This window comes from Schistocerca americana, chromosome 5 (genome assembly GCF_021461395.2).
Source record: "Schistocerca americana isolate TAMUIC-IGC-003095 chromosome 5, iqSchAmer2.1, whole genome shotgun sequence".
NCBI lineage: Eukaryota > Metazoa > Arthropoda > Insecta > Orthoptera > Acrididae > Schistocerca > Schistocerca americana.
The window spans coordinates 581375765-581519943 of record NC_060123.1 but is presented as its reverse complement, the minus strand read 5'-3'; positions in this window follow the sequence as shown (position 1 = coordinate 581519943).

Here is a 144179-nt window from a genome sequence, read left to right as displayed (position 1 = left end):
CTCGGCCACCATTGACCAGACGCTTTCAATTGGTGAGAGATTTGGAGAAAGTGCTGGCCAGGGCAGCAGTCCAACGTTTTCTGTATCCGGAAAGCCCCGTACAGGACCTGCAACATGCGGTCGTGTATTATCCTGTTGAAATGTAGGGTTTCGCAGGGATCGAATAAAGGTAGAGCCACGGGTCGTAACACATCTGAAATGTAACGTACACTGTTCAAAGTGCCGTCAATGCCAACAAGAGGTGACCGAGACATGTAACCAACGGCACCCCATACCATCATGCCGGGTGATACGCCAGTATGGCGATGACGAATACACGCTTCCAATGTGCGTTCACCGCGATGTCGCCAAACACGGATGCGACTATCATAATGCTGTAAACAGAACCTGGATTCATCCGAAACAATGACGTTTTGCCATTCGTGCACCCGGGTTCGTCGTTAAGTATACCATCGCAGGCGGTCCTGTTTGTGATGCAGCGTCAAGGGTAACCGCAGCCATGGTCTCGGAGCTGATAGTCCATGCTCCTGCAAACGTCGTCGAGCTGTTAGTGCAGATGGTTGTTGTCTTGCAAACGTCCCCATCTGTTGACTCAGGGATAGAGACGTGGCTGCACGATCTGTTACAGCCATGCGGATAAGATGCCTGTCATCTCGACTGCTAGTGATATAAGGCCGCTGGGATCCAGCACGGCGTTCCGTATTACACTCCTGATCTCACCGATTCCATATTCTGCCAACAGGCACTGGATTTCGACCAACGCGGGCAGCAATATCGTGATACGATAAACCGCAATCGCGATAGGCTACAATCCAACCTTTATCAAAGTCTGAAATGTGATGGTACGCATTTCTCCTCCTTACACGAGGCATCACAACAACGTTTCACCAGGCAACGCCGGTCAACCGCTATTTGTGTATGAGAAATCGGTTGGAAACTTTCCTCATGTCAGCATGTTATAGGTGTCGCCACTGGCACCAAACTTGTGTGAATGCTGTGAAAAGCTAATCATATGCGTATCACAGCATCTTCTTCCTGTCGGTTAAATTTCGCGTCTGTAGCACGTCATCTTCATGGTGTAGAAATTTTAATGCCCAATAGTGTATGTATGCGGTCATGCAGATCCTGTATCTGGACAACGGAAGCGTACGGCCCAAGGCTCACTGCAGTCTACGCAGTCAGCTGAAACCCTGGCTCACTGTTCCTGCACTAAGAACAGTGAATGTATCTGCATGTTCGTTATAGACCTATGGGCTACATGATTGCTATCCTGTTCTGAGGTCACATCATATTGTTCAGCATCTTCTAGTCCACGGGCCCTACGTATGCACCTCTGCTGCAGAAACATTACCAGTTAAAAGTCAAGATTTATAAAACTAGTTTTTCAAATAATTTAAACACGCTGCAATTTACTTGCTGATATTGTGCTGCCTACTGAGGACAATAAAATCACGTATTTTCTGTCTAGCAATGTGCGGAAGTTATTGTTGCCATATAGTCAACCACAGCCACAAACTTGTTTCATGCACTGAGGTGACAGAATTATTGGGATACTTCTTAATATCGTGTCAGATCTCCTTTTGCTCGACCTAGTGCAGCAACTAGACGTGGCATGAACACAACAAGTCGTTTTCAAATTCTCTTCACAAATATTGAGCCATACTGCACTACCTCTATAGCCGTCCATAATTGCGAAATTGTTTTCGGTGTAGGACTGTGTGCTCGAACTGACCCCTCCATAATGTCCCATAAATGTCCAATTACAATCATGTCGGGAGATCTAGATGGATAAATCATTAGCTCGAATTGTCCAGAACATTCTTCAAAACAATCGTGAACAATTGTGGCCCAGTGACATCACACATTGTCACTTCAAATATTCCATCGCTTTTTGAGAAAATGAGGTCCATGGATGGCTGAAAATCGTCTCCAAGTCGAACATAACCATTTCCACTCAGTGATCGGTTCAGTTAGATCAGAACCCACACCGTTATCGAACCACCAACAGCGTTCACAGTGCCTTGTTGACAACTTGGGTCCATGGCTTCGTGGGACCTGCACCACACTGGAACTTTACCGTCGCTGTTATCAGCTGAAATCCATAATTATCTGACCAGGCCACTGTTTTTCAGTCGTCTAGGGACCAATCGATATGATCGAGAGCTCAGCTAGTGAGTTGCAGGTGATGTCATGCTGTTAGCAAAGGCACTCGGGTTGGTCGTCCGCTGCCATACCTCATTAATGACAGATTTCGCCACATTGTGCGAACGGATACGTTCATCGTCCCATGTTGATTTCGCGAATATTACACGCTGTGAAACTTCCTGGCAGATTAAAACTGTGTGCCCGAGCGAGACTCGAACTCTGGACCTTTGCCTTTCGCGGGCAAGTGCTCTACCATCTGAGCTACCGAAGCACGACTCACGCCCGGTACTCACAGCTTTACTTCTGCCAGTATCTCGTCTCCTACCTTCCAAACTTTACAGAAGCTCTCCTGCGAACCTTGCAGAACTAGCACTCCTGAAATAAAGGATACTTCGGAGACATAGCTTAGCCACAGCCTGGGCGAGGTTTCCAGAATGAGATTTTCACTCTGCAGCGGAGTGTACGCTGATATGAAACTTCCTGGCAGATTAAAACTGTGTGCCCGACCGAGACTCGAACTCTGGACCATTGCCTTTCGCGGGCAAGTGCTCTACCATCTGAGCTACCGAAGCACGACTCACGCCCGGTACCCACAGCTTTACTTCTGCCAGTATCTCGTCTCCTACCTTTCAAACTGCAGAGTGAAAATCTCATTTTGGAAACCTCCCCCAGGCTGTGGCTAAGCCATGTCTCCGCTGTATCCTTTCTTTCAGGAGTGCTAGTTCTGCAAGGTTCGCAGGAGAGCTTCTGTAAAGTGTGGAAGGTAGGAGACGAGGTACTGGCAGAAGTAAAGCTGTGAGTACCGGGCGTGAGTCGTGCTTCGGTAGCTCAGATGGTAGAGCACTTGCCCGCGAAAGGCAAAGGTCCCGAGTTCGAGTATCGGTCGGGCACACAGTTTTAATCTGCCAGGAAGTTTCATATCAGCGTACACTCCGTTGCAGAGTAAAAATCTCATTCTGGATTACACGCTGTGTTGCGTGTCTGTTAAGAGTGACAACTCCATGCAAACGTCGTTGTTCTGGGTTATTAAGTAATGGTCGTCAGCCATTTCGTTGTCCATTGTGAGAGGCAACGCCTGAATTTTGGTATTCTTGCCACGATCTTGGTACTGTGGCACTCGGAATATTGAGTTCTCTAACGATTTCCGAAATGCAGTGACTGATGCATCCCGAGTTCAGAGTCTGTTAATTGCCATCGTGCGATCATAATCACGTCAGAAACATCTCACACGAATCACCTCAATACAAACGACAGCTCCGCCAAGGCACAGCCCTTTATACCCTGTGTTCACGATACTATCGCCATCTGTATCTGTGACTTTCGTCACCTTCGGATCATGCTTTCATGGATGTTAGTTTACCTTCGTGACTACCTTTGAGTCCATGTCTTCTGCAACGTGATTCACTCAACCCACTTGAACGCCTGTTAACTTTTTGCCTGCGGAGGCTCAGCGCCGGCGCCGCCTGGCTTGTCCGCGCGCAGCTAATCAGGCACCCCCTGGAGCGCAGCCGCCTCCACCGGTTTTTGCCGCCCCCGGCGCCGCCTGCGGTCTCGGCAGCCATCCGCCTTCGCTGCGCCCTCCAGGGGCTGGGCTACTCCCTTAATCCATTAGCGGGGGTGCGCCGGCGCTGGCGCTGCAGAGTTGCGCGCCGCCCCACGCAGAGCCGAGGGTAGGCGGGGAGGGCCGCGCTGACGACCGCCCCCGACTGGAGGGTGCGCTCCCTGGCCGGCGGCGCCTGCCCCACTGGGTCGCAGTCCTGCTTCTAGCGGTTCTAACATTGCTACCAATGTCCAACGATTGGACGAACTCACGACGTTAACTATTTGGCACACATCTAGGTGATGCTTAAGACAATTGGATTCAGCTCTTGTAAACCGTAATTCCCTTATCGTTCTGAAACTCTCGAAAAACAAATGAAGACTATAGAGGAACCGGGCAGATACACTGCATGTACAAAGACTCAGAGAGAATAAGATTGTAAAACCAAGAAAGAACATTGAAATTAATCAGACTATGAGGAGTTGTACCGTGGTTATGTTGCACTCCTAGCAGAGATGCGAACTCTGCCCCCCCCCCCCCCCGCCCCCTTACCACTCTCTCCCATTCCGCAGTAAAGCTACTGATTTGCCGTTTCTTGTAACCAGATTTACGAAACTTTTCAGTTTTGTAAGAGTATTTAATGAAAATAAAGCATTATAGGAAACTATTTCTTTAATGTACTCTAATTATGAAAAACATTGCACAACAAAATTTAAATTTATCATCATGGTAAATAAATTACAAATTTATAAACGCTTTACAAACCTGAAGGCATAAAAAGTATATCATACTGAAATAGTTTTCTGATTGCAGTACAGCATAATAATGTAAAAACTACACTGGAGAAACCAACGTTTCAGTCACAATGACAGTGGCTATTTCTGGTTCTACTCAGTGGTACGATACTCAGAAATCCCTTATGGCAACTGTCTCTGGGAGAGGAAGACTACGCTATTATGTGTATCATAGTGTTGGGTGGGCTACAGTGCATCGGTTGTAGAAGAACAAACAGCCTAGAAGAGCTGCACGCAGATAGGAACAAAAAATATTCAGTAAAGTAGAAGAAGAGGGAAAACTAAATGTCTAAATTAATAAAGGAATAAGTAATGGCCAGAAAGTCGCTCGGACGCTCAACCCAAGCAGGAATTTGATAAGTAGAACTTAAACAATCATGTTCAAGTCGATTTTACTATGTAGGTAGTCTTGTACAGAACATAGACTTGAACAACTAATCAGAAACATATTACAACACTGAAAGTATTAGAGAAGATCAAACAAGATCATTTCAAGACAATAAAATGTAGGCAACAAAGTAGTGTAAAGAAGAACGAAAGTGAATGAAGAAATACGTGAAGCGTTAGATGGAAGCAATGTCAGCATTATAGACAAGTAAGAAGAACAGAGGAAACGAGATTACTTAAAGCTATATTGCAATGGGAGAATGATGGGCGAAGCAGAAGAAGGTGTCCCATGTCTATATGACCACAAAACTAGTAGTAAAAGTAAATGATTTTTGGTTGAAGCAGACCGCTCACTGAAACCCAAAAGTGTTGAATCGTCCATAGAAACACAAACAGAAAAGAAAACTTGCTAGCTTTCGAACGTATCCTTTCGCCGGCTACAGTAAAACACACACAGAAGAAACACACACACACACACACACACACACACACACACACACACACACATCCAGATGCACACACACATAACCCTGTGGACCCACCTTGTGCCAGCTGGACTAACAGTTCCAGTGGTGCATTTCGACAGGTGTCCCAGTTGTGCTGCAGGTCGTGGAGGGTAGTGTGTGGAGGGGAGGAGAGGTAGGAGGCAGGGAGAAGGATTAGGAGCAGGTGGCTAGCAGCTCGGAGCAAGGCAAGGGATTTGTTGGCTAGAAAAGCGGGATAGAGGGTTGGCATGTCATGCACGGTTGGCGAAGCCGGTGAATAGTGGCGCACGCCGGAGCTGGCGTGAAGACGTCAAGCGGGAGGGAGTAAAAGGATGGACGAAGGGGAAACTGTTGAGTGCAGGCTGCGGGGCAGTGGGTTACTGGATGCTGAGGCCGACTACAGGAAGGGTGTGTTACAAGAATAAATTTCAACTCCATAGTTGAAAGAAGTTGGTGGTGGGGGCGAAGGATTCAGACGCCCCAGGTTGTGAAGCAGCGAATGTGATCAGTTGCTTGTTGTGTGACAGGATAATCAGATTTGTTCTTGATGACTGAGTTGTGGTGGTCATTCGTACTATTGGCTACATCCTACTGGTAGGTATGTAACACTTTCATACCGATGATCTCTTTGACCATTTAATATTGTATACATACTTGCTTTTATCTTTATGTAAATTTATATGTACACGATGTATAAATTAATATGTTTATTTCGCTGTATAATCAATTATCTATATTATGTAAAATCGCTGAGTAATCGCTGAGCGAATGTTAGGGAAACGTTAGTATTTTGTCAACGAATAAGTATCGTTGGAGTAGCGGCATCTCTGGACGCGGGAAGAGCGCTCGCTACACAGAGAGAGGACTCTGGTGTGAGACTTGGTGAAGTGCGGACGCATGGATGGCGTGCACTGTACTGGAGGAGAGATTGTTTAGCGGCACGTGGCAAGTTATGAGCGTGGGCGGTGGAAATATCGGCTGCAGCAACATCAAGAACCCGCCACGCCAATATCATTGCCAACAACTCCCGTGCTCGCTAATCATCGTGGAAAGGAGCCAGCAGCAGTATCAGCGTCAGCACCTTCGTCACGGCGAGAACGGACTGAAGTAGGATTGCTGCATCACAGCTTATTGTCAACTAGGTTTGTAACGGCGTTACTCAGCTTTGTGGTGTTTTGCGAGTGAATAATCAAAACTGTTTACCCGTGATTATCCTAAAATCATTCACCAAGTAGGTTCCTGTCCTGTCTTATTGTTACAATAATTCGAGTACCGTTTATGAAAAACGAAAATGGCAGTGTCAGTTGATTTTGCTTATGGACTAAACGATTCAGTTAGACCAAAGATCTGAACTTAAAGCATTCAGTAATTCCAGTCTCATAAACTTTAAATTTGAACTTTAACCTGAGGCGATCTAATTGTTACAAATAGTAAACGAACTAATCAAATTAAAATTATTCCGGGCACTATGAACAAAAGCACTAACTAGAATTAATGAGTGAGTGCAAATATCAGTGATTACTGTAATTTGTTGTTAGTAAAGTTCTGGTTCACATTTTGACTTGCACTCGTACTAAAGTGTAATAATTACCTTTTGATACAGTAATTATCAATTTCTACTTCCATGTTCAGAAGTCAGTAGAGTTTCTTTTGATTATTTTTTGCCATTTTCCAAAACTCATATTAAAATAGTAGACGTTATTGTGAGGTAGCGCTATTGTCACTTACAACAGTAAGTAACCATTAATCTAAATGTTATCTTTTATGTTTTCAAAATTTCAGCTCTATTAGTTAATGATATTTCAAGTGCCAACTGTTTTCTTTCTCGCTTTATTACGTAAATGTTTCTATTGTTTTTGCTAACGTGCGTGCAGCCCTCTGTTGCCGCGCGTGTTCGAGTAATTCTTGACATTGACTGTTCGGCTCATTAATTCACCTACCGAAAAGAAATTTTGGCCTATTGGACTGGCGACCGTATTTCTTTCAGTTATAATTATTTCAGTAACTCTTATTATTCTGTTCCGATCCACGTGGTACCCCTTCTCGTTGTCACAGTACGTGAATAATAGTATAAACCTTTCGAACAACCATACTAAATTTTACATTAATTAAGTAGGCGAAATAAGTTGTTCTAGAAGGCATCTTGTTGTTAACCTCGCCCTTATTTATCGACTTTATATTGAATCTTCGGAACGATGGCCTTTTGAAAATTTTATTCCAATTGTTTAGGCACATGCTCACACGGTCATGTATTTCTAACATTGTTGATAGAAGGGAAGGGGGAGGTCACAGGTAGTTATACCGACGTGAAAAGCTGTGCTGTGTTCACTGAAGACTTGGTACATGACATGGCTGCCTTCACAGGTTCCTTAGCCTGTGATGGCATAGACAGGACTGGAGTAGGATGTGCTACGTGGTTGGAATGAGCATGTGTTGCACCTTGGCCTACAACAGGGACATGAATCCTGAGGCATGGGGTTGGGAATGGAAGTGGCATACTGATGTTGTTTACATTGGTTGGGCGACGAAACACCCATTTATGAGAGGTAGGAAGGCTCTTGGGTAGGATGTCTCCCATTTCAGGGCTTTGTGAGAGATAACCTAAACCCTGACAAAGGAGATGGTTCAACTGTTCCCACCCAGGATGATATGGGATGATGAGGAGAGCTCTCCTTTCTAGCTGATTGCTAGGGGTAATGGATGGACTTGCGTTGTGTGAGGACGTGGCATTGGAAATCTGATTGTGGGCAATGAATGGAGGGTAGTGCATGGATGTGAAGGCTTTGGTGAGATGTTCAGCATACTAAGCAAGGGAGCTCTTGACACTGCAAATATGTCCTCCATGGTTGCCTAGCCTGTATGGAAGGGATTCTTGTTGTGGAAGGGATTGCAGCCGCCGAAATGCAGGTACTGTTGGTGGTTACATGGTTTGATGTGGAAGAGGTATGGACTCAACCAACGGAGAGGTGAAGGTCAATGTCAAGGATGACAGACAGCACGTTGCGTTGAGGAGTACCAGGTGAAGCGGATGGGAGAGAAAGTGTTGAGTTTGTGAAGGGGTGAGGGTAGGCTGCTGGGCTCTGTCTTCAGATAGTGAAGATATCACCTAAGTCGTTCGACATACGATCACTCCGAAAGCTAGCAAGATTTTTTCCTTTCTGTGTGTGACTATCGACGATTCAACGCTTCTGCTTTTCGGTGCGCGGACTCCTTCAGTACGAAAGTATAAGCGATAAGTTTCGCTCTTGACGTTTATATTCTCAGTGAAAGTGAGGACAAATAAGAGAACGTGGTGAATGGTGTGATCACAGTATACAGTCAGAGAACCAACATGGAAAGAAGTGATTAGGAGTGGCGGAAATACGGTCAGCGAGAAATCACGAGAGTTGGAGAACAAATTCTAGATGAAGAGAAGATGATTCAGATACCTAGGTAGCAAAATAACGTATGACGACGATGCAAGAAGGACAGAAGAAACAGACTAGCCAGGAAGAGAAGACAATCGTTCCTGAATGATGAGTACTAAAACCAAAACAGTCCTTCATTTGTGAAACAAATTTCAGAGAATGTACGTTTGGAACACAGTAGTGTAGGGAAGTGAATCATAGACTATGGAAAACCAGAATGAAGGGAATCATAGTGTTTGGGGTTTAGTGTTCTAAAATGATGTCGGACGTTAAGTGAACTGATAACAAACAAATGGTTCAAATGGCTCTAAGCACTATGGAACTTAACATCTGACGTCATCAGTCCCCTAGATTTATAACTACTTAAACCTAACTAAACTAAGGACATCACACACATCCATGTCCGAGGCAGAATTCGAATCTGCGACCGTAACAGCAGCGCAGTTCGGGACTGAAGCGCCTAGAACAGCTCGGCCATCGCGGCCGGCGATAACAAACATCCTACGTGGAATAGGCGATGAAAGGAATATCTGGAGAACAATGACTAGAAGAAGGGACGGCATGATTAAACGTGCTAAGACGTCAGGAATAACTTCCAACACACTAGAAGTAGCTATAGAGGGCAATAACTGTTGGGAAAGGCGGTGATGGGAATACATTAACAGGTTCGCCAGTTAGTTTCATTTAGCTTGACTAAATGTCACTTATGCGGAGTTATCGTGTCTGCCGTTCTAAATTTCACCCTGCCAGTTCACACTAAAAGCTCTGGCGAGGAGAAGGGCAAAGCTATCGATGCTATTTGTAATTTCCTTTACCGTGTGTCACACGAGTAATTGTCGTTGAATGATGGTTTCTGTGTTAGAAAATTAATGTTGCATGGTGCCAGAGGAGGGAATGGGCCATAACAGATATAGAGCAAGAAAGTCGGGTGGTATTTCCAGCATAAAGAATCTTCCCCACTTCTACTTTTTAAACGGAGGAACCGTTCTGTAAACGAGAAAAAAGGGGCAAAGCTATGAGAAGGATAGAAAAAGCAAAGCTTGAAGAGAGGAAGTGGTTGGTCACATGAAAACCAATCAGTCTCTCACTCTTGCTTTTTTAAACGGAGGAACTCTTCTTTAGATAGCATAACCCTAGAAAAGGAGGCAGCCTCAGACAAGGATAAGAAAGATAAAGCAAAAGTTTTGGTTGGTCAGTTTTTACAGTCAATGAATCCATCCAACCACTGTTCAGGACACTGGAATCTTCTCGCTAGAGGTGGTGTTTTCGATTCACTTATGGATTAAATGGGTAATTTAGCAGACGTGCTCGTCTGAACACTTCTGTCTGGTCTTGCGGAAAGCTATCACAATGTGTTACTCAGGTGATTCATCGTTTGCTATGGCGTTTTCTGTATCTCGGTTACGAAAGAGCCGCGTTTGGTTGCTACGTTCCACAGAATTTTCGATGTAATAAGAGCTTTGTAGGCTCTCAGTTCAGCGTTAGGAAGTGCCACAACCCCACTCTTTCACCCTCGTTTTACTGTAGCGAACGATAATTAATTGAAAGACAAGTTTTCCATATTTGTCCTTGAGGAATGCGAGTAAATAATATTCTTCCCTTGTCAGTAATGATTACTTCAATCCCCCAAATGAGTGCATTTTTCGGTCTTAAACTATGATGCATTAGCGGACTACTCATGATGTTCGGATTGTGATTGTATAAAATGCATTTTGAATCAGTTTCCTTTGTCTTGATAAATAAAATAGTGTCATTGTAAATCATGGAAGCATCTCAAAATTTATGCAAAGAGATACGGAACATTCTTGAGGCTTTCCTAGCATCACAACTGTATAAACCCTTTCAGTGTAGATTCACGTAGAAATCAGATTATGTATGACGTATCAGAACGCTTTATGCGACCCGCCACCCACCGCCCCCCACCATCTTCCCCCCACCCACCGAAAAAGTAATTAAACTTCTGTTTGTTCAGTATCTTTGAGAAATTATCAAACCACGTGCAGGCATTTTATGGTCAGATTGTAGCTGTCACTGTTTGTGATCTACGAACGATTGGGTTCTTGATCTTGCTTCAGACTCCTATGATTGACGGCTTCTGGAAGATGCATGAGGATGGACCGGTACTCCGAAATCCTCTGATTGCGAGGTACAACATTTTACAAGAATTTAGCTGTATCAGTAATTGAACTGAATAAATATATTTTTTACAGTTCATATAGTCAACTACCATGTTCCTATAAATTTTGCTTCAAACATTTTGCAGTCTATGAAAAATATAAGATTTTGTTGAACCTGCAGCACAAACATAGTAAAAGGGGATAACTATTGGTTACATGTAATCCGTATTGGTCACGGCGAAATTTCTAGTGCGCACCGTGTACAAAATTGGTCAATACCTCCCACCAAACTATTTGAGCTAATGTCATTAATTCCATTAATTCCAGTCCAGCGCAGACAATAATCTGCAAACAAAAGTAAGTCCATCCTTACAGTGATAACGCAAATGGACATTTTGAATTTTTCAAATGGTTTCTATAAAATACCTGTTCTAGAACGAATTTTAATGCTGATCAGGTAAATTTTTATAATTATAATGAGATTTTTAGACCTATATTAAAAACGCGACAAACAGTTTTCTTAGCAACGTTATGAGTACCCTGTAATAGTGAGATTTCGAACTTTATCTTTCGATAATTCCATGTAGGATCTTCATTTCTACCGGCCCTCTTCAATATTCAACAAGTCAGCCATCTTACTTGGATTTCATCTTCCCCAGTACTTCTTCTCCCCCCCCCCCCCCCCGCCCCCCCAACCTGCTGGTCCAGGGCATAGAATAGGCGCGAGGTATTCCCGCCTGTTGTAAGAAGCGACTAAAAGGAGTCTAACACGTTTCGGCCTTTATGTGATGCTCCCCTGTAGGGTTTGACCTACATTCTTCCAAATTTTTCCGAAAAGCCAGTCAAATGGGGGAGCCTTACGTGGTGCCTCATGTCCATCATGCGCTGAGAACTCTCTCATTCTTCGTCGACGTGGATCTGCACTTCCACCCATTCTCCAGCTGCGGAGGGAGGTCACCTACCTGGGTACGTTTTCCTCCATCCACTGTACAGTATCGTTTTCTGCGCTGACATTGATAATGGACTTCTTTGCACCTGATATCCAGCACGGTAGCCAGTCCGTTGGTTGTAGGCCCCTGATAACACAGGGATCGCTTTGCTGACGCCTGCACCGTTAACTCCTCGCGTATGCCATGGAGTAGATGCCCATCTCCCTGGGGCATTGGGACTCACAGCAGCGGCGATACAGCCAGGTGGACTTTGCTGAGGCTGGGTGGTGCCAGTGGGGAGAACCTCTGGTCCGAGTGGGTGGCATGAGGGTGGATGACACGCCATGAAGCGTACCACTTGCTGATGGTCGAACACCAGCCATCTCTAAGTGTTCACGGGCTCAATTTAATGCATATGACCCCAAAATGTTCTCCTCTTTCACCACATCATGGGAGGAAAGCCAGGCTAAGGATGGCAGCACATCTTTTTCACCCCAGTACCTTGTATGTTCGAGAGCTGATGAGGAATCTTTCATGACGATGAAGCCTCTGATTTTTGTTGAGCGTTTAGACGACAAGTTTGGGGAGGTGGATGGATTGTCCAAAAGGCGAATTGGGTCAGTCTTGATCAAAACAACATCCTCTGCCCAGCCATGGGCACTACTCGTCTATGACAAGCTGGGGGAGACAAGCTGGGAGGAGATAAGCTGGAGAATGTTTCTGTTACCATCATGCCCCATAACAGCTTAAATAAGGTCCAGGATATATTTCACAGAGACCTTGTTTTTCAGTCTGATGATTAGCTGCGCACCAATTTAAAACTGTGAGGTGTCTATTTCGTCTGGCGCGTCCACCTGGGTCCAAGGGATTATCGGGGTTGTAACTGGTGCCTTCATCTTGGTCTTCGAGGGTGACACATTACGCGAGAAGGTCAAGGTGATGGTCTACCACTGTGTTGTAAAGCCCTATAGGCCTCTCCAGATGCAGTACTTTGAGTGCTGGAAGTTCGGGGATATGTCTTCCTGCGATACTTCCAGTGTCACATGTCGAGAATGTGGACATCCATCTCATCCCAATAATCCATGTGCCCCGCCTTCCATCTCGGTCAACTGCAGAGAGCACCATTTGCCTTTCTCGCCAGACTGTATGATTCTCCAGAAAGTAAGGAAAATCATAGAATACAAGACCCTGGACCGCCTGAACTACACTGAGGCTAAGAGGAAGTTTGAACACCTGCATCCTGTGCGTATGACATCGTCTTACACTTCCACTACAACAGTTCTAGCCCACATCAGTTCTGCCAACTCCAGTCACCTCTCAGAGCCAGAACACTACACCTGCCCCTACGATGGGGGGCACTTCCCTCCTTGCTGCTTCCACACCACCTACCTTGGAAGAACTGCCCCCACCCCCTCCCCCTGCAAACCATCGGGGGCACCAGTCCCCACTTCTCAGCTGGAGAAGTGTAAGTGATCTTCGGCTCTTCTCGCTAGGAAGGGGTCCTTTGGGTCAATCCTTTCCCAGGTTTCTGCTAGGGGAAAAGATGAAACGAGACTGAATACGTGAAGCCCTCCCAGCCAGAGAAATCCAAGGAGCAGCGAGCGAAATCCAAACAGAAGTCCCCCAAGACCAAGGGAATTGCAGTGGCACCTAAACCACCGCTACCTACAAGTTTTGCGTCTGAGGATGAGGTGGAGATTCTGGCGTCCGCTGAGAACCTAGATTGTGCCGCACCCTCAGACACAATGGATATAGACTGCTCAGGAAATGTCAGTGGGAGCAGGTGACCTTGAGGCGTAAACTGCCTCATTGAATGTTCCATGCCTTCCCAGCCTCACGATCACGTCATCCTCCAATGGAATAGTGGTAGTTTTTTCCACCACCTGGCTGAGCTACAGCACTGTTAAGCTGTATACCTGCTTTCTGCATTGCCCTCCAGGAAATCTGCTTCCCAGCAATGTCTATAAGGAATATTACATTAACTATAGGGACTATAATAGAATGTCAGGTGGAGTTTACGTTTACGTCCTGAACTCAGTCTGAAGTGAAACTGTGCCCCTTCACACCATAGTTGAAGTTGCGGCTGTCAGAATAAGGACGACGCAGGAAGTAACTGTCTGCAATGTATATCTTCTTCCAGATGGTGCACTACCCCTGAAGGTACTGGATACACTGATTGATCAACTACCTAAACCTTTCCTACTTCTGGGAGATTTTAACACCTGTAACCCCTTGTGGGGTGGCACCATGCTTACTGGCCGGGGTAGAGATTCGAAAATTTACTGTCCCATATCGACCTCTGCCTCTTAAATACAGGTGCCCCTACATATTTTAGTGTGGCACATGGCACATATTCGGACATTAATCTCTTGGTTTGCAGTCCTGGCCGTCTTCCATCCATCCACTGAAGAGCTCATGACTACCTATGTGGTAGTGACCACTTCCCTATCTTCCTGTCACTACCCTGACGTCGTGTCCACGGATGCCTACCCAGAGGGGCCTTAAACAAGGCAGACTGGGAAGCCTTCACCTCTGCTGTCACCGTTGAATCTCCCCCCATCGACCCATCGATGTTGTAGTTGAATAGGTCACTACATCTTTCGTTTCTGCGGAGCAAAAAGTGTTCTCTCGTTCCTTAGGACGGCCCCCACGAATGTCAGTACCTTGGTGGTCGCCGGAAATCGCTGAGGAATTAGAGAGCGTCGGCGAACTCTATAGCGACAAAAGCGGCACCCTTCCCTAGACCACCTTATAGCATTCAAACGGCTCCGTGCACGCGTTCGCCAGTTTATAAAAAGACGGAAACAAGCGTGTTGGGAGAGGTATGTCTCGACCATTGCCATGCCTGGCCTACCCACGTCTGGATGAAGATCAGGCGTGTTTTTGGGTACCACACCACAAGAGGTGGCGTGTTATCTACCGACGGAAATTTCACTGCCTAGCACTTTGCTGAGCACCATGCTCGAGAATCTGCATCATAGAACAATCCCCACTCTTTCGCGCTCTCAAATGGTGGGTGGAGGGTTAAGTCCTCTAGTTCACTACACACAACAGTGAACCCTATAACGCCCTATTTACAGAGTTGGAGCCTGTGTCCTTGCACATTGACCCGACACAGTTCCTGGGACAGATCCAGTCAGTTGATCAAACATCTCTCGTCTGACTATAAGCGCCATCTCCTCATCGTCTTCAACAGGATCTGGTGCGATGGCGTCTTTCCATCGCAATGGCGGGAGAGCAGAATCATTCTAGTGTTCAAACCCCGTAAAAACCCGCTTGATGTGGATAGCTATCAGACCGTCAGCTTCACCAACGTTCTTAGTAAGCTGCTAGAGTGTATGGTGTGTCAGCAATTGGGTTGGGTCCTGGTGTCACGTGGCCTACTGGCTCCATCCCAGGTCAGTTTCCTCCAGGGCCACTATACTACTGATAATATTGTGTCCCTCGAGTCCGCCATCCTAAAACCGTTTTCCAGACTCCAGATTCTTGTTGCCATCTTTTTAGATTTACGAAAAGCTTATGACACGACCTGATCACATCATATCCTTGCCACATTATGAGTAGGGTCGCTGGGGCCCACTCCCAATTTATATCCAAAATTCCCTGTTGCTTCATACCTTCTGGGTCCAGGTTGGGTCTTCCCATAGTTTCCCCCATATCCAGGAGAACCGCAGGGCTCTGTATTGAGTGTATCTCTATATTTAGTGGCCAGTAACGGCCTAGCAGCAGCTGTAGGGCCGTTCGTCTCCCCTTCTCTGCATGCAGACGACTTCTGCATTCCTTATGGCTGCCTCAGTACTGGTGTTGCTGAGCAGCGCCTACAGGGAGCCATCCACAAAGCACAGTCATGAGCTCTGGCCCATGGCTTCCAGTTTTCAGCTAGAAAGTCGCGTGTTATGCACTTCTGCCGGCGTCGTACCGTTCATCTGGAACTTTTCCTTAATGATGATCCACTCACTGTAGTGGAGACATATTGATTCTTTGGACTGGTTTTCGACGCCTGATTGACTTGGCTTCCTCACCTTCATCAGCTTAAGCGGAAGTGTTGGCAGCACCTCAGTGCTCTTCGTTGCCTAAGCAAGACCAACTGGAGTGTAGATCGCTCTATGCAGCTACATCCCTACAGAGCCCTTGTTCAATCCCGACTTGACTATGGGAGTGTGGTTTATGGTTTGGCGGAGCCCTCAGCGTTGGGTTTTCTCGACCCTGTGCACCATTGTGGCGTTCGAATAGCGACGGGAGCTTTCAGGACGAGTCCGGTGACCAGCGTCCAAGTGGAGGCTGGAGGCACTCCATTGAAGATTAGGCTTGCACTGCTGTTCGCCAGTTACGTTGCACACGTTCGTAGTTCTCCTGCACATCCGAATTACCGTCTCCTTTTCCCACCTACAGCTGTTCATCTCCCGTATCGGCGGCCCAGGTCTGGGCTTACAATTGCAGTTTGCGTCCGATCCCTTCTATCCGAACTAGAGTCCTTGCCCTTACCTCCTATACTCTAGATCCAATCCCATACACCTCCATGGTGTGCACCTCGGCCGAGGCTTCTCCTGGACCTTTCACACGGCCCTAAGGACTCAGTTAACACCGTGGCTCTCATCTGTCACTTGCTCTCGGTTCTTGACATGTACCAAGGCCATGGAGTGGTTTACACCGACGGCTCGATGACTGATGGTCACAATGGTTTCGCGTATGGCCATGGCGGACATATTGAACAGCATTCCTTGTCCGATGCAGCACTGGTGACTATATCTCGTGCTCTTGAGCACATCCGATCATGCCCTGGGGAGTCGTTTTTTCTGTGCACTGACTCCTTGAGCAGCCTACAAGCTATTGACCAGTGCTACCCTCGTCATCCTTTGGTAGCAATCATTCAAGAGTCCCTCTATTGGCTGGAATGGTCCAGTCGGTCAGTGGTGTTTGTCTGGATCCCACATCACGTCGAACTTGCCGACAGGCTGGCCAAACATGCTACATGGAAACCGCTTCTGGAGATTGGCAACCCTGCAACTGAACTGCATCCAGTACTATGCCGCAAGGTTTCTCTGCTTTGGGATGGTACCCTCAGTACGCACAACAAACCATGTGCTGTTAAGGAGACTAAGAACCTGTGGAAGACCTCCATGCGGTCCTCTGGCAGGTACTCTGTGGTTCTCTGTTGGCTCCACATTGGCTATGCTTGGGTGACACACCGCTACCTCCTGCGCCGTGAAGACCTAACTCAGTGTCGGTGCGGCGCCCGACTGACAGTGGGCCATATCTTGTTGAGCTGTCCTTCTTCTGCTGCCCTGCGACGGAATCTTGAGTTACCGGACTCCTTCCCATTAATTTTAGGTGACAACGTGAGGATGGGTTTTATCAATCGACCTAGTTTTAGCGCATGATCTTTGTCCCTTCGTGTTCTCCACCCTAGTGCTTCTCGGCTGGATGTTTTAATGTGTCGCAGGGTAGCTGGCTTCTCGTTTTTATTCTTGTGGATGTTTTTATCTCTTCTACCTGTTTCTTGCGTCTCTGTGGGGTTGTCTTGTCCAATTTTGTCCATTTTAGTGTTTGTAGCCCTTCTGTCGTTCTTGTGGTTTTTCCTTTCTTCCAGCTTTGTTTTGTGTGTGCCCGCATCTCGTGGTCGTGCGGTGGCGTTCTCGCTTCCCACGCCCGGGTTCCCGGGTTCGATTCCCGGCGGGGTCAGGGATTTTCTCTGCCTCGTGATGGCTGGGTGTTGTGTGATGTCCTTAGGTTAGTTAGGTTTAAGTAGTTCTAAGTTCTAGGGGACTGATGACCTAAGATGTTAAGTCCCACAGTGCTCAGAGCCATTTGAACCATTTTTTGTGTGTCTCGTTTGTTTTACCCCCACCCTTGTGGAATAATTTTAAGCGGAACGAGGGACCGATGACCTAGCAGTGTGGTCGCTCCCCCCTCTTTTCAAGCAACTAACCAACTTCTTCTCCACCTCATTCATGCTTTGGTGGAAGCATTCTCCTTGCTGTTCACTATATGCCCAGATTTTCACAGAAGTAACCAATATGTGAGGGTAGGAACTTTTACACTTATGTTAAAACCCACCACCTGAAATTTTCCAACATTGTTTTGGCAATGTTCTTTCAGTGCGGTTTTCTGTTCCCCAGAAAGCAGTCCATGCATCATTTCTCTTACATTCATTCTCTTCCCAAATTCGTCATCGTTCATGAATTTGTGAATTTTAGAGTCAACAAAAATTCCGGCTTCGAGTTTTTCTTGCCTGGTGAGGAGCAATTTCATAGAAATCTACTTTAAGCACGATCCAAGTCGAGGAAGAGCCCTTACGAACTATTTCATCGAACGCAATTTGATTAATGAAGCCATATTTTTTATGAGGTCTGAATGCGGTTATTGCAAGATATTTTTAGTAACACGCACAAAAAAGATTTCGATTTGGCCTAACCTTCAAAAACTACACCAGTAACATAGAAACAGTAAATTTTCGCATTCCCAGCATGCTGTTCTAATGAATTTCCCTTAAATAAAAATAAAATGAACTTGATTCCAATGTAAAATTGCGAGTGGTTGGATAAAACGAAAAAACAAGCAGTTTTGATATCAGCATAAAAAATTTTATTCAACACAGACATTTTGATAGGTGTCAGTCAATACTTTGAGGTAGCACAACTTTTAATCATGTGCCATACCGTAATTCGTTACCCTAGAGTGAATGTATGGTATGCGGGCATTAGGGACCTTTGGCTTTTATGTTGCACACGTGAGATGTAGGTTACTGCCATTATGTATAGGGCGTCTCACAACAGCAGCTGTGAACTGCATCACGTACGCTCTCGGTAAAGGTTATGGGCAACCTTCCGTAAACAGTTAGAATGGTTTATATTAGGCATAGCAAAAAGTCTCTCAAACTCACTTCTCTCCTAAATCTTTTATTTCCGAAAAAGTCACCTGTGGCGAATCTTTACATTCAATAGCTTGGGGTTTTAGTCTCACTTATCAAATTATCTGAGAGGTATTTTCGTTGCTCCTCAGTGATAAGCTGGGTGATTAAAATTAAAGTTTCAATCTCATAACGCTGTAAAAATAGAACTTCCCTTCAAACTGACGTCAAATTTCAACGGATATTATCGAGGAAGAGGGAAGCGTTACAGAAACAAAACAAAAATTACAAAAACTTTCCTACTAGATTTCGCTGTAAAGTTGAACATTCAATCAATCATACTGTCCAATGCGCATGACCGCAAAAGTCTGGTATTCAACAGTTGTCGCACTGTTAGTTTGATAAGCCCAGCCATCCCGGTAAGAACGTACCACATCGGATGGGATTCAATTTGACATAAATGGGATCAATTTTCCGTTACGCGTATGTTAATACAGTAGCAAAATAAGACAGATAGTTTAAACCTTGGTCTTAATTTGAGGCAGAAATTATTTAGATTGGGCCTTTAGAATCCGTCATTGTACGGAGATGAATCGTAGACTGTTCAAAAACCTGTAAAGAACAGAATGTAAGCATTGGCGATGTTGTGGAATAGAAACATGTTGAAAATTAGGTGGATCGATAAGATAAGAAATGATGAGGCTATCCACAGAATAAGCGAGGTGAGGAACACACGGAAAAGATTAACAAGAACAAGAGACATGACGATAGGAGATAAGATATTGATGAATAACTACCTAGGTACTAGAGGGAACTGTGGAAGGTAAAAACTGCAGTGGAGGAAAGAGACTGGAATAAATCCAACAAACAACTCAGAATGTTAGCATAAGTGCTACTCAGAGATAAAGGCATCAGTAGAGGAGAGGAATTCGTGGCGGGCGGCCGAACACACAAGTCAGAAGTCTAGGGAAATAAAAATAGCTCCAAGACTGTCTTCATCCACCTTGCCGTCTCCCGTAATGGTGCATGTCCTCTTTTCAGTAAAAAATAGAGCGAGGTGGCACAGTTACAAGACGCTGGCCTCATTTTCCGTAAGACTGCACTCCAAACTGAAATCTGGTCACCCTGGTTTACGTTTGCATGCTTCCCTTAAATCTATTAATGAGAGTATTGCAATGATTCGTTTCAACTTTACCCGGCTCATTCCCTTCTCCAAACTTCAGTAATCTGAGACTGTGCTCCACCTCTAACGATCCCACAGTCGATGGGATGTTAAATCATCATCTTTGTTCCATCTAGTTTTTGCTTACGTATCTTAATATCTGCGCGGTATGCAGCTTTCCAAAAATGGTTTAAATGACCTGTGTTGGGTGAATATATTTCTTCCAATCCATCTATCCACTATCTAAGCTCCTTTCACAGAGACCTGTTACTATCAGACACGCTCATTAAAGAACTTCGTGTGTAACACTATGCCAGTGATCATTTCGACAATTTTTGTTCTAGTGCGAATTTCTCTTACGCACTGGCTAATGTTGCGCTGTTTGTTAAATCATGGATTTTATTTTACGTCGATCCTTAGATAGAAACGCCTGTGTAATTGACATACACAATCATCGCCACTGAGTATGACGCAAGTCAGGCATCAGAGCATACCGTGCGTTTGCGAGTCTCTTCTCGTGTTACCACCGTTGGCACGTAACTGTTCCGTTTGTATTGGAGTAACAGGACGTGCAGGGAGTGCAGATGTGTCTTGGCTGCAAAACGCTGAAAGTCGACAAAATGTTCACTGACCTGTCGTCTTTAAGGTATGTTCTCGTTCCAGCAAAGACGTAGCACGTAAATCGTATAAGTTCACTGTTCTTTCTGTGTGGCTGTAATGGAACTACTGATGAACCGGAATAGGTTCACTATTAGTGAAATTACGAATTCAGAAATTTTTTGGGATGCCATCGACTTTTTATTCGGCACATTGTATCAGATAAAGCCGAAAACTGATCACTGATATTGTGTGATAATGATCGAACACCTACAAATAATTAATCATTTTTATTATTAGCGAATGTTATCCTCCTACATTAACAACCGTGATAGGAAGTAATACTAGTACCTCACAAACCAGACTGCACATCCAGAGATTAATTTCACTCTAATTTGGTCGCAGAGTCGCGATTTTGACGACAGTAGTGTTCGGCGTGTAATTAGCAACGCCACTGTTTGGCCACTCCTCAACGCCTGTTTCTGCTGCACAAACCCCTCCACCAGCGGGTTATTCGGCATGAGACCGAGGAGAAAGGAAGTGCTTAGGCTCTTATTTGTTACTTAAATATTGGTTCAAATGGCTCTGAGCACTATGGGATTCAACTGCTGAGGTCATTAGTCCCCTAAAACTTAGAACTAGTTAAACCTAACTAACCTAAGGACATCACAAAGATCCATGCCCGAGGCAGGATTCGAACCTGCGACCGTAGCGGTCTTGCGGTTCCAGACTGCAGTGCCTTTAACCGCACGGCCACTTCGGCCGGCCATTTGTTACTTAAATATTGTCTAAATATTTATACTAAAAGCAAGTTTTGATTATTTTGTGTCTGCTCAGTATTGCAAAGTCTTAATTATGCTTTAGTATTAATTAACGAATGAAAAAGTTAGTTTTAGCTCGCTGGCCCGACGTTAAACACTCCATTTGCTCACAGAGCAGCCAATTAGAGTATAAGATTATTTGGTTGGCACAATTTCAGATGTGCCTTCACACTTTCGCAAAAATATCATTCACACAATCCCGAGGATAGCAAGGGCAGATAAGTGCGAGATCCGTAGCACTATCAGCTTAACAACTCACGCATCCACGTTTCTGACAAGAATAATATACCCAAAAATTGAAAAAGAAAATAGTGGATCTGTCAGATGAAGATCAGTTTTGCTACAGGAGAGGTAAAGGCACCAGAGAGGCAGTTCCGAGTTCGAGCCTGATCATGGAAGCAAGACTTAAGGAAAATAAAGAAATGCTCGTAAGATTTGTCCACCGACAATAAGTGTTAGACGATGTGAAATGGTGCTAGACGTTAGAAATACTGGGAAAAAAGAGCGTAAGCTCCAGGAAAAAAGGGGTATGAGACAGGGTGCGATCTTAGGGCCGTGTTGTACAGGCAATACATCGAAGAAGCATTGAAGAAAACAAGGTAAAAATTCAAGACCGGGATTAAAATTCATAGTGAAATGTTATCAATGATAACAAAAAAAAGGCTCTGAACACTATGGGACTTAACATCTGAGGTCATCAGTCCCCTAGAACTTAGAACTACTTAAACCTGAATAACCTAAGGACATCACACACATCCATGACCGAGGCAGGATTCGAACCCGCGACCGTAGCAGTCGCGCGGTTCCGGACTGAAGCGCCTAGAACCGCTCGGCCACCGCGGCCGGCCAATGATAACATTCTCTGATGATACTGCTATCCTGAGTGAGATTGAAGAAGATACAATGAATAGCCTAATGAGTAAAGAATATGGATTCAGAGTAAACTGGAGAAATACAGAAGCAATGAGAATTAGCACAAATGGGAATAGCGAGAAAGTTACCACGAAAACTGTTGATCACAAAGTAGACAAAACAAAGGAACTCTGCTGCCTTAAAAGCAAACCAACCTGTGAAGGACGAGGCAAGGAGGGCATAAAAAGTAGGCCAGCATAGACAAAGAGGTAATTCCTGGTCATGAGAAGTCTAGTGTTATGAAACATAGCTTTAATTAGAAGAAGAAGTTTGTGAGGAAGTACATTTGGATATCATCTTGTATGATAGCGATTCATGAAGTATAGGAAAACCGGAACGCAAGAGACTCACAGCATTTGAGACGTGGTGCTACGGAAGAATATTGAAAATTAGGTGGCCTGATAAGGGAAGGAACGACCTTTTTCTCAGAGACGATAAAACAGTAGGATACTATGCCTTAGTGAATCCTTTTAATTTCTAACTTGCAGGAGCAATTACGGCTTGCGAATGGCTACATAGCGATACTACACTGAAGCGCCAAAAACGCTGGTATGGGCATAAGTATTAAAATACAGAGCTATGTAAACAGGCAGAATACGGCGCGGCCGTCGGCGTAAGACAGCAAGCGTCTGGCGCAGTTGTTATTCGGTTACTGCTGCTACAATGGCAGGTTATCAAGATTTAAGTGAGTTTGAATGTGATGTTATTGTCGGCGCACGAGAGATGGGACACACCATCTACGATGTAGTGATGAAGTGGGGATTTTCCCGTACGACCATTTCACGAGTGTACCGTGAATATCAGGAATCCGGTAAAACATCAAATATTCGACATCGCTGCGGCCGGAAAAAGATCATGCTTTGAACTGGACCAACGATGGCTGAAGAGAATCGTTCAACGTGACAGAAGTTCAATCTTTCCACGCAATTGCTGCAGATTTCAATGCTGAGCCATCAACAAGCGTCAGCGTGCAAACCATTCAACGTAACATAACCGTGTGCGCTTGATGACTGTACGACACAAATCTTTACGCATTGCCCGGCCGTCGACACCGACATTGTACTGTTGGTGACTGGAAACATGTTGCCTGATCAGACGACTCTCGTTTCAGATTGTATCGAGCGGATGGATGTGTAAGGGTATGAAGACAACCCCATGAGTCCCTGGACCATGCGTGTCAGCAGGGATCTGTTCAGGCTGGTGGAGGCTCTGTAATGTTTTGGGGCGAGTGCAGTTGGAGTGATACGGGACCCTTGACAAGTCTAGATACGACTATGACAGGTAACACGTACGTAAGCATCTCGTCCACCTGTGTCCATTCTTGTCCGTTATGGATTCCGATGGTCTTGGACAATTCCAGCAGGACAATGCGACACCTTACACGTCCAGAATTACTACAGAGGAGCTACACGAACACTCTTCTGAGTTTAAACACTTCCGCTGGCCACCAAACTCCCCAGAAATGAATATTATTGAACATATCTGGGATGCCTTGCTACGTGCTGTTTAGAACAGATCTCCACCCCTCTCGTACTATTACGGATTTATGGACTGCCCTGTAGTAATTTGGAGTCGGTTCTCTACATCACTACTTTCAGACATTAGTCGAGTCCACGTCACGTCGTGTTGCGACTCTTCTGCGTGTTCGCGGGGGCCCTACTCGATATTAGGCGGGTGTACCAGATTATTTGGCTCTTCAGTGTATAATAGCAGTATTAAAATCGAACCGTGATAGTTAATTCCGCGAACAGTAAACGAAAAGTGCTAGTGATTAAAACACTAAGGATGGCAACACGAGATAGGAATCAACAGACTCTACGAACCTACGTTTATTCCTCATGTGCATTGAGAATGCGACACAGAATGTGGATCCGAGATCGAATTATTTAACAGAGAAGCATTTTCAATTCCAATTTAGCAGCGAACCAACATTATGGTCTGTGATGATAGCTGACCATGGCGCCTGATACCAGGAATATTATTTTCGATATCGTATGGTTGGAACGCCAGCTGATCGGCGGCATCGCAGCATAATACTGCTTGACAGAGGCACTAACGGTTATTACGCTGACGTCCACATACTGTGTTGAATATTCATGGCCGGCTTTGGATCGGATTACATTACATCACGGTACGCGCGGATGAAGCATCTGATGACACGTCACAGTAGCTTAAAATCTCTTAGAGTGATCATCACCTTCAAGCAGCTAGTGGTGTCTCTATAGAACAAAGATCGGAAGGAAATATTCTTCTTCATAATTGCACTCGGAGTCAATAATGTACGAGTACGTTTGACACAGATAGATCGAATTACGCATTGTCACTTGGTGACATGGTGTTAAAATATTAACACCATCAGGCAGACGGGGAACAAACCTTTTTTTTTCTAGAAAATCATCAACTTGGCATCATGCGCTATGACCGTATTGTGGAACCTTTCGCTGATTGCCATCAGCACATTTTACAAACTGTTTATAGGTGGGCTCCCACGTAAAGGTCGTCCCCGTTTTCTGGCATCTGTTTACTGTAGTTCTGAAACATCGTGATTTGGCACAACGGCTGTATGTATTTTCTACTAAAACTACCATTTTCAGTCCAGCAATAAACCAACCTCAGGTGACGTGACTGAAAAATATTTGCGGGTCATTCGAATTTACACGAAGGATTGTCAGTTTAATGTGGAATAGAGCAATACACAGTACATTATGCTCCTGTGTGACAAGTGATCTAGGGATCGAGAAACTCAATTATTTGAATTACAATGGCTTGTTCTTTTTTAAGCACCAGTTGTGTCGAACCGGGCTTATTTCGTGCATTACAGAGACTGAGGTGGCAGAATACACAGAAGCTCAAAGTAATGCTGTGGTCATTAAATTTGATATAACCTTCGACACCATTGCTTGGAGAACATTATAAATCTTTCTTTTTGCGTACCGAATATCCGAAAAACAGTAAAAAATGTAACAATGATATATACCTTTTTAAACTCTGCCACAGGGAGGTGGCGTATACATTGTGTCCCACATACAACCAGTACACTTCACGCTCGAGATTCGAACAACAATGAACTGTCTAAAAAATAATGGATAATAGTAACGTTAAAGATATGTAGTTACCTGTTTACAAGACATGCTGGCATCACTGACTTTGTGTGATGACGTTACCACCAACAAGCTGACATTCTGCAGGCGTGATGTTGTTGATTTCTCTAGCAATGTTCCGTTTGTGATCATCTGTTGTGCGAGGACTGTCAGCACACACTTCGCTTTTTAGTGTGTCCCATAAATAAAAATCACATGATGTTAAGTCTGGCGACCCTGGGGGCCAGAGACCTATGCTGACAACAAGCCCATCTTCGAGGAATATGTCGGTTGGGTGTGTGAGCTGTTGCTCGATCTTTTGGGAATACTGCATACAGCTTCTCTGCATCTGTTGATTGCGCAAGGGAAGACTCAAAGATCTCTACATATCTGGCATTGTTTAACGTTTTATTGAAAAATAAGGGGCCAATATTGTGCATATCGGACAAAGCAAATTAAACACCCATCTTCTCTGAGTGGAGAGATTCCTCATACAGAAAATGTGGGTTGTCCTACGACCAGTATCTGCAATTGTGGGAGTTTACATAAACTGAAGGATGAAGCAAGGCCTCATCTGACATAAAATACAACAAGGGGTTCAGACCGTTAGCAGTCGATGTTAACAGCCAGTTATAATAACGAAGTCTTTTTTCCTGATCATCAAATTTGAACTCTTGTACCAGACTTACACGATAGGCTGTCAATTTCGTATCGTTATGTACACGATGACACGATGTATGAGAGACGCCAACCTACTGCGATAACCTCATTGTCGACTTGTGGGGACGTTTTGTAACGTCGTGAATTCTGTCTGTAAATTCAGGGTCCTCACGGTCAGCTGCCTATTATTCTGCACATTCTGAACGGATCCTACAGTACTCCGTTCCTTGTACAGGTCGTGAGGAGTTTCCTACCAGGCTACTTCACTTGAAACGTTTTTTTTTACATTCACTGATGGAACCTGTCGTTATGTGACGCTCTACAATGTCAGTTCGCTGCTCTAATGCAAACCGCCCCGTTTCTGTAACAATAAGAGTTTCTCACAGCAGCTGACGCACGAACACACAGCCGCGCTCAGCTTTCCGATAAAATGCAGTGTAGCCAACTTTGGAGACAGCGTTATCACTTCAGAAGCAAATCGACTACAGGGGTTTAACAGGTACGTGAGGATCGCCGGTTTTATGTGGGACACACAGAACCATGTCTTCGCACCATCTGATTCATTTTGTTGCTTCGCAGATCAGCAATAATTTAGTTGCATATACGACTCTTTCGCTGCGTACAAGAATTATGATAATACTGTTCATATTATTTGGAGGCTCACTGCTCGTTGTCCACTTCTGTAGGTGAGCGCTCCAAGTATCTGTCCGCCATAGGGGCAACCAGATTCAATTCGGTACAATGCCTGAGATTCGTACTTGGGGGAGGTCTGAAACAGGGTCATCTGGGCCTCGTAGGGCCAGTTGAGGAGATACATGAGTGGTAAGTCACGGTTCCAGGGTCTGGATGGACGCAACGTTCATACATAAGGAACACCAATGGCAGGACGCAATCAACACCTTCACTGCGCGATAACAACTGTGAAGTCACTGATGACAGTGCCACTAAAGCAGAGTTATTAAACACGATTTTTCGAAACTCCTTCACAAAAGATGACGACGTAAATATTCCTGAATTCCAAACAAGATCAACTTCCAAGATGAGAAACATGGAAATAGATATCCTTGGTGTCGCAAAGCAGCTTCAATCACTTAATAAAAGCAAGGCTTCCGGTCCAGATTGTATACCAGTTATAAAATAAATAAAATAAATAAAAAAAAATGTTATTTTAAATATGTTAATTATTCTATCTGTATGATGGTGATTGTGATTGCAATTGTATTTGCTTATCTGGAACGTGGACGTTTTATTATTCGGTATCAGACGCTTGACAATGGCTTTTTCGTAAAGGCAATGTTACTCGTAGTTGACCGTGAAATAAAACTGAATAATCGGACTTCGTAATAAATCGTTTCCAAAGACTGCTGCGGTAGGTGCGGACTCATAATCTAAATCTCAATATTACAATAATTTGCCAGCCATGCCAATACGTCGTACAGAGGTAATTGTCTACTAAACATAAAAAAGTTACACAGTTAGTTAAATCAGATATATTCAATGAATAAGCCTACAGTTCATAATCCTACTTACTTTTATAAATATAAATTCTTTACAGAATCGAGTGCCTAGTGTGGTTGCAACTCGCAGTATTCTTCTATAACATGAAATATGGCGGTGTGCCAGACAATAAAATAAAATACGTGCTTCTCGCACCACTTCAACCAGAGCTCTCTCCTTCTTAATCAAACATAAGAGTAACGTAATTGTGATTTTGTTTTATCAGCGACACAGCGCTGCAGTTGTGTGCCATAGGCTTTATTTATTTGTCACTGATTATTTATTTAATTAATATTTCGCGTTTCCGAGGAAACTCACGCTCGGCATGCAAATATGCCTTTATACAGTCAGGCTCATCTCAGAGTATGCTGATACAATAGCTTCATATTCAGCAATTATATACAACCGCTCGTTCACAGAAAGATCCGTACCTAAAGACTGGAAAATTGTTCAAGTCACACCAATACCCAAAAAGGGAAGTAGGAGTGATCCGTTGAATTACAGACCCATATCACTAACGTCTGTTTGCAGTAGGGTTTTAGAACGTATACTGTATTCGAACATTATGAAGTACCTCGAAGAGAACGATTTATTGACACAAAGTTAGCACGGTTTCAGAAAATATCGCTCTTGCGAAACACAACTAGCTGTTTATCCTCATGAAGTAACGTGTGCTATCGACAGGGGATGTCAAATGATTCCATATTTTTAGATTTCCAGAAGGCTTTCGACACGGTTCCTCGCAAACGTCTTCTAACCAAACTGCGTGCCTGTTGAATATCACCTCAGTTGTGCGACTGGATTCGTGGTTTCCTGTCAGAAAGGTCACAGTTCGTAGTAATAGATGGAAAGTCATCGGGTAAAACATAAATAATATCCGGCGTTTCCCAAGGAAGTTTATGGGCCCTATATTGCTCCTGATCTATGTTAACGAATTAGGAGACAATCTCAGTAGCCGTCTTAGTTTGCACGTGCTGCTGTCATTTACCGTCTTGTAAAGTCATCAGATGACCAAAATGAGTTGCAAAATGATTAATATTAGATATCTGTGTGGTGCGAAAAGTGGCAGTTGACCCTGAAGAAAGAAAAGTGTGAAGTTATTCACTAAGTACTAAACGAAATCCACTAAATTTCGATTACGCGATAAGTCACACAAATCTGAAGGCTGTAACTTCAACTAAATACTTAGACATTACAATTGCAAATGCCCTAAATTGGAATGATCACATAGATAATGTTGTGGGTAGAGCCAAACAAAGACTGCGATTCATTGGCAGAACACTTAGAAGGTGCAACAGGTCTACTAAGGAGACTGCTTACACCACGCTTGTTCGCCCTATTCTGGAGTATTGCTGTGCGGTGTGGGATCCGCATCAGATGGGACTGATGGATGACATCGAAAAAGTACAAAGAAGGGCAGCTCGTTTTGTATTATCGCAAAGTAGGGGAGATAGTGCCACAGACATGATACGTGAATTCAAGTGGCAATCATTAAAACAAAGGCATTTTCCGTTGCAACGGGATCTTCTCATGAAATATCAATCGCGAGATTTCTCCTCCGATGTCGAAAACATTCTGTTGGCACCCACCCATATAGAGAGAAATGATCATCACGATAAAATAAGAGAAATCAGGGCTTCCACAGAAAAATTTATGTGCTCGTTTTTCCTGCGCGCCGTTCGAGAGTGGGACGGTAGAGAGAAAGCTTGAATGTGGTTCATTGAACCCTCTGCCAAGCACTTTATTGTGAATAGCAGAGTAATCACGTAGATGTAGATGCAGAACGTCCGAGAGAGCGGTTTGCTGACGTCGTGCTCTGCTAGACCGCATTCGACAAGTGGCTGGTTGCTGGCATCACATGTTATTCTGATCTTCATCGCAGAATTACTACTTACTGATCGTTTTTTGTCCTTCACCACTGTAACCGTTTTTTGCCATTTAACAATAACCATTCTTGGAAATGACACCCCAAACATAACAGTAACTGTCTGCTCGTGCTATGTTTCTACAGTGAGGGAAAAATCTCATTACCAGAAAACATTTAGTGTATAATAACGAAATTTCAAGAATTCTTTTGTCTAGGTACCATATTTAAGTGATTTACATTACAAGATCACAGGTTAATGTAAGCGCGAGGTAAGCAATTGCAAATACGAAATATTGATACAGTAAAACTTCCTCAAAACGGAATCACTTGGGACTAAAATAATTTTCCAAATTAGACAAGTTTCCGGTTTACACAAAACTCACCGGGCTACTTAAAATTTTTCAGGTATCATGCACAAAAGATCAGCAAAAATTTTTAGTTATGCAGGTAAAGCATTTACGTACCTTCACTCCAGCACAGTGGATGTCCATTCACTGTATATTGGACAATAGAACACTTGACTATTACACTAATTGATCTAATTGACAAAAAACACGCAAATCTATATATTTACTCAAACTTTAAATTCGTTTATTGTTGTATGTACACACATATTATTCTCATGCTTATTTGCTTTACATTTCACATCTTTCGTCACATACCAAGGATGGAAACTCGTTTTAATTTTCTGTTCAAAATAATTTTTTCCACGCAATTTTTTGCGCCACACAATAGTTCCAACAAGTTGGGAGAATTTGTGTGTGCTGCAAATTGCACAACCCCATTTATGCATGAAATGGCTTCTCCTGGCGTATTAATTTTTCTAGCGACGTTATTTTGCTCCTCTTCTTCTTCCATTGTTTCTTCTTCACCATCCTCTGTTTTGCGGATTTCTATTAAATCTTGCTGAAGTGAAGTGGGTTGAGTTGCAGAAAGTCATCACTTTGAATGTAATCGTCTGCACTATACGAAATGTTTCGCATTTTCATTAATTCAGCAATTGCTGCTGCATTTTTTTCTTGAACTTCCATGGCCTAAGAAACGCATTGTTCTTGACCCCCAAACCCAGCTTTGTTGAAGCACTTGATGACAGTTTTGGGTTTTATTTCCTTTATTGCCAATCAAATCCAATTTACTCCATCCAGGACAGAAACTAACCGTGCAAGAGCAAACGCACCTTCGCCTTCTACACCAAGAATAAGGGATTGCATCAGTACCCCCCCCCCCCCCTGATAATAACACTTGAATGTGTAAATAACCCCCTGGTCCATTGGCTGTGTGAGGCTGGTTGAACCTGGAGGGAATCGAGCCAATTTCATGTTTGATAACGTTACTTTCGGGTGGCAGGTTGCATTGCCTAGGAAAAGAAGAAATGGCGATTTCCTTTCTTCAGTTTCGCATTGAAAAGGCCATGCCATTCTATCACAAAACCACTCACCATCTACGCATTTTTATTGCTTTACCATCTGACTGGAAGCTTAGTGGCGTCTATGTTTTAGTAACTATGCGGTTTTGCGGCCTTTCTAATCACCACTGTCTTCTTCATTGAACCTAACGTGTTTCCACACAGCAGTAGAGTGAATCTTTCGTTACGTTAGACATTTTTCCGCCCGTGCACTTTTCACCTTGAATTTTTAACGATTTTGAAGGTAGCGCGCGGTAAAACAATCTCGTTTTATCGGCATTGAAGACATCTTTCGGGTCATAATTCACAATTAACTTGGACAGTATTGTCTTCCATTCTGTTGCTGCAGTTTCCTGCACAACCTTAGCTTCCCCGCATACTTCATTCCACACAATGTTGTGCCTAGCTTTGCGAGGTCCAGCCATCCAGTGGATGTCATAAACTCCATAATTCCTAGCTATTTACCGACTTTCAGAGCCTCACTCTGCAACATGCTTACAGATAAAGGTACGTTTTTCGCCCGCGCACTTAGGAACCATTCCCGCACTATTTCGTTAATTTCCTAATTTCCAGTTTTCTCCTTTCTCTCAGTCTCATAAATTTGTGTTTTACCGCATTTCAAGCGGAACATAATTTCGCACACAGAGATTTTGTCTCTCTCACTGGTCTCGATTACATTAACCTCTTCGTTAAGTGTTAACGAAATATACCGTTTGTTCATCATGTTATTATATGCCTTAAAGTGCCTATAGTCAACTGAACCTGGCAGAAGATAATGACATCACCTGGTAAAACCATTGTTTAATGGAACAATACCCATCTCTTTCACTGCACACTTTGCAGCAGAGTGTTGGTAGATGCGCAAAAATATTCCTGTACGCGCCGGGGTGCGCCAATAATGAGGAAAACGAGAAATCCGACAAACGAACCCTTTCCTTTGATGTACTGTATCGATACTGAGCGTAACTTATTCGTTGTTGCACACAGCGGCCCGGTTTTAGGACCACACCAGCAGCGCCGCGCTGCGCTGGACCTCTTCTCTTGGTTTTGTGCCCCATAACAGAGATGTTATAAGTGACGTCCTTGTAGGGTCGTGAATAACTGTAGTACAGTAGTACTGTTTAGGCTGTTTCCCGTATTATACAATGAATTATTAAGTATGTTATAAGATTTGCTTTCCATTTCCGCCTAATCACGTTTCGCTTTATACAAAAAGTCAGCATATAACAGATAAAAGTGCACCGAATGCGTCGGAACTGAAATACTTGTACGGTTTGGGTATATCTTCGAATTTTACACGTACTGATTTGAACAAGTTTTACTACACATTAATAACCGGCGTAACTGCCAGAATGTTGAATGCAAGCATGCAAACGTGCATCCCTTGTGTCATACAGGTGCCGGATGCCAGATTGTGGGATCGAACTCCCTGCCTGTTCCACTTGTTTGGTCAGTGCAGGGATGGTTGATGGCGTTTGTTGATGACATTGGAGTTGTCTGATGAAGTCACGTATGTGTTAGATTGGAGACAGATCTGGAGATCGAGCAGGCCAAGGCAACATATCGACACGCTGTAGAGTATTCTCGGTTATAGCAGTGGTATGTTGGCGTGCGTTATCCTGTTGGATAATCTCTCCTGGAATGCAGTTCATGGGGGACAGCACAGCAGGTCGATTCCCTAGACTAACTTACAAATTTGCTGTCAGACTGCGTGGGATAACAACGAGAGTGCTTCTGATGTTATGCGAAATCACCCCAAACCGTAGCTCCAGGCATAGTTCCTGTGGTGTCACCACCAGACACCACACTTGCTAGGTGGTAGTTTTAAATCGGCCGCGGTCCATTAGTACATGTCGGACCCGCGTGTCGCCACTGTGTGATCGCAGACCGAGCGCCACCACAAGGCAGGTCTCGAGATACGGACTAGCACTCGCCCCAGTTATACGGACGACTTTGCTAGCGACCACACTGACGAAGCCTCGCTCATTTGCAGAGCAGATAGTTAGAATAGCCTTCAGCTAAGTCAATGGCTACGACCTAGCAAGGCACCATTAGTAACATTGCATGTATCTAAAGAGTCTCACTTGTATCGCCACAATCTCCAGATGAACCAAAAGGATGGATTAAAGTTAAGTATTCCAGAAGCTACGTACTTTTCTTTATAGCATTCATTACGTATCCTGTTTCAGACCTCACGCCATCCTGCTTTAACTTAGTGCGTGCATTTCGGCTTCCTCACATTGTGTTTAGGCTGTTTTGTCTAGACACAACATTTTTTGGCGACTAGTCCAAAAAGGGTCTTGTTCTTTCTCATTGCTCACATTTAATTGTGTCATGGCTTCGCCAGATGTACTGTCCGAATTTTATCGCTTGCAGAATCAGCAGACGACGGCGTTATTGGATGCCATTGGCCAGCACGTCCAGGGTCAACGTGCACTGCAAAACGATGCGGCCACCGCCGCTTCACCGCTACCGCAGCCACAACATGCAGTTGCAGCACCATTCCGTAATTTTCAAGCAGACGTGGAAACATGGACGGAGTGGTCACGCCAGTTTGGATTTCATCTCGTCGCCTACAGAATTCATGGTAACGAGCGGCAGCCTCATTTATTGGCGTGTGTAGGGGTGCCAACGTACCGTGTGATACTGAACTTATTTCCCCGACGCGACGTAGCAACTCTGTCCTACGAAGAAATTTTGTCTGCTTTATTGCCTATTTCAAGGAAACAGTTAATGTAGTTGCAAAAAGGTATACTTTCTTTCGTACGAAACGTACGGCCGGTCAGACTAATAGGGAGTGGGTTGCAACATTGCAAGGCCTTACAATGGATTGTGCTTTTGAGTGTGAATGTGGACTCCCTTATTCAGATAGTATGGTACGTGATGCAATAGCACAGAACGTTTCTGATGTTCGTATACGGGAACAGATTTTGAAACTAGTTAATCCCTCCCTTCAACAAGTGATAGACATATTGGATAGACAAGACACGCTTGACTTTGCTCAGGAATCATTTGCAACTTCGCCAGCTGTGTGTCACATTAACCGGCTCGCCGGGCGCGCTGCACGGACCTGTAAACTACCCTCGTGCACGTCCACGCAGCTGCCGCCATGCTCTAAACCAGGTGTGCCGCGCCAGCATACAAATGCAGTGAAATCATGCCCGCGGTGGGCTACTAGACATTCGCGTGAAAATTGCCCGTCACACCAAGCTATTTGCTTTTTCTGTAATAAGAAAGGACATGTTCAAAGTGTTTGCCAGAAAAAGCTAAGATCAGACAATCACAACCATTCCAGGCCCTTTGCTCGCGCCGGAATCGAACCAAGAATACTCCGGCTCGTGAACCTTCGCCCATGGACATTCATGTAGTTAATTCCACTTCGTCCAGTGCCACTGTCTCTAACAGTGACGGTGTTCGTCCCACAAATACTGTGCGTCGACGTCGCCGGAAATCCCGTCAAGTCGCAAGTGCTTATGTACCAGTGTCCGTTCAAATTGCACGCGAAAGTCGCTCTTTTCGTCGACAGGACAATAAACGTTTTGTAGATTTGGACATTCATGGCCACGTGATAGCATTCCAGCTCGATACCGGAGCAGCTGTTTCATTGATAAATCACGACATGTACCAACAACTGGGCAAACCTCCGTTGCGTGCCGCAAATATTAAGTTAAATAGTTATTCAGGTCAGAATATCCCTGTGTTAGGACAGTGTAGCCTTCTTGCAACATATAAGGGACAAACAAAACTTGTGTCATTTTACATTCTTCGTTCTTCTTCTGCAGTGAACTTGTTTGGTTTAGGTTTATTTCAATTGTTTAACTTGTCTATTGTAAATCAGGTCCTATCAGTGAATCAGACTGTGCCTTCCGCCAGTGTTTCTCGTCTGTGTGAAGAATTTGCAGACATTTTTGCACCGGGCCTTGGTTGCGCCCAGAACTATGAAGCACATTTGGAACTGAAAGTCAACGCGCAACCGAAATTTTTCAGAGCGTGCAATGTTCCTCACGCATTGCGTGATGAGGTCGCAAGAACATTACACGATTTAGAATCACCAGGTGTGAGTGAATGTGCGCAATGCCTCTTCCATTTCAGCTCCGCTTCATCGCTTACACCGTACAGGTGTTCCATTCGTCTGGCCGACGGAATGCGACCGCGCTTTTCGCCAGTTGAAATCGGCGTTGCTTTCAAATACTTGTCTTACGCCATTCGATCCCCAGAAACCCCTTTTGTTGATGGTAGATGCATCGGATTTCGGGATCGGTGCTGTGCTTGCGCACAGAGATGGGTCGCATGATCGCCCTATTGCCTTTGCGTCCAAATTGCTCTCGTCTGCGCAAAGAAATTATTCACAGATAGAGAAAGAGCTTTGGCTCTCGTGTTTGGTGTTACTAAGTTCCATGATTTCTTGTATGGTCGTCACTTTACCATCATCACAGACCACAAACCTTTCACGTCGCTTTTTCATCCGAACAAGCCTGTACCTCCGCGTACAGCGCAGAAATTCATTCGCTGGTCTATTTTCCTCTCGCAGTACCGCTACGATATCTTGTATCGGTCCACTGCTAAGCACAGAAACCCCGATGCGTTGTCCCGTTTGCCTGTTGCTGAGGATAGAGCATTCGATTCTTCCGAACTTGCTTGCATGTTCAGTGATGCGGAAACCGATGACGTGGTCGAATCATTTCTGATTGATTTTCGTCGTGTAGCTACAGCCACAGCTGCTGACCCCGTCCTTGCTACTGTTTTGCGTTTTGTTGCTACGCAATGGCCTTTGTCAAAGTCTCGGATCGAGGATCCGTTGGTTCGCCGATTTTTGCTCACAAGGAGAGACTTTTTGTACGACGTGGTGTTTTGTTGTTGCGTTCTGATAATGATCAGTCCAGAGTCGTGGTCCCACGTTCGTTACAGTCCTCTGTCTTACGGCTTCTTCACCAAGGTCATTGGGGTATAGTGCGAACGAAACAACTTGCTCGTCAGCACTGTACTTGGTTCGGAATCGATGCTGCGATTACGAATATGTGTTCTTCTTGCATGGTGTGTGCCGAACAACAATCCGCACCGCCGCAGAAAGTCTTTGCATGGCCAAAAGCCACTTCCCCTTGGCAACGCTTGCACATCGATTTTGCTGGTCCATTCTGGAATGCTCGATGGTTGGTTCTGGTAGATGCCTTCAGTAATTTTCCTTTTGTTGTCCGAGTGTCTTCCACGACGTCCTCTGCTACCATCCAAGCGTTGTCTGCTATCTTTTGCATTGAAGGTCTTCCGCAGACTATTGTTTCCGACAATGGCCCACAATTCATGTCCGCAGAATTTCAGTCATTCTGCCAGGCCAATGGTATTCAACATCTGACATCAGCGCCGTTTTCGCCTCAGTCAAACGGTGCCGCTGAACGATTGGTCCGGACTTTCAAGTCACAGATGTTGAAGTTGAAAGAGTCGCATTCTCGGGAGGACGCGTTGTTTCTCTTTTTGTCATCGTATCGCTCTCAGCCCCGAGATGGTCACTCGCCGGCTGAGTTGCTCCACGGTCGTCCTCATCAAACCTTGATGTCTTTGCTGCACCCGCCACATCAGGTTCCTGTGCAGCGGCAGACTTCTGCTTTTGCTCCAGGCGACGTTGTATTCTATCGCAACTTTCGCGGTTCATGGCGTTGGCTCGCAGGGCGCATTCTTCGCTGCCTTGGCGGCCGCGCGATGTATTTAGTTTTGGGGGCCTCTGGTGAGGTGCGACGGCATCTCAATCAGCTGCGCCTCTGTCGTCGCACGGGTTCTGCCGCTCCCCGTCTGCTTTCAGCGACGGTGCCATCCGGTCAGCGCCCTGGGGACCCATCTACTGGCTCGCCTCATCCCCAGGTGTTAACGACGATGCCTTCCATCTTGCCCCATGGCGACGCGCCGCCGCCGCCGCCGCCTGTTCTCCCGCCGGCGCCGCCCGCAGTGGACGCCTCGCTGCAGCCAAGCGCCTCCCTGGATCACGCGCCGCAGATCGCTTCCCGTGACCAGCCGTCCTCCGCCATGGAACTCTTGCCCGCTCCGGACCACATGGCGTCTTCGCGCGTCGGGTACCCCGACACAATGGAGGTCGACCCTTCGGCCCCTCCTGTCTCTTTACGGGCGCATACACCGCATGTTGACATGCACCCTGGACTAGGTTTTCAGGCGTTTCCTAGCTCCCCTCGAACCGAATGGCCGGGTGCGGGTGGCACAGCCTCGCCTGTTGTTAGGCTCCCCACCTCATCGCATACGTCCACATGGGGTCCTCCCCACGGCGGGCGGAAGCCTTATAACACGACCGTTCGCCGATTTGCGGGGGAGGAATGTGGTGTCACCGCCAGACACCACACTTGCTAGGTGGTAGTTTTAAATCGGCCGCGGTCCATTAGTACATGTCGGACCCGCGTGTCGCCACTGTGTGATCGCAGACCGAGCGCCACCACAAGGCAGGTCTCGAGATACGGACTAGCACTCGCCCCAGTTATACGGACGACTTTGCTAGCGACTACACTGACGAAGCCTCGCTCATTTGCAGAGCAGATAGTTAGAATAGCCTTCAGCTAAGTCAATGGCTACGACCTAGCAAGGCGTCATTAGTAACATTGCATGTATCTAAAGAGTCTCACTTGTATCGCCACAATCTTCAGATGTACCAAAAGGATGGATTAAAGTTAAGTATTCCAGAAGCTACGTACTTTTCTTTATAGCATTCATTACGTATCCTGTTTCAGACCTCACGCCATCCTGCTTTAGCTTAACGCGTGCCTTTCGGCTTCCTCTCATTGTGTCTAGGCTGTCTTGTCTAGACACAACAGTTCCTATGTGTCTAGGCTGGAGACAGGCTGGTTTAAGGTGCTCATCTGGCCTCCTTCTAATCAACACACTGCTATCACTGACACCAAGGCAGAACTGGCTTCCGAGAAAACATAACAGACTTCCAGCTTGCCCTCCAGTTAGTTTTCGATTGACACCACTAAAGTCGCAAATGGCGGTGGTGTGGGGTCAGTGGAAGAGCGCTACAGGGTGGCTGGCTCAGAGGTGCCCTTGAAGTAACCGATTTTGAACATTTCGTTGTGTCAGTGTGGTGCAACCCGCTGCTCAGATTGCTGCAGCAGATGCAGTTATCATGCGCTAGAGCCATACGCCAAACACAGTGGTCTTCCCTCGGGTGGGGCCACTTTGCCCTCCGGAGCACCATCTTCTTGCGATCGTGTAATTTCGTAACCATCGTCACCAGCAATCATGTACAGTGGCTTCATTGCTGCCAACACTTTTTGTAGTATCGGAGAAGGAACATTCATCTTCTCGTAGCGCTATTGCAATGCCTTGTTTAAACTCAGTGAGGTACTGATGTCTGGGTCTCTGTCGCGTTAAAGGCATCATTGACTAACATCGACTCACCATTTGCAGTCTCAAAGGTAACTGTAGCTCACGACCTTCACAAATTGTATATAAAGAATACCTCATCTACATTCCCAAAGCGGTGCTGCTGGTACCACTCTAAGGCGACTGGCGCGAAATTTGAATAGACATCATCTTTCAGGTGTAGAAACACGCTTATTAAATTTCGTATATGTCGCATAACTCCCTCTTCGCGCTGCGTTTTTTTTTCCATCAGTGTATTTACAGGCTACTTTCCATTCGGTATTGTCTTGCTCCCTCGCAAATGGCTGCGGTTTATAGCGACAGCTGTTCTGATGCAAGGACGTAACTAAAACCGCTGTTGCCTTGCTCACTCTACGACTCTGGTGGGGTCTATTAACGAACTGCAGATCCTCATTTTATCAGTCACCGGATGAAATATTCCCGAACTTACTGTAGCGTGAACAGAACTATCGCTTCCTCAGCGCAATTCACTTTCTGAAATAGTTTCGCGGATTGCTAATTCATATTTCACCTAGATATCGCTTTCTGGTGAACAGCTGGTATGTAACTTTCATCTATCAACAATGAGAAAGATAAAGTATTTGAATAAGAAAGGCCTGACGTACAGAAATTACTAAATTAGGTACATGGACGAATCCGTGAGGTGTGTGTGTGTGTGTGTGTGTGTGTGTGTGTGTGTGTGTGTGTGTGTGTGCATATCCTTCAATGAAGCTGCATATTCATTACATTTACCGCTATTTTCTTTTTATTGTCCAGAATGATGTAGGGCTGTTCACAGAGTCTTACAGCGATTGGCAGAAAATACTTTTCAATATATGAGATTGGCAGTTTTCTGTAAATGTGAGGGCTATGTCGTTTTTCTTCTTTGTACCTTGTCTCAAGCGATATTGCTGATAGAGCCGTACACTGTAGGTCTATACTTCCGAAACTATACCATCATTATTGGGAGAAGACGTACAGTAGTTTTGGCTACAAACGGATTCTGGAAGAGACTTGATATAATTCACTTCTAGTTACCCTGATATGGTACTGTGATACTTTTCTATAATTATTTCAAACAAATACTGGGACAGTTACTTCAGTAGTGCTTGTTCTTTCTCAACTGATGCGGTATTCTGCCTCAAACGACCGAGTGACACCATGTTAGAATCCAACCTGTCGTGGAGTAACGACGTACAAATTCACGCATTCGGTTTTTCTACTTTGCGGTACATAAACAATCCAACCTCTCCCGTTCTTTGGATTAATGGAAGTACCAAACTGTTTGTGGTTGATCGCCGCGCGGGAAGTTACATGTTTCGTAAGCATCGATTGTGTAAGTTGTTACTGCATATTAGGATTACTTGAAATTTCTAGATTTCTATGTAAAGCCCTAACTAAGTTCACAAACAAACCAGCTTGCATTGAGTAAATATTGTGCAAGAATGTTGATAAACGACGATATTTCTCCTATACTAACTCAAATTCTGGTTTATCCGACGACCGGTGGTCCATTTTCTTCAGATTCAGGTGTGCATGCTTGGTATATAGCACGTCTTTCATATGACCTATCTTGATCGGCAATATTCGATGGGAGACCATGTGATTAAGTCGTACTGACAGAAAATGTAATACTCGGAGAAGTTAGCAGTATCCGCAGAACATTTTAACTGTTCCGTTCGATTTCCCTCGTGTTATGCAGGTTGTATGCTGTAATGTTGTTTCAAAGGTTAAATTTCTGTGCTAGTAGCACATACGCGAGCCACGTTCCACGTCAGCTAAAAAGCCTTTGCTGTGTGTGAGGGCACTGGGTTTGCGGTTGCGACCGCAATATGTACAGTATTCCAGTATAAGGAGTGAGTGCTTTTCATTTAATATGGTGACACTCAAAGTAATGGAAAACAATATTCATATGTTCTGAAATCGGATAACATTATGACCAGCTCACTTGCATACAACTCCAGCGTACCGCTCGGTAATAGCGTACTTGAAACCCGACAAATACTTTAACTGTGTGTAGCATATGTTACTATATGCCAGACGCATGGCGTAATGAAGCAGAGATATATGGCTTTGAAAAATAGCGTACTTTGATTATAGTGTTATCTGTAGCTTTGCAACCATCATATTCAGCTACAAGAAACTATTCTTAGAGCTATTGAGAAGACAGCAGTGGGAAGACAACGTACTGTGGTGCCGAGTACCTGTGACAGATGGTTTGTTCGGTATGCGTGTCGTTAGAGAGACCGCCTAAATTGTGGTCCTTCTCCGCGACTAGCTGTTGCGTTCGGAAGTTGAGCACGAAAATGATTATTTCCTGTTATTCATACTAGAAAATGTAAACAGTGTATTTACTTGCATTTCATGTGAAAGCATCTCTCAGTAGCAGGCTATCATTCCCTTATTTCAAAAGTGTTAATTACCAGCAGAATAGAAACGAAAACACAGACGAAACACTTCGGATATCTTCGCGCCTACCTCGTATGGCGGGCGAAATGGTTCGGCTGTAAGATCACGGCTGGTTCGGCAGTCTCGGAGGAGAGACATGTTGTCTGACGCGGTCAATATCAGTTAAGACTTAATTAGCAATGACTAGTTTGTAAATGAGAGTTGGCTGGGCAGTCTTGAAAGACAGACATGTTGTCTTCATTAGTCGGTACCGGTGAACTTCATTATCAGTCTCTGGTTGTTTGAACATGTAACTGAAAACAATTTGATGGTAGCTATGCAGATAGGCACTTCATTGAGCTTATTTTTTATGAGCCTGTGAAGAACTGAAACGATTTGTAATTCAAAAGTGGAGTACAACTGCGCAGTTTCTCGTATTCTGCTAATAAAAAGTGAGTTGCATCTTGTATAAACAAACTAAGCGAAAATTTTATTATTCATACGATATCTGTTCCTCGCTAATAGTTTCTCGAAATAACTGTTTCATGACCCACGTGCTGTTTTCTCCGCAGGGGACAACCACTATGGAAGACTGCAGATTGGTGAACATCAATTAGAGATTATCTCAGGGCTGAGAAATGATTTCACCTCTCACGTATTGCAAACTTTGCAAAAATGAGATCAGTGACACGTCATCTGTGGTAACACAGAGGACGTACGAGAGAAGAGAAATTTTCAAAGGAAGGGGTTTATCGTATACGTTGATATAATATCTTTTCTCTCCCTCTGTTTCTCAACTTGCCGTATGACATTCGATGATCCTAACAAACATGCAGACGTACTCGTTTTAAGAATTTTTAACAGTTGGTAGCAATATAATAAGCTGCTACATTAAAAAAAACGAAACGAAACTGCGCTGTTAACTCATATCATGACGATGTAGTACGAGGCTATTTTTCGACCGTTAATAGGAACATTACGCTATGACAAGGGAGCCGTAAGACCTGTTAGTCACGGAATTTGATGGCTCTTAGGCATGTGGTACATGGACCTTTCTTGAATACCTGGCTGACGGCCTTTCGTGCGACGGCGCCTAGCTCCCGAGAATTTTTTGTGAAGTACAGATTAAATAGTAAATGTCATGCAAAAATTCGAAAGCTGTCCGACCCAAATATACTCCAGTACTCTCTGTTGTTTATTTTTTACAGACATGTAAAATTTTGACAAAATGGTTCAAATGGCTCTGAGCACAATAGGACTTAAAATTTGTCCCCTAGAACTTAGAACTACTTAAACCTAACTAACCTAAGGAGATCACACACATCCGTGCTCGAGGCAGGATTCGAACCTGCGACCGTAGTAGTCACGCCGTTCCGGACTGAAAGGCCTAGAACCGCTCGGCCACCGCGGCTGGCTAAAAATTTCACAAAAATATCCAAATTGCTCTCGTATTACCAAAGACTTATAGAGTAATCCCTTCAAAGGAAGATTCCGTAAAAATACTGACTTTAAACACGCATCAATTTAGCGCACCTGAATTCACGGGAATAATGAAATTTACCTGTTCTGTATCTAAGAAAGAGCCGTCTGTTTTGAATTTAAACGTACTGTGAATTCTGGTATCGCTCCTGAAATATTCGTGTCCCTGCAAGGCAGTAGCTCTTATTAAATGTGCGTAATGCTCTGCAAATTTGCGTTTCGGTTGCTTCTACGGCATATACTTCCCGGGATTCTGTTGTAGCACAGCGGTCGGCGCAAGCGACAGCGCATAAGACGATTCTGTAATCTGTTGTGAAATAAAAAAAAAAAACAGAAGAAAATTTGCTATGATGTCTGACATACTAATTAAACTACTTCTGTGAAAATGGCGATTCTTGAATAATTTTCCATGACGAATATTATTTAATTATGATCTCTACGATGGAACTGAGAAAAGTGTGGAGACTGGATCTGAGCACGCATCACCAGCGTGGCAGCAGTGAACTTTTGCCTCTGCACTACGCTTGCTACGCCGATAGACGACTGACGTTACAGATATAAGAGGTAGGCATAAAATTTCAGCATCGAATTTTTTTCGGAAACTAGGACCATCGTATGTAAGGCCGGTAGCCAAGCCCTTTAATACTTCAACAAGGCTCATGAATATCCATGATTAACAGATCTGATGGTCCCCATGTTAGTTAAAGTGGACGAGTGCTTTACTGCCATCTTCTCCGGCTTTGATACTTGACATATCACAGAATTTCCAGCGCTTCAGCTAGTCTACAAACTGAAGTTTAAAATGGTGTGGTGTGTACTGTAGTGTTCATTATCCTTGGTAGCTGGTCATGAAGGGAATGACTCCAAGGATTACCTTTCTCGCCCCATGATGGTGAGTATCCAGTCTCCCTTCAGCAACTGCGAAGTCAGTCCTGTCAATATATTCAGCAGCTCATCGCACCATGATTCCAGGAGATGGTGAAACGTCCCCTTAGAACAATTCATGAATTACTGTGCTGATAAACCTCTTACATTATTTGATTTTCCAACAGCTGAGCAGAACTGAACGTACTCAGACATTTCTCTCTTTACTTATTCTGATCAACACTAAACTGACACACAATATTTTTAGCGAAACGCAATCTGACTTTCAATAATCTCCACAAAAGAATAGCCCTGACTAACAATAACCTATACCTTTCATGAATCACTTAACTCACAAAAATCTTCCTTACTCGAACCACTGCAATACAGCGAGCGCCAATACTGCCAGCTAAATAAAAAACTCAAACTACTGAAGGCACTAACTACTGATAGGCATACTTAGCAAATGAAAGATTTTGATAGAGAACAAACAAAACAATGTATTTACCTTAATAGTGTTCAAAGTCATAATATATATATATATATATATATATATATATATATATATATATATATATATATATATATATATATATATACATCAGTTCATGACATCCAGTCTTACAAATTTACTGTCTCTGATGGACACACGTCCAGATTATCCGCTCTCAAAACTCCGCCATCGCTCTCCTCACATCCACCACTGTTGGCGGCTCACTTCCAACTGCCCAACGATACGCTCTGTTCGCATCCAACTGCCCAACACTACAGTAGTGAATATTCCAAAAATGCCACCCAGCCACAGGCTGCACACAGCACAGCCAGTGATTTTCATACAGAGCGCTACGTGGCGTTATCAACATAAAAACGTAAACAACCTACTTACAATGGATATCTATTGCTCCCGATAAAACAGCTTCCTGTGAGCTTTTACGAGGTCGTCAGACTACACGTTGGTGCCCGTGTGATCGCCACAGGGAGAGGGACTCATCATAGAACATGACGGAATACCTCACAGTGTTCCTCTCGACTCTGTCATCCTTGCTATGGCTTCAAGAGAATACAATGTGTAGCAGTTTGAAGTCACTAGCCAGCTTCCAGTACTCTATTCGCAATGGTTCATGGTGCCATTCTGCCTGTAATATCTGAACGAATTTCAGTTGTTGTCATCTATCTATTCTATATCGCCAGTAGAACAATTATACGATGTCATCGTGACGTGGTCTTTCTGAAAGGACCCGTGTGTGTCCTTCCTGTCACGAATTCAGCTCGTTGGCATTCGTCCTGTTGTCATTGTAATATACTCAACTGTCTGAGTGGTTTATCATCACACACTCCCGTGAGAGAGACGATTTTTCTTCGAAGTCCGAAAGATGGTGATAAGCTGGAAGTGCCGAACATGCTGAGTTGCGATCTCCACTCCACAAGTTCCTGTAACATGAGACACCCCCAGTACGAATCATTTACTCAGACCATTTGTCACCTGCAGATATGGCTTTCTTCTGCACTAAAACAAGCACGCTCAGGGGTGAAATTGTAATAAATACGTTCCGGGGGCATAAAATTACTACACTGCGGCTTGGTAGCGTTCGGTCAAAAGGTTCGTGGTGTAACACTTCTCATTTTGATCAGCGTAGATGTAGCATAATGGAGATTTTAGCAACCTTTGGTGGTGTACATTAACATTTAGTTTATTGCAAATTTGTTCATCCACTCTACTGGCAGAGTAGTGCACGAGGTTTGTCACACGTTAAACGAAACTGTTCCTGCAAATACATGTATCAAATGTATCAAATACAAATCAAATACAATGGAGTGCAAAGATTAAGGAAGAAAGTAACTTTTACATGATTTGTCACTGCCGAGTAACAGACTTTGATGAAGCTTCGACCATACATATAAAAAATGTTACAGTATAGTACGGAAGGTAACTGAAAGAAATACGCAATCAGACGAACAGAAAGGACACTTTCAGTCAAAGACAGTAATTATGCAAAAGAGCCGCGCTATTAATAATGATATCTAGACATTGAAAATGTGGGACATGGTTCTTAATAGGGTGTCGGATGAGTAGGAGCCGGATTTTAATGACAAGTCATATTTTTTTCTGAACTATAGGGTGAATTTTAGAGTAATTTATACACAAATCCAGGCATTTAGTGTCGAAAGATGTATTTTGATTGTGCATATAAAGTCGTATTTCAACAAATTTTAGTAACAGGTCATATTACGGCTAACTTTTAATATAATAGGTCATATTTCGGCCAACTTTTGCCAAAAATGCATACAAGTTTTTCTCGTATCTTACGGCATACACGAATAACAAAATGAATATGTTGCTCACGAGACAATATTTAACGTGCTATTATGAAAGATAATCAGATAAATTAGTACACAGCTTTATTCTCAGGACTGTAGCAGAAAATCGGTGTACCACAACAGTCGTTTCGCGAACATAAAACATTGTTGCGCAGAGTCGACAACACGATCTCAGAGCCAACAAAGGCGGCTTCTGCTGTAATAATCATCGCAGTCGCACGGGTGTTCCCAGTAACCAGTTTGAATACAGCCTTTGCCTTGTTCAACATGTCTAAATCAAAGTGCTCCGACAGCGTGAAGTTGCAAGGATATGTTCGAGAATTTGGAGAGAAGTTCTTTAGTGCTGATGGGAAAATATTATTTTGTAAACTGTGTGAAGTTAAAGTTAGTGCAGAAAAGCGCTTTAATGTGCAACAACACTGTAATACCGCTGAACACAGCAGCTGTGTGAAACGAAGTGCTGAAAATAACAGCAGGCAAACGCTGTTTTTTGAACAGACAGGTCAATCGTCAACCGTGCAATCATTCTGCAAGGATTTGTGTGAGATGATGGTGTCCTGCGACATCCCATTGGAAAATCTGAAGAATCCCCGCTTCAGACGGTTCTTGGAGAAGTACGCAACACATCCAGTTCCAGATGAATCTACACTGAGAAAGAACTATTTATCCGTATGCTACAATGACGTGCTCAAGAAAATACGAATTACTATTGCTTAGCAAAAGATCTGGCTATCTCTTGATGAAACTACGGATATTAGTGGGCGATATATTGCAAATGTTGTCGTTAGCGTTCTAAAAGTTGATGGCCCTGGAGATATGTTTCTACTAACGTGTGAAGCTCTCGATAGAGTAAACAATTCGACGATTGCTATTTTGTTTGACAACTCTCTGAAGCTACTGTGGCTGGATGGCGTGAAAAGAAACAACGTTTTACTGCTTGTAACAGATGGTGCTTCATATATGGCTAAAGCAGCCAAAGGACTGCAGATTCTCTACCCCGTATTGTGTACGCCAATTGCCTTGCACATGCGTTGCACAGAGTTTCCGAAGAGGTGCGATCAAATTACACTGACGTGGACATATTAATTTCCTGTGGCAAGAAAATCATATGTGAAGGCTCTGCTACGGGTGCAGAAATTCAAGGAACAAACACATTCAACGCTCCTCCCACCTTAACCTGTTCTAACACGATGGGGTTCTTGGCTTAATGCTGCTGAGTATTACTGCACCAACTACACCCAAATAAAGACAATCTTCTGTGCTTAATTGTGCAACGGATATTTTTCTTATAACCTGTCCATTAATGTAATCTGACGACAGTGTTAGTGAGAAAATCTGTGACTTACAAACTAAAGTTTTGATCGCTTAAACTCCACTTTCTTTACATTGAAAGAGTGTTCCGATGTATCTTCTTCGAAAACATATTCTGCTACAAATGCGTGTAATATTCTCTGTATGAGTATGATGTTAAGCTCCGCTTGTGGGCGTCTATTTATTCTTGGCTTCCATTCGTAGGTAAACGATTTAATAATATAAGACTATACAATTACTCCTTTTTACTTATTATTTCCACTTCGATTTACGGCACATGGTGTAACTCTACAGTATTACCATTGATTGCACGGTATGTTTTACTATGCCAACGCTTTATTAAACCAAAATCTATTCAATAATTTCTTATTCAGTAGTCACCCCTACCTTGCTCCCTCTCTGTTCTTTCAAAATTTGTTAATTATCTTTATATTTCTAGAGCACACCCATATCATTATTCGTCGTTTACTGTTACGTTTACCACTCTCGACATCCAATGCCGCTGTGTTCTCTAGTGACGCTACTTTGGAGTTCCTTCCAGAAGTTTAGCTATCCTAAGTCGTACACTATGCATATCATTGTTTCATTTGATTTGCCGATGATTGCAGTACGCTTCCAAACAATTCCCGTTTCTTATCGGTGCTTACTTTCATCGAACTGCTACATAAAAATGGGACAAGGTTCAGGGTGAATTTAAGTATTAATTTGCCTAATAGTGATCTGCCAAGTTATTGTTTCAGTTGACTTACTCAAACGTATTAATTATTTGTCAATAAATAAAAATATGAGGTTACATGGAAGATTTCCAACGATATGATTACTACTCGTATCATAATTTGCATTGAGTCTGTGCAGGAGTTGTGGCATATTCATCTTCTCTAGGAGAGCAATAACTTGTCGTGGTAGAACTGTTCATCCACTGCCACTGGAAGATCACTTTTCGAAATCCTTGTGAGAGCGTGATACGTAAGTTAACAATCTGAAAAACAAGTCAGGCAGTACCACTACGCGTCATATACTCTGAGATGACAAAAGTCATGGGATACCTCCTAATACTGTGCCGGATCTCCTTTTACCCGGCGTAGTGCAGTAACTCGTAATGGCATGGACTCAACAATTCATTGGAAGTCTCCTGCACAAATATTGAGAAATACTGCCTCTATAGCCGTCCATAATTGCAAAAGTGTTGCCGGTGCGCCGGCCGCGGTGGCCGCGCTGTTCTAGGTACTTCAGCCCGGAACCACGCGGCTGCTACGACCGCAGGTTAGAATCCTGCCTCGGGCATGGATGTGTGTGATGTCCTTAGGTTAGTTAGGTTTAAGCAGTTCTAAGTTTGGGAGACTGATGACCTCAGAAGTCCCATAGTGCGTAGAGACTTTTGAACCATTTGTTGTCGGTGCAGGATATTGTACACCAATAGATCTGACAGTTACATCCCACAAATGTTCCTGGGATTCATGTCGGGTGATCCGGGTCACCAAATCATTCTCTCGAACTGTCCAGAATGTTCTTCAAATCAATAATAAACAATTGTGGACCGATGGCGTGACATCGGGGAATAGGAAATCCATTAATGTCTGCAAATGGTCTCCAGATACCCAAAAATAACTATTTCTAGTCAATGATCGGTTCAGATGATTCAGAGGACCCAGTTCACTCCACGAAAAAACAGCCCACACCACTATGGGGCCACCACCGGCTTGCTCAGTGCGCTGTCGACAACTTGGGTCCATATTTTCGTGAGGTCTGTGCCACACTAACACCACTATCGGCTCTTACCAACTGAAATCGGGCCTCATGTGACCAGGTCACGGTTTGCCAGTCGTGTAAGGTTCAATCGATACGGCCGCGAGACCAGGAGAGCCACTGCGGGAGATGTCGTCCTGTTAACAAAGGCTCTCGCGTCGGTCGTCTGCTCTAAGGCCCATTAACGCTACATTTTGCCGCAAAGCCGTAATGGGTATTTTCGTCGTGTGTTCCACATTGATTTCTGCAGTGTTGCTTGTCTGACAGCACTGACGACTCTACGCAAACGCCGCTGCTCTCGCTCGTTAAGTGAATGCCATCGGCCACTTCCTTGGCCTTGATGAGAGCCAGTACTTAAAATTGATATTTTTGGAACATTCTTGTCACTGTGGATCTCAGAATATTGAATTCACTAACGATTTCCGAAATGGAATGACTCATGCGTCTAGCTCCAACTACCTTTCCGCGTTCAAAGTATGTTATTTCCCGTCTTGCGCCCATAATCACGTCGGACTCTTTTTCATCTGGATCATCTGAGTAAAAATTAGAATTCATCCCCTTCTGCACCTGTAGATGTGCACATTACTACTCCACGATTTTTGGCACCTCAGTGTAATTCCTTAGTTAAGGGATAGATCATATTCTTACTACTGACAATTCTAAAGATGACTGTCGAATTTCCTCCATCTGTAACTGTAAATACAGACTCAGTTCTACATTTGTAATCCTGTTACGTTCAGAAGCTCTGTTTGCCGTGTTTGCTTTAACAATACGTATGTTTTTGTATAGGGTCCGCCTTTAGCAAAACACGACCCGGACCTGTTTCACTGCAGTTGCAGCATGTTTAGTGGGCTTTTATTTCTCATCTGTTGAAGATAAATAATGTTCTTTACTGTTTTTATACATGTAACTATTAGGTTTTAAATCTTAATTACAGATATCTGAAAAAACACATAAATTATGAACTCATACCTTTTTACCACATAGTGTGGTTTTTCTGATATGTTTCTTCAGTGACTGATTTGTTCCACAGTTTGTCATCTGCAGCCACTTAGACCTTAAAGTAGATAAATTTTTTAAGCCAAAATTACGATTTCAAATTGTTATTTGTATGCCCGAAATTATGTAATTCTATGTGTGTGTGTGTGTGTGTGTGTGTGTGTGTGTGGTGTGAAAAGGGAGAGAGAGAGAGAGAGAGAGAGAGAGAGAGAGATCTATCTCTTCTAATAATTCTTTGAGGCCTATAATGGCATATGAAACGTATTCTCACTTTGTACTGTTACGTGTAAAGTTAAATGATATAAAGAGAGTTATTAGTGTTTTATCACCAAGCAAAGTCCGTCCCTTCTTGACAACACTGATTATCGGTCAACTCTTACAAGTGTTCCCGTTCTTTATTTATGTACTTGTAAATTATTATTAACGAAACGATATATCTGGGGAGAAGCCCACGCTTCCATAACTCCCAGCCGAATACTCACACCAAAATCGAGGGCCAAAATCTTATCTAGTTAAACTCGACTCTTTCCAGTGCGACGGTAAACGCTGTGTCATAATTCGGCAACTCTGGACGATAAAAATTAATCACATATGTCGTATGATTCGTCACACTGTGCGGTGTGGCTTAACGAAAACCGCCCGCTGTATAGTTACTCGCTAAGGATACTCTTGAGACGCCCTGCTAAACCAGCAGGACAGGATAGTTTAAGTTGTGGAAATGGGCCAAAATCAGAGGCTGTCAGTTACACTCGAACATACAACTTTATTTATTTGACCAAACATTACAAAACCGAAGGAAATTAAAAAAAAAAACAGCATTAAACTTAATTACTGGCTGAATGCACCATAAAATCTCACGCCTTACGGGCAAGACCACTGAAAGCCAATAAGACTCAAACCAAAATCAGAAATCTAAAAGGCAATAGACCTTATCATAACTCAGTTCTTTCAATTAGGCTGAAGGCCCATACAGTCTCACATCTTAAGAGCAGAACAACTTTAATTTTAAAAAAAAATCGGCTAAAGGTTTTACCTTAAAACAGTTCTTTAATTAGGCTGAATGCCGAAACAATCTTACGCCTTAAGGGCAAAACAACCTTAATTTAAAAATCGGCTAGAAGTCATACAAGTACAAACAACAATAACAAATAAGAAAAGGCAGTACACCCAACGGTGCTCAGAAGTTTTCGAGGGTCGGCCTGGAATTCAAACACCGAAGCTCGCTTAGGTGAGACAGGCAGTCGGCCCAATCATTCTCGATCCGACGACAACCCAACCGACAGACAGTCAACGGAGCCACGAAAAGACAACTTCCGCTCCACCCGACCAGCACACAACAGGACTTCAATGAAACAACGACAAAAGTATTGGCGCCCACAACCAATTATACATTGAGCTGTCAAACTACACACCGTGCTGGGCAGCGACAACACGATGAGGAAACTACACTGCCTGAATTTACCTCAACGGCCAGGTGGGTAACTGGAACGTTAACGGCCACAAGGCAGAAGATTCCGCTGGTGCACTTCAGTTCAAAATAACCAAGTACAGTTACTCTCCACCGGAGGGTGGCTAAAATTTGCCAACTAAAACCACGTTGTTCCCCGTGGGAATGTCCCAACAGCCGACAACGAAATCCCAACGACACAGTGTGAAAAGTCGTGACTTGCTGGTAGATTAAGTCAAAACTCAACTTTCGTGTCCAGGATCGGTGAGCCACGGATCTCGTAGCAATTAAAACAGCCCCATGCACTCCGACCACGCGTGGTCGCCGCCAGGGGCCTCGGCCAAACTACGCGCCTCAAAGATTTCCTCGCTGCTCAACTATAAGCGCCAGGTCAAAGATAGTACAAGGTGCGAATATCGATACACACCGCTGCTGCCGCTCGCAGAGAGAGAGGATAACAGCATAGTCGCGATAACCGCGGGAGTCTAAATACAGAATAGCAATCATGGTTTAATCCAACGCATAACATGAGCCAGCAACGGCTCAACGCTTTTCGTGGCCTGGTTTAACCGCCTCAGCCTATATGTAAACGACAACGAAAGAGGGCAAACAGCATTTCAAACAGCATTTCAAAGAGTGACTGAGCAAAGCGCGCCGTGATACGTTAGTAGAAGACGTCACTGCTGAGAAATCTCATGCCGTTCTTACTTGAAGAAGAAACTGCACTTTTAGCAATTTACTTGTGTTGACAACCAAAACGACACTTTCTACTTACACTGTGTGTCTCAAGAAACTATCAGCAAACTTTTCAACGGGTACGAAAAAAGAAATACCATACTGTTTGCAGAAGTTTCGGCGTCAGCAGTAACAGGAGTTATACACTCCTGGAAATGGAAAAAAGAACACATTGACACCGGTGTGTCAGGCCCACCATACTTGCTCCGGACACTGCGAGAGGGCTGTACAAGCAATGATCACACGCACGGCACGGCGGACACACTAGGAACCGCGGTGTTGGCCGTCGAATGGCGCTAGCTGCGCAGCATTTGTGCACCGCCGCCGTCAGTGTCAGCCAGTTTGCCGTGGCATACGGAGCTCCATCGCAGTCTTTAACACTGGTAGCATGCCGCGACAGCGTGGACGTGAACCGTATGTGCAGTTGACGGACTTTGAGCGAGGGCGTATAGTGGGCATGCGGGAGGCCGGGTGGACGTACCGCCGAATTGCTCAACACGTGGGGCGTGAGGTCTCCACAGTACATCGATGTTGTCGCCAGTGGTCGGCGGAAGGTGCACGTGCCAGTCGACCTGGGACCGGACCGCAGCGACGCACGGATGCACGCCAAGACCGTAGGATCCTACGCAGTGCCGTAGGGGACCGCACCGCCACTTCCCAGCAAATTAGGGTCACTGTTGCTCCTGGGGTATCGGCGAGGACCATTCGCAACCGTCTCCATGAAGCTGGGCTACGGTCCCGCACACCGGTAGGCCGTCTTCCGCTCACGCCCCAACATCGTGCAGCCCGCCTCCAGTGGTGTCGCGACAGGCGTGAATGGAGGGACGAATGGAGACGTGTCGTCTTTAGCGATGAGAGTCGCTTCTGCCCTGGTGCCAATGATGGTCGTATGCGTGTTTGGCGCCGTGCAGGTGAGCGCCACAATCAGCACTGCATACGACCGAGGCACACAGGGCCAACACCCGGCATCGTGGTGTGGGGAGCGATCTCCTACACTGGCCGTACACCACTGGTGATCGTCGAGGGGACACTGAATAGTGCACGGTACATCCAAACCGTCATCGAACCCATCGTTCTACCATTCCTAGACCGGCAAGGGAACTTGCTGTTCCAACAGGACAATGCACGTCCGCAAGTATCCCGTGCCACCCAACGTGCTCTAGAAGGTGTAAGTCAACTACCCCGGCCAGCAAGATCTCCGGATCTGTCCCCCATTGAGCATCTTTGGGACTGGATGAAGCGTCGTCTCACGCGGTCTGCACGTCCAGCACGAACGCTGGTCCAACTGAGGCGCCAGGTGGAAATGACATGGCAAGCCGTTCCACAGGACTACATCCAGCATCTCTACGATCGTCTCCATGGGAGAATAGCAGCCTGCATTGCTGCGAAAGGTGGATATTCACTGTACTAGTGCCGACATTGTGCGTGCTCTGTTGCCTGTGTCTATGTGCCTGTGGTTCTGTCAGTGTGATCATGTGATGTATCTGACCCCAAGAATGTGTCAATAAAGTTTCCCCTTCCTGGGGCAATGAATTCAAGGTGTTCTTATTTCAATTTCCAGGAGTGTAGCACAGTACTCGTATTTTGAAGAGCTTTAGAATGCCCGTAGAAAAACTATATCGTTCCATTAAAAAAACGCTCTTACTTCAATACCTCAGTTACTACAGAGTAACGAGAGTCAACTATGCAACAAAATTACTTGACCCGCTGCATATTACCATTCGCCAAAAGCCACGTTTCGATAAGTCAGCCTAGTTGCACTGAGAACCGACAAACTTCGAAAGGTTGTTCAGGGATACGTTGTGAGTATTTTGGTATTTTAGACTCAGGGGTTTCGGTGGCTCGTTACGGAGTCATAACGTTTCGTTTGGGTATCGAAACCTCGGTTGCGGTGATCCTGTTCAGTAGTCAGGTCGATCACCAAGCGTGATATTAAAGTACTTCCTCCTCCCCTCTGTCTCGGATCATGTGAAAATTCTAGCTTGCGAAACGCCGGACGATACTCGCATGGATCTGGTTACAAGGACTGTCACAGCCTCATAAATAGTAAGCCAAATTTCTGGGATTGTTGGGTACGTAAGAAAAATATTGGTGCGTTCTTATACACTCCACCGTGACCATCGTTGTCACAATTTTGACCAGTGCCTATAATGGAGTAGTTCTGCTGTACTCTGTATCGAGGGAACAAATTCAATACACCGCGATGAAACTGTACGTGTTTCGTCTGAGGGTTGTGATATTACTCTGCGTTATGTGGTGTAGGGTGTGGTTACTGCGTAGTACAGGGTTCTTCGCTGTTGTGAAGATATTTTCACAGGAACAAGGGTAAATGCGGTAACTAACCGAATATATTATCATTACTACTGTGTAACGAGACGCCGAAGTCCGTGGGTCACTTATATCAAAATCCTCGGAAGGTACGACTGATCAGTATCTGAAAGTATGAGAGTCTAGTATCCTCTTTAGTACTTTAGTGTCTAGATTGCAAGTTTCGTTACATAAATAACCAGTCTGAACCAGTTCAGTTGTCATCTTCATATCTGATCTCAAGATGGCCACTGAATTGACTGAAACTAGTTATTTATACACAAAACTTTCTATCTAGGCAATAAAGTGTTGTAAATGGGTACTAGACTCTCAAATATAGACGATCGCCTCTTGCTTCCATTGAGGTGTCAGGTAATCATGACCCTGAAAGTTCGTTCGTTGAGTTGAGGTTCAGCCTGTATACTCTTACTGCACGCTAATCTTACACCAAACTGAAGAATGGTAAGTGACTTATTTCACGTTGTGCATACTTACTTGGCGGTTCCTTTCCCGGATGATATTTCCGCTTGTGTAATAAAGTTGATTAGTCATTTTTACGAGAGCTAATCGGACACATTGAAAGAATTTAAGAAGTTGGGAAGTTCTACGAATCTTACGCTACCTTAATAATATGCACTTTTTTACAGTAATGCAGTCGAAATTTCCGAGAGATGATTCTGGACGAGAACTTCATCTGTCAGTAGCGTAAAGGTCACCTCATTGCCCTTCCACTGCAAGCCTCATGCGAAAAAGAAAGAAAAAAGGAGGAAAGGGTCCAAGACTTTCGGAAACCGATCCAAGTTATAACTCTATAGATTCCAAATCTAATAAAAACTGGTAAGTAACTTATAACTTGACACTGCATAAGAACTTTTTTTGTTTCCTGGAGATACCTTCGGAAGTGGGCGAGGACGAAGATGACGGGAGGAGTGGCCGGAGGCTGTGGGCAGAGTGGGGGAATGGGAATGTAGTGGGGCAGGGATCGTGGAGGGGTGAAGAGGGGACTGCGGCCGCCGGTGGCAGCAGGGATCAAAAAACTCCACCCGATTTGTTTCAATTTCATTCTTTCACGGGCGGACCGACAGATTTGCGGCGAGCACAGTGTGCGGGTGGAAACTTTTCCTCCGCCCGTAGGGAAAGTAATATCCGAGACGCGGCTTCATAAAAAGTAATTTCCCGGGCAGGGCTGGCGGGGCCGCGGCTGGAGGTGCTCGATACACTCATTAGCCGGTGCTGGCGTCGCTCAGTCTCCGAGCGGAAGACAATCCCTGTAGGCGAGCGACGGAGGCCAGGGCGCCGGCGCCGACTGGGCTCGCCGAAGCGACGCGTGAAGAATGGCTGCAGCGGCGCCTAATGCAGTTTACGCCGCGCTCCCCCGCTGTCATGGCGGAGATGGATGACGCGAATAACCGGCCTCCTGACGCGCCACCGAAACACGGCAAGGTGCCGCAGCTACACGGCCAAGAGGCTAAGAGGCTGGCCTCATCGCCGAAGGGAGACTCGCAGGCGAGCATCTCTCGCTATACTCCCACTTGGGCTCCCTGTTCGCGTGAAGTGGTGGTGGTGGTTAGTGTTTAACGTCCCGTCGACAACGAGATCATTAGAGACGGAGAGCAAGCTCGGGTTAGGGAACGACGGGGAAGGAAATCGGCCGTGCCCTTTCAAAGGAACCATCCCGGCATTTGCCTGAAACGATTTAGGGAAATCACGGAAAACCTAAATCAGGATGGCTGGAGACGGGACGCGTGAAGTGGTACACTTTCGTTTTCTGTACCAGAGGAATAATATACAGCAGAAAGAGATATGGGAAAAATTGACGGGTCGAAACAAAGTCACTGCTGACAAGGTTCTCACTTTAATCTACTGGCCATTACAATTGCTACACCACGAAGATGACGTGCTACAGACGCGAAATTTAACCGACAGCAAGAAGATGCTGTGATATGCAAATAATTAGCTTTTCAGAGCATTCACACAAGGTTGGCGCCGGTGGCGACACCTACAACGTGCTGACATGAGGAAAGTTTCCAACCGATTTCTCATACACAAACAGCAGTTAACCGGCGTTGTCTCGTAAACGTTGTTGTGACGCCTCGTGTAAGGAGAAGAAATGCGCACTAGCACGTTTCCGACTTTGTTAAAGGTCAGATTGTAGCCTATCGCGATTGCGGTTTATCGTTACGCAACATTGCTCCTCGCGTTGGTCGAGACCCAATGACTGCTAGTAGAATATGGAATCGGTGGGTTCAGGAGGGTAATACGGAACGCCGTGCTGGATCCCAACGGCCTCGTATCACTAGCAGTCGAGATGAAGGCATCTTATCCGCATGGCTGTAACGGATCGTGCAGCCACGTCTCGATCCCCGAGTCGACAGATGGAGACGTTTGCAAGACAACAATCATCTGCATGAACAGTTCGTCGGCGTTTGCAGCAACACGGACTATCAGCTCGGAGACCATGGCTCCAGTTACCCTTGACACTGCATCACAGACAGGAGCGCCTGCGATGGTGAACTCGACGACGAACCTGGGTGCACGAATGGCAAAACGTCATTTTTTCGGATGAATCCAGGTTCTGTTTACAGCGTCATGATGGTCATATCCGTGTTTGGCGACATCACGGTGAACGCACATTGGAAGCGTGTATTCGTCACCGCCATACTGGCGTATCACCCGGCGTGATGGTATGGGGTGCCATTGGTTACACGTCTCGGTCACCTCTTGTTCGCATTGATTTCGCTTTGAATAGTGGACGTTACATTTCAGATGTGTTAGGACTCATGGGTCTACCCTTCATTCTATCCCTGCGAAGCCCTACATTTCAGCCGGATAATGCACGACCGCATGTTGCAGGTCCTGTACGGGCCTTTCTCGATACAGAAAATATTCGACTGCTGCCCTGGCCTGCACATTCTCCAGGTCTCTCACCAATTAAAAACGTCTGGTCAGTGGTGGCCGAGCAACTGCCTCGTCACAATACGCTAGTCACTACTCTTGATGAACTCTGGTATCGCGTTGAAGCTGCATGGGCAGCTGTACCTGTACACGTCATCCAAGCTCTGTTTGACTCAATGCCCAGGCGTTTCAAGGCCGTTATTGTTCTGGGTGCTCATTTCTCAGGATCTATGCATCCAAATTGTGTGAGAATGTAATCACATGTCAGTTCTAGTATAATATAGTTGTCCAATGAATACCCGTTTATCATCTGCATTTCTTCTTGGTGTAGCAATTTTAATGGCTAGTAGAGTATCTTTAATGTATAGGCTGTGTAACCGTAATGTGGTCAACGGCGGTCGCAGCCACCAAAAGGAAGACATGAAATACAGTGTCGGAAGATATTCCCAACACCATAAAGATGCCCCATGTGGCAACATAAACGGATGTTGGTAGGCGTTTTTCTAAGTCCTAAAGATGAAATCTATTAAAATCTCACGCCAGTCGCTTGTGAGTCATGCTAGTAGTACCACTAAGAGGATGGAAATCTGGTTTGCTCTAAATATACTCTGTAACACTCGTGAAAATTAGTTACCTCTGAGATTGGAACCAGTGAGTTGATGTTAATAAAGAATGTTTTTACGACGACGAAGAAATATTTATCAACAGCGCACTGAGTTTCAACGAGGTCATATGAAGGTGCTGCGAGAACCAGGATATTCCCTCAACGATATTGCGCAAGACTTGGCATTAGACGCTAAACATGATCGTTGCCAGCGGTGGTCACGGGAACATACGGTCACAAGACGACCGTATGCTGGACGGCCGTGTGGCACAAGGAGAGTATCTTGTTCGGTGTATGGCTCCCGTGCATCATATAGCGTTTGCAACACCAATTCGAGCAGTTCAGCGACAGCTCCAAGCCGAAGCCCAGTATCTTTCATTCCACTCGCGCCAAACACCATCGTCTGCGGCGTCAGTGGTGTCAAGTGAGAGCTCATTGAAGGGCAGGGTGGACGTGTGTTGTGATTTGTGATGAAAAGCAGGTTCTGCCTCAGTACCAGTGATAGTCATTCGTTGTTTAGATGGAGGCCAGGTGAGCGCCTGAAACCAACCCGTCTCCGGCCTAGATGCACTCGACCGACACCTGCAGTTATGGTCCGGGGTGCGGTGTCGTATGACACCAGGAGTACCCTCGTGATTATCCCACACACCCCTTACTACAAATTTGTACGTCAGTTTGACTCGACCTGATTCCTAAATAGTATTCCAGAGGGCTTTTCCAGAAGCATTTCGAAACGCTCGCCCACACATCGCTATTATGTCCCAACATGCCCTAAAATGTGTCTACATGTCTGCAATCGAGCGTATATAGGACATCATCGGAAGACTATTCCAGCGTAATCCTCAAGCAGCGTTGACCGTCCCTGCATTGATCGACACGCATGGAACATATGGTGTACCAGTCTATGCTAGACTTGGCCACTGTTTCTATGTTTCGATACAGTGTATCGATACGTGGAACTGTTTCAGTGTTTCGGAACGGCTGTGGTTCACTGTTTCGAAACAGTGGTGTTTTATTCCGCCCCTGTCTCGGATATCCGGACCAGATTCGATCTCGAGCCAGATACAGAAACTGTATCGTTGTTTCAAAATAAGGCTGTTTCAGTCCACCTGTGCTTGGAACGGACTGATTGTGTCGAAACAGTGATGTTTCATTCCGCCTGTATGTCGGATGAGATTCGGGCTCGGCACAGGTACTGAACACAACATGCCACTTCGTGAAACACTTTCAAGAGTGTCGAAATCGTTTTGACAAGCAATAGCATGAAGCTTAAGATATCCGAAAATAAAGCTTCGTTTCTAGGTGACTGTCCTATTCCGAAATGGCGTAACATTTGCTTTATAAACATTAACCAAACAATAAAACAACGCATACTATTCACATTCAAAATAATAAATATGTGAAAATCATTCAGTTAAATTACACTTTTTTTTTTATAACATGCGTTTCTCTGTTCAAGTACAGCAACCATATTAAGAAACGCAAGTAAGCCTAGAACATTTTGAATAAAAAAAAGGCGTAGAGTGACAGTTATTATACATATACATAAATTTAATGTAGGTATAATTGCAAGCAATCTGTTTGATATATCACTGATAGTGTAATGGTGAACGGGAAGGCCTGGGAAGCATGGTGAATTTATAGTAACGGTTCGAAACACCTTGAAAGACAAAATTTTTCTGTTATATTTTGTTATTTATTCGAATTATTTGGCATTATTTGTGAGTCTATAGTCACTGTGCCTATTACCCACAATGATTCCCTTTGTGTGCATGGGAATTAGCAGGATGGGTATATTCCCATACTAGCGGAATGTGGGAATCCCAGTACCATATCCGTTGTTTCTGCAGTTCACTCCCACCTCCAGTTTCGTTCGTGGTGGTTCTTCTGTCTTCAGCTATGGCTGTCCTCAGCCAAGTATGAAAGTCACACGACACGAAAGCAGCGCATTTGCTGCATGAAATACGAAACTGCCAAGACGCCTAAGTGATAGTTTCATACTTTCTGCGATATGATTAGCGCTCTCGCACATTTGTGTTTATATGGACATACCTATACAGTAGACATTCAAGATGATAAAATGTCTAGGTTTATTAGATTACAAAACACAAACTGTTTCACAGTTTCGAAACAGCGTATCGAAACATTACATTGTACTGTTTCATTTGTTTCGAAATTGTTACGTGTTTCAGTTTGCCCATCTCTAGTTTATGCCGAGTGCTCTTCCAAAAAGCCTTTCGATACGCTCGCCACGTATTGATGTGCGAAGCACAACAAATACGTTTAAACAAATACGTTAAAGTATTACAAAACACAAACTGTTTCACAGTTTCGAAACATTACATTATACTGTTTCATTTGTTTCAAACCGTTACGTGTTTCAGTTTGCCCATCTCTAGTCTACGCCGAGTGCTCTTCCAAGAAGCCTTTCGATACGCTCGCCACGTATTGATGTGCGAATACGTTGAAACAAATACGTTAAAGTATCTGAACCAACATGTACCAAGTACAACAATTACGTAAAGGTATGTGAACCATCATGAACCATCATCGTATTGATATACCGAACACAGCAAATACATAAAAATATCTCAAACAACAAGAGGCAATCTGTATTTCATCTGCTGCGAACTGATATTGTGGTGAACGGCATATATCGACTGCGAGAATCGGGCATTCCGTGCTATGAACGCATCTCAGTGTCTTACCGAAAAAATAAATGGCTCTGAGCACTATGGGACTTAACTTTTGAGGTCATCAGTTCCCTAGAACTTAGAACTACTTCAACCTAATCAACCTAAGGACATCACACACATCCATGCCCGAAGCAGGATTCGAACCTGCGACCGTAGCGGTCGCGCGGTTCCAAACTGAAGCACCTAGAACCGCTCGGCCACTCCGGCGGGCGTCTTACCAAACAAAAGATTTTTTTTTAATGGAGTCTTTGCGAAGAAAATGGAGAGATTGCACGTGTGAGGGAAATGGAGAGATTGTATTGTTGTGAACGCCTCTACAGTATATAATAAATGTTCAAATAGTGGTTTGCATAAAATAAAATCCAATAACCAACATTAAGTACTCAAGGTGTGTACATCTCCATACAGAAATTAGTTAATTATCACGGTACAAATATTACGAGACGTAGATCTGTTGGAGGTGAGTTTGGAACGATTGTATTCGTCGAGAGATGATCTCCGAATTAATGAACTTTAACTTTCTGAATTGTTGGACCTATCATCCAGACTTATCAAACAACATAGCACAGAGTTGGGGTGAACGATCTGCGTAGCGAGTAAAGATTTTAAAGATATCAGGAGGAGCAGATAACGACTAGGAATAGGCGAGATCGCCGTTACAGAATAAATTTCTTGCTCTCCTGTGGTATTTGAATCGAAATATTTATATTTTCCAGGTTTTCAGGAGAGTAATGATAAACGCAAATAAGGTACTAAGCTAAACCAACTAAAACCAATAACTATAAAGCACAGATAAAGAATGTTTATTAATAATAATGAATAAATATAGAATATTTTAAATTAACCAAAATATATTAAAAACAACATCCCACAAACTGACATCCGATACCTGTACATCATTCAGCGCCCAACATTCTGGCAGTTCCATCGGTTATTAATGTACCAGCATTTCACATTTGCAACGACTTATCTCGTTTGTACGATAACCAGTGATCTTGCAATGTTAAGTCACTTACATGTGTTACCAAGAGTGATGTATTCCTGAAATTTCCTTATTGTACATTAATAAATTTTTTGGGATGGCGATTTTTCTTTCGATCAGTGTATGTTGATAACTACATTTCACGTAAAAAAATGTTGTAAACGTATTTGGGGACACGAGAAAGTTATAGTCATGTATGTTGAGAGCCAGTTTTGGCATTAACTTTTGTACACCGTGATGCATGAAATACATCTACACTCAGTACAGACGAAGATACGTTTGCTAACTGAATTCAGTACAAAAAGTTATACGATATGCTATCGAGATTTTGTCACATGATTAACGTAGGGTAGCATATAGAAGAAAGTTGCCTAATTTGTACCACTCTTGAGATTTTATTTTATTTCACCTAAATATTAAGTTAAAACATTGTTTAAACAATCCCATCTTCAATTACAGGATGTTGTTCTTTATATCTAATTTAAGGGATACAAATCCTGTGAAAAATGAACTTACTACACTTAATTTTCTTAAAGTCTATAAGTGTTAGAAAATAGGAAACCGATTTCCTAATTTGTTCCAGTGGGTGCATATGTTGTACCTCCCTTATAAACGATATCTCGGAGATTAAAAATATGTATTAGTTTATGTTTAAGGAAATGATCTACATTTTAGTTCTTGCGTTACTATTAGCAGGCACTGCAATATAAGTTTTTCATTTCTTTCTCCATCCCTGCACATTTTACATTAATCCTCGTTTTGAACTTCGTGCATGTTACCACTTCTTCTGTTGAATCTTTCTCAGACAACTCACTCTCCATTACTCTTTTTTTATGTAAGAGCTTCTGCGGTGGGTTACCCATAGAGTCGCTAAACTCCTTTTCATCGGTGAGGATGTAGTTCTAGATTTTTTTCTCTTTTGCTCTTCTCTTCTTTTTTCAGGCCTTGGTGGTTTTGTTTGAAGCTTTCATCATTGCCTTCTGATTTGGCGATATTTTTTGGATGGAAACCTTGAGTCCACTTTTTGCCCAGTACAGTGTCTACACCATCCAAATTATGGAGGAATCAGTGTCCTTCTTCAACGTCGAAAGCAAGATTCTTACGTACGACGTGCCGAAGCTGAACATTCTGTTTTCAAGTGTAAGAATACACTCTTCCAATTCGTTTTCGCTTCGTTGGAAAACACTTTGCTGTGCCTAATAATGTCCTCATCCTAGTTGGCATTTTCATTTTTATTTTCAGGACGCCTCTGAGTTGTTAGTTTAGATATACTTTACATGCGTGCTCATTCACCTGATCTCCATTGAAATATAATGTTACAGCTAAATGGACTTTATCTGTGTTTATTTTCCATAAACCCTTTCTGTTGCTATACTGTAATACAAAGTAGTTTAGTTCCTGAAGAATAAGATTACCAAGTTCAGCTCTAGTATTTTTCCACCTACAACCTTCTTGGTTACGGGGAATTCCGCATCGATGTGTTTGTCCTCAAGCTCGTCTGACTCTACGTTACTTGTTTCTACGCGTTCCTACGATTTTCTGGAGGGCTCGTTTACTATATCTTTGTCTCTTTTGGCCTCATTCGTGTTGATTGCTGCGCGGATAAGATGCTTAGACCTTGCTGTTTTCTCACGTACAGACGCCGTTGTTGCTGACGCCTCTGCTGCGCCGCAATCGCAGACGTCACACGCCTGCCGCCGAAAACGAAGCCCCTGGTGGCCGGCGGTGTGACAGCTCCTGCCGGCACTTCGCTGCTGATACAAGCTTACTTGGCCTGAAAGCTGACGCTGACGCTTCGCAGTCCGACGGGGCACGACGCGCCCTAGCCACGGAGAACGACTGTCGCACGCAGGCGAACACACAAAGTGTATTTACACGCCCCTTTATTATCACAGTAACGTCCTCATGGATCCCATTCATTCACAGCTGCTTCTATACTATTGCCCGCACTTACACGCACTCGCTAGGCGAAAGCGATTGATAGCGGATTCCGCTCACCACCACTATCGACACAGCGGTCAGCTTGCGGTATTTAAACAACAGTCTCGCAACGATCACACAGCACAATCAGTTTTTTGTACTCAGCACTATGTTGGTACAGCACACGATAGCTGTTTACTTTCTCCGCTTTACACTGACGTCACACCTTCTGAGTTCTCGCACTTGCTCAGCCTTTCCGTCCAGACGGTGTTGCATCGTTGTGTAGTGCAGGCATCTCCAAACTACGGCCTGCGGGCCGAAACCGGCTCGCGAGGGCCGGCAAACCGTCCCGCGTTAGCTGGCCGCACATCCCCAGTATCCGGCCCGCCAAATATTTGAGGTGGTACCTATATTGCCAACAATTGAGTTTTGAGGACTATCGCGACCAATACACAGCGACATTGGCTCTGCTACTCGCTACAAGACTACATAACTAAACTTATTGTTGCACCGCTTGAAATAACAATGCGTTGGCATACTCTATCTCTGTTACGTCTTGCAGTAATAGTGTTGCTAACAATGATTTTGAGATTTCGTTAACTTTGCAGGACGCTTTCGTGAAGAATGTGCAGTGACATACTTTTTTGTCGGTGAAATTCGCCAGAATAAAATACGCCAGAATTTCGGCCAGTCAAAATTATGTAATTAAATAAAAATCATAGTTCGTTTCACTGCTAGCTATTCCCACAACCTTAGATTTTTGCGATTTCATCTTTCCTTTAGCCTTACATTACGGTGATCATGGAGTGCTAGGGTGCTTTAATCCCACTAGGTAGATCTAGGCCCTTATGACTTGGTGGAGGAGTCAATGTGGCCCGCGGACTAAAAAGTTTGGAGACCCCTGGTGTAGTGTGTCGTCACACGAATGGCCGTTACTTGACACCTGCACATGTAGCAAAAACACACACGCAAAATCCTGTCGTTGTCATCGTAGTGCCTCGTTCTCCGATACCCCCGCAAAAGCTACGCAGTCACACCAGCTGTGGCTCAATAGCCTCGGGTGTGTCTACAGTTTGCAACCCCGTTAACGCGGAACCCTCCCGTTTGGAGCGCTGCACGCGCTGTAAGCAAGCTTATAAACCCTTTCTTACTCAGTTTCTCTTTCCTTTGCATCACTTCGCCCTCACAGACGTAATACGTAACCGATTACGACAGTCGACCTCACACATTCATTGTACTGACCAAACAATTTGTATTTTGCATGGCCTACATATAGGGCGATGTTCCGTCGGGTGCAGTAATCATCAACCCGAAATTTAGTCTGTGACTATGAAAAGACGGTGATGCTGTTGTTCCTTCTCTACATATTTACTTTACAATTTCTCCTGACGATGATTGATTTTCACAGACCTCGGTTTTGGAAAACATTTTTGTTGTTCAGGAAAAGGTTTTGTCTCGAAATAACACGTTGTCATCGTTTTTTAAATATCAGCCATGCAGTAGTCTTTCACACGAGAAATGAAGAACAAGTAGCTGGATGACGCGTCAGGAGAATATAGTGGGTGAGGTAAAATTTGATAGTCAACAGAGGAAGGAGGTGTGACTGTGTCCTGTGCATATTTAGCTCGCCCACGGGGTCTGACATGTTTATGCAGCCCTCCAAGACTTCCTTTTCTGTGCAAAGATATTCATTCTGGAATAGCACTTGTGTCGTTAACCATTGTTGGACCTATTCCAATTTCTGTCTTGCCCTACATTTTCTGCACTTCACATCTACATCAATTACCGTCGTTAATATTGCTTTATGTCTTGACACATGTCCTGTCATCCTGTCCATTCCTCTGGTCAGTGTTTTCCCATGCTTCTTCTCTCGTCGGTTCTGGCGAGAACCTTTCCGTTTCAACCTCCTTTTATAGCGCTAATCTCGAGTCTCTTCTTGTCCAGTGGCACCAAAGACCATGATTCACTTTTATAGAACGGTGTGCTGCAGTTTTACATTCTCAGAAATTTCTTTCTCAGTTAAGGCCGGCGTTTGACAATAGTCGATATGTTTTTCAGACTGGGCTCGGCTCCTGTGTAGAGGAAACACAGCACAGAGAATGGTGTCCGCTCCTGGTAGCTGAGTGGTCAGCGCGACGGAATGTCATGCCTAACGGACCGGGTTCGTTTCCCGGCTGGGTCGGAGATTTTTCTCCGCTCAGGGACTGGGTGTTCTTTTGTCCTTATCATCATTTCATCCCCATCGAGACGCAAGTCGCCGAAGTGGCGTCAACTCGAAAGAATTGCACCAGGCGAACGGTCTACCCGACGGGAGGCCCTAGCCACACTGCATTTCCATTTCCATTTCCATTTACAGAGAAGGGTGAAGAGTTGACAGCCCTCGGACACGATAGTTACAGGAGAGAGTGTCTGGTGTGATCCGTGCTACCTGGTTGCACCTACGGCTGAGTCAAGGCTGACCTACATAACTTATCTATTAATTACGCTCTTGAACACAACGGGGCTACCGTTGGGCCTACGGTATTCATTTGGAAAAGCTCTGGTCGAAGCGTACCTAGTGACATTTATTTAACACAGTTGTTGAATTTCATTATTTTATTGTCCTCATCTTCTGATGAAGTAGAGTCTAAATATGGTTGGTTTAACAGTGGACTTTGTCTCTCTTACCTGTCTATTGAAGTACCTTAGTTGGTTCGGTAAACATTAGAATTTGGGTCTGGGATCCGATCGCCTATTGGATTCCTCGAATTCTCCTTTTACTGCGCGTTGTAATTTATGAAGAGACGAAGTAAGTCTCGTCGCCAAAAGATCCATGTCCCGTCGGAACGGTGCGTGGTTTCTGAGGCACAAATGAAAAGGACAAGAGAACACAATCACCGAGAGAAATATTATATAGTACTCAACTCTTGTACAATGTCGCCTAGTTGAGATTTACTTGGAAAACCCGTAGTAAGTTAAACACCTTAACAGTTCGCAGTAAAGAAGTAAACGTTACGTCTGGAGGCCATTTCTGATGTACTACATTCGTAGAGAAAATTTGCGACTGCCCTATTAGAACCCTTGATTGCCGCTGTCTGAACCACACTGGTCTACAGCTCTGCTAGAACTTTTGAGCAGCATTCGGGCGGTAACTTCATCTGTGTGATCGGTGCTGCCGGTAACGCCTCGTTTAGGGGCGTGGCAGTCGTGCGACTAGCGGCTGGGCGGCGCCGGTTGCTGTCGCTGCCGCCGTTGACCTCTGTGTGGTGTCGACTACGGTTCTTGTCTATTAATTCATGGCACTTTTTTTAAGGGGCTCCGGAAAGGCTCAAAATCATGAAAAGTTCAATTTTTACTTTTTTGCGTTTTCTGAATCTGCAGACTATTACCTTTTAATAGATATATAATTTATTCAATTCCGAAGACTACAACTATTTTTAAATTTTTTTTGAAATGTGTTCTACATGGGCGTGACCCACTGTGGCGATGTTAAACTGCTGTCAAATGGTGTTATTATTAACGTCCGTGTTCATCAGGTACATTTTAGTGATGTGAGATAAAGTATGTGTTGTGGCTAACCTGTGATGGTTCAATATATATCGCTGGTGTGATTGTCGATTGTTTCATGTTTATTTACTCTGTCGTAATTAATTCTGTTTCTTGAGTCTCTGTTTTGTTGAAGTATAATAATGAGTAAAAGTAAAGTTATTAGAAATCCTCTGAAGGCTTTTAAGAAAAGGAGAAATGTTGGAAAGCCAAAGGTATGTGTTATTACTGTAAACAATAAAGACGATAACCAAGTGAGTGAACCTAACCTCTCAAGTACACCTGCCCATAGCAGTCAAAGTGGGAAAGAAAATACTTCACAGAAGAAGCTTGGTTCAAAGAGTGAAAACTACGAATGTTTTATGGGCGAATCGGATGTGAATGAAATATTTGATATGTCGGTTCTCAAAGGAATTTTTTCAAACTGTGTAAGATGTATTCATTGTAATGAAGTTGGTCTGGAACTCTCCATAATAAAGCACGTAGGACTTGCTAGTGAAATACAACTGAAATGTGATAAGTGTTCATACATGACCACCTTTTGGAACAGTGTTGCAGTAACTGCAACTGAAGAAAATGGTAGCAAAATCTACGAACACAACAACGAGCGATGCTTGCTTTCGACAAGGAACGCCTTCGGGCTGCAGACAGGGCTGTAAAGAGTCTAGAAATACAAGCAAGAGTAAACAGGAGGAGGAACAAGAGGAAGCTGGAGGAGGAGTTTGCAGAGGATGAAGATAATCCATCCTATGAACCTGGAATGCACTAAAAAGTTAATCCAATCTTTGTCGCTCGATTCCCAAAACTTTTATTTTCTCATACTAATTACATGTTTTCTAAGGATCTTCCAAACATATTTGTTTCAAACTTTCAGTAAATGTTACGCAGTACCTTCTGCATAATTTAACACAGCCTTTTTCCAAAAAACTGTATATTTTTGAATATATAAATAAAAAATTGCAAAAAAAATGTTGTGAATTTTCATTACAATTGAAAAAAAATCATCTTTAATAACTGAACTAAAATTTTGAAAAATCCCTGTGTTAAGTTGTAGCCCATATTCCAATAAATAATCTGTAAAAAGTTCAACTTCCTACCTCAAATACTTTGTGAGGAAAGATGTAATTTATAAGCGTTATTTTAACATTGCAAGTATAGGGCGTTCCGGAGCCCCTTAAGACACAATGAATTAAGAAGTGCCGATTTAATGATACTCGGCTCTCTTGTATTGGGTATTGGTGTGTCGTTACTTTTGTATGTTACCCTGCGGCCTCTTTGTTACGGGCTTGATTAATTCCAGTGGGACAAGTTATTTGAAGGTGTATGAAACCTGGTAGTCAAGGAAGGCAGGATTCGGTTACGATTGTGGACGGGGCCGTAACCAATTACTGTTGGTTCCCTTTTGCAATCACACACATTTATTTTAAAACGGTAATTCCACACTTAGCAATAAACAAAGATATCGCACGTTATTAAAGAAGGTATAAACCACTCTGTAACTAATAGTGCTTTCAGTGCGTTACAATTTACCAAACGAGCATAAAATACAGACACAGCGAATAATGTTTTAAAAACATGCCAATGCGATCCCAATTAGAATTTTAAGGCAAGTAATCACAATCACGGCTGAAGGTCTTTAACGCCAAGAACGGCAATTATAAAGAAATTTAACAAACATACTGTAAAACAGCAATGAAATAGCAAGGTTAATTTGAAAAGACAGGCAACTGACAACCAAACGGGTGAGACAAAATGATGGTAAACTTGGTAGCACAACCATTTAAACATGCTGTAACGCCAAGAACGGCAATTATATTAAAAATGTAAAAAATACAGTAAAAGAGTAATTACAGCAGCAAAGGTTAATTTAAAAGGACAAGTAACTGATTACCAGACAGGTGAAGCAAAATGATCGTAAACTTGGTAGCACAATCATTTAAGCCTGCTGTAACGCCAAGAATGGCAATTACATAAAAGTTTTAGAAATATACACTAAAACAGCAAATACAATAATAAAACACAAGGGCCAGTCACAGACGGTGCACCAAGAATCGACCTCTCAGTATGTCCGGCAGAAAAACACTTTCGCGAAGCGATGAGATAGGCAACCAAGAGGTGCATTCACTTCACAAGATGGTAACTCAGACTAGTGGCAGTCTAACAAATGACAAATGCTAATCTTGCTGAGGCTACCTGACGTCCAGTAAACCAAACGCAAAGATGTAAAAATGCGCCAAAGCCGGAACCGGCGGTCTGGATTCCGCCCGCAGAATACTGTGCTTAGAACGCCCGGAACGAGAAAGGAATCACTACCACCAGAGTAGAAGAATCGCCAACCAACACTAATCCCCAGGGCAGATAACTGGGGCGTTAACGGTCACGAGGCAGGAAAAATACCGCTGGTTGAACTTAACAAACAGTGACACACTGTACGCAATAAAGTCCAGGAAAGCTAATCAGATCCGCCTTCCCCAAGCACTCCACTTGCTGCTCTTCACCGTGGCAACACTACGAGCAGCAACAGGAACCCAAGTCACAGGAGAATTACAAGATCTCACAATGGTGGAGGTTCTCTACTTGAATCCAGAAGCACTCAAAGCTTTCTGGATCCAGTTTACGAAGAGGTCGTGCACCCTCGTCCACAGGCCCTCGATCCGGCAGTCCATGCACGCTGCTAGCAGTCCCCGTGCGTTTGCGCACTTCGCCGACCTGGCTCCTCCTGAGTCCCCGACCGAACTGCACACTGACACGACCCGGAAGAACCACCACGTCACCCCAAAGATAGGGACACAGTTACTACATATCGATAACCGCCGCTGCTGCCACTAGCGGACCGGCAACGCTTGCGAAACCAAGTGTTGCCAGTCAACACGGGAAGAAGACAAACAACCGCAACCATGTGAAATAAACGATACGGTCTGGCCTCCAACAGAGGACAGAAATCTGTCAACAGCACCAACGCGAGCTACAGCACGACTCGGTGTATTATCTTCTGTTTAGTCTTAAGTAATAAGCTGTTAATTTGAGCACTGAGTTCTTCGGTTGTTTCTTATTCTGCGTGTTCTAGGTTGTTTACACTGGTCAATGAACTGCATTACGTTTGGGCGAGACAGTTTCCACCCAACGTTTCCTGCACCACAACTGGAAAGTGCACAGTAACTCACTCTCTTTCTTTCTTTCCTATTTATGAGACATCCTACGCTCGTTATTGAATTTTCTGTAGCTGTTGATATTCGCTAGATCATAAATACTTATCTTTTCGTTTCACTTCACTGACCCCACTGTATCTACACTCCTGGAAATGGAAAAAAGAACACATTGACACCGGTGTGTCAGACCCACCATACTTGCTCCGGACACTGCGAGAGGGCTGTACAAGCAATGATCACACGCACGGCACAGCGGACACACCAGGAACCGCGGTGTTGGCCGTCGAATGGCGCTAGCTGCGCAGCATTTGTGCACCGCCGCCGTCAGTGTCAGCCAGTTTGCCGTGGCATACGGAGCTCCATCGCAGTCTTTAACACTGGTAGCATGCCGCGACAGCGTGGACGTGAACCGTATGTGCAGTTGACGGACTTTGAGCGAGGGCGTATAGTGGGCATGCGGGAGGCCGGGTGGACGTACCGCCGAATTGCTCAACACGTGGGGCGTGAGGTCTCCACAGTACATCGATGTTGTCGCCAGTGGTCGGCGGAAGGTGCACGTGCCCGTCGACCTGGCACCGGACCGCAGCGACGCACGGATGCACGCCAAGACCGTAGGATCTTACGCAGTGCCGTAGGGGACCGCACCGCCACTTCCCAGCAAATTAGGGACACTGTTGCTCCTGGGGTATCGGCGAGGACCATTCGCAACCGTCTCCATGAAGCTGGGCTACGGTCCCGCACACCGTTAGGCCGTCTTCCGCTCACGTCCCAACATCGTGCAGCCCGCCTCCAGTGGTGTCGCGACAGGCGTGAATGGAGGGACGAATGGAGACGTGTCGTCTTCAGCGATGAGAGTCGCTTCTGCCTTGGTGCCAATGATGGTCGTATGCGTGTTTGGCGCCGTGCAGGTGAGCGCCACAATCAGGACTGCATACGACCGAGGCACACAGGGCCAACACCCGGCATCATGGTGTGGGGAGCGATCTCCTACACTGGCCGTACACCACCGGTGATCGTCGAGGGGACACTGAATAGTGCACGGTATATCCAAACCGTCATCGAACCCATCGTTCTACCATTCCTAGACCGGCAAGGGAACTTGCTGTTCCAACAGGACAATGCACGTCCGCATGTATCCCGTGCCACCCAACGTGCTCTAGAAGGTGTAAGTCAACTACCCTGGCCAGCAAGATCTCCGGATCTGTCCCCCATTGAGCATGTTTGGGACTGGATGAAGCGTCGTCTCACGCGGTCTGCACGTCCAGCACGAACGCTGGTCCAACTGAGGCGCCAGGTGGAAATGGCATGGCAAGCCGTTCCACAGGACTACATCCAGCATCTCTACGATCGTCTCCATGGGAGAATAGCAGCCTCCATTGCTGCGAAAGGTGGATATACACTGTACTAGTGCCGACATTGTGCATGCTCTGTTGCCTGTGTCTATGTGCCTGTGGTTCTGTCAGTGTGATCATGTGATGTATCTGACCCCAGGAATGTGTCAATAAAGTTTCCCCTTCCTGGGACAGTGAATTCACGGTGTTCTTATTTCAATTTCCAGGAGTGTAGATTGCTCCTCAACTTTTCTATTTTCAAATTTTGTGGCTTCTAGGTTCGAAGGCTTCCAGCAACGCTTCGTCTTCACAACCTACCGTAACCTCGTCAGGGATATCGGTAGTACGCTCCTACAACGGTTTACCTTTCTCTCGTGTTAAAAATGTTGTGCATGATGTTGAACACTGATCCATGACTGATGCTCGTTTTTTCCATTATCGTGTAGGTTGTGATCTCTCCGACCACTAGAGCCCATTTTTCCTTTTGATTCCTGGTTTTCCACCGGGGGTCTCCCACATTACAATTGAGACTAGTCTGACCACAATGCAATCGTCTGCGTCGCCTAACATTCTACATCATATAAGTGGCTTCCAGTTAAAATATGGTAGGCAAATACTGAATCGTCCGTTCTGCATCTTCAACTTCTCCCATACTGAAATAACCTAGCAGCTACAGTTCTGGCCAACATATACTTTCGCACACTGTCTGCGTGTGATTAGTACACACCAATCTGTGCCTAGTGCTGCAATTCGTCTTCGATATTGAATAAAAAGTTGTAAATGCTATTGATGTTATAAAAGTCAGTTCTTTAGTTGCGAGACTTTAGCTTATTTTCCCAACGTATGGAATGATGCACCAATTTTTGTAACTGCTGACTGGTTTCTGTTTGCTACCATACAGATATCATGCAATTCTGCAGATTCACTTCTTTCATAGAATATCATCAGTCAGGACAAAGCTATAATCATTACCGGAAGCGATGTTTTCAATGGTCTGCAGTTCTGTTTCACAGGCAGATTCAGATAGTGGAACAGATATGAGGCGGTGCACCATGGAATGGAAAGCTGCATGTTTGTGGCTTTGTGGATGCGGAGAACTTGCTGGGATTTGTGGTGTCACCGCCAGACACCACACTTGCTAGGTGGTAGCCTTTAAATCGGCCGCGGTCCATTAGTATACGTCGGACCCGCGTGTCGCCACTGTCAGTGATTGCAGACAGAGCGCCACCACACGGCAGGTCTAGAGAGACGTTCTAGCACTCGCCGCAGTTGTACAGCCGATTTAGCCAGAGATGGATCACTGACAACTACGCTCTCATTTGCCTTCAGCTACGTCATTTGCTACGACCTAGCAAGGCACCATAGCATTTGATATTATTTTATATTGTGGTTATAACATGTACCGTCAAGAGAGATGTTATACAATTGTGGTTTAAAGTTAAGTATTACATCAACTACGTACTTTATTTGCTACTATTAATTCCATTAACTGTTCCAGACCTCACGCCAATCTGCCCGAGCTTAACGCGTGCCTTGGCAAGACAGCCAAGTCACAACAGGATTCGTATGTAAGTACCTTTTTTTCAGTAAATGCAAAATAGGTCTTCCCTTGTGCTAATGTAAAGTCCAAGAAATTTACAAAAGAGCGCATAGCTCCACTGTGAACTGAATTTTCTTGTGTTGTGAGTTTAAATATTATAGTAATGTATCTACTTGTTTAATGATAACGGTCAATACACGAAACTCATCATCCACATATCCGAACTAATGTTTTATTTTGTAGTTCAGTGGTTCATTCTGTGAGAACATTTATTTGGAGTTGTCCACGAAAGTTTCAGATAGTATAGGACTAATGAAGGAGACCACAGCTAGGCAGCCAAACTGTCTTTAATACGTGTTCTGATACTGGAAGTAATTATGTTTTACCAGAGTTGGAAAATACTACTTCAGTGATAAAGTTCTTTTATTATCACACGACCGGATTCGGGCTCTTATACGCCCATCTTCAGGTGTTGTAACTTGGTACTGTGACCCCCGAGCGCCGTGGTTGACGTGTACAAGGCGCGGTGCGCTACCTACGAGCGCAGAGCGTGGAGCAATATTTTAGGTACATTTGAAGGGAATCAGTTATCTCATGTTATTCCACCGGATTAGCTCTAGATTTGTGCAAAATATTTGTTAATGCGTTTATATACACATCAGTAAGACCATTTGTAAATAAGCTACTGACGTCAAACGTTAATAGTTTAGAACTGGGTGGGATTCTTATATCTCTACTTTTATCAATGAGAGCTATAAAATTTGTAATATCCAACATACGTTCAAAATTGGTTTGCTTTTAAATGATGTAATCTAGCTCTCTCGCTAGTAAGTAACAAAGAGCAGAAAAGGATGAAGATGGAACTGGAACGCCATCTTTATGTAAGTTACTTAATCCATATAAGCTAAAAGCCATAAGATTGTTACAAATTGACTAAGTAGGGAAATGGAGAAGCGACATTTTCTAAGTCCGAACAGAATGGCAATGCTCAAGTGCGCAGGTGTGTCATCATGATCCAGCCACTTGGCGTAAATATTACGCCATTGCTAGTCGGACCCCACGAGTGCAACATCAGCACTTCAGTACGTGAGTATGAGTGGGCTCAGCAAACGATGGTTAGATGGATCCAGACAAACCTGCCTCCACACATTACTCGGATGTAACAGCCGCTAAGGAGGACGCAACAGTGTACATCAAGGGTCTGACAAGGCAGTTAAGACACTGAAAAAAATTTGTTAAGCAAATGTAACGGACCGGCAGAGGCTGACAACACGTAAACAGTAGTACCGGTTCGCCTAGGATGAATGATGTCAAAAAGCAGAGCCCCTTTCTGATGTTTTACGTAAAACGAAGCCACCTCACTAGGCCAGAGTCAGTCGATTAGTAGGACTGATGAGGTTCATGCCATTCGCACTGAATTATCTGATTATTGTATTGTTCATCTTGAGTATGAGACTGCTCTGCTTCCGTTCATACTCCAGCCACTTTAAGAGACGACCAACACTTCGCCAGAGAGGGGCCCAAATTGATCTAATCTCCAGCATTGCTTGATTCAGACGGCTGCCGAACAGACACGCTTGGATCAGTATTCAACACGAACTCACTGTTGAAAGGTGGCTACACTGAACCACGGCGCCAGAGATTGCGCCAAAGAGTATTATTCAGCCGCCTCCACTGGCAGTGCCTGTCGAGGACTCGTGGCAGTCAGTGCTTTGGGAGAATTCGTAGTAGTCAGTGCCTGTTAAGAACTCGCAGTAGTCAGTTCTTCGGGAGAGCTCGTAGCAGAGAGTGTTTGTTGAGATGTGCTAGTAGGCAGTGCTTGCTGAGATGTGATACTGAAAAGTTCTTGTTGAGATGTGATAGTAGCGAGTCGGTGTGGAGAGATTGTAATGTCTAGAGTGCTTTTCATCAATATAAATTAAGGTAACAAACTACTTTTCTTTTTTTCTCTCGTTATTTCAATGTCCTGAATAATGCGTCATTACAGGTTCAGTCAAAAACCATCTGGCTTGTGTTCTTGTATTAGAGTGTAATTCTGCTTTCCTTACGCAATTATAGAATTTCTAAATTTTTTTTATCACGTCAGTATAAATGGTATTTAAAATTTCTTGTCTTGTTGAAGAAGAACCGTGCCAGATGTGTACGTTGAGTCACACTCCCACACACAGAACAATTACACTTGTGCTTTGGTTTCGTAGGTTTTATAGTTGCTGGGGACTTAATTAATTAATTGTGTTAACAGAAAATTTTCATTTTATTCTTTGTTGTTGTTCTATGCAGTCAGATAGCGTAATAATACTAGTCAGGGCCAACCGTTTACGAGACACAGCGTAATCGGACTTACAGCTACTAAAAATTTAAAAAGAATTTGCATTTCATATTTATTTAAGTAAGCCCCCATGCACGTGGCGACCGCTGCTTCGGATCGTCCCTTGGAATTTTTCTGATTGTAAAAATAGTAGACAGTAGTATTGTTGTAGTAATTTGTAGTTTAGTAATTGTAGTCTATATTGCATGTGTAGATTTGGTAGTTGTCATTCTTCTAATGGTATTTTTTTTTCAGAATTTAATTTGTTGTCTTGTATACGCGTTTGACAATTTAGTGCAATTATTTCAATTGATCGTTAATCGTGTTTGATGGAAACATTTCGTGTGATTGGTATTGTGGGAGATAAAGAGTCATTGTGTGTAATTTTCGTACAGTGACGAGTTTTGTATATTTTGTAAATGATTACGCGATCAATGAAAAAGGCCAAAATGATGAATAGTGAGAATAACGAAATTGTTAACATGGCGAACTCGCCAACAGAGGAAAACAGTATGATGGATAATGAAGTGGAAAACAATGTAATAAGTCGGGAAAATAGTCCGGAACCATTTCAAAATTTTTCTCAATCAGAAAATTCACAGAATACGAGATTAACGACAGAAGATTCTGAAATAGTATCGGACACAGATAGCCTTACAGCTATGACGAAGGAAGTTAGTTTTGCGGGAAATGTTAGGGGCGAAAAGAATTCTGAACCATTTAATATGGAGCAGTTGATGGGTGCAATATTAAATTTGAGATCTCGGTTAGACTCACAAATGGGAACAATGAAATCACAGATGAGAACTTTGCGATCTGAATTTAAAACAGAGATAGGAACAATTAAAACAGAGATAGGAACAATTAAAACTGATATGGGAACAATGGAAACACGGTTAGGATCTGAATTTAAAACAGAGATTGGATCAATTAAAACAGAGATGGGAACTTTGGAAACACGGTTAGACTCACGAATAGGGACATGTTTCAAAAATATGAAAGATGAATTAAAGAAAGAAATCAGAGAAGAAGTACAACCGATTTTGAATTCTCACAATAATAGATTAATTGCAGTAGAGATTAGACAAAGGGAACAGGATAGAGAACAGGAAGAAAGAGATCGCGTGATAGTACAGAAATTTTCAGAGTTAAATTTACAGCGTGCAAAAGATAAGGAAGAAATACTTGAGAGAATCGAGGAATCCGTACCAAATGACAGATTAAATAACCTAACACAACAGTATGAACAGTTAACTACTAAATGTGTCAATACTGAAACCCGAGTCACGACACTTACGGAAGACGTAAATAAACAGAAACAACAAATAGGTGACTTATCGGAAAGAGTTGAGGAGATATCAGATAAATTGACAAATTTTAGTTTACATGGGGACAGAGATTCGGATGATACAGCTCCATTACCATTTGCAGAAACCGAAGAGTATCAGAAAATAAATAAGCATGTTGAAAATCAGGGAAAATTTAATGAACGCGTGAAAAGGGAATTTGAGGCATTAAAAAAGCAAGTCAAACAAATTGAAGGCGAAATCGTAGGAAAAGACGGCAAAGGAAATTTAGAATCACAGATACCAGAAGGGTTTGCAGAAAATAATTTGTTTCATTTACGGGATGCAACAAGAGAGCGCCAGGCGCGCGAACTTTACAATAACCGACATTCGGACTGGGACAGACGCGGTAGGTCTTTGTCGCCACGAGGCGAAAACTTTGACTATAAACACTTTTTGACTGTTCGGAAATTTAAGATCTTCCGCAATTCTAAGAACGACATACATCCATGTTTATGGTCAGGTCAATTTGCGCACGCACTTCCGCCAAATTTGCCACTAAGTCACAAACTGGAAATTATGTGCGGCTATTAAAGTCCTCAGGGGATTCACTACACTAAGTGAATATGTGCCGTAGCGTGCATAGGGCCCCGAGCTGTAGTGGTGCTATTTCCCTTTTAGTTTTCTGTACCGCTGCCTACTCTTTTACTATTCTTTGCGTCTGTCAAACCAACTCTTCGACTATCAATCTATCTAGAGAGTAAGTAAACATTAACCGGATATGACTAATTTACCTAAATGTGATTTCGGAAATTACCGTTTGGACTTACTGTACCTTCAGCGCCATTCATTCCTAGTTTAAACGAAATTTTACCTGTTTATCTTCGTGACAATATTACTTCATATGTTGACGATATTCTTATTGCTAAACATTCTTGGAGTGAGCACAACAAAATTTTGGATTCATTGTTACGTATTTTTGCAAAAGGTGGCATTACAGTGAACTTAGAAAAATCTGAATTTGGTCGTTCTCAGGTGAAATTTCTCGGTCACATTATTTCTACAGAAGGTATTCTTCCTGATCCAGAAAAATTAGATGCTATTCGTAATTATGCTGTTCCTACCACAAAACGTGAGGTTCGTAGTTTCCAAAATTTTTGTGGAATGATATACTTAAAAAAAAAATTTTTGTCGAATGACATACTTTTGAGAAACTAACAGCTACATGTAAACACGCAGAGAGTACAAGGATACCGCGCTGTGTTTTGGCGGCGGCATATACTCAAAGCGACAGTCAAGTCTGCGCGCCGCATAGGGCAGTCGTTGACCGCAAACAATTGCTTCCTACGTCACGCGCCTACAGCTGATCGAGCGCTCAGTGCGAATGCACTGACAGCCGTAAACAAATACACAGTCTAATTTCTCCGATTAAATTCAGTATAAAGCCACAGTGACTTGATGAATTATGTTATTAACATTCAGTATTTTTCAGGATACGGTTCTATAAAATATTTAAGAACTTCAGGTAAATTCTGTGCGTGTCCGACGTTAAGACGACTTGCTATCGAGAAATTTTCAGGAGGAATGTAATTTCGAAGAAGAAACTTATAAACTAAAAAAAGGTAACTATTAATTGAGTTCATTTTTCAGGTAACATATTTCCACTTAAGTACGTACTTTAGACGTAATTTGCTGCTCGCGATTACGTGATTCATACTTTGTGCTAATTTCATGTTCTATGAATTTACTTGTGAAGCGACGTGCTTGCGTACATTAACTGATTTTGACAATGATTGATGATTGAATAGGGTTGTTATTTGTATATATTATGCATCGCTTGGCTGCACTGCTTTTTCACTGATGTCATATTTTTTTTTTAATTATGTGCCTGCTGTGCTTATTTATTTAAATTATAATTGTCACCTGATTAGTTGTGCTGATATGTATGTAAGTTATACTTTGTGATTTATCTGATTGCGCCTTCATGTTTACTTATTAATATTACATATGAACATTTATTTGCTTATGCTGATATGATGCTAATGACCTGTTTATTACGTAAGATATATGTTTACTGCTATGCGTATGGATTGCATATTTATACATTTCTGTTTGTCGTCATTACTACTCTTTAATTTGGTATATAGCAATGCTGATGTACAGTGTACGAACATAGAGTTTAGGTTACACTATGGTATTAGTTACAGATTGTTCGCTTGGCAGAGCCTCGTTGTAAGAATTGTGCTGCATCCACTTGTTGACATTCTGTTCTCTACTGGTATATTTACTCGCTATTGCATGTTTTGCTTACGCTCAGTGCCTTATATTTTAAGATAAGAAAATGAACTGCTATAATTTGACGAACGACATTAGTACAAGAAACTTCATAGAAGTCACATGAGCTGGAGGTTTTATGGAAGCTGTATAAATGTATACTAATAGGAAGGAAGCTAACGACATGACATACCAAACCTAGGTTTAGACCACTGACAGTTATTACACTGCATTTTTCGTGAGCAATTGAAATAGGAAGTGACACTTGACACAAGAAATACTCCACATGTTTGCTTCTGTTTGCCATAATTCTTGAAGTGGTGTACACACTGTGAAATATTATGATCATTCACACTGCGTAATCGTACTTAATTACTGAGAGTTATTCGAACTAAGTCTGTTAGAGGTCATGTATGCATTTCTTTTGTTTATAATTCATAATGGGTAGAAGATTTGGGTCAGATGGATCACACAGAGGTTGTGTGTTGACAATGTGTCTTCGGATTGTATGGGATGATGAGGTTTGCATTAGGATTTTATTTGTACATGTTCGAGGAGACTGACTAGAGGAAAGAGTTGTTATGGAAGTGAAATGATATTGGCGATAAGGTTTATATGTGTCGACGTATTGAAGAGATATTATTGAGGTATTGAGATTATATGAAGTTGATGATTATTGGAGTTTTTGTGGACAAGAGGTAAGGTAAATGATATTGATGATAAGATTTATATGTATCGACATAAGAGGTATTATTGAAGTATTGAGATTATGTGATGCTGATGATTATTGGAGTTTTGGTGGATAGGAGGTAAAGTAAGTGAGGTGCATATTTTTTTTTTGTTGGTCTATATGGAACAAGGAGGATGAAGATAGCAGACTAGAACACTAAAGTGGAAGGAAGATTGTCTATACACACACTTGTTAAATCACTAAGCAGTATATACTTTTTTTTGGTGAGAGGAAGTATTTGCATATCTTGGCTCACTGACAGTTGTTCAGCAACAGTACATTTTGATCTGGCTTGGCAAACATCGGTCTTGACATGATGACTATGACGTTGACTTAACTATTATTGACTGTTATACATTACTGCCACTACTACTTGATACACATGATGAACATCAAATTTTGACAGAATTGCATTTACACAGTTAACACTATTCAATTACACAGTAGTACTTAATGTGGATGAAAGATGAGTGAGTGTGTTTTGTGTGTTTTCCTTTCCTAATCCTACCCACCTATCTCCTAAATATTATTTTATTTGTATGTAGTGGCTTGCACTGACACCCATAAATATTATAGATTTATTGATATTTGAGTATTTGTAATAGTTAATATGACAATTATCTGATATCATTTGTGTGTTTATTAGAATTTGTATGTTTAGTGTAAGAGCATTGTAAAAGCATTTGTATGTGTATTCAAACTATTGTTCATGCTTGAACTGTCTGATTAGTGATGGTGAATATTATGGACTGTTACCTGCACTTTTTCAACATAATGGGTGCCACTTACAAATGATTAATTTCTGCTGATGAACTGTGTGATTAGGATAGTGAATATTATGGACTGTTACTTGTACTTTTTCTACATGATTGGTGCCACTAGGACATGTTTAATTTGTGCTTATAAACTCTGATGAGCAGTGTGATCAGTGATAGTGAATATTATGGTCTGTTACTTGTACTTTTTCTACATGATTGGTGCCACTAGGACATGTTTAATTTCTGCTTATAAACTCTGATGAACAGTGTGATCAGTGATAGTGAATATCATGGACTGCTCTCTGGACCTGCTCATCATTGCTAGGTGCAACTGATGGACTGCTTCTACTGAGATAATGTCACTTGTTGGTGTCTGCACCTGTTCAACATTGCTGGGTGCCACTAATGGAACTGCTTCTGCTGAGAAATGTGACTTGTTGCTGTGTGTACCTGTTCAACATTGCTGGGTGCCACTGATGGACTGCTCTCTGGACCTACTCAACATTGCTGGGTGCCAAAGATGGAACTGCTTCTACTGAAATAATGTCACTTGTTGGTGTCTGCACCTGTTCAACATTGCTGGGTGCCACTGATGGAACTGCTTCTACTGAAATAATGTCAGTTGTTGGTGTCTGCACCTGTTCAACATTGCTGGATGCCACTGATGGAACTGCTTCTACTGAAATAATGTCACTTGTTGGTGTCTGCACCTGTTCAACAATGCTGGATGTCACTGATGGACTGCTTTTTACTGAAATAATGTGACTTGTTGCTGTGTGCACCTACTCAACATTGCTGGGTGCCACTAATGAACTGCTTCTATTGAAATGATGTCACTTGTTGGTGTCTGCACCTACCCAACATTGCTGGGTGCCACTGATGAACTGCTTCTACTGAAATAATGTCGCTTGTTGGTGTCTGCACCTGCTCAACATTGCTGGGTGCCACTGATGAACTGCTTCTACTGAAATGATGTCACTTGTTGGTGTCTGCACCTGTTCAACATTACTGGGTGCCACAGATGGAACTGCTTCTACTGAAATAATGTCACTTGTTGCTGTCTGCACCTGCTCAAAATTGCTGGGTGCCACTGATGGACTGCTTTTTACTGAAATAATGTGACTTGTTGCTGTGTGTACCTGCTCAACTTTACTGGGTGCCACTGATGAACTGCTTCTACTGAAATAATGTCACTTGTTGGTGTCTGCACCTACCCAACATTGCTGGGTGACACTAATGAACTGCTTCTATTGAAATGATGTCACTTGTTGGTGTCTGCACCTGTTCAACATTGCTGGGTGCCACTGATGGACTGCTTCTACTGAAATGATGTCACTTGTTGGTATTTGCACCTGTTGACCATTGCTGGGTGCTACTACTGGAACTGTCAACTACTTGTTTCTTGAACTATGGAAAGCATGTTATGTGAACATTTGTATAAACTGATTTTTTGTGTATTGTGTAAACTATTATGTAAAGCCACATGTATGAAAGAATTTGTATTGCTTACTGTATTTTATATATTAGGTTATTGAAAGGTCAGTGCAAAGCCAAAATTTTAACTAATTATGTGATATTTAGGTATTAATATTATCTTTTATTTTTGTCTGTATTTTTGTGGACGAATTTGGTGGTATTTTAACCACCAATGCTGGCAAAAATACCATCAAATTCTGGCCCGTGGAGGAGGGGCATATGAAAGGTGGCTACACTGAGCCACGGCGCCAGAGATTGCGCCAAAGAGTATTATTCAGCCTCCTCCACTGGCAGTGCCTGTCGAGGACTCGTGGCAGTCAGTGCTTTGGGAGAATTCGTAGTAGTCAGTGCCTGTTAAGAACTCGCAGTAGTCAGTTCTTGGGGAGAGCTCGTAGCAGAGAGTGTTTGTTGAGATGTGCTAGTAGGCAGTGCTTGCTGAGATGTGATACTGAAAAGTTCTTGTTGAGATGTGATAGTAGCGAGTCGGTGTGGAGAGATTGTAATGTCTAGAGTGCTTTTCATCAATATAAATTAAGGTAACAAACTGGTTTTCTTTTTTTTTCTCATTATTTCAATGTCCTGAATAATGCGTCATTACAGGTTCAGTCAACAAACCATCTGGCTTGTGTTCTTGTATTAGAGTGTAATTCTGCTTTCCTTACGCAATTATAGTATTTCTAATTTTTTTTTATCACGTCAGTATAAATGGTATTTAAAATTTCTTGTCTTGTTGAAGAAGAACCGTGCCAGATGTGTACGTTGAGTCACACTCCCACACACAGTACAATTACACTTGTGCTTTGGTTTCGTAGGTTTTATAGTTGCTGGGGACTTAATTAATTAATTGTGTTAACAGAAAATTTTCATTTTATTCTTTGTTGTTGTTCTATGCAGTCAGATAGCGTAATAATACTAGTCAGGGCCAACCGTTTACGAGACTTGCGTAATCGGACAGACAGCTATTAAAAATTATTTTCAAACATATTTAATTAAGCCCCCATGCACTGTGTCCGACGTTGCAGTCCATCTGATCGAACAACATGGACAGTGACCTGGAAGGATCAGTCATCGCCATTTCCGAGCAGTGCATATGACGGCTCTCGTCTTCCTCCGCGGCGACCTGCCTACTTTATGCCAGCGGGAGCACAGGGCTGAAACACCGAGATACGGCTGCTTGATACAGCCACAGGGTTCAGCAGATTACTCGATGACTTACTAAGACTCCAACCACTGAGTCGAGAAGTAGCCAGAAAAATAAATCAAGTAATTCTCTTATTGCATTTGGCGACGTCACACAGATTCCTCGGCCTTTATCTTGACGAATAGTAGGAGTTTCCACCCAGGAAGTGGCCGACCAGTACAGGATTCATATTAACAAGCACATAACTGTTTGTTTCACATATAATACTGATGGAGCGTAATTACCATCTTTATTTTACATTTTGATCACGTCGTAGTGATTGCTGTGTCTGATAAGTTCATGATTTAATTAGCAAACTGTTGGTTGTAAACCGGTGTTATCGAGAGTCGGTGTGTTCTCAACTGAAACGGTTTTTCTTTTTGCTGCATGTCCATTTGATGGGCAATTGAATTTACGTCTTCACGCCCAGCCCATTGAGATCAAAAGGAAGGAATTTTTGCGGATGTATGACGGTCGTAATACACATGAGACCAGCTTATAATTTTAAATTTACGTTGTCACGGATTCTGTACCAGTTTCGCATTTTTCATACTTTCTTGACGATTTTGATAGTCTTCATGGCGGCTGATGAACTAGAGAGAGGTCTAGGCTTAAGTAAATTAGGATGGCTGACGTGGATGCGCGTTGAAGTAGTTACAATAGTTGTTGAGAGACGAGGCGGCTTGTATAAGACAAACGAGGGAGGAGAGCTGCGTCAGACCAGTCTTCGGTTTGAACCATGAAGGTCCAATAACAGGTCATTTATCATCCCATGTAGGCTTTCACGGCCGGCGTCTTCACCAGTAAACACTTCCGGGCTAAGTTGCCTTGGTCGATCTGTAGAACTTCTTCTCCCTGACGTTTCATTCTCAACTACGGAGAACATCTTCCGAGGTGAGTCGACGACTGGCTGCTAGGAGCTGGGGCCGCCGCTTATATGGAGATCGTAGAGGGCGCCACCGCACGTCACGTGGCGTCGATGTGTAGCTATCTCTGGCTATCGTCTGTTCTCTCGATTGCAGGCAATCGATTGTCACGTGATTGATGCAACGTCGACCGCCATATCTTGTCCAATTTTAAACCTTCTTCTTTACGATTAAAATTGTATTGATATTTATGGATTTCAATTGCCTCTCTATACATACGTCGTATTATTGTACACATATGTATAGAGAGGCAATTGAAACGTCGCATTATTATACACGTATGTATAGAGAGGCAATTGAAATCCACAAACATCAATACAATTTTAATCGTAAAGAAGGAGGATTAAAATTGGACAAGATATGGCGGTCGACGTTGCATCAATCACGTGACAATCGATTGCCTGCAATCGAGAGAACAGACGATAACGAGAGATAGCTACACATCGACGCCACGTGACGTGTGGTGGCGCCCGCTACGATCTCCATATTAGCGGCGGCCCCAGCTCCTAGCAGCCAGTCGTCGACTCACCTCGGAAGATGTTCTCCGTAGTTGAGAACGAAACGTCAGGGAGAAGAAGTTCTACAGATCGACCACGGCAACTTAGGCCGGAAGTGTTTACTGATGAGGTCATTTTCGTTCGCCGGCCGCGGTGGTCTCGCGGTTCTAGGCGCGCAGTCCGGAACCGTGCGACTGCTACGGTCGCAGGTTCGAATCCTGCCTCGGGCATGGATGTGTGTGATGTCCTTAGGTTAGTTAGGTTTCATTAGTTCTAAGTTCCAGGGGACTGATGACCACAGCAGTTGAGTCCCATAGTGCTCAGAGCCATTTGAACCAGTTTTGTCATTTTCGTTCGTTACAGTATCATTATTATATGTTATTCAAATGATATACGCTTTTTTTTTAAATTTATGGCCACAACCAAAGAGAAAAGGGTAGGCGAAGGTAAAGGCCCGTCTGTAATATAGACCAGCCCCGTGTTGTTCAACTAACGGCCATCAGCAGTTGACCACGAGGTGGGAAGTTGGTCTTATTGTACTTTAGAAAAGTTCGTTTCGCAGGTCGCTCCACAGGTCTGTTTCTTTCTACTTGCATGTAACTTTTTTGATGTTTTACGACCTATGTATAACGAAGTGCTTCAAAAGAATTATTAATCGTTGTCACAACTGCATTTAAGTGTTGAAGTAATTGTTCCATTTGGTTCCCAAAATTAGAAGTCGCGTATTAGTCAGAAAATGGTGAAATTTGGCAAATCCCCGCCCGTGTTTTCGGGTAAATCGCCGCCGCTCGAAAAGTATGACAACAGTTCTTCAGTGATAACCCCCCAAAAATATGACATACGTCACATACTGTGCGAGATTATCTAAGCTGAAGATGTCATTCTACTGGGTAGCATAAAGATTTACGGGAAACTTACTCTCAAAGCATTTCAGTCTGCGGTTCTATCGTCGACACCCGACGAAAACGAATGGAAGAAGAATGCTTGGGAAATTAAAAGCTTGTTAATGAGAATGAAACATGTGACAAAGAAAGAAAAATGTTTGCTGTAGAAACAGAATGACGTAAGCTACATTCAATACATCAAAGCGAAAATGAGGAAGAAAACAGGTCAAAGAAAAAGATTATCTAAGCTGAAGATGTAATTCTACTGGGTAGCATAAAGGTTTACGGGAAACTTATTCTCAAAGCATTTCAGTCTGTGGTTCTATCGTCGACACCCAACAAAAACGAATGGAAGAAGAATGCTTGGGAAATTAAAAGCTTGTTAATGAGAAGGAAACATGTGACAAAGAAAGAAAAATGTTTGCTGTAGAAACAGAACGACGTAAGCTACATTCAATACATCAGAGCGAAAATGAGGAAGAAAACAGCAAAGAAAAGTTGATTATTTTTCAGAGTGAGATTCATTTTCACATCATGACAGTAGTTCAGATGTAGGTATGGACTTACTATTTGGTGAAGAACTATCTGAAGAAGCAGAAGAAGAAGAAGAAGAATTACAAGAACGTGAACAAGAGCCTGGGATTGCAAGGAAGAACCAGAGGATCCTACAAAGTACATTATTTACTAGGTACCTAGGCAGCTAAGCCTCAGTCACTAAGATCTTTCAGGTTACCCTACTAATCCTCCTTTCATAGAGATTTTATTCTTATACAAAACTTTACGAGACATTTCAGCTCAGTATTCCGTACATGGCGACAACTAAACAACGATACAAAGGGTCTTTTTGTTCTGCCACCATCCATTTTTATTCATGTTTATCTGAAATGGGGCGAAGACCAGCACTCCATTCTGTGGAGTAAAACACTGCAATATTTATTTTAGTTGAACTGTTAATTTATCTCTCCTTAATAATTAGAATGAGCTGAATTTGAACGAGTTATAGGTAACAACCCCGCCTATGACTTCAATTTGAGATCGCGGGAAATTCTAAGTCGCACTGACCATAATATTAGAAAAACTGAAAAATGCAGCTTCTGTATGTCCATCCTTTTAGCAGGAGGTCTCTGGGACGACGGCCGTATACTACCGTGACAAGTATATAAAAACAATTACAGCCGTCATTATGATTTAATTTTATTTTGTCGCTACCAGTTTCGAACGCTTCAGTGCGTCATCTTCAGGCCTGATTGCATAAAACATTCCTGTCAAATGTTCGGTGTAAATTCATTTGTAGAGTCTTGCCATTGTTTCTCTTTCTGTTTTAATCTGTTTCTATGTAAATTGATTGATAAGTTGTTAATGCTATCTTTCATGTTTTATGCATATAGGCCTGAAGATGACGCACTGAAGCGTTGAAACTGGTAGCGACAAAATAAAATAAAATAAAATAAGGACGGCTGTAGTTGTTTTATTTACTTGTCACGATGAAAAACGCAGGGCTTTACCCCCTCCCGGTCCCCTTCATCCTATGACTGCTGCTTGCCCACCGATTCCAGGGGTAATTTATATGAGTGGTGTATTAAGAAAACAAGTACGTGTATTGACGGTAATAATGAAAATACTCCCCATACTACATACAGTGAATGGCAAGGCATTGACGTAGGGGGTCACATGCTATGTCTAGTCAAGGATGGGGCAGGATATAGGGTGTGTCCGTTTAAGCCGAACCATTCTGGGATGTGCCTTAGTGATAATATGGAAACTTCAGAACACCTAAACTAGAAGCACTGAGCTGTTTGAGCCTCAGTTTCTCTCAAAAGCTAGTCATGTACACTGAGGTGAAAAACGTCATAGGATACCTGCTACTATGCTGTCGGACCTCCCTTTGCCCGGAGTACTGCAGCAACTCCTCGTGGCGTGGACTCAACACGTCGCTGGAATGTCCCTATAGAAATACTGTCATACTGACTCTATAGCCATGCGTAATTGAGAAAGTATTGCCGTACAGTATGTGATGTACAAACTGACCTCTCAGTTACGTCCCATAAGTGTTCGATGGGATGATGTCGGGCTCTCGAATTGACCAGAATGTTCTTAGAACAAATCGGCAGCAGTTGTGGCCCAGTGGCACTGAGCATTGTCATCCAAAAAAATTCGTTCGTCATTTGGGATCATGAAGTACATGAATGGCTGCAGACGGTCTCCAAGTGCCGGCCGGAGTGACCGAGCGGTTCTAGGTACTACAGTCTGGAACCGCGCGACCGCTACGCTCACAGGTTTGAATCCTGTCTCGGGCATGAATGTGTGTGATGTGCTTAGCTCAGTTAGGTTTAAGTAGTTCTAAGTTCTAGGGGACTGATGACCTCAGCAGTTAAGTCCTATAGTGCTCAGAGCCCAATGGTCTCCAAGGAGCCGAACTTAACCAATTACAGTCAATGACAAGTTCATTTGGACCACAGGACCCACTCTATTCCATGTAAAAACAGCCCACACCATTACAAAGCAACCATCAGGTTGCACAGTGCCTTTCGGCAAATTTTGGCCTGTGGCTGCGGGTGGTCTGCGCCACACTCTAACCCTACGATCAGCTTTCACCAACTGACATCGGGACTCATCTGACCAGGCCTCGGTTTTCCAGTCGTCTAGGGTGCAACGTATGGTCACCAGCCCAGGAGGGCCGCTGCAGGTGACGTCTTTTTGTTAAGAAAGGCAGTGGTGTCGTCGTCTGCTGTCATAGCCCATCAATACCAAATTTGGCTGCACTCTCCTAAAGGACACGTTCGTCATACGTCCCACATAGGTTTCTGAGGTTACTCGGTGTTCCTTGTCTATTAGTACTGGCAACTGTACTGACAACTCTACACATACGGTGCTGCTTTCGGTCGTTACGTGAATGCCGTCAGTCAGTTCGCTGTCCGTAGTCAGTGGTAATGTGTGAAATTTGGTATTCTTGGCACACTCCTGACAATGTTGATCTCGGAATACTAAATTCCCTGCCGATTTCCGAAATGGAATGTCCCCCGTGTCTAGCTCCAGCTACCACACCGTGATCGGCAAGTGTTAATTACGATTGTGTGGCATTAATCACGTCTGAAATCTTTTCACCTGAACCACCTGAGTACAAACGACAGCTCCGCCCATGCTGTATCATTTTGTACCTTGTGTACGAGATACTACCGCCATCTGTATACATGCATACCGTTATGCCATTACTTTTGTCTTCCCAGCGTAATTTAGACCACCGTTACCTATCTGGGACACTGAATACCCAATAATATAACAATAAGCTACCGTGTCCTCAGTGTGGCTGTTAACTGAAACTTCCCCAGAAATATAATACACTTAATTGGCTCGATTATAACGTTTTGATAATAACGACGGACCTGCTCTCGCATACTGGCAGCGTCATCCGCCGCTGTCATTACGGCTCATCCAAGCCCTGCAGGGTTGTCGCCATGGCGACGGAAGGCTGCAAGAAGATGTCAGCGCCGAACCGGCTACACAAACTCAAATAAGCTAATTGCAATTAGCCGGCTGGCGCTGGCTGGCGGGCCGCACGGCTAAACCAAACAGCGTCCGGCTGGCGGCCGCGTGTTTGTTCTGCGCCGGAATATTGTTGACGGCGTGTTTGTTAACTGTTAATTAATGTTCCAATTACCGCCCGCAAGTAGCGGCGTGGCTGCGCGCCGTGGCGTGGGGCTGCGTCGCCGTGTCGCCATGTCGCACCGGCGCTGCACGGTCGCCGCGCCGCGGAGCTTCCACAGCCCTCGGGCACTTCGGCAGCAGCTGCCTCCGCAGCGGTTTCCTAGCGACCGCGACCGCTTCCCGCCGCTCACTAGCTGCCACCATCGAGACGTGCGTCTCTTCTACAGACGCAATACCGCTCCGAAACGTATCAGAGGGTACAGTTACCTGCTGCTGCCAATGTGAGGGGGACATGGATCTTCGCAACTTTCACACTACCGGCCATTAAAATTGCTACACCAAGAAGAAATGCAGATGATACACGGGTATTCATTGGACAAATATATTAAACTAAAACTGATTACAATTTCACGCAGTTTGGGTCCACAGCTCCTGAGAAAGCAGTACCCAGAACAACCACCTCTGGCCGTAATAACGGCCTTGACACGCCTGCGCATCGAGTCAAACAGAGCTTGGATGGCGTGTAGAGGTACAGTTGCTCATGCAGCTTCAACACGATACCACAGTTCATAAAGAGTATTGTGACGAGCCAGTTTCTCGGCCACAATTGACCAGACGTTTTCAGTTGGTGAGAGATCTGGAGAATATGCTGGCCAGGGCAGCAGTCGAACATTCTCTATGTCCAGAAACGCCCGTACAGAACATGCAACATGCGGTCGTGCATTATCCTGCTGAAATGTAGGGTTTCACAGGGATCGAATGAAGGGTAGAGCCAAGGCTCGTAATACTTCTGACATGTAACGTCCACTGTTCAAAGTGCCGTCAATGCGAACAAGAGGTGACCGAGACGTGTAACGAATGGCACCCCATACCACACACCGGGTGATATGCCAGTATCGCGATGACGAACACACGCTTCCAATGTGCGTTCACCGCGATGTCGCCAAACACGGATGCGACCATCATGATACTGTAAACAGAAGCTGCATTCATTCGAAAAAATGACGTTTTGCCATTCGTGCACCCAGGTTCGTCGTTGAGTACACCATCGCAGGCACTCCTGTCTGTGATGCAGCGTCAAGGGTAACCGCAGCCATGGTCTCCGCGAGATAGTCCATGCTGCTGGAAACGCCTTAGAACTGTTCCTGCAGATGGTTGTTGTCTTGCAAACGTCCCCATCTGTTGACTCAGGGATCGAGACGTGTCTGCACGATCCGTTACAGCCATGCGGACAAGACGCCTGTCATCTCGACTGCTAGTGATACGAGGCCGTTGGGATCCTGCAAGGCATTCCGTATTACCCTCCTGAACCTATGATTCCATATTCTGCTAACAGTCATTGGATCTGGACCAATGCGATCAGCAATGTCGCTATACCATAAACGGCAATCGCGATAGGCTACAATCCGACCGTTATCAAAGTCGGAGACGTGATGTTACGCATTTCTCCTCCTTACACGAGGCATCACAACGACGTTTCAGCAGCCAACGCTGCTCGACTGCTGTTTGTGTATGAGAAATCGGTTGGAAACTTTCCTCATGTGAGCACGTTGTAGGTGTCGCAAGCGGCGCAACCTTGTGTGAATGCTCTGAAAAGCTAATCATTTGCACATAACAGCATCTTCTTGCTGACGGTAAAATTTCGCGTCTGTATCACGTCAACTTCGTGGTCTAGCAATTTTAATGTCCGGTAGTGTTATTCTAAGAGGGTCACTCCAAAAGAAATGAACAATATTTTTGTTAAAATACAGTTTTCATTCTGCATGTGTGAAAGTCTTACAGTGTTTAGATACATCCTACCCGCTTGTTTTCAAACTTAGTTCAACCTGTTCCCGTGAGTTGCGCCGTCACAGCATGTCTTCAAGATGGCTGCTACACTTGGCTTTCGTCAGAAGCAACGTGCTGTCATAGAATTGCTGTGCTGGAAAACGAGACTGTGGGAAACATCCCCAAGAGGTCGAAAAAGGAGTCTGGAGATGCTGCTGCCGATCGCAGTACTGTTAGTCGGTGGGCAAGCAGGTTACGTGACGAATGTGTTTCAAATGGCTCTGAGCATTATGCGACTTAACATCTGAGGTCATCAGTCCCCTAGAATTTATAACTACTTAAACCTAACTAACCTGAGGACATCACACACATCCATGCCCGGGGCAGGATTCGAACCTGAGGCCGTAGCGGTCGCGTGGTTCCAGACTGAAGAACCACTTGGCCACACCGGCCGGCGACGAAAGTGGGCACGGCAATATTGAGGATTGTCCTCGCAGCGGCGGGTCTCGTACTGCACACACTCCAGACAGCGTGCAGAGAGTTAACGAATTGGTGACTGCTGACAGACGCATCACAGTCAACGATTTGTCACGCTAAGTTGGGATAGGGGAAGGCAGTGTTTGCAGAATACTGAAAGATTTGGCGTTAAAAAAGGTTTGTGCCAGGTGGGTTCCCTGGATGTTGACAGTGGCTCACAAAGAAACAACGGTATGCGCAGAACTTTTGGAACAGTACGAGAATGGTGGAGATGAATTTCTTGGAAGAGTTGTGACAGGTGATCAAACATGGCCCCATCATTTTTCACCAGAGTCGAAGAGGCAATTAGTGGAGTGGCATCATGGAAATTGACCCAAGAAAATAAAAATTCATAACCACACCTTCTGCTGGAAACGTTATGGCTACGGTGTTTTTCGATTCCCAAGGGCACTCGCTTGTGGACATCATGCCAAGTGGAACCATTATAAATTCTGATGCATATGTGACGACACTGAAGAAACTTCAACCTCGACTGATTCGTGCTTGACCACATCGGCAAAAGCAGGATGTTTTGTTGTTGCACGACAATGCACGGCCGCATGTCAGTGGAAAAACCACGGAAGCGATCACAGATCTCCGATGGACAACACTGAAACACCCGCCTTACAGTCCTGACCTGGCTCCATGTGACTATCATCTCTTTCGGAAACTGAAAGACTCTCTTCGTGGAACAAGGTTTGAAGATGATGGCTCCCTTGTGCACGCTGCCGAACAGTGGCTCCTACAGGTTGGTCCAGAATTTTACCATGCTGGTATACAGGCGCTGGTTCCAAGATGGCGTAGGCAGTTGAGAGGGATGGAAATTGTGTGGAGAAATGAAAATATTGTTCCCAAAGGTTGTATCTGCACACTGTAAAACTTTCAAACATGTAGAATAAAAGATGGATCTAAGGAAAAAAAGTGTGCATTTCTTTTGGAGTGACCCTCATATATTGCCAGTGATGGTTTGAATCCTTTTGGAGGTAGCGATCGGTATCTGTATCCTTCCTATATACCTTATGACCTAAAGTCATCCCAGGTAGAAGAGAGGTCTCACTGAAACATTGGTGGACACTGCTAATAAAATCTGTGAGCCAGTTCATTTGCAAGAGGAACTAAATCATTTGCGAACAGAAGAAAAGTAAATACGCTGATAATGAGATAGGTCAAGCACTCCATCCCAGAAGAAAAGTGTCCGAAAACATCCAACAATGACAACCGTCGGCCGTGAACGTTTTTCTTCCATTTATTCACAATATCACGGACAGTAATGGGAAAGTTCTGACCAAATTTCGAGTTGAAACAATCTTTAGACCTATCAAGAAGATCAGTGAATGTTTAAGATCGGAAAAAGGCGCACTATACCCTTTTGCAACACCTATTATGTATAAAATTCCGTGTGGTTGTGGGAAGGTTTGCATTGCAACAGTGAAAAGAACTGTTAATATCCGCCTAACCGAACACAACAGGAACTGTCGTCTGGGACACGCCGAGATATCGGCTGTAGCGGAACATGCTTTTGAAGACGGTGATTATGAAATAAAATTTAGCGAGACTAACGTGCTAGCTAAGACATCACATTATTATGCACTTATGTGCAGCGAAGCTATAGAGATTTATAAACACCAAAATAATTTTAGCAGAGAAGAAGGTTACAAGACGCTGATATGTGACAGATAACGCTACAGACAACACTGAAGATATGTATGAAGAGACAGCTCTCACAGCCAGTGCAAAGAAACCATGTATCGCAGAACATTTTTTTCGCTTTAAAATAACGTCGTCATTTTCAAATGTAAAAACATCAGTTGGAGAATAAATAATGGGACACTAGGCAACTGAGGCAATGGCGGCACAACCCGGTCACTACAAGTCATGCCTATGCTTGCCCAAACGTTCGTTCTATGCCCTAATGTAGTATAGACAAAAAGCTACACCATGGCGAAATTTGCTAAGAATTCCTGCAATATGTCCTGCTGTGACAAAACGATCATATGGCTGATATAAATTCACAGTTCGTAAGTGCATCAAGCACAGCAGTCTTCCATATGGAATGCAGCACATAATTTTACTATGTTCCGAAAAAAAAAGAAAACACAATGTGCTTTCATGTAGGACTCACACATTACTAACACTGATATGTTAAATTACATAATCTTGCGGTATCGTACGTTATACCGTTATGATGACATAGTTCTTGAGGTAGTGACACTGGTTGAGAACCATTTCAGTGCTAGCAATTTATGTCGTGCAAGAAACTTGTTTTACATTTTAATTAAAATTTTATGCAAGGGGAAATATGAATCACACTACATGGTTAAAATATACAGCATTAAAGTATTACATGTTACGTTGTTGAAGTTTGTAGGATGGGCAAAGTAAGGAATAGAAAATTCTATTGCGTCTTAATTTTGTGTAGCAGTATGTGTCATTGTGCCAGTTTGTGAGTATGTGGTTGGTTGACTGCATCATGTAAAGCTTAAAAGTGCGGATGTGCTCCACCGCAATTGATCATTTAGAACCAGCTGAGGATTTTGAGCTACATATCTGTTTACCTCAAGTACTTCTAACTGGTTTAGTTTCCTTCCTTTGTTGGCTGTATGTAGTACTTCTGTGTGAACTTGCTACCTATGTTCTTCCTTCAGCACATGTCCACCAAAGTTGCAGTCTGACATGTGATCTCCAGCTGCGATCGTGCTCAGCCAGCCTATTTTTATGGCCCTGCATGTCTTACCAATATACAGCTTTTTGCAGTCATTGTAAGTGATTCTATAAACATCGCTGTTACTTAATAAGTTACTGCTGTTGAACAGGACATGAGCTAGAGTCCCTCTTACATAAAATGAAATTTCGTAATTGCAGGATTTGGCTAATTTACTGAATAGCTTCCCTTAATATGGGATAGTAGACCAGTTGGTTTTATATATGATCGTTGCTACAGAGTGTACTTGTTTCACCTTGAATATGGAACTGTTCTACCAAGAAGTAACGAAAGAAGGCATAAAATAAATTATTCATTCAGTAAAAGCTGTGAGTACCGGGCGCGAGTCGTGCTTCGGTAGCTCAGTTGGTAGAGTACTGGCCCGCGAAAGGCAAAGGTCCCGAGTTCGAGTCTCGGTCGGGCACACAGTTTTAATCTGCCAGGAAGTTTCATATCAGCGCACACTCCGCTGCAGAGTGAAAATCTCATTCTGGAAACATCCCCCAGGCTGTGGCTAAGCCATGTCTCCGCAATATCCTTTCTTTCAGGAGTGCTAGTACTGCAAGGTTCGCAGGAGAGCTTCTGTAAAGTTTGGAAGGTGGGAGACGAGGTACTGGCAGAAGTAAAGCTGTGAGTACCGGGCGTGAGTCGTGCTTCGGTATCTCAGTTGGTAGAGCACTTGCCCGCGAAAGGCAAAGGTCCAGAGTTCGAGTCTCGGTCAGGCACACAGTTTTAATCTGCCAGGAAGTTTCATATCAGCGCACACTCCGCTGCAGAGTGAAAATCTCATTCTGTATTCATTCAGTAGTTGCGTCGCAAAACGGGAAGAGCGAGCTTGGCGGTCGTATTGTTGGAACCAAATACACTGTCGCTTACCCTGTGGTACCTCTATTAGAGGAACAGGTACAATGTTTGTAAGAAAGTGTGCATACGTATTTACATCTAATAAAGTAACACCCCACCCGTCACTTATCTGGTTTTGGTGTGTGTTCACCCCAGGTAATTGACTAACAGATCAACAGAGTGTGCAAAACTGCCGCAATGTCGGATAACACAAAGACAGTAATAAGGCCCTGTGACTCCTGATTGAACTGCGGTGGCAGTGTTGACATTAATTGGTTCAGAATTGATCCCTTTTTATTAATAAGAGGTGCACAATGATTTTATATTCAGCTATTGAACACCAGATGTTGAACATAAAATTAATTAAGGAAGTGACTTGGGATTTCAACTACTTGATTGAAAACAGATGCAGTCGATTAGTACAGACTTATTTTAACTCACGACCTTCAATCATCACATTACATGACTCTCCTAACAGACAGTGGTAATAAATTGCGTTTGCATGGAGTAAGGCGCGAAAAATCAAAAGTAATTCCTATTGACTGACCCAGGCGTAATGCGAACTGCGAGAAGAATTCTACAATACATGACCCATGAAACCCTCGTGGAAACTTTGCCGACGTGATCCAGCAAATTAATCAGTGGCCGGAGCGGGCGCAATATCACCGAATTCAGCGTGGTGGAGCAGTGTTGTTGTGTGGACGTCAGCCAACCTAATAGTGCTGCAAGGCTGCGCCCGTCTATTCACTACTAGCTATGTTGCTCAGTACATAGCTGAACCAAAACTTCCTATCTCGAAGCTCAATCATTCCATTTGCTAAGTCCTAAACTGCAGAGATGCTCACTCTTTCTCAGGCAAGTTGAGTAAAGAACGCTATGTCCGCACTCTAGGCAAGCTGGGAACGGAAGACCTCTACGGAGACTTCTCGCAGTCTGCTCTTCGCCTCGGTTTCCCCTCCAACTAAATCACTTACGCCAATTGCAGCGCTTCCCAGCGCTGACCAATGCCTGCTCTGGGAAGTGAACAAATTCCCACAAAATTTCCCTTCCTCTCAACTTCTGCTATTTAGCTCCTCCCAGGCCACTCATCAAGGTTAGCGTCTGCACAAAACACCAATTTTTCCGGAATTCTGACTCCCAGGAGAGTACTTCAAATTCCTTGGTCCTACGTTCCCATCGGAGGCCGGCATATTTCATTCTGTCGCTCTTCACCTGATTTACTTCAGACTCTGCAGACCGCGAATTCAGCGTGAAGTTGCTATAGTCATGAACACGTATATTTTGACCTCTTTTGACTGCTCCACCATAGCTTTGCGCGGCTTTCTTGCATGTTTCACTGAAAATGGGATGACTGACATTTATCAACAGGCATACAAGTTCTCCGTCTGGTTCCCCGTACACCAGCATGGAGTCATCTGGTTGCTCAGTACATAGCTGAACCAAAACTTCCTATCTCGAAGCTCAATCATTCCATTTGCTAAGTCCTAAACTGCAGGCTGCACCCCGTTACTGCTTTCTCAGAGCTTGAGCCGCCCAAAGCTGCCTATTGTCGCTTCCCTTCGCCGTTCCCCAGCCAGCCACAGCCAACTCTAAATACTTCCCTGGGGTAAAATAGCGTCCAGTAAACCGACTCGTTTCCACAAAGTTTTCATGTTGTGTGAATTACTTTAAAACCATCACCCGACATTAATTATTCCAATACGTCCATACTATACCCTCTACAAGATGCATTGTGCCTTGTCAGTCATTTTTGTTCAGCCCTACTTTCGCTCAACGTGAGTTAGGTGATCTTTAATGACTTCATGTAAGGGGCATAGTTCTTGCCGTCTTACGATATACCTGGCGTAAAGTAAGCTCCTACAATGGAATTTGCTACAATGCCACACCACAGTATTGTGCTTTTCGATCGTTGTTGTCCTCACTGACGAAGGCAGCGTGCATTTTCAACTACTCAGTATTAAATATTATGTAAATTTACATTACCGTGGTTTGTAAACGTTGCTACGTCGGTGAAAAAAAGATCGAAAAACATAGTATCGTCTCCCCAGCGACACAGGGCAACCCTACAAAATTGTATACGACTTTCCAAATCACACCTTCCGAGTGCCTGATGTAGTGACCGATAATAAGGGCAGAATTTATATCGAAGGAAGATGTGAATGATATTCCTCTGACTGATCCAACATTCCTTGGCAGTACGCTTCGTGCCACCATTCGTCGTTTACAAACATCATGTCTAACCGCTCCTCATTGGTGTACATGTCTGCATGCAAGTTACGCTGGAGCAGAAATAACATGCCTATAGGCGACACTGTTCCTGCTATTTCTGTGGCGCAGACAAATAAGCAGTCTAAATGCTTGGTATAACGATGTAGCCTGGCCAGCGTGCGTTTATATCGCAATACCAGACTGCAGCCGACTTGCATTTTATTTTTAGAATATTTCGCCGATGCTTTTCTAAAGAGTGTCATATTAGGTATTACTATACTCTTCTTTTCAAGCGCTTTTCCATGCCATTAAAAAGTATATCATTCCATTTTTTAAAAATTATATTTATTTCAATGTCTCTATCGATACAAAAGTTAAGACATTTACCGCACACCAAAGTAAGTTTCCCTTAACGTACTATCATTTGACGATAAAATCTCTTCGATATCTGGAGCCGTTCACGAAATAAAAGGAGTATTACGTATTACGTCATTCACCCTGTATAAGCACCGACTTTTAGGAATGGGATTAGTGTGGCATTCGTATCTATCTGGCGCGCGTGCTGTAAATGCGGCAGCGTGATCTACGGCAACATTATTACGAAATTCTACAAAACAAGACCAGCATGTTCTTATTCTTTTCTTGACTACCACAGAACAAACACCGGTAGACATCCATCGGAGAATGAAGAATGTGTATGGATCAGCACGTCTCTCGAAAACCACCGTCGTCGAGCAGGGCTTCAAGTTCCGAGCTGGTCGCGATTCGACACAAGATGTCGGTCGCTCTGGGAGACCAACCACAGCCATTTCAACGGACGTGGTCTCCCTATTACTGGGGAACGGTATTGCGCAACGCAGGAGAAATTAAGGTCTGCAGTTCAGGCGAAACTAAGTATGGTACTGCTTCATGGTAACGCACGTCCTCATATCGCAAATATCGTAACGCAAAAGTAACACCAACTCAAGTGGGAATCGCTCGAGCACTCTCCCCAAGGTGTTGATTTCTCCCCACGTGGGTAACACGGCTTCGGTCCGTTAGAAAAGTCCTTTAAGATTCCTATTGGACGATGATGTGCAGAGGCAGTATCAGACTTCTTCACGCCAGGACACGAGTTTTACAAAACGGGCATCTCCAACGTGATGGGGTGGTGGGATGATTGCCTCAGTTTTGCGTCATTGGCATACCGATTCTGGACTGTACGGCCTTCTGATGGAAACATTTTGGTCGTCCGTTATAGAACAGCCACAACAATGCATTATTGTTCTTTGTGTTTAGTGTTGTTACTAGTCCTGGTACGACATATAAGGGGCATGAACAGTGTCAGATGACTGTTCACTGAGCACGACACGGAGGTGCTATGTACACGTGAAGGACAGCGTTATTAGCAGCTGACAGAATTCGAAAGTGGACTCAATTTTATTCTCCATTTCGCCGGCTGTTCGAGTCGTGCAGTATGCAGATTTCTGCGGCATTCCGATGTGACAGCGGACTGATATCGGACAGTTAGGAACGTGATCGGAGGCATTCTTATTGTCTAGATTCTGGTCACATTCTATGTTATCTCGCACCTTTGGTCGGAGGCTAGCAGAAACAGGACTAAGGAATTACTGTTCCATTGATAGGCTCCCATCAACACCACAACTGGTTATGTTTGGGAAGCGTGGAATGCTGATGAATGGCATCGCATTGTGTTCAGCGATGAATTGCGGTTCTGCACTACCCTGCATGACGACCGTCGCCGAATACGGAAGTAAATGGTTCAAATGGCTCTAATCACTATGGGACTTAACTTCTGAGGTCATCAGTCCTCTGGACTTTAAACTACTTAAAGCTAACTAACCTAAGGACATCAAACACATCCATGCCCGAGACAGGATTCGAACCTGCGAGCGTAGCGGTCGTGCGGTTCCAGACTGAAGCACCTAGAACCGCACGGCCACTGCGGGAATACGGAAGGCAGAGGTCCTACCCATACATTGTTTTTGAGAGGCAAGTTGGTTGTTTCTGGCGTCATCATTTAGTGAGCTATCAAATGCGAGTTCAGATCGCGGTTGGTTGTTACTGAAGAAAAACTAATGGCATAATGGTACGTCAAAGATATCCTGTAATCTCATGTTTAGCCTCTAGTTCAACAGCATCGTGGCGACACTGTTGAGCAGTACAAAGCTCGTCGAAATATTTCATGTCCATCTGCGAACAGTCCGCGTGATGTTGAGGTTCACTCAGGTCAGTTCCCAACAGCGTATGTGTGAGATCAAAACGGGCGATTACTACTATCCAGTACCAGTTTCCAGTACATACAGGAACACTTACAACTTCCCTCTGGAGGGGATACAACGCCGCTAAGGCCCTTCACAACCGAATCAGTGCGTGCGTCCTCGCCAAAGTGAGTTCGATATCATACTGATTAATGGGCTCATTGAAACCTGATAATCAGGGGAAGGCAGGATTCGGGTAAGATTGTGGGCGGGGCCGTAATCAGTTACTATTGGTTGCCTTTTACTGTTAGACACATTTTAAACCAGTAATTCCAGACTGAAAAATAAATAAAAATACCACACGTTATCTATGAAGGAATAGACAACTGCGTAAATAATAGTGTTTTCAGTGAGTTATAATTTAGCAAATCACCATTAAATATAGGTACAGCAGATAATGATTTAAAAGCAAGCCACTGTGATCTGGGCAGAAGGCCTTAAACGCCAGAAATGGCAATAAATTTGTGTAAAACTCGCTGCAACTTACAAATTACAGGTATTGAAGTATTAAAGGCAAATCGTCACAAACACAGCAGCAGGCATTAGACGCCAGGAATGACAGAAAATAAGGTTTCAAGGCTTACTGCGTCAATACAAATACTAAATTAGAATTTTAAGACAAATGACCACAATCAGGGCTGAAGGCCTTACACGCCAACAATAGCAATAAATTAAGAACTGTTTAAGATCTCGCTGCAATTTACAACTTACAATTATAGAAATATTAAAAGTAAGTCGCCACAACGCAGCAGAAGGCATCAGACGGCCAGGAATGGCAGTATATAAGGTTTCAAGGGTTACTGCTAAAATACAAATACCAAATTATAATTTTAAGGCAAATGACCACAATCACGGCTGAAGAACCTACACGCTAGGAACGGCAATGATATAAAAAATTTGAAACCTGCTGTAAAACAGCAAATACAATAGCACCATTTAATTAAAAGAAAAACAAGCAAGTGATCCAGACGGTGCTCCAGGAATCGACCTCTGAGTAGGTCCAGCAACAAAGACTTTCGCAAGCGATGAGATAAGCAGCCAAGAGTTGCATTCACAGGATGGTAGCTCAGACTAGTGGCAGTCTAACAAATGACTAATGATAATCTTGCTGAAGCTACTTGACGTCCGATAGACCAAATGTAACGATGGGACAATACGCGAAAGCCGGAACCGGTGTTCTGCACTACGTCGCCAGAATACTGTGCTTAGAGTGCCCGGAACGAGAAACGAATCACTACCACCAGAATAGAACAATCACCAACTGGCCCCCAGGTCAAATAACTGAGGCGTTAGCGGCCACCTGCCAAGAAAAATTACCACTGGATGAACTTAACAAATTGTAACAAGTTGAATGCAGTAAATAGGAATAGGAAATCGAGGAAAGCTAATCAGATCCGCCTTCCCCAAGTGTGGAGGCTCTGATGGAGACGAACGTTCCAGATGGCATTCGTCATCATCATGTGGCTCTATCAACTTGCGTTATGGTATGACATTCGTATACAACATGATCACCTCTGTTTCGCATAGTCGGTAATTTGGACAGCAAAGTTTTCATTCCTGAGCTGTTACGTTTGATAGCTGTCTCCTGCCTTCGACGTTTCCATGGCGATATCCTTCAACAGGGTGATACACGATCATGTGCAGCCTGTGCTGTGCTGTTCAGACTTACCTCTCGATACAGAGTGTGTTCAACAGCTGCAGTGGCTAGCACCTTCTCCAAATATCTAACCCACTGGTAACACATGGTCGTGGATTGCTGAGAGATTCACGTGCCAGCCACAACGACGAAAAAAAAAAAATAAAAGAAGGAACATGGAATGACGTACCTGTATCTGTCATCCAAGCTCATTTCGACTCGACACCTATCCGGTTACGGATGTGCCAGAGGTGGCACATCTGTGTACTAATCTTTATACCCTGTATTGCCCCGAATCACGCAAAAACATAATCAGCTGTTCCCTGTGCTATACTGTGCAGACACAGCAAATAAAATTTCCTTATTAGCTGTTACTGTAGCAATTTTAATGGCCATAGCGGATTTCCCAGATTTCAATACTACTTGATGTTAAAAAAAATAGTCAGACACTAAAGGGGGATGTTACTAGTCAAAAGTAGAACAAAAAGTTCTGTGGGCATACGGCCAGAAAGAAATACTTGTGATATAAGCCATTATGTCCTGTGACAGACAGGCCATCTGTCTGTTGTCCACTACAGAAAGAGTTCAGCGATGTTACCACTCGTTCTTGCAAATCCTTGAGCCCTCTTTCGCGAAGATTCATGAGAGCATATGAGTCTGCCCTCGGATTGGGCCGTGTTAATGAGACACACGCTCCAGCCGCGCTGAAAACTGACTTTCACTTCTTTCGTCTGTGCCACTACTAAGCGATCACGTGCGTAGTGCATGCGGGCACATAACTATTGGACTGTATTCCTACATACTAAAATCAGATTCAGTACAATTTTGAACAAATGAATTTTCTGTGGTGCCTAATGCCCCTGAAATTAAGAATTCAAAAAAATGAAACCCCACCTATCTTTATTCAAATCAAGATGTACCAAAATGTATTCATTGTCATCTCTCTTTGGGGCAGATGCACAGTCATGCTGTATTGTGGTTCGTCCAAAGTGGTTCGTCGTACTGTTAGCTGAAGTAAACTGGGGAGAGGAAGGATTATGAGTACCTGCTTAAGAACGTGTTGGTGCATCTTTGGTAGTCAATACAGCAGTGATTCTGCGTAGCATGGATCCGACAAGTTCTCAGTTGATTTCTGGAAATTCCCGTAAATGATAGCTAATGTTTCGTGGGCGCAGAGCTGGTGAACGATAGTGTCCCGCATATGATCAAGTGGGTTCAGATCATGCGAATTTGGTGGCCAAGACATCAACGTGAGATTACTATTTTTCCTTGTTATGCAGTTGCAGCACTATTACGGCATTGTGATATGGACAGTTATCCTGCTGGATGATGCCATCAGTGTCAGTGATGACATCAAGCATGAAGGAACGAAGGTGGTCTGCAGTAATGTTCAGGTAGCCCACACCTCCCGTGGGGCCTTCAGTTATTGCCATAGGACTCATGAAAGCCCAGGTGAATGTGTCCCACAGCACAGTAGTAACCCCACCAGCTAGCGTCCTTGACGTGGTGCCACATTGGAATTGCCATTAGCCTGAGTGATTCTGTATCCGGACACGATCGTCGACCTGGTGTGTCAAAAAACTTGATCCATCGACGAGGTGACACGTATTAACTGATCCATAGCCTATTCTAGATGATCGTGGGTCCAGTGCAGTCGTAACTGACGATATACACTCCTGGAAATTGAAATAAGAACACCGTGAATTCATTGTCCCAGGAAGGGGAAACTTCATTGACACATTCCCGGGGTCAGATACATCACATGATCACACTGACAGAACCACAGGCACATAGACACAGTCAACAGAGCATGCACAATGTCGGCACTAGTACAGTGTATATCCACCTTTCGCAGCAATGCAGGCTGCTATTCTCCCATGGAGACGATCGTAGAGATGCTGGATGTAGTCCTGTGGAATAGCTTGCCATGCCATTTCCACCTGGCGCCTCAGTTGGACCAGCGTTCGTGCTGGACGTGCAGACCGCGTGAGACGACGCTTCATCCAGTCCCACACATGCTCAATGGGGGACAGATCCGGAGATCTTGCTGGCCAGGGTAGTTGACTTACACCTTCTAGAGCACGTTGGGTGGCACGGGATACATGCGGACGTGCATTGTCCTGTTGGAACAGAAAGTTCCCTTGCCGGTCTAGGAATGGTAGAACGATGGGTTCGATGACGGTTTGGATGTACCGTGCACTATTCAGTGTCCCCTCGACGATCACCAGTGGTGTACGGCCAGTGTAGGAGATCGCTCCCCACACCATGATGCCGGGTGTTGGCCCCGTGTGCCTCGGTCGTATGCAGTCCTGATTGTGGCGCTCACCTGCACGGCGCCAAACACGCATACGACCATCATTGGCACCAAGGCAGAAGCGACTCTCATCGCTGAAGACGACACGTCTCCATTCGTCCCTCCATTCACGCCTGTCGCGACACCACTGGAGGCGGGCTGCACGATGTTGGGGCGTGAGCGGAAGACGGCCTAACGGTGTGCGGGACCGTAGCCCAGCTTCATGGAGACGGTTGCGAATGGTCCTCGCCGATACCCCAGGAGCAACAGTGTCCCTAATTTGCTGGGAAGTGGCGGTGCGGTCCCCTACGGCACTGCGTAGGATCCTACGGTCTTGGCGTGCATCCGTGCGTCGCTGCGGTCCGGTCCCAGGTCGACGGGCACGTGCACCTTCCGCCGACCACTGGCGACAACATCGATGTACTGTGGAGACCTCACGCCCCACGTGTTGAGCTATTCGGCGGTACGTCCACCCGGCCTCCCGCATGCCCACTATACGCCCTCGCTCAAAGTCCGTCAACTGCACATACGGTTCACGTCCACGCTGTCGCGGCATGCTACCAGTGTTAAAGACTGCGATGGAGCTCCGTATGCCACGGCAAACTGGCTGACACTGACGGCGGCGGTGCACAAATGCTGCGCAGCTAGCGCCATTCGACGGCCAACACCGCGGTTCCTGGTGTGTCCGCTGAGCCGTGCGTGTGATCATTGCTTGTACAGCCCTCTCGCAGTGTCCGGAGCAAGTATGGTGGGTCTGACACACCGGTGTCGATGTGTTCTTTTTTTCATTTCCAGGAGTGTAGTTGGTTGTGTCCCATGTGTCAGCACCATGTGCGGAATCATTGTACTCTGGAGAAAACGACACGGCGCTTGCAGAGACGGTGATTGACTTCGTATTATCAAGTACGTTTTGTATTTTTGACTTGTGATTTAAGAAGCACATATATGCCAGCAAAAAAAAAAATAGCATTACGCTTAAATATGTAAAATTGGGAAGATAACATAGGTAAAATTCACCAACAACTACAGATTTAAACGGATAGACATTTTAAAAGAACTGGAGATGTACGTGACGTAAAGCAAGGCACCAAATAAACTCCACAATGAACGTAATGAGTTTAGAATTGAAGCATTCTTTAATATTAATGACGATTTATTGAGCTGAGTAGTCGCCGCTTCCTGCGTACATGACCGAGCGAGGTGGCGCAGTGGTTAGCACACTGGACTTGCATTCGGGAGGACGACGGTTCAATCCCGTCTCCAACCATCTTGATTTAGGTTTTCCGTGATTTCCCTAAATCGTTTCAGGCAAATGCTGGGATGGTTCCTTTGAAAGGGCACGGCCGATTTCCTTCCCAATCCTTCCCTAACCCGAGCTTGCGCTCCGTCTCTAATGACCTCGTTGTCGACGGGACGTTAAACACTAACTACCTACCTCCTGCGTACATGCTCCAGCTCATCATGTGGCCTGCCTGCAAACGAGTGCCGTACTGTGCCGTCCGGGCTGTGTCTACACTTCTTACTGTCTACCCAGGTACGCTAAACACCTCGCAGCCCGAAGGAAGTGCCAGTCAGCTGCAACAAGGAATTGCCCAGTTCGTCCGTTCCGTGGGGTGTTCCTGTGTGGTGGGGTGCGTACGTACAGCAACCTTAAGTGCAACGCAATCAGTCCTCGAAAAATATTCCAAAAGGATTGCTACCTTGTCTCTTCGTTTTACTATTTTAACGAGCTGTATTCTACTTTGGTATTTTATGCATAATTCATTGAAATATTATTGTAATATTTGTCACATTTTATGGTTTTATAGAGGACGCTCGCTTCTGGCGCAACCAGCAGGGAAGGAAAAATGCATTTGGTTGTATGTACATAGTTCCCTGATTTTCGATTTAATGTTCAGCTTACAACGCATGAGCACTTTTTCACCATACGCTACTCATAGCCATGAACTACATGCCTGTTAATAGCATTTTTCTAAGTTCGCAAGTAGATCTATTGCAAATAATTATACTTCTTTCCGTTGGTAATATAAGCTTTTCTTCTCTCTACAGTAACATCTGAAGATGATCATTCTAGGCTGAAACCGATTATGGCTGTGTCACAAGAAATATTGTGTCAAAAATAAAAAAGTAGCTTATATGATTGTACTCCGCCGTCAAACCTGCCACAAATAGGGCTATCTCCTACTTTACAGAGCGGGAAAATTGCACGGTCTTTGGTGAAGCGTAGACATTCAACGCATCGTCGCCTACTTTTTCCTCACTTCCCACAGATGCTAACGACAGTAGAACACGAACATCAGAAAAGCTTTCCCTTTTTGACTCGCTAAAACTATAACTCTACCTCTCTCCCCATAGGATTGGTGTTTCAAAGAGGGGAATTAGAGTTTTACAAATTTTGACCAAAATATTTTTTCCGCAGAGTCGAATAAGTTTTGTTTCTTTCCTGTTCATGAGGGGCCACAACTTTTAATTGCCTAACAGATCATCAGACTAGCTAACTAACTAACCAAACATTAGTTTTAGCGAATCAAAATTTACGAAGTAAATAAGTGTTTTTTATTTATCTGTAACCATTTTCCACGAAAAATGAGAACATGAATTTTCTTGAATTACAGCACCAACTAACAAGAATCAAAACAATTGTTTAAGACAAAATGTAGTAGTTTTTTATGTATAATCTGATTCTGCAATAAAAAATGGGGGCTCCAGTTTGAAATTTTAAAGTTACCTCCCTCCCCACCCCCAAGAGGCTGTGGTGTCTGGCTAATTTTGGCACCAGCAGATGTCCCCCTCGAAAATAATCAACTTTGGATTCTACACTTTTCTTCGGGCGAAGCTTATTTTTCGAGTCATTCTAGTTTGTCAACTTAAAATTTACACCCTGTATATTATTTTTTACGAACTACTTCTAATTATCTGCAGATCCAGACCATGCAGCCAGCACCTTATCGACGTTACTGGCAAACATGATGTGATTTATATGTTTCTATTTAGCACTGGCCACGAGTCAACATTAGCGACGACTCGTTCGTCGTTGTCATACTGTACAGGATGGCGGGTATGGGCAGGCGGTGGGCGTTATGGAATAATAGTGTAATTTTTAGAGAAAGGCCATTTATTGGCTAAAGCATGATGAAAGGGGCTACATAGGCCTAGGGAGGTGAGGGTGAGCCAGAGCTTGCAATTTGGCGAACATTGTTCGCGAAGCTACCGAAAGTGGTTGTCTGCCAAAACTAAGTCCACAGTGCCGCAGCACCGGGAGAAGCAGGAGATGATCAATGCTACAGGGCGCGCATCCGACTCGCGGGTGAGCAAGAATGCAAGAGAGCGGGCCCGGCGACGGGCGGCCGGGTATGTTCGGCGCACCACGCGGCTTCCTCCACCCTGATTGGTCAGGACCGAGCAAACCGTGCGGGCGGCATGGAACTTTCCAGAGCGTTGCCTGCTAAGCGACGCCTGGGACGGCGTTACCTCGTCAGCACACGAGAGAGGCGCGTGAACAAGGTGCCCTTTCTCGGTGCTGACTTCCTGTTACTAGGCCGTGAGACGAAAGAATTTACAGGCAGCTAACACTGCCGGCCGTGGCTTGGCCGTAATGGAGTAATGAAGTTACTGGTTGGAGGCTCACATAATAAAGTAAAATTCCTTATTGTCTGGCTCATCCTTTACATTCCTCCTCCTTCCGTGGGAGCGGAGAACGTACGTGAATTCGCTCAATGTAATTATTATTTGAATGTAAACAAATTTATCTTGCAAAAGAAAGTGAACATTGGCTCTCACGGAAGACGGCAGGGGTCTTAATCTATGGGAGGGTATAGACACTCTAAAGACCACCTAAGGGTCGCAAGGGGAGTTACACATGTCAACAATATTGTGTGTATACAAGAATCATCATAAAAAATCAAATCATCGTAAAACATCAGAACATCATAAAATATCATAGAATATCAAAACAAAATTAGAACAAAACATAACAGTGTGAATTAGGTAAACATGTTAAGTGTTCTTGTTGCTAAGATGAGGTAAAAATGTCTTTTTTTTTTGCTTTTGTTAAAATAAGTTGAAAATGCAAAGATATCACCACTGGTGAGTCACTGCGGGGGCGCCTAGCGCGAGGCGGCGTGGTGTGGTGTCCTCAGCGGGCAGCGCGCAGGCTACCGGCGGGAAGGGGGCGTGGCCGTGGCCAGGTCCGTGCACTGGAACTCAGCGCAGGGAGGATATGAGGGGAGATTCACACGCTCCAAACACGTTTAAAAACGGACTTATCATTAAGGGAACACTTCACTACACTACGCTAGTTTTTCCACATAAACTGATATCTCAGTTTCACTCTTAAAACTAAGGGAGGGCACATGCCTGATAGGTTCTTGTTTTCTCTTTTTTGTTTGGTTTGTGGCTGTTTGCCATTCATTTAAGTGTACCAACAGGCGAACGTAAGAAATTTGTCCTTTTTTCATTTTTTAGCAAATCATCAAGTGACGTTAGGATGTGATTATTTGATTTATTAGATAAAACTTGAACGTTAGCTGACAAGGGAATCATGAATGAGCTTTCAGGTATAACATAATAATTAAAGGGGTGCGAATACTAAGTAATGCGTAGTGGCATGAAAGGCTATAAGTGGTGCTCCAACAGGAACCGTTTGCTAAAGATCTGCGCGGAGGCAACGTCAGAGTGGCAGCTGACTGCAAGGCCGAATCTCGCGCTAAGTCAGAAAGGCGCGCAGTAGATAATTTCCAAGGGCAGCGCCGCGTCAGGGCTGCACGCAGCAGCTGAGGGGTCTACGACTGTCAAATGCCGACTGTCAAATGCAACAAAATAGAAGTGGGATTACGCGTGACATAAAGCTAGATGAGCTGTTACAGTGGGTTCTGTTTAAAATTACATTAACACACATAAATGTAGAAATGAGGCACACAAGTATCATATCAAATTGTTGCAAATACCATATCAATAACAAACAAAAAAGTTAAATGCGTCCTTGGGCTAACCATCCAAGTGTAATAACATTCACATTTTGCGAAGCATTTTCTCGTAACTCAATATATTTGCTGAACACCATAAATGGAGACTGACCAAGAAAAATGACACCAGTTTGGTGCAGGTGGGGCGTAGATTGTGTCGTTGGATGTCAAGGCTGTTGCTAATGAGAGATCAACAAAACTCGACAAGAATTTAGAGATTTCCACAGTGGAAACGGAAAGTGTAAGGAATTGAATTAGAAAAGACTAAGTTGAGCGTAATTTCTGAAGGATTTTCCCTTAATGAAGGTATAGTGCACGGCGCATCGTTGACACGACGTTATCCCCTACATAACTGTGTACATTACAATTCTGCGATTCCAAAATAGCTGCTTCATACTTCTTCCTCAAACTCGACATCTCACATAAAAAAAAAACTTTACTGGCGACCAAATTCGCCTTCTTTATCCTTTCAACATTTTGCGACTAACTTTACTTTGCGACCAAATTCACCGTCTTTATCCTCTCAACATTTTGCGACTAAACTCGCCGTCTCTGTAACTCCGTAGTACTGGCCTCCTCGGGCCCAGCTGGTTGCTTAAAACTCCGTCTATCCTTGCTTGTATCGCAGTGTCCTGGGACACGTCATACAGTTAAATGCTACTACTTCAACAGTCGGTATTCCTTCGGAAAATACAATGGGGAAACAAAGAAGGCTCAAGGTTTTGAACAGAGATTCCCGCTTACTGGCTTTTAGCTGCGGGCTAGACGCGGTTCGCGTCTGACGTTGCCTGATCAGCTGTCGTCAGAGAGCACGGAACACTGTTCTCGTGAACTCTTCTTCGAGATGGAAGATCAAAGTCTGGGCTGAATAGTATTGTGTCTGTTGAAAGTTGACAGATCAAAGTGGGTAGAACGGACTATGCCGCGAAACGGAAAAGTGAAGGAACGACACAGACAGCTAAGGGACCGCGCGGGTGCCAGCCGCGTCACGTAAGGTACGTGCCCTTGCGGGTGAAGCATGACTCTTCAAGGGTTGTTCTGTTGATAGTGGAAAGATGAAAGTGGGTAGGATGGACTGTGTCGCGAAACTGAAAAGTGAAGAAACGACACAGACAGCTAAGGGACCGCGCGGGTGCCAGCCGCGTCACGTAAGGTACGTGCCCTCGCGGGTGTGGTTCTCTTGTTCATCCAATAGACTAGATATATGGCCAAAGCTTGCTCGTTCTGTGGGCGTGATTCGCTCTGTTTATGTTACCTATCACGGCGGCAGGCATGTGGTATATCCCTCCAGATAAACATTCAAATACAAATCAAAATAAAGCATGGTTACATCCTAAACTACTCTTCTAAAACAATTTATCACCTAAGACATCCTTATTATTAAACAAATAATTGGCAGTACTCGGGAACTTACTCTAGCATACTTGAAATCCTACAAAATGACTATCCTCATCAATATAGTAACACAGCGACACATGGAAACACTAGGTTGATACAAATACTAAATTACTGGTGCTGGCAAAACTTTAGCAAAATTCTCTAAATAGGTAGTAATAAAACAGTCAAAATGAACAACAATAATACATGGACTTAAGTAATTGGACACAAGTAATTAGACATAAGTAATTGGACGTAATCAGTTAGACACAAGCAATTTGACATAAGTAATTGGCAACTCGTCATAGTGATATAAGCGGTGGCAAAACCGCAACAAAAGCAAAAGTTTAAAATATTATTTCCTTCAAACAAAACTTCCTTATCCTCCAGTTACATTTCGTAGCAAAATGAATGTAAGCATCCCCTGGTATTCCTTTAAGCTCTCGTTTGTATTTTCATTCCAACCGATCTTTGGTACTTCTACCCACAGGAAAACTGTCATTAAGCAATGGCAATGTTGTGTGTAATGCTGTGGAATAGTGTAGTGTCACGTTAATACTTCCTTTAGCAAGATTCTGATGAAAAATGATTTTATGTCTCCTTCAATGGACAGACCAATAATTATTAAACGTGTGATAAACCGTTTCCTGTGTTGATTTGTTTTTGCAAATATTTGTGATTATCAGTCACCCAGTCAATCGTTCCGGTGTGTATTTGTTGTTCTTCTTTGTTCATTCTCTCACTTACCTGCTTCCATATAATCAATATTGGCGGCTCGACGAAGCTAGTTGCATCTCGGAAGACGTCGATATGACTTACCTGTCGGTGCTTTGGTTTTTTATAAAATTAGAGTTCATTTGTCATATAAAGAGTGTGTAGGGAGCAAAGTAAGTTCCTGACTATTGAAAATGTGCATAACGTTATTCATAGGGTTCGTTATATAATGGTTAAGAATTTCTGTGTTGAGATTCAGTGCAGCTTGAGGTGCTAAGGTGCGACACGCGTCGCGCTCGTGAGATTGTAAGTTGCTGACAGCACAGCTGACAGTACGGCTGCGTCCGGTTTCACTGGCTCGGCTGCATAACTGGCGTCCACGCTGGGTCCGTCCTCTTGCTACGCATGGAGTTTATCTCTCGGTACAGTCACAAAATTTCCTTCCAGAGTTATGTTGTTTACGACAGTTATGCATGGAGGATGTTCTTTTCTAAGGGACTCTAATAACTTAAATCGCTAGAGGTCACAAAACTATCGGGTTCCAATTATTTTATTTAAACACTCTCTTCTTCTAAAATTTAGGTAAATGGCAGGTGTTAGGCTTCTATATAAACTATATTTTGCAATGGCATTCCAAACCCAACTCCTTGGCTAACGCGTTCCCCACACAGCGGTCGTTTACAGGACAGATATAGCGGCAAGTGCCGGCTTCCTTGACACCATATAGATCCGTTTATTAACCGTGGTGGTAATACAACATAGCCGGAGATCGATCTGAAATTCCAATGTTTTCTAATCCTGATAGTTTCCACAAAGCGTACCAGGAAAAAGTTCTCTCTTACGGTTTTGTTCCTTACTGAAAACACGGGTAGACGTCAAAAATAGATTCCCGTCTTTAGATAAGACTAATAAAATCTGTAGGGCAATATTAAGCTGGTGATTTTATTTCTATAACTATCCCTTTAGGTTTGCTGTTTAAACTGCAACGTACGAATGTAGGAATGTGTAGCGTGGCTGAGGCACGTGGCCTGCAGGGCAATGGTAGGGCGGCGAGGAGGGGCGAGGGGAGAGGTGCAGATGCTGCACGCACCAAAGACAGAGGCGGTGGGTGGGGAAGGAGGAACTGCAATGGCCGCTCTCTCTCGTCAGGCTGCGAGAGGGAAGGGAAGGGGGCCGCGTCGCCAGCTGACAGGGAGGGGCGGGACTCGCCGCATGTGAACAGCTGTAGACCACAGCGGCGGTATTTACGCGACTCCTTCCGTGGCATTTAATATACAGAAATACGTGGTACCAAAAAACTTACCTTGTTGTCTGTTCACATCGCATCATGAAAACAATAAAATAGCACTTGGGGAAGACTTACTTTAGAGTAACATATTGGTTGTTTAACTTGGACGTATTTATTCATGTTTTTATCGTTGTGTGATCATTTAGCAAAACATACATGTAATAGGGCGTCTTTCAAAGTACAGGTAGACGGCTGCATGTAGTCACTGATCTACTGGCAGTTACGAAGGCGTATTAGTATCATGTTTTTATGGTAAAGCTTTAATAGCTGTGTTCGTGCACTATTCACTAAATTAACAAGTGAAATGTGAATCTCTTTGAAATATACAAGATTAACTGATTCTTTCTCTACGTGTTCTTTTGACAAGGATAACTTTCCCCTTAATTCCATGATTAAAGAATGTTTGTGGTTTTAATTCTCGACTGCTACGATAACATGACTGGAGACGTTAAATGACAAGACAAAATGATCACATAACTTCAGTCACTTCCATTAACATGTGACGTCATAAATTCTATTACCAGTTACCAACAGTTGCCAATTCTTATGTCTACTTATAACTAACATGCACAATTTAATTAAATGTATAGTAACTACGGTGTTCTCCGTCAATTAATTCTCTTGCTGCATGCAGGACTTTGCCAACTGTTTACATACCATTCCAGACCTACTTTCAGGAACGCAAATCATAGGGGTTTGACCTTAGAGCATATCTACGTTGCTGTCTAGGCGGTTGTATTACCTTCTTTCTTGCTTTTTTGGGTGGAACTACTGGCGTAATAGGCCCGGTTTCACTGTTAGGTGGGGGTGGCTCGGGTCCTTTATACAGTTTCAATCTGTCAAAATGAACGATCACTGTGCGTTCCGCTAACTGAATTTCCGCATTTACCGGTGAAGTAAGCCGGATGATACGGTACGGTCCTTCATAAGTAGGTGTAAACTTTTTGGTTCTTCCCTTTTTTACTACTGGATTGCTCAACATAACTAGGTCTCCTACCTTGTACTCAGGCATTTTTGCTTTTTGATTACTTCTCTTTAGCTGTTGGGCGGTGGCTCGGGCATTGTTCCCTCTTACTTTTTTCCAAATGGATTTTAGACGTCGAGCTAGACCTTTCACATCTTTGGATTTAATTCCAGGGGGCAGTTTGTCAATTTCAAAAGGCGAATTCATAGGGCGGCCATATACTGCTTCATAAGGTGAGTACCCTGTAGCTTCATGGACACGGCTGTTATAAGCTGACGTAACGTATTGAACATACTTATCCCAGTCAGAGTGATGTTTATTAACATAGTAAGACAGCATGCGAATAACGGTGCGGTGGACTCGTTCCAGGCGACCGTTTGCTTTTGGGTGGAACGGTGTCGTTCGCCACTTTTTAATTCGCAATAACCGACAAACTTCGGTAAATACCGCAGACATGAAATTCGTACCTTGGTCTGTGAGTACAGCTTCAGGGCTTCCGTATGGTAACACCAAATGGGTGACAAAAGCACGCGCTACTGTTTCAGCGGACATATCTGGTATAGGAATGAGAATCAAGAACCTAGAGAAATGATCTATAAGGGACAGAATATACCGATTATTTTGGGGGCTCACAGGGAAAGGACCGACAATATCTGCTGCTACTACTGCCCAGGGATAAGTGGCTTCTGGTACCTGCTGTAAAGGCACTTTCGTTCGAGGTGGTAATGACCTCTTAACACAAGGTAGACAATTTTGTATATACTTTTGCACGTCTTTCCGTCTTCCTGCCCAGAAATAACGGGCGGCTATTTGTGACGCGAAGGCCGTTATGACATGCCTGCAGGCTATCGTGACACTGTGCGATAATCTTGGAACGTAATTCTTTCGGGATTACTGTCTGTTTACCCAAGTGGGTCTTTCGATATAAAATTCCATCTTCAACGGAAAATTCAGGCAAAGCCACATATTTCTGACATTCGGCGTCTCTTTGCTGTGCCTCCCTTAATTCTTCAATAGAAACGTCATTAGCTACGATCACTCTGACCTTTCGGCTTAATGCGTCGGCGTTCTGATGTAACTTGCCCGGTTTGTGTTTCACCTCATACTCAAATTCGCTCAATTTCAAAGCCCAACGAGTTAGCCTACTACTAGGGTCTTTTAAGCTCAACATCCACTGTAACGCGGCGTGATCAGTGATGACAGTGAATTTTCTCCCATACAAATAACATCGGAAATAAGTTACACCAAACATGAGTGCTAGTAGTTCCTTCTCAGTTGTGCTGTAATTTGACTCTGCTTTATTAAGCTGTCGAGACGCATAACCAATTGGTCGTTCTTCGCCATCTATCTCTTGTGACAGGATGGCTCCTACAGCATAATCTGAGGCGTCCACTGACAGTATGAATGGTTTTTCAAAATCCGGGTACGCTAGTACAGGGGCTCTAGTTAAAACATGTTGAATTTGTTGCATAGCTTTATCACATTCTTTGGTCCAAATAAAACTAACTCCTTTTTTCAATAAATTAGTCAGGGGCTTAGCAAGGGTGGCATAATTATTCACGAAACGTCTGTAGTAGTTTGCAAGGCCTAAAAATGACTGTAGTTCTTTGACATTTATCGGTGTTGGGAATTCCTTTACTGCGGTGGTCAAACGGGGGTCCGGTTTGACACCTTCTCCACTTATTATATGACCTAAATATTGTACTTGTGACTGGGCGAAAGCACACTTTTCTAATTTTACACTCAAATGAGCTCCTTTTAACCTTTGCAAAACATCCCTCAGTCTTTCTGCATGTTCTTTTATCGTTTTGGAAAAAATAATAATGTCATCTAAATACATCAAGCAGGTTGTAGGTTTCAACCCACGCAGCAGCAAGTCTGCAAATCTTTGAAAAGTGGCAGGGGCGTTTCTCAATCCAAATGGCATCCTTACAAATTCATACAATCTTGTAGGTACAACAAAAGCAGTTTTATGGCGGTCCTGGGGTGCAACAGGGATCTGATGGTACCCAGAACGCAAATCAAGGGTGGTAAAATACTTACAGTTGCCCAATCGGTCCAATGTTTCATCAATGCGCGGCAACGGATATGTGTCTGGTGTCGTTACCCGATTTACTGCCCGCATATCGACACATAGGCGATAGGCTTTCTCCCCATTTACTGATTTCTTTGGCACAACGACCACGGGAGACGCCCACGCACTCGAGGAGGGTTGTATGATTCCTGCTGCTAATTGCTGCTGAATCGTATCTTCAACTACAGACTGCAAATGATATGGTATACGGTAAGGTTTTTGTGCAATTGGCCGAGCTTCTCCGGTCGGAATTTCGTGCTGAACCAAATCCGTAGCCGGTAGAAACTGCCTCTCTTCAAACAACCACGAAAATTCCTCTAATACCGGCTGCAACATCCTTTTCTCCTCACTGTTTAAATGACCTAACTTCTCTGCTAACTGACTCCTTATCGTCGACGCGACATATCGCACTTCTCTAACTGAACATTTCTTTCCTTTCCTGCCTTTCTTATCTTTATTTCGTTGCTTCTCAGCTCCTCTTATTTCCTCAAAAATTTCCTGACCACTGGCAACAATAGTACCCTTCGGTATCACAACATCTTCTACACCAAAATTATCTATACTTACTGGTATCGCAAAACCCTTCTGTCTCCTTTCCGGTCGGCAGATACTTCTCTTTATATGTACTGACTGACGATCTAAAACATCATTCTGGGTGAGCGGGTCAACCAGAATGTCTGTCTTGGGGCGTTCTTGATTTTTGACATCTATCCAGAGAATCTTTCCACTTCCGCCTTTTATCCTCACAGGGTTAGTGGTTTTTATCGCCCACATCTGCGGTTTTATGGGAGACTGTGAACGGCGCCTTTCGCAGCTCCCTCGCGTCTGACGGGGGTGCGCACTGCCAAATCGGTGAATTGCTTCGCCGAACTGCACAGTTCGCGTTCGATAATCCACTATCCCCTGATAACGGTGCAGGAAGTCATTCCCTAGTATGATGTCAAATTCACCCTTCTTTAGCCTTACTACCTCCATCATCTGACTGTATTTACCCTCGTCGATTTGCAGGTTCACTACACACGAACCTGCAGGGACAATTACTTCCTCTCCAAGGCCACTGATATTGTACCGGGGTGGCTGTAACACCCTTCGATCATTTTTCTCCACAAACAATACACTAACTTGAGCACCAGTATCAACTAAAATTCTAACTGATTTGTTCCCGAGTACGCCAACTAGACGAACGTGTTCCACCTCTTTACATTTTTCGGTCCTAACCGGGTGTATTATTTTTGTCGGGGGCGCGGGTGGGTGGCGGAACCTGCCCCCCAAGCGTTTTCCTGATTCGACCCCGCGTTGCGGCGGTGGCCGCGCATCTGATTTGAAAATGGTGACTTTGTGGAGCAAACATTATTAGCATGACCTACTGTCTGGCAAATAGTGCAATACGGCGCGCGACAGCGCATTGCCGTATGGTTGGGCTTCCCACAACGCTGACAAAATACTTCTTTTGCTGGGACCGGTACTGGGTCCGATGGGCGCGGGGCGGCAGCGCAAAAACGCAACACCTCTTCGCGAAGCATTGCCAAACGAACAGCTTCAAACAGAGAAGTGGGGGAGGCTGCTTTGACTTCTCCTCCGATGCGGGGGTCAATACCGCGGACAAATGCATCAATTGCACGCGCTTCGGCTTCTGAACGCAAAATTCTGTTTTCACTGGCATTTTCACCTAGCTTGTAGGTACGACAAGATACTGCTCGTATGCGATCTGCGAAGGCATCAAAATCCTCATTAGGCTTCTGCCTAAGGGTTGATAATTGATCTCTGTAATATGCGGTGCCTCTGGTATCGGAATAACGCGTAGTCAATCCGCGGGCCAATACTTCAAATTCGTGCGTGTCACGCAATTCGTCCACTGTTTCTATGAACATTCGGGCTTCCCCTGTCAACGTGAGTCTGGCTACATTGACCAATAGATCATCCGGCCAGGCACACGTGCGACCCACATCACGAATATTTTGTAAGAACATAGCCACATTTTCGTGGGACTTCCCAGAAAAGGTGGGAATGAAATCAGCCGCAGGAAAATTGCTTACAGTCGCCATGTTAGCAGAAATTGTGGCGTTTGTATTAGAGACAGAATTAGTGTTAGTTGCAGGGGCGGAGCTAGCCACAGGTATGGAAGTTCGCGCACTAGCTTCCAGCGTCTGTTTCAAGACGCGGTTTTGCTCAAGTAGCTCCTGATTTTGTGCGAATAACTGGCGCATTTGTGCATTTATGGCCTCGAGCGGGTCTTGCGAGACAGATGCCTCTACGGGGGTATCCCGTTCCGTCGCTCGTGTCCCTATCGGCATGTTTACAATTTTATGGGACGCTAGTGACCAGAAAAAAGTAATGATTGTTACAAAAAAAGGACGGCCACAAAGATTCTCAATCCAGCGGCGGAAGATCGTCGAAGCTATAGTTGTAAGCATCGCGGCGACTTACATGGCGATGGAGGCGGTGCGACGCATTGGTGGCGGCGACGGCGTGGTGCAGTGGCTGCGGCGGCGGCGGCGGCGGCGTCCGGACCCTCGGGCGGCGGCGAATGTGTTGGCGGCGGACGGCGCTGGCTCGGCCGGTCGGCGATGGCGGCAGGCCCTGGCGCGTCGACGACAGCGGCGGGCGGCGGTGGGCGGCGCGGCGGCGGCGGCGGCGGATGACGGCGGCTCGGCCGGTCGCGCAGCGCAGCGCAGGCCCCTCGAACTCAGGCAGCGGGCAGCGCGGCGGCGTCCGGCTCACGTGGCTGACTAGCGTGGGCTGCCTCGCTGCAGCGCGCGCCCTGTGCGTGTTTAGTGGAGCAGCCACGGCCCACGTGGAGCAAACGTGGCGGCCGCTTGGCGCATTCCATACGCGAAGTGTACGGCGTCTTGCCGGGAGAAATTTAGTGTAGCGACAAAGTCACTACGGGAACGGATCCAAACTTCTGACACCAATTGTACAGGATGGCGGGTATGAGCAGGCGGTGGGCGTTATGGAATAATAGTGTAATTTTTAGAGAAAGGCCATTTATTGGCTAAAGCATGATGAAAGGGGCTACATAGGCCTAGGGAGGTGAGGGTGAGCCAGAGCTTGCAATTTGGCGAACATTGTTCGCGAAGCTACCGAAAGTGGTTGTCTGCCAAAACTAAGTCCACAGTGCCGCAGCACCGGGAGAAGCAGGAGATGATCAATGCTACAGGGCGCGCATCCGACTCGCGGGTGAGCAAGAATGCAAGAGAGCGGGCCCGGCGACGGGCGGCCGGGTATGTTCGACGCACCACGCGGCTTCCTCCACCCTGATTGGTCAGGACCGAGCAAACCGTGCGGGCGGCATGGAACTTTCCAGAGCGTTGTCTGCTAAGCGACGCCTGGGACGGCGTTACCTCGTCAGCACACGAGAGAGGCGCGTGAACAAGGTGCCCTTTCTCGGTGCTGACTTCCTGTTACTAGGCCGTGGGACGAAAGAATTTACAGGCAGCTAACACTGCCGGCCGTGGCTTGGCCGTAATGGAGTAATGAAGTTACTGGTTGGAGGCTCACATAATAAAGTAAAATTCCTTATTGTCTGGCTCATCCTTTACAATATTTTCCTTTCTGAGCCGTGTGTCCGCAACGATACTAGGTGACATTCAATATAACAGGTAGCATTTGTCATAACGTTATGGTTCATCTGCGTATGTGCTAGCATGTGACATGAGAAAGTCGTTAAGCCAAAGAAAGATGGCAATACAGTGCAAACAGGTCAACGACCAAAGCAATATCTAAAACAAACACTTACTTTTGATAAGTTTGTATTCAATTAAAGAGATAGAGCCATAGGAAACCCTAACTAAAACGGAAATGCCAAAATTCAAAAATTTACTGTCAGCGATTTACTGCTCGCAGCAAACGGACACACGAAGTTTGACCGACAAATGTAGTATACTGGGTGAACTGAAGGCTCTCGCATCTGGGAATACATTTACATAAAACAAGTCACGTACATGGAAAAATACGAGTGAGATGGATACCAGGACATGAAAATAACTTTGCGTCACATAGGCTTTCATTCAAGATCACTCTACGCGCATCCAGATGACTATCTCTTCACACTTACAGAGATTGTAGGCGCACGATCACAATAGTCACCACGATTAGGAATAGTCACGGAAATCCCAGTCATGTAGACTGGACTATGGAGCAATGGCCACGGGTTGCTTGGTCGGATGAATCGCGTTTCTGACTACACTATGTTGATTGTCCTGATGTTGAAGAATATCAGACAGTCCATAGCTACAAATAAATGCTGTTACCTACCCGATGCTGTTGACAATCTGTTGCCATTATCAACCCGCTGATTTCATTATCCTGATGCTGTTAGCAACATGTCCGTGAATTACAAGATGTACATAATGCCAGAGAGATGCCAAATTGGCTATGTTCTCGGTTTTACGATGGTATGTTTTCCCGACAACCCGCCCCCAAATACTAGGTCGAATTAATGTACAATTTCATCATCGTCGCACCAGGTAAATAACACAGTTATACGTAGCAGCGTAACATCGGCCGGTGTAGAGAAATTTACGTACCTCTGTCTATCATTATCTTCATATAATCAACAAAACGTAGCGGAAAAATTATCATTGCTGTTGATGAATCCATTATGATAATTTGTATTTATAACAATCACAAGTATGCGACGTAGGTTTTTAAGAATATATACTTTCCATTCATTTACGTATTCAGCGTGTGTGCTAGTCCAAAATGTTGTAATGATCATTAAAAAACTTACTACGATATCACAGTCGTTTGCGTAGCAAAATACTGGCAGAGTTTTGTAATGAATTGATTGTGATATATCTAAAGAAACATATATTTTATCGCACTAAATATGCTTTACTTCCATAAAATGCAGTGCAAGAGGAACAATTTATTGTGTATGATGTAATACCTGTTCATTTATGTTCTGTTTCCAACTTTTTCCCCTTTCCACTTTAATATTTGCCGGCCAGAGTGGCCGAGCGGTTCTGGGCGCTACAGTCTGGAACCACGCGACCGCTACGGTCGCAGGTTCGAATCCTGCCTCGGGCATGGATGTGTGTGATGTCCTTAGGTTAGTTAGGTTTAAGTATTTCTAAGTTCTAGGGGACTAATGACATCAAAAGTAAAGTCCCATAGTGCTCAGAGCCATTTCAACCATTTTTTCATTAATATTTCATGTCAGTTTTGTTTCAGATATCTTGTAAAAGTGTGTATTGACTTACCCATTTACTTGACAAAAATAATTTAGTAATGAACCCTAAAGTAAAAAAATACCTTCAAATGGTTAACAATGAACAGAATGTATAATGAAAAAATCAGCTAAGAATATTAAAGTGAATAAGTCAAAGACTTCGAGAAAGTATTCAAAGGCAGATAGTTAAAAGTCTAGTTAGCGTTAATAGTCTGACCATTTCCACAGATGAAACTTCCTGGCAAATTGAAACCGTGTGCCCGACCGAGACTCGAACTCGGGATCTTTGCCTTTCGCGGGCAAGTGCTCTACCAACTGAGCTACCCAAGCACGACTCACGCCCCGTCCTCACAGCTTTACTTCTGCCAGTGTCTCGCCTCCTACCTTCCAAACTTTACAGAAGCTCTCCTGCGAACCTTGCAGAACTAGCCCTCCTGAAAGAAAGGATATTGCGGAGACATGGCTTAGCCACAGCATCGGGGATGTTTCCAGAATGAAATTTTCACTCTGCAGCGGAGTGTGCGCTGATATGAAACTTCCTGGCGGATTAAAACTGTGTGCCGGACCGAGACACTGCCAGGAAGTTTCATATCAGCCCACACTCCGCTGTAGAGTGAAAATTTCATTCTAGAAACATCCCCCAGGCTGTGGCTAAGCCATGTCTCCGCAATATCCTTTTTTTCAGGAGTGCTAGTTCTGCAAGGTTCGCAGGAGAGCTTCTGTAAAGTTTGGAAGGTAGGAGACGAGGTACTGGCAGAAGTAAAACTGTGAGGACGGGGCGTGAGTCGTGCTTGGGTAGCTCAGTTGGTAGAGCACTTGCCCGCCAAAGGGAAAGGTCCCGAATTCGAATCTCGGTCGGGCACACGGTTTTAATCTGCCAGGAAGTTTCATATCAGCGCACACTCCGCTGTAGAGTGAAAATTTCATACTGCATTTCCACAGATACCGTTCACTAATTCACTGCACTAAATTTACGAGTTTATTGTTCTCTGCCCAAATAATAAGAGAATATTTAATTAAATAACAGAAATAAGAATACAGGCACACGAATGATTCAAGATCAAATAATTCTTCCCAACTTTGGTGGTGATTTAATGTCTCGTATGATTACCACATTCCATATTTAGAAAGTAGGAATCCGTAAACAGATGATTCAATGAATAATATCGTTACATAATGTGAAGCAAAAGATTAGAATCAATTGCACATCTCTGCCTACCTCGTTATGTTTCCCCCTCCTTAGGGGAAGACGGTAGCTATCCCTTTTTGGGGAGAAAATTCGTTTCTGAATTAAGAGAGAAGAGTACGCAAATGGACAACAGGCTTCACTGAACTAAACTGCAGCATTAAACATAGTTTATATCAATGGAAACTGATTAAGTTTTGATGTTTTAAAAGATTAAAAGTTGCATACTCAAACGTTATTGTGGGAGTCCTGGAAGACGAATAAACAAAGAAGATGTATGAATCATTCTACCCGTTAGGGTAGCCGAGCGCGCTAACACGCTGCTTCCTGAACTCGGTTAGCTGCGCCGGCCCCGGATCGAATCCGCCCGGCGGATTACAGACGAAGGCCGGTGTGCTGGCTAGCCTGTATGTGGTTTTTAGGCGGTTTTGCACATCCCGCTAGGTGAATACTGGGCTGGTCCCCAAGTTCCGCCTCAGTTACACGTGTCGTAGATATTTGAAGCACGTCCGCACTATTTCACGATTTACACTAGACTCAGACAGTTGGGATACACTGATTCCGTCCTGGGGGTATGGGGTGGCGGCAGGAAGAGCATCCGGCCATCACTAACACTGCCAAATCCGTTGTAACCACGCCGACCCTGCGATCGCTGCGGGACTATGGAGTAAGCGAAAGAAAGAAAGAAAGAAATGTATGAATCATTCTGTTAGTATTTAACAAATGATATTAATTACTAACCCGATTTAAAATTGTATTCCCAGATCGTTTCTCAACTCTGCAGTTTGAATTATGTCCATAATATCTGCTCCACATTTAATTGCATTTCTTGGGGACATGGCTGGTAGATTTAAAAGCGGAAGTGAATTTTATAGCTTGTGCTACTTTGATGCAAGTTGGCATCTAGTATATCTTGGCTAGGATAATACGTTTAGTTCATAGAAGCAAACCACAATTTCTATTTTATTATTCAAATTAAATCAGTTCTGGTATTACAGTTATTTGATATTGTTTTTATGACCTTGCACTCACCCCAACAAATTTCCTGATCTTAGTGACACAGTTCTTGATTAATTCTCTTTATATCCAACTCCATCCTATCTATTTCCGTTTGTAAATTCTCTTAACCATCTACCCTATTAAGCAGTATAACATTCCATGCTCCATCCCCTACAACGTCAGTTCTACTTTTCCTCACAGAAAAATCGTGCTTAGCAGTCCCCGCCTAGAGATACGACTGGGCGACTACCTTTCCTCCGAAATATTTTACCCAAGATGCCATCAACATTAAACCATAAAGTAGAGCCGCGTGCACTCGGGAAGATTAAAGGCTGTAGTGTCTTCTTGTTATCATCTGTTCATACTACCAATACAGCAACTGGCTGCGGTTACAAATCCAGATCAGTTAATCATCCAGACTACAATTGCTGGAACTACTGTAGCCCCTCTTCATGAAACATAGGGTTCCCTGTCCTCACCACAGATATCTTACTGTGGGGGTATCTTTGTCGGTGAGGCACGAAAGCCACCCACCTCGTCAGGGTTCCTTAATGATAGGATCTTATTTTAGGCCACATATTTCGCAAGTTGCACGTTACATGAAGTTATTTTATTATAATCTGCCACTGTTGATGAATAGTTTTCCTCTTTGTCTAGGTGAGTATGTGTTTTAAACGCGAAAGTGCATGACATTTTTATATTATCGTCCGTGAGAGCAACACACGCATTACATACCGCCAGTGATTTGTATTGTTACGTTGCATCAAATCTTTGGTGCAGGGATTCCCGAGAGAAACTGAAGGGTAACAATTTGCTAGGGTCTTTGCTGACTGCATCACTGCCCAAGAGAGAAATGTTGAGCTTAACTTCAGTATCTCAACGCGCTTATTTTGGTTCTTGTACCATTTATAATTTTGACCCCAAAAGTCATATCTGACGTCAGTGTTGACAACCAACAGTTCTCTTACTGAAGTAGCGTGTCACGCACGCAACTTAATATGTTATCAGTTACTTCAAAAACATTTTTGTAGCGAACGAAAGACAAAATGTTGTACACTGCTTTTAGTGTTGCAAATTTGGTGGGAATAGCTCATAGGAGCAATTTATCACGACTTGCTATGAATGAAAGATGAATCTGACAAAACAGCCTTAGGAGTGATACCAAAGTGATAAACAGAAATGGAAAGGATTGATACCCTAACATTTGTTTGGGTATATAAAGGGTGTTAGGTGTATCAGTGCAGATGTTTTGATTGGTGACTGATGACAGTGTATTGAACAACATCATATCAGTATTTCCTTCATTGGCAGACTAATAACTATAGTTATCAAGAGTAGTGCGTTCTTAGGTTGGTTAGTACCTTCAAGTACACGTGGAAAGATCACGCAATTAATGCTTGTTTTCTCCTGGACAGCAAAACAGGTGGTGAAGTGTGGACACGCGGATGAGAAACTGTTGAACTATACCGACAGACATAGTACACTTAGTGGAGCAGGTTCGACCATGCAGAAAACATCAGACAGTAAATTATGTGGTATGTTCGCGGGAAGAACATTAGATGAAGAGAAAATCAACTAACCACTGAAGTGGGTACTTATCAAGGTAGCAATGATCATAATATATGGGCTTGTACCCCTGACACACTGTATATGTAATGACTCAACTATTTTAAATGCGGAGGGTTTGGCACGAAAAGAAATGGGGAATTACAGGCAACGATATGAAATAGTGAAATTGTTTTTTATTCCATATCAGAATTAACATTGCTGATATTGGTAGTGCAATCAGTGAAGTCGACGTACTGTACATGATCATTAGGAGAGGTCAGCACGAGATTTTCTACGTCTTTCTTTGATTCGTTTACAGCTGAAAGTTTTAAACATTTCTCTTATACTTCTACGCTGTGCGTCTTTATGTTAGCTCGATTCCTCCTGTACACAAAATATACATCCGCATACGATTAAGCAATATTTGGATGTAGATCTATTTAAGCAATTTCTTTCGTAAAGAAATTGAAGTGTTCCTGTATGATCCAAACTTTGAAGTCAGATCTGTCAAACTTACGAAAATCTTCCGTGCTGTTATGCAGCTATCTAGCGGAATGTGTGAGTCCCAATGGTATATTTCCTCCTCCAGAGAACATCATAACGGTGAGCAGGTGCTGTATCGAGTGCTCTGGGTCCTACATCTACATCTACATTGATACTCCGCAAGCCACCCAACGGTGTGTGGCGGAGGGCACTTTACGTGCCACTGTCATTACCTCCCTTTCCTGTTCCAGTCGCGTATGGTTCGCGGGAAGAACGACTGTCTGAAAGCCTCCGTGCGCGCTCTAATCTCTCTAATTTTACATTCGTGATCTCCTCGGGAAGTATAAGTAGGGGGAAGCAATATATTCGATACCTCATCCAGAAACGCACCCTCTCGAAACCTGGCGAGCAAGCTACACCGCGATGCAGAGCGCCTCTCTTGCAGAATCTGCCACTTGAGTTTATTAAACATCTCCGTAACGCTATCACGGTTACCAAATAACCCAGTGACGAAACGTGCCGCTCTTCTTTGGATCTTCTCTATCTCCTCCGTCAACCCGACCTGGTACGGATCCCACACTGATCAGCAATACTCAAGTATAGGTCGAACGAGTGTTTTGTAAGCCACCTCCTTTGTTGATGGACTACATTTTCTAAGCACTCTCCCAATGAATCTCAACCTGGTACCCGCCTTACCAACAATTAGTTTTATATGATCATTCCACTTCAAATCGTTCCGTACGCATACTCCCAGATATTTTACAGAAGTAACTGCTACCAGTGTTTGTTCCGCTATCATATAATCATACAATAAAGGATCCTTCTTTCTATGTATTCGCAATACATTACATTTGTCTACCGTAGCCATAGTAGAATTCCCAGCATCTTGCCATGAAACAGACGTATGAGACTCATTTTTTTGTCCATCCTGTTGAAATCGTGGACGCTGCGCGAAAAGAGTTGTTTTTTCGTACAAGATGAAATTTTCCTAATTTTAAAATCTTGGCCATTACGCTTGAAACGTGCTGAGCAAAGTAAATATTTACTGACTCGTAATGAAACGTTAGCTCTCGGAATTTTTACACTAGCTCCTCACGATTCACTTCCTCGCGCTGTTTCTCCCGCGTACTCGTACGACTGTAATTGAAACTTTTAAATCTTGTAGGCAAGAGCTTCAGCCTATTTGCGTTTCATGAAATTCACGACTTTACATTTCACTGTATTAAGAGCTTCTTTACGGGTCTTTGCATAAGACAGAGATTTTATTTGTGATTTGACTGAACACAGGCAAAGTCAGAAATTTGCTAACCTTAAATGTCCACAACTAATAATAACGCTGAATCATATAACATTGAAAGTTTGGTCCCAGTTATGGATCAGACTCAGGAGCGTAAGTGTAATGCCTGTTACAAAACAAATCTACGATAACACAAGATGAGCCAGTGCAAAGCTTGTTCATTTCTCTGAATTATTAATACAACTGATGGATGAGTTTTGACACTGAGTACAACGATAACGACGTCACAGAGAGAAAAACAGTTTATAATGTAAAAGATCTTGGGATTTAAGTCAAGACTGAGATTAATAGACATTTTTGCTCTAATGACAGACACAAATGACTATAAAAATTAAAAGCGAACAAATTCCTATGAAACTCACATCAAATTACAAAATGATGGTAACACTGTGGGCACTTATAAAAAGGCCTGAAAAAAGATCTGTGTGGAGAAAGTGAAACAAGATCTGCTAATCACAGAAGTTGGAGAATTCAAAGTTAACATTTCAACAAGAGACTACAAATTACAGCCAGATTATGCAACACACTCAGAATGAGGATCACGCTACCGCAATTCCGAGACTTACGTTTCATCAAAATCAGCAACTGGACAGCTGTTACTGCCAAACGGTGGCTGGGAAGCTGGGAGACAAGTGACCCTCACAGCAGGCGATAGTCGAATGACAAAACATGAATAACGCTCCATAACTTTCTATTTTAAAAAGAAAAACTCCGTATCGAACTGACGACTCAAACCTACAGCCAATATGACAGATGAGAATATTGCTTATTTCACTGTAAAAACGTGGGACCACTGCTGAAACTTCCCATTCTGGGGAAACCAAGTGAACATTAGCAAAGAATAGGCTGGTACTGCTATGGAGTACTGTTCAATCGATTGGTCGGGGTCTTCACGCCAATCACAGTGATGGGGCAACTCAATTTGATAGGATGAGCCAAATTATGGATGGAAAGCAATGGACCTTCCCAGACTGGTCGGGTAACATCTCAGTGTCTCGTCCCTCTATTTCTGACCAGAATAGGTAAAAATGTCATGCTCAAGTAATCTCTCGGGATGGAAGTGGCAGCCCAGCGCCTTCCGCTCTGGAATCGGAGAGGCACAGGATCTGCTGACAAAAGGCACGAAGGATGCCACCGCCTTACTTCCGCGAAAACTATCCAGCTGCCAGGTGTCTTCGCCCTTCATAATGAGATCCACTGACCACCTCCAGCTGACACGGATTCAGAAAATATCGTTCTTGTGCAACACAGCTAGCTCTTTATTCCCATGAAGTAATGAGTGCTCTCGACAAGGGATCTCAGATCGAATCCATATTCCTAGATTTCCAGAAGGCTTTTGATATCGTTCCTCACAAGCGACTATTAATCACATTGCATGCATATGGAGTATCGTCTCAGTTGTGTGACGGGATTCGTGATTTCCTCTCAGAGAGGTCACAGTTCTTAGTGATAGAAGGTAAATCATCGATTACAACAGAAGTGATATCTGGCGTTCCGCAAGGTACTGTCATACGCAATCTGATATTCCTGATTTACATAAATGATCTAGGTGATAATCTGAGCAGCCCCCTTAGATTGTTTGCAGATGATGCTGCAATTTACCGTCTAGTAAAATCATGAGACGATCAATTCCAATTACAAAATGATCTAGAGAGAATTTCTGTATGGTGCGAGAAGTGGCAATTGGCACTAAACAAAGAAAAGTGCGAGGCCATCCACATGGGTTCTAAAAGAAATCCGATAAATTTTATGTTTACCATAATTCGCACAAATCTAAGGGCTGTCAATTCGGGTCAATACCTAGGAATTACAATTACGAGTAACTTAAATCGGAAAGACCACATAGATAATATTGCGGGGATGGCGAAACAGACGCTGTGCTTTGTTGGCAGAACACTTAGAAGATGCGACAAACCCACTAAAGAGAAACCTTACATTACACTGGTCTGTCCTCTGCTGGAATATTGCTGCGCGGCATGGGATCCTTACCGGGTAGGATTGACAGAGGACACCGAAAAAGTGCAAAGAAGGGCAGCTCGTTTCGCGCAATAGGGGTGAGAGTGTCATTGATACGATACGCGAGTTGAGGTGGCAGTCACTGAAACAAAGTAGCTTTTCTTTGCGGCGAGATCTATTTACGAAATTTCAATCACCAACTTCCTCTTCCGAATGCGTAAATATTTTGTTGACTCCCACCTACGTAGGGAGAAATGATCCTCATAATAAAATAAGAGAATCCGGATCTCGAACGGAAAGATTTAGGTGTTCCCTTTTAGGTGTTCCTTTAACCCACGCGCCATTCGAGAGTGGAATGGTAGAGAAGTAGTATGAAAATTGTTGGATGAACCCTCTGCCAGGCACTTAAGTGTGAATTGCAGAGTAACCATGTATATGTAGATGTAGATGAAGGACACCCAGAGGCCACACCAGGTGTTCATCTTTCCAGCAAGTGTGCCCCGTATATCCTAAATAACATTAAACTCTGGGCCGTCGAAAAAATGATTCAGTATCGCACAGTGATAGGTGACAGTGTTGGCACAACAGTATTTATTCATTCCGCCATACTTCTGCTGGGAACATTTGAAACTAACAGTGTGTAGAAGATATTTTAAATTTGGTTAGTACAAACAACGTACAGCAAAACTTTTTCTCTAGTGAACACAGAAAATTCTTATGGTCGAAGCAATTAGTAACTCAGACATGTTGTCACCGGCGTGTACGGCAGCTGTTGAGATGTTATCATCTTAGTCACATCTAAGAAAAATGATACAGAAAATTATAGTGTTTTTGTTTGTTACAGACAGGATCTCTTCAGAAAGTATGCTAATTTTGAAATTTTAAGTGTATAGGAAGAGGAGAAAACATGTTCAACTCATTAAATGGCGTCCATTTACAATTATCAGGGAAGACTGTTTCTGAGTACGTCTTACAGACTCCATTGATAAAAATTGTTTGGTTCAATGGAGCTTACTAGAACATTAACAAAACGTGTTTGTGACTCGTACTAGACAAACAAGCCCCCCAGGGCAGAGTGTGCACAGCTCTTCCACAGCGTAAACAGGTAGAACATTTGCTCACAATCAGCCGTTAGAGGGAACTAGTGACGCGTGTTGCAGTAACCAACTACTGTACGTGCTCAAATATTTTGAGTTCTTCACAACTGCGTGTCTACTTATTTTCTCGACTCACTCAATATAATCGATATCTAATTTGCGACCTGTAATCACGTTCGTCGTTACGTATCTGCTGGACGTGTTGTTGACGCACCACAGTTGCAGACTGCCTCTCCGGAGTTTGGAAAGTGTGTCGCGAGCGGCGTGTGTATGGTGGACGGCGCGCTGCCGGCGTGTGCGCCATGATAATGTTGCGGCTGTGTGGCCGGCGCTGATTTCCCCTGTCGCTGCATCTGCCGCCGGCCCCGTAGGACGTCTGGCCAGACAGCGGAATCCTGTCGCAGTCGCACACACCGACGACGAGTGTCGCCAAATGCGGCACAAGAGGATTTCACAATACCTGTCGGTGAAACTGACCAAACACAAAAAAAACCTGCCACGGTACTTTGTTGCGTTTCCGAAATAAGTATTCCCCATGTGCTTTTGTAGACTTGGAGAAAGCTTTTGACAATGTTGACTGGAATACTCTCTTTCAAATTCTAAAGGTGGCACGGGTGAAATACAGGGAGCGAAAGGCTATTTACAATTTGTACAGAAACAAGATGGCAGTTATAAGAGTGGAGGGTCATGAAAGGGAAGCAGTGGTTGGGAAGGGAGTGCGACAGGGTTGTAGCCTCTCCCCGATGTTATTCAATCTGTATATTGAGCAAGCAGTAAAAGAAACAAAAGAAAAATTCGGAGGAGGAATTAAAATCCATGGAGAAGATAGAAAAACTTAGAGGTTCGCCGATGACATTGCAATTCTGTCAGAAACAGCAAAGGACCTGGAAGAGCAGCTGAAAGCAATGGACAGTGTCTTGAAAGGAGGATGTAAGATGAACACCAACAAAAGCAAAACGAGGATAGCGGAATGTAATCGAATTAAATCGGGTGATGCTGGGGGAATTAGATTAGGAAATGAGACACTTAAAGTAGTAAAGGAGTTTTGCTATTTGGGGAGCAAAATAACTGATGATGGTCGAAGTAGAGAAGGTATAAAATGTAGACTGCCAATGGCAAGGAAAGCGTTTCTGAAGAAGAGAAATTTGTTAACATCGAGTATAGATTTAAGTGTCAGGAAGTCGTTTCTGGAAGTATTTGTATGGAGTGTAGCCATGTATGGAAGTGAAACGTGGTCGATAAATAGTTTAGACAAGAAGAGAATAGAATCTTTCGAAACGTGGTGCTTCAGAAGAATGCTGAAGGTTAGATGGGTAGATCACATAACTAATGAGGAGGTATTGAATAGAATTGGGGAGTAGTTTGTGGCACAACTTCACAAGAAGCAGGGACCGGTTGGTAGGACATGTTCTGAGGCTTCAAGGGATCACAAATTTAGCATTGGTGGGCAGCGTGGAGGGTAAAAATCGTAGAGGGAGACCAAGAGATGAATACACTAAACAGATTCAGAACGGTGTAAGTTTCAGTAAGTGCTGGGAGATGAAGAAGCTTGCACAGGATAGAGTAGCATGGAGAGCTGCATCAAACCAGTCTCAGCACTGAATACCACAACAACAATAATAACAACAGCAACATCAATTGAAGGTTGACAGAAATTTGGAAACACGTGCCTGAATATAAATTCAGATGCTAGACAAGCCTGAAGGTTGCTCTGTTATATCCGACCGGGAATTACACCTGTGAAAAGGCCGCAGTAGGCTGGAAGTGTCAATCGCGATCAGAGTAATGTTTTGTGTCGTTGTGAGTACATTACGTCGCTTCAAAATGGCTCTGAGCACTATGGGACTTAACTTCTGAGGTCATCAGTCCCCTAGAACTTAGAACTACTTAAACCTAACTAACCTAAGGACATCACACACATCAATGCCCGAGGCAGGATTCGAACCTGCGACCGTAGCAGTCGCGCGGTTCCAGACTGTAGCGCCTAGAACAGCTCGGCCACCCCGGCCGGCCAATATGTCGGAGATCAGTGTATTCGAACGTGGGCAAACTGTTTGTGATCGTATGGTGGGTGCTTCTGTAACCGAGGTAGCCAAAATGTTCTGTGTTTTCAGAGGCGTAGTATGGAAGATTAATGCAGCGTACAGGAAAAGCGGAGAAACATCACCCGCTGCTAAGTCACAATGCGTACAAATGCGTGTGTCGAGTGACGGACGGTTATTGAAGAGTATTACAACAAAAAATAAGAGAACGACGGCTGAAAACGTCACTTCAGAACTGAATGTCGTTTTTTAACCCCTGCCAGTAACAAAACAACACGAAAGTAGCTCCATAAGCAGAGAATTACCGTGTAATATATTGACTATTCCTTCTACTGTAGTGTTATCTTGAAGCTGTGAGAAAGGAGGAAAGGCGCACCAGGGTACGGAATGAGAGACGATGTTGAGGGCAGGCCAAACTAGGAGAGATATTGTTACATGAAGTAAACCATAAGAGGAGAGTCTTGCAAAAATGCAGACGCCCCAAGACGCGGTACCAGGGAGCTAGTTACTCTTCAAGGAATTAGCATGTAACTCCATATGTCGTCTAGACGCTGTGGTAGGTTGCCACCGTAGAACTCTCTAACCAACAGGCATGTACGAGGGCAGTTCAATAAGTAATGCAACACTTTTTTTTCTCGGCCAATTTTGGTTGAAAAAACCGGAAATTTCATGTGGAATATTTTCAAACATTCCCGCTTCGTCTCGTATAGTTTCATTGGCAGCGCTGTACGGAGCTGTTAAAATGGCGTCTGTAACGGATGTGCGTTGCAAACAACGGGCAGTGATCGAGTTTCTTTTGGCGGAAAACCAGGGCATCTCAGATATTCATAGGCGCTTGCAGAATGTCTACGGTGATCTAGCAGTGGACAAAAGCACGGTGAGTCGTTGGGCAACGCGTGTGTCATCATCGCCGCAAGGTCAAGCAAGACTGTCTGATCTCCCGCGTGCGGGCCGGCCGTGCACAGCTGTGACTCCTGCAATGGCGGAGCGTGCGAACACTCTCGTTCGAGAAGATCGACGGATCACCATCAAACAACTCAGTGCTCAACTTGACATCTCTGTTGGTAGTGCTGTCACAATAGTTCACCAGTTGGGATATTCAAAGGTTTGTTCCCGCTGGGTCCCTCGTTGTCTAACCGAACACCATAAAGAGCAAAGGAGAACCATCTGTGCGGAATTGCTTGCTCGTCATGTGGCCGAGGGTGACAATTTCTTGTCAAAGATTGTTACAGGCGATGAAACATGGGTTCATCACTTCGACCCTGAAACAAAACGGCAATCAATGGAGTGGCGCCACACCCACTCCCCTACCAAGAAAAAGTTTAAAGCCATACCCTCAGCCGGTAAAGTCATGGTTACAGTCTTCTGGGACGCTGAAGGGGTTATTCAGTTCGATGTCCTTCCCCATGGTCAAACGATCAACGCTGAAGTGCTACTCTTCAGAAATTGAAGAAACGACTTCAGCGTGTTCGTAGGCACAAAAATCTGAACGAACTTCTCCTTCTTCATGACAACGCAAGACCTCACACAAGTCTTCGCACCTGAAAGGAGCTCACAAAACTTCAGTGGACTGTTCTTCCTCATGCACCCTACAGCCCCGATCTCGCACCGTCAAATTTCCATATGTTTGGCCCAATGAAGGACGCAATCTGTGGAAGGCACTACGCGGATGATGAAGAAGTTATTGATGCAGTACGACGTTGGCTCCGACATCGACCAGTGGAATGGTACCGTGCAGGCATACAGGCCCTCATTTCAAGGTGGCGTAAGGCCGTAACATTGAATGGAGATTACGTTGAAAAATAGTGTTGTGTAGCTAAAAGATTGGGGAATCACCTGGTGTATTTCAATGCTAAATAAAACAATCCCTGTTTCAGAAAAAAATGTGTTGCATTACTTATTGAACTGCCCTCGTATTAGCGATAAAGGCAGCTTGGAACCAGCCCTGAGAACAGCAACGTCAGTAGGCTCACAAGGGTTAGAAAGAGAGCGGAAACGCAAAAAAACTGTTGACCTAGCAGTCGCTACACCAGGGAACCCGAAGAGCGGGGCTAAATGACATATAACAATAATGTTGGAAGCCTTATTTCGCAGAGCAGTTACGTTTAGCTTTCAGCTGAAACATTTTGATACCAAATACTGGCTAAGTTAGCGCAACTGCATTAACATGCCCGCCTTACGAGCAGTAGAGGGGACCTAACGAAACCGTGATTGGCAGGCGCTGGCAAGAGACCTGCAGGATTGACTGGGTGGCTTTAGGTGGGAATAACAGTGCCCCCACACGACTCTTTAAAACCCCAAGATTCCGCATTTTGGCGGAGTCTCAGTCAGACGATTTGGGCTGCGATCAGCGTCCGTCGACTCCAGTCTCGGTCCAACTCCGCGTAAGTCTGCTCTCTCACTTGCAGTGCCCCAGTGAACAGTGTCGCATTCAGTATGTTTTGTTTTGCAACTAAGTTGTTGCCTTAAGGCGCTGGTAGTGTTTGCTACTGTGGTTAGCATCCACTTCTGGGACTTCTGCACTGGCTTCTGTTGTAACAGTGTTATTCATGCTTTTGCTAACTATAGAACTAGCCTCCAGTGTATTATTTAGTCCTGTCTGGAATAAACAACTATTTCAAAACCCTGTTTGTCCAAAAGTCTCCACAACGAGTTACCTACCAAGTCTCACCACCTGCATTTCTAGTAAATGCCTGTACCAGTGTGGGCTCATATAGAAGAAAACTATAAAATACCTTCACTGTCAATTGTCCTTCTGTCTTCTGCTCTGTACCGCTCTGGAGCTCACACTGACCAGTAACTCTTTTCTCCCTGTCCCACCTATGTCAGGACACGACAACAGGATGAGTTGGGGTTCCAAAACTACGCGTAAGTGATGCAAAAACCCGAAACAGGAGAACGTGGTGCCGAAGCCATAAAACCTGGGCTATGGAACAATGTAAGAATGCCGTTTGATCAGATGGGTCTTGTTTGATACTGTTCTGACCGATTTCACGTTATAAGAGTGAAATATGTCGGGGATTCGGTGATGATTTCGGCTGCTATATCGTGGTACACCACGGGCCCCATGGCACACTGCCAAGGACTATGTGATCATTTCGACTGATCATGTCCGTCCCATTATATAACGTTTGATTCCCTGTTGTGTTGCATTGTTCCAGGACGACAGAACCCCTAAAAACACACTCTTCCGTCTACGACTGGTTTTGTGAACGCGAGGTTGAATAGTCGCATCTTCCGTCCCACCACATCCATCATTTCTCATTATTCTTGAGATTTTGTGGACCACGTAGGAGAGGATGGTGTGTGATCGTTATCCACCGTCGTAGTTACCTGAACTTGTCACAGTTTTGCAGGAAGAATTGCGTAAGGTTCCCTTGAAAATCATACATGAAACGTATTTATTCCTTCCAAGACGAAAAGAAGCTGTTTTGAACGCCAACGGTTTTCCTACACCGTATTAGGTACGGTAATGTGGTGTGTTTTTGGTATTTCCATATTTTCTTCTACTACAAAAAAAAAAAAAAAAAAAATTGTTCAAATGGCTCTGAGCACCATGGGACGTAACATCTGAGGACATCAGTCCCCTAGACCTTGGAACTACTTAAACCTAACTAGCCTAAGGACATCACACACTTCCATGCCCGAAGCAGGATTCGAACCTGCGACCATAGCGGTCGCGCGGTTGCAGACTGAAGTGCCTAGAACCGTTCGGCCATCACGGCCGGCCTCTTCTACTCCTTGCACGTTACTGTACTCTACAATTCACACTTCAGTGTTTGGCAGATGGATCATAGAGTCATATTCACAGTTTCTCGACCGTTCCACTATCGAACAGCGAGTGTGATCTCCGATTTCTCTTTTTTCACTATAATGACATTTTCCTCCCTATGTACGTGGAATTCGATAAAATATTTTGCCAGTGCGAGCAGGAAGCTAGTGATTGAAATTCCGTGAAAATATCATGCCGTAACGAAAATCACCCCTTTTCTGACGTCTACCTTCCCAATTCGCTTAACACATCCGCATTATTCGTTCCCCTATTTCGCAGAAATAGAAAACGAGCCGTCTTTTTCGAACTTTTTCAATTTCCTCCGTTAATCGTATGAGGTAAGCATCCCATAGCATGCAGCAGTACTCCACAACAGGACGGAATTTGTAGCGTAGACAGCCTCTTTAGTAGATTTGTTGGATGTTCTAAGTGTTCTGCCTCTCCAAAATATTCGCTGTGTCATAGTTCCAATTAAAGTTGTTTCTAATTGTAATTTCTAAGATTTTACTTGAATGTACGTTCTTTAAATCCGTGTTATTTATCTTGAAACCGACATTTAAAAAAATTTTATTCGATCTCATATTGAATACCTGACACTTTTCACTGTTTAGGTTCAACAGCCACATTTTCCACCATGCACATATTTTGTCCAAATCATTTTGCAGGTAATTTTGATCCTTTGATGACCTTAACTGACGGTAAAAGACAATGCCGTCTGCAAACAGTCCAAGAGGGCTGCTCCGTCTGACTGCCAAATCGTTTTCGGTTTCACTAGATGAATTCCCGTCATTTTCTAAAAACTGTACCTTTCTAACAGGTTCAGAATGGTTCAAATGGCTCTGAGCACTATGAGACTTAACTTCTGAGGTCCACCAGTCCCCTATAACTTAGATCTACTTAAACCTAACGAACCTAAGGACATCACACACATCCATGCCCCAGGCAGGATTCGAACCTGCGACCGTAGCGGTCGCGCGGTTCCAGAATATAGCGCCTAGAACCGCTCGGCCACAACGGCCGGTACTTTCTATAGGGAAATCACGGACCCAGTCACCCAACAGAAATGATACTCCGTATGCACGTAGCCCGATGAGAATTAGAATGTAAACTTTCATCTTACAAGACTATGATGATATTTAAAAATAGACCTGTTTACTTCAGCTTTGCGCCAAACAGTATCAATTGTACTGGTACATTATCCGTTGTATGTAATGATCGCAACAGAATGCCATAGTCAACCAGAGTTGAGATGAAAATAATGCTACGTAGATTAGTCTTTAGTGAAGATATAATGCGCCTACCCGGCTACCATCTCGTCATTTTTTATTTATAATGCGGCATTTAGAGACCTACCGAAAATCAAACAACGCACAAATAATTCTGAAAATAAGTTATGTAGCATTTATCATTATACAACTATCGCTGTTTTTCTGAAGCTCACAAGCGACGAGTCAGAAGAACGTAAATTTAAGGGTAGCAGCTTTGGAAACACTCTACTTCCTCCAGGCCTGTCGGCAGCATTATATTTTTTTCTTATACATAACCGTGACGTGTGCAGACTTCGATTTTCATGTTGTAGGCCTGACCGTCACCACTGTATGTTTTCTTATATGTGAGCGTATCGTATGCAGACATTTATATTCATGTTCTCGCGCTAAATAATACAATACTATTTTCCCATGCGTATTTGTGTGTTATGGTTCTACACTCACTCACTGGGGCTACTTGTGTATCTCGTGTATATTTATCAAAATACGTCAAGATATTGGCGTTTCGAACGTGGGACTATTTAATGTTTTATGACTTGTGGTTCAAAGACAGAACTTTCTTCATCTGACATATTGAGAAGTATTTCAGTAATGGATCACCTCACCAAACACCATTTTCCGGGCAGCAGGAAGATGTAGCAAGTTTTACTCTACAAAAATACAACAGGCGTTATTGGCTGGGTAATATAGCTTTTAATAATTTTCGTTGATATACCTAATAGATGTTATATTCCACTGATGGTACAAAAACGATCTTTCGAGGAAGGCTGTAAGATTTACCGAATCGAACTATGGCGCCAAGTCTCTTCAGAAAGTTTACAGATTGTACCTCCTTTCCTTTTCATAACCAATTAGTAAATAATACTCAGATGAAAAGCATATTCAGCTATGGATATCACATTTTCCGATAGTTTAGCACTACAAACCATATAAAAAATAATGCATTTTGGAGACGCATTTCAAGCAGTCTATCAAATATATCGCATATTTTCCTAATACACACGTATAACTACGAGAAGGGCCAATACGACGTTAGTTTCGCGAACACTTAGATCAAAATGGCAGCTGCACGGTTTACCTGAAAGGCTTGCTATTCTGCTGCTATGTGTCTCAAGAGTAGTAATGTCTTGGGACAGGTGTAAGTAGGCTGTTTAGGTTTTTATGTTGGTAACGCGACGTAGCACTCTATATGAAAATCACTGACTGTGCTATGTGCAGTCTGTGGCTGGTTTGCATTGTTGAAATAGTCGCTATTGTAGTGTTGGGCAGTTGGCTGTTAACAGAGCGTAGCGTTGCGCAGTTGGAGGTGAGCCGCCAGCAGTGGTGCATGTGGGGAGAGAGATGGCGGAGCTTTGAGAGCGGATGATCTGGACGTGTGTCCATCAGAGACAGTAAATTTGTAAGACTGGATGTCATGAACTGATACATATATTATGACTTTTGAACACTATTAAGGTAAATACATTGTTTGTTCTCTATCAGAATCTTTCATTTGCTAAGTATGCCTATCAGTAGTTAGTGCCTTCAGTATTTTGAATCTTTTATTTAGCTGGCAGTATTGGCGCTCGCTGTATTGCAGCAGTTCGAGTAACGAAGATTTTTGTGAGGTAAGTGATTTGTGAAAGGTATAGGTTAGTGTTAGTCAGGGCCATTCTTTTGCAGGGATTATTGGAAGTCAGATTGCGTTGCGCTAAAAATATTGTGTGTCAGTTTAGTGTTGATCAGAATAGGTAAAGAGCGAAATGACTGAGTACGTTCAGTTCTGCTCAGCTGTTGGAAAATCAAATAATGTAAGAGGTTTATCAGCACAGTAATTCATTAATTTTTTTAAGAGGACGTTTCACATGTTTCCTCACAGGGGATAGTTTGCTTCCTGATCAAGGACGAAAATTCGATTTTAGTATAAAAAGAATAAACAGCACTTTAAAGAAACCAAAATCTGTGAGTCTCATTTATCAAAACGCGTAAAATGAAGTTCTATGAAAATACAACACATACGTCACTCACTCACAGGCACTACTGACCTAACTTACAGGTTAAGGTACACTTCGTGATGAAAGGAATTCGATCTTTGTACCAAAGTAAAATAGTACTAGTAGTACTAAAACACGTGGCTCAGTTATTGGTCGCACTGGTGCATCTTACTAGTTAAGGGACACTTAGTCATGACAGTACTTTGTACTTTGTATCTAAGGGAGGTAGAACATAAAGAAACCAAGAAAATTTTCCTGGTTATTTGTCAAAACAAGGAAAATTTTTTTCTGCAACAGTAAAAAAAACACAAATATTTGGCAATACTTGTTTTAAGATTTAAGGTACGTTTGGCGATGCCCGACTAAAGCTGTTGAACAGTGGAAGCTTTATGACACTTTCATGAAACACCATGCTTACAATCTGAATGTAATCTCGTACGTTCGCATGTGGCGATGAGGGAATGGGGGAGGTAAGGGTGGGGGCCGAGTACGATCTCTGTATGGAGTAATCCTGAGCCTCCTATAACATAAAGTGCCCTGATTGCATGAACATTTGCGACACAACCGCGTGTGACTCTGACGTTGTATGTAGTCTGACACTTGCGCAAGCCACATTTTTACATGTAACGCTTGGGAAACCTTATTAGGTGTACAGAGGTATTTTTCTGGTGCTAACTGCAATAAATTGCCGTTTCCTGGGACTCGTCAAAGGTTTATCTTGGTCGCTGGTGTTTCACTCAGTTCACACCAAAGCTTTATCCCGATGTAAAGTGAGGATGGAGGTGAATGATGTACGTTCACTCTGCCCTCTCCCACAAACACGCTCCAACCTTCTTCCAAGGAGATGTGTATTACAGACCTTACAGAAGTCTCATGCAGTTCTTGAAATGATACCCAGTGCTACTTGTGTCTCTCGTGCCATTACGTGGCACGATGCTAAATACTGTAGACAAAATCGTTGCACCACATAGGGGTTTCTGCTGTCGCGCCGTGCACGAGAGTTAATGTCACTTCATTTAGTTATATATGTGGTGTCTGTTCTGTAGCACAGATGCACACCAAGCTCGAACTCCTACAGGAATCGGCGTGATGGCGCGAGTAATGAGGCTAATCAGCAGGGCCACTACATCAGTAGCATGTGGTATAAGTTCAGAATTTGGGTCTGAAGGGGGGCGTGCTATTTATTCCGTGTGGTTGTTGTGACCCCTGTGTCTGGTTGACGTAACGGTCGGCTCATCTACCTATTAAGCAAGAGACACAGGTTCTAATTCCAGTCCCGCACATATTTTGAACTTGCCCCATCGATATAAATCAACACCCTCTGGCATATAAAGTATTTAACTCCTTTGTGTCGCTTCATTTGAAGTGGTGACGGATTCGACATTTTCCTTCAGTCAAATTAAATGCAAAAGTTCCAGGAAGATAAATCGCTCGTTCTCCGCATTACGCAAGTGCGCTCTGTTTTCCGCGTTCCTCCTACACGCCTTACATACCCACCACTGCTAGTGCTGCCGTATGTCGTCTGTGAGTGGTTACTGCTCGTTGACGTCACACTGATGTGACTTCACTGTACCACGATCAGATGTGATTGTTTTTTTTTTTTTAAACGGTGGAGTGTTCTAGATGTCGACATGGAAAATAGTTTTGTAACGTTTATTTTCTCCTTCTTTCGCGAGGAATATTAATCTAAAGATACTTACGACACACTTTTTCTTTCAATAACTGAAAGATTCAGTTTCTCTGATTATTTTTCTACTTGCTTTACTGTTGAATAAAAATTTCTTTTTTAGTATTTTCAAATTGTAGCTCTTACTTTGTAGACCATTATTTTTGTATATGATATATTTATTCAAGTAAGGTTATTTTTTCAGAACTTCACGTTCAAAAATATGTCGGCCCTGACCTCCATTAATATACAAAAGTTTTAAGTATATTCTACTGACAACACGATATCAAAAGAAACTAAATAAAAATAGTATCAAACAGACAACTGTCAGTTCTTTTGTATGTAATTACTTTCTTGTGTTCTCAGTGAAACGTAGTGCTTGTGGCGTCACGGGTCTCCGTCTTATCGACTTAGCTGCATCGAAAATTTTAATTCTTGTCTCCTACCCATCTCCTGGAAGACCACCTGTGGGCAGATATGCTCGTTTCTTCCCTTCTACGGCAGTTTACTCATCATCACCTTCAAGCTCATCTTCTCTTTTTAAGGTCTATCTGTCTGTCTGTCCGTCTGTTAAGATCCCATTTTCTCAGGAACGGATAAAGGTACCAAGTTAAATTTATGTCACGTACTAAGGTTGACGATCCCTTGGCAGTGTAAATAATGGAAGCTTTAAGTCAACGCATTCAAAAGAAAATATGTCATATATATTGACACAGGGAAACTTAAGCAACGAAATCTATAAATGAGCTATTTATGTAAATGGCAGGCCCAGTGATCTAGCGGTAAAGCACGTGCGTGGAAGGTTGCGGAAACGCATGTCAGACAGACAATGGATTTTTCAGTCTTCGTTTTAACCTAACCAACACCTCTCAACGGTGCGAGATATCTTAAGAAACATACAGTTTCGATTCCAGGTAAGGTTGTAGGTCCCCTTTCCCTGGTTAGATAACTGCGGTAAGTTGGGCACACGCAAGTTGCCCCAGCGGTATCCAACAGAAAGACTTGCGCCCGACTGTTATATAGAGGGCTCCAAAAAATGTATCCATTGTTTAAAAGTCCATAACTTGCAAACTAATAGACGGAGTTGTTTCATATTTGGTGAAAGTGTAGCTTAAAGTCCAACTTAAAGACATCACTGTAGGTGTTGGAAATGGTCACCATTGACATCCACACACAAGCGATGTCGCCGAACTGCAGCACGATTTACTGACTGCAACGTGTTCAGTCGGATATTTGCACATGAATGTACGATGGATTCTCTAAGTTCATCCAATGTGCGTGGCTTTTGTCGATAAATGACGTCCTTTAGTGTGCCCCACAGGTAAACGTCCAGAGGAGTTAGGTCTGGGGATCGTGGTGGATACTCCACAGAACCTCTACGGCCTATCCACCTTCCTGGTAGATTTTCGTCCAGATACGCCCTAACACGATTCTGGTAGGGGGCTGGGGCACCATCTTGTTGAAAGTAAACTCTCCTGTCTTCATACAAGCCTCGGATGGCAGGTAAAATGGATGTCTGAAGCTTCTGAAGGTACACCTCACCGGTAACTTTGCCGTCAAAAAAGAATGGCCCAATCAAGCCCCGGTAAGACAACCCACACCACACATTTACTCCTGGCAAATTCACGTCTTTGTCTACATGGACGTTCGGATTTTCCGTGGCCCAGTAGATGCAATTGTGGAGATTTACTGTACCATTGAGTTTGAACTGTGCCTCATCAGACCACACAATCATCTCTGCAAACTCTTCATCGTTGCGCACCACTGTGTTAGTAAACCACTCGCAGTACTCCATTCTACGACCTGGGTCGTCCTCGTTCATTGGGTGTAGGAATCGTGGGATGTAGCACTTCCTCTTTGCTATCTCCAAAATTCGCCGAACACTTGAGCGACCCACTCCAGTTTTACGGGCGCACTGTCTCACAGACTTCTGTGGTGAGCGAGTGACTTGTTGTTAACACACGACGGGAGTTAGCTGGACTTGTTACTGTTATAGGTCATCCAGATCGTTGTTAGTGTACATCTTTAACACAGCCTTCGGATTCAAATTTGTCTCGAATGCGACGAATCGTTAAACGTGTCGGTGGCTCTGTTTGATACTCATCTCGCCATTCCCGTTGAACCTCATTAATGTTTTCGTACTTAAAACACCACTTCAAAACTGAGTTCCTTTCATCGAATGCAAGCCTTGCGCCAGCCATGTTTACTCGAGTAACTAGGTGGAACTAAGAACAAAACACTGAATATCTGGCGACTGTCATCTGACAAAACAAAACAACGCAATACAACCTATTACAATGCCAAAGGTGAGACAACTCCCTCAATTAGTTTGCCAGTTATGGACTTTTAAACAGTGGATACATTTTCGCCGGCCGGTGTGGCCGTGCGGTTCTAGGCGCTTCAGTCTAGAACCGCGTAACCGCTACGGTCGCAGGTTCGAATCCTGCCTCGGGCATGGATGTATGTGATGTCCTTAGTTAGGTTTAAGTAGTTCTAAGTTCTAGGGGACTGATGACCACAGATGTTAAGTCTCATAGTGCTCAGAGCCATTTGAACCATTTTTTTTTTTTTTTGATACATTTTCTTGGACCACTCTGACTTAGATGCCATTTCGGCTGCATATGAAATTTTTGCAAGGAAGCCCGTCATGTATTGATAGGAGTATATTTTACTTTAGTGTTTTATGTTACATCATTTGAATCGGTCACCAAAACAACGTTGTAACTAACAAAAAGAAAATTTTAAAAGCAGGCGGTATATATGAGGTAAAACGCTTTCCTGTATGTTTTCAAATGGTTCAAATGGCTCTGAGCTCACCTAGAACTTAGAACTACTTAAACCTAACTAAGCTAAGGACATCACGCCGTAGCGGTCGCTCGGTTCCAGACTGTAGCGCCTAGAACCGCTCGGTCACTCCGGCCGGCCCTGTATGTTTTAATAGTCATTCCACAGCTGCATAAAAAAGAACTATTTTAAGTATTCTGGAAAACAACATTGTAACTGCACTTTCACAACGTTGTATTACTGAATGACATTGGTTTTTCTGTGTCACATCGCAGAAACAAGAAGATAATTTTGAAAAATGCAAAGAAAACAGGTAAGAACACATAACATTTGTTGCAGTACTTATATGCACATGTAGCAGCAAAAGGTACTGAAACTTTTAAGACTATTTCTGTTGGAATTACACTAAACATTTGCATTCAGGATAACATTTTGTAAATACAGGAAAAACTGAAAAGACAGGTGCGGACAGATTTCCTTTCCCAGTAACTCTCAGCTTTGCAACGACTTACAAATCCACGATCGTAGGATGTTACGACTTTTTTCGCTACTTAGTACTGAGTTAAATAACTAAAGCAATACAAAATGTGTTCTCTACACTACACGGCCCAGTCATATTAATGTGACCACCGCCAATGTTCGACTCAACAATAGGTCCGTCAAAAGAAATTCGTTATTTTGAGTACGCATCTATTCTACCATTTATCTAAGTCTCAAAGGATGTACCTCTACCGCCCAGGTCCGGACGCCGTCTCAAGTGTACTTACGGTGTACTCAGTTAATGTGACGAAAAGAGTGCAAGATCTTACCGCCTAACTTTACTGATACTGACGCATGGCAAGGGCGTGAACAGAACACTTACTTCGCGGAGCGGACACAAGAAAGAATCATGATAAGATATGGAACCTGAATCTAAACTTTCGTAAAATAGATCTTTGAATTCAGATTATTTAACAAGGCGCGACTCACCGCCTTGCTAATATAGGATTGCGTGACGCGCTTTTAGAGTTTTTTAAAGCTGATGTCTACGTGGAGCGTTCATACTGACCCAAAAAACATAAACATAATCTCAGGGATTGTATTTCGTGTTGTCACGTCTAAATATTGCGGCAGGATATCTTTACTGTAGTGAAATTTAATCAAAATAAACCTTCTCACGAAAGAAAGTATTTCCCTTTTTTAAACGTAATAATCTTCGTCCTACCGAGAAGCGGCCAATATCTGAACTTAACTGAATGTTCTTAGTTTTAAACTTAATACGACATAAATTAATAAATTCAGTGCCGGCCGAAGTGGCCGTGCGGTTAAAGGCGCTGCAGTCTGGAACCGCAAGACCGCTACGGTCGCAGGTTCGAATCCTGCCTCGGGCATGGATGTTTGTGATGTCCTTAGGTTAGTTAGGTTTAAGTAGTTCTAAGTTCTAGGGGACTAATGACCTCAGCAGTTGAGTCCCATAGTGCTCAGAGCCAATAAATTCAAATTCTTTTCCTTAATAATTATGGTGCGAGTGTTTTAAAGCGTCCGTTGATGACGGAACGAAATGAAACTATAATGAAATTATGCCTACGCAAGATTTCTGGTGGATTGTTTGACCGTTCTTGTTGTTTATCCAGAGTGCTGAAAAACTTACAATTAATATTTTTACTTCTGCACGAAGGTCACTAGGCATATGAAAGAAAAATGCACAGTCAGCATTAATTACCATACATTATTTAAAATTCAGAACTTACAACCCGAGATGTCCGCCGTAGCGTGTGATACCTCCAAGGCTAGCACAGAATGTGAGAAATAACGATGGTCTTTTTAGTTTCTTTCGCTAGCGAGTAAAAGGGCAATTAATTACCACAAACATCCTATACAGTTTTCTTATAGTCTGTTTGTACCAATATTATTTCATTTCATTATAAATTACCGTTATGACAGCTAATTGCACGCTCGTTTTCAGAATTTTTTACAATTTTCATTTTACTTTGTTTTGTGTCTGACCTGTCGTCGCACGATGTAATATTTCGTACCTTGTATCGGTACAACGATCCTGAAGTCCTTTGCTTCCATCTTGCAGATCAGTCCTTTGCGTTAGCAGTGACAGGTATATAATCATGTACAAAATACACATAAAACGACTTTTCTGTCTATGACGGCAGAATTCCTGTCACCTCATTTGAAACTATGCGCTGTAACGAGGAAGTCGTGGTTTACAGCTGTTAAATACTAGGGCTGATCAACAAAGACTGAGACTGAGTTTCTCCTATAGCTTCTGTGATTTGTATCTGTACCATGAATATTTGAAAAGAGCACGTTTTTACGAATAATTTCTATACGCAGCAGCATTCCTCTTCGGCAGGTTCGTTTAGTGCTCTATTTTATAGACGCTTTTTACACATCGCATATCAAACAATGGAGGTAACGCGAGAGGAGCAGTGCGTTTGAACCACACAGCCACTGAAAGTAAAAGTTGCGTTAAGTGTACATTGAAGAGGCACTACCTCGTGCAACACTGCCCAGGTTGTTCAAGGACTTCAAAGAAGGCCGACTTGACTGTGTTAAGCAAGGTGGACCAGGTGTTTAGGGTTCTACTTCGACTAATGTCGACATCAACACAGCTGCTGTGATTGTCCGTGAGCATCGGCGGGTAACATTACGTAACCTCAGTGAGGTGCTAAGTATAGATTATGCATTATCATCTCTGTATGACTCATGTTTATCACCCGTTGGGTACCAACGTATGTTGGCTCTTAAATCAAATGGTGCGCAAAAGGAGAAAAAACGTGGGGTGCTGCTTTGTTGATGGAGAGGATGGGCTTCACGAATTGATTATCACCACTGATGAATCATGGCTGCTTCACTATGATCCTGAAGAAAAACGAGTCAACTCAGTGTAGGGATTACCGGGTTCTCCAACGCCAAAAAATGTGAAAGTTGTTCCATCTGCAAGGAAAAGATGGTGATCACAATTCTTGTCTTGTACGGAATGCTTTACCAGGATGCATTGCCCCCTCACCAATGCTGCTACAGTAGCGTACGGCATGCCATTATTGGTTGGACTGAGGATGCACACTGCAAGAAAACGAGCAGAACTTTCTCAGATGAACGGCGCTTCATCATCACAATGCG